We start from the raw sequence: 144,179 nt of genomic DNA on the forward strand, positions 1-144,179 counted from the left end.
TCGAGGCCAGCCTGCGGCAGTAAATGCAAATCTTGTTTTGAAGAATAAAATAGTATTAACATGAGGACTTAGGAATTTGTAGAACCAGTGTTGGTGAGGCAGAATTATTAATACATGATGAATTTACTCAAAGCGTATTTTGCTTGTCGTTACTAGTTGGGTGTTTGAGCTTCACCGTGCAGAATGATGTATGTGCAGATTTTGACACTAGAAGACTGTTTTCACACTCATTTGCTGAAGAGAGAAAGATTCTCTGCACTCACTTTAAATCAACAGCAGGTAAGATTTAGTCGCATCTAGCAGTGAAGATTGCAGATTGCAACCAGCTAAAAGTGTTCATTGTTCAGCAGGTTTTTACCAGGAGCCAAATTACTGTATATGCAGATGTCTCCTTCTCTCCAAAACAAACTAACCAGATGATTTAAACCAGTAAAAAACACACCCAAAAAAAATGAATGAAGCAGTTTCATGTTATAAATCTGCGTCTTTCCAGTTCACCCTGTCTGAGACAAGCACCTACTGATGTGTGCTCACATTTTTCCTCATCCAGATGTTCAGAAGGTTTTTTTCCGCAGACGTCTCCTCCAAAAAATAACAGACCCAATGATATAAACTGGTAAAAACACTGAATAAATCAGTGTCATGGTAAAAAAAAAAAAATCATATTTTTCTGATGCTGTTAGGTGGATCAGGCTGCTAGCCTAACACCTGCTAATGTGTTCTTAGCTTTTTTCTCTGATATCTTAACCAGAGGCTGAAGAAACAAATCTGTCAAGCTAAATACCCCCTCTCTCTCTCTCTCTCTCTCTCTCTCATCCTATTACTGCATCTTGCTAACTCGGCCATTCTGGATGTCACTAACTCGGCTTCTTCTCCGGAGCCTTTGTGCTCCACTGTCTCTCAGAATAACTCATACCGCAGCGGTGCCTGGACAGTGTGACGTGTGTGGTTGTGCTGCTGCCGTGGTCCTGCCAGATGCCTCCTGCTGCTGCTGCCATCATTAGTCATTAGTCATACTTCTACTGTTATTATACACATATGACTATTGTCACACAAGTATACTGTCAGATATTAATACATACTTTCAACATATTGTACCACAGTAGCCAGAACTATAACTATAATATTATTACTTTCATTAATGTTGTTGTAAGCTACTGTCATTACCTGCATCTCTCTCTCTCTCTCTCTGTCTCATTGTGTCATATGGATTACTGTTAATTTATTATGCTGATCTGTTCTGTACGACATCTATTGCACGTCTGTCCGTCCTGGAAGAGGGATCCCTCCTCAGTTGCTCTTCCTGAGGTTTCTACCGTTTTTTTTTCCCCGTTAAAGGGTTTTTTTTTGGGGAGTTTTTCCTTATCCGCTGTGAGGGTCTTAAGGACAGAGGGATGTCGTATGCTGTAAAGCCCTGTGAGGCAAATTGTGATTTGTGATATTGGGCTTTATAAATAAAATTGAATTGAAATTGAATACACTGAATAAAGTAATTTCACATTAAAAAAAATCAATGTTTTTCTGACACTCTTGTTGCAGAGGGGCTGCAAATGAAAAACATGATTTGCCTTGTCTAGAGCCAGTGTTTAGTTTGTCCGATCACGGCTACTGTAGAAACATGGTGGTGCAACATGGCGATCTCTAGACGAGGACCCTATGTAGATATATATGGCTCATTCTAAGGCAAAGAAAACACAATTCGCATTTTCAGATGAATATAAACTAAAGAAAAAATAGTTATTATATTATATTCCATTTCTGCCAATATGTCCCTCTAAATCCTACACACTGGACCTTTAAATATCAGTTTAACACCAGGATGTAAGTTTTTGTGGAAAAACCACATCGCGGTCATTATTATCCCATGAAGAGTATTTTTATGTCTTCAAATATCTGTGGAAAGGATCTTTAAAAATGTGGTAATGACTTGAATTAAAGGGATGTGAGAAACACATAGACAACAGTTAAATCCATTTTTATTTGAGAGTTGAGCTCTGATTTTGAAGAATTATTTACATAATTGTCTTCTTTGTTTTGGGTGGTTCATTTTAGTCCCGCAGCTGCGCATATGGCAAAGTCCACTGAGAATAAGAAATCAAAATAAAAATACAAAAAGCTGTGGGCTGACTACAACATCACACCCTGCAGAGTGAAAGATTGGGAGCTTGTTGAGTGACAGTGTACACACAGTATTCTACCTGTACAATAATAGTGCTACTATTCACATTCATCTGTACAATAATCATATTTACAGTGATCACATTAGGGAAAGAGCCAGTACCTGAGGAGTTAGTTCCATAATTAGCTTTACTCATTCACCATGGTTAAATGAAGTGCACCCAACCAATGGTAGCCTAAACAACACAGAAAACATGTCCAGTATCAGGTGTGATGCTTTGAAGTCAATCAATTTTACAGCATCTCTCCATTTAAAGGGATTGTTTGGATTTTTTGAAGTGGGGTTTTATGGGGTACTTCTCCATAGTCAGTGTGTTACATGCAGTAGATGTCAGTCGGCACGCCCCCAATTTGGAGAAGCAGAATGGAGCATGACAGGGAAGCTAAGCAATGTATGTATGGATGGGGTCAGCAACAAAATGTATTTTAGCCATCTAAAAAAGTCCCACCTGGAAAAATTAATTTCAGGTTAGGTGTATGCTATTAAGAGTATTTTCACTACCTTACCTTTCAGTCTGAAAGCCTGTTTTGACAAGGAAGCAGTTAACAGCTTCAGTTCCACTGACAAAAACAGTAACTTTAGTTTGCTGAACACAGGAGCTGCTGGTCTGCCACTGCTTTAATCGGTTAGTTAGTTTGTGTAATGTGTGACTTTGGTGAATCTGAACTAACCTTTTTAAACTCCAAAGTCATGCAATAACATCAGCAGCAGCTCCTGTGTTCAGCAATGTTAAATCACTGTTTTCCTCCATGGAGTCTGGCTTTGAAGAGAGCGATATAATGGCTTCATTTTCCAGTTGGAAATAACTATCTGACATTAAGGTATAGCAGTGAAAATACTGTCAATATAGCGTACAGTTAAACCGAAAATGATTTTTTTAGGGAGGACTATTTTTAGGTGGCTGAAATATGTTTTGTTGCTGACCCCTCCTCAGCAGTACATTGCTTAGTTTCCATGTCAGTCCCCAGTCTGCCTCTCCAAATTCAGGACGTGCTGACTAACATCTACTGTTTGTCATATACTGTCTATGGAAAAGTACCCCATGCAACCCAACTTCAAAAAGTCTGAACTATCCCTTTAAGCTGATGCAACTTGATTACAGGTGATAAAAATAACCGGTAGGCTGACAAAAATTTACAGTGTTACTCCATAACAACAGTATCAATACTAGAAAACTGTTTATGTTTTAAATGGTCCTATCAACTGAGTCACGGAGCCCAACCTCTACATAAATGTGACACCTTTTTCAAATGCTTTTGTTCAGCTTTGCTGGGGCAGCAAAGAGCAGATTAGACTGCATGTAGGTAGGCGGTTTATGCAAGCCCAGTAACAGTCACTACCCTGCAGTAGTGTCAAATGGTGAGAGTTTATAAACGGTAGCTGTAGTTTCTTTGAAAGAAACACTCCTCTTGGATACTTCAGGTGAGCTGGCACACGTTAACAAAAGACAGGAAGCTATAAACATAAGATGAGGTCATTAAAAATGCTTGTGCCAGCACCCTTCATCTTCCCCTATGATTCTCTCCAAAACACACAAACTATACATGAAAACATATTGGCCAATTCAAATTACCATTCAACAGCACATAAGATAAAACACCATGAATAAACACATCATACATGTGCAGCATTTTTCCCCAAGAATGAAACGTCAACCAATAAATAACAACTGAATAAAAATTCATTAAATAACAATCATTGTCTCAGTTTCTCAAGATCACTGATCGAGTGATCCAATTATAACTTAAACAGTCAAAAGTCCATTTTAAAAATATCTGAAATGCTAGGCTCCCGTAAATCCTCTAACCAGTGTCAGGATCAGTGTTTCAGCCAACAGGTTTATGTTTTGCACCTTTCTTACATCATGCCAATTACCTCACTACTCTGCACCACAGTGCCCCCTGCAGGCACATCAAAACCTCAACCCCACTTTGTTCTTTGGACACTTTTCACTGATCACCCATTCCTCACAAAATCATATCAAAAAGGTAAAATGTTTCTAGTGGAAACTTTGCGTCTCTTTTCCATATCTTTGATCACATCTGCTTGTTCTCACTGTGTTGTGTGAAGTGCCACAGACCAGCAGGGGAACAACAAGCAGTCATACATAAAGGAGCTTTGGATTTGGTACTTTTCCAGCAGCTTTGTGTCATCTGTAAATCTAGGAATGGATGGAGTGCTAAGCCTTGTAGCAGTTGCCCTGTGTGGTGAGAGCCAGCTGGCCGTTGGGCGCCACCTCATTGACCTCGTCCTCCAGTAAGCCCGACACGTCAGCGTTGGGGATGCTGTCATGGTAGCTGCTGAAGCTGATGTTGTCCTCTTTCAGTTCAATGGTCCAGAAGGGGGCGTTGAGCTTGCGGTTCTGGTACTCCCTGTAGGTGTACACGCCTCCGACAAAGCCCAGCAGCAGCAGCACCACCAGAATGATGACAGCCAGGATAATAATGTTGAACTGCGTCCAGGAGACTTCCGTCAGGGCTGCCGTAGTGTTGTCAGTAGGGCTGCTCAGGCTGGTTAGCAGTGCCTGGGTGGTGGCTGCAGTGCTCAGCGCGGTGCTTGTGTTGTTGCTGGACGCGGAAGCTGGGACACCTCTTGCTGTGGTGGAGGTCAGAGTGGTGCTGGTGGTGGTCGTAGAGGGGGAAGATGTACTCAATGTGAGAGCTTCTGTTGTGGTTGTATCTGCTGGTGTGGGAAGAAGCTGGGGTGCTGAGGAGAAAACCGCAGTGAAAACACTAGTAAACATTGTGGATGTCATTTCACAGCTTTCTTAAATTCATAATCCTTGTAGGCCAATGGAAAAAAGGCCTGTAGTTGATGAATATGTAACAGAATGCTGATTCAGACTCCAGGTTATTGATGCATGACCAAAGTAACTAGTGACACCTTGTGGCAAAAATACATTACTACTTAGTGGATAAACCAGCTGCATTCTTTTTTCTTTTTTTTTTTTTTTGCAATTGAAAGCTTTTATGTTCTGATTTTCACTCAGCATGTTTTGCCATAGATGTACAGCTGTGTAGAGATAATGATCCTCCCTCAAACTAGCTGTGTCTAAAATCATATTCACTACTGCATGTATACAACCCTGATTCCAAAAAAGTTGATTGCAATGATTTGCAAATCCTTTTCGCCCTATATTCAATTGGCTAGAGCACAAAGACAAGATATGTAATGTTCAAACTGATAAACTTTTTTATTTTTCGTAAATATACACTCATTCTTTATTTGATGCCTGCAACATGTTCCAAAAAAAGTTATGACAGGAGCAACAAAAGACTGGGAAATTTGTGGAGTTTTCAAAAGACATCTGTTTGGAACATCCACCAGGTAAACAGATTAATTGCTAAAAGGTGGTATTATCATGATTGGGTATGAAAGGGGCATCCACAAAAAACTCAGTTGTTCACAAGCATGGGCAGCCCATGGTTCACCTATTTGCCCACTTGTGTGGGCAAATAGGGCAGTACAGTTCAAGAACAACATTTTTCAAAGCACAATAGCACAAATTATGGGGTTTCACCCTCTACACCCCAGGAAATCATCAAAAGATTCAGAGAATCCAGAGAAATCTCTGCATGTAAGGGGCAAAGCTAAAAATACTGAATGTCCGTGAACTTTGACCCCTCAGGCAGCGCTGCATTAAAAACCAACACAACTTTATAAAGGATTACTACATGGGCTCAGGAAAAATGATTGATTGATAATTATTGAAAAACTCCACCACCTTGACTCAAGACTGGTTGGCCAGTCGTATAATGTGAACTTGCCTTAAGCTGACATGAATGACACTCAGGTCCACACTCAGCCATCACACATGCAGGTCGTAAAAGTCCACAAAAGTGCTCATAGCTTAAGGCTAGTTCACATTACACGATTTTCACCCCGCAAGCCCAAATAAGCAACTTCACTATAGAAACAAGCCCAAAAAACCGCAACCACCAATGTTTGTAAGCGACTTTGCAAAAAAAACACACCCAAAGTCACAGCTAATAAGTGGACCTGGCAACCCTGCGGCTTGTCCTCCTCACATTTCTTCGTCCTCCTGTGTGCTGATGTGAGATGTATCCCGCCTCTCAATTGCTGATGCTCTTTGTCAGTCGTGTCAGACTTCTCCAGTTTTCTAGCATGCCAGATATCCAGTCCCAGTCGCAGACGAGGGGGCGACTTGCTCTTAGGCTTGTTCACACGAGGACTCGTCGTGGCAGACTATCTGCCAACTCACCTCCGACCCAAGATGGCTCTCAAGATCCTCTGTGACATCAAAATTGCTGTGAAAATCGTGTAATGTGAACTAGACTTTAACCCAGCCGTTTGGCTAAAAACAAACTTAGCAAGCCAGTAACAGTCGAGGCAGTCCACATACAGCTGTTAGCCAATTTTACTTAAGATGCAGGCATCTGATGAATTAAAAGTTCTTCCACGTTAAAATGTATAGATAAAAGAATCATGATCTAAAAGTGTAGTGTAAATTATGGCTTAAAACTGGATAAAAAGTCACCTTTCTGAAAGAGCTCTCACACGGACATCATGAACATTGTGCCCTCAGGCTAAAAAGGAAAAGGCCCATTCAGACTGTTACCAGCTCAAAATTCAAAGCCAGCATCTGTGATGGTATTGAGGTGTATTAGTGCCCATGGCATCATGGGTAACTTCACATCTGTGAAGGCACCATGAATGCTGAAAGGTGCATACAGGTTTTGGAGCAACATATGCTGCCATCCAGATGAAATCTTTCTCAGGGACGTCCCTGCTTATTCCAGCAAGACAATGAGACACATTGTGTACGTTTCAACAGTTTGGCTTCATAGTCAAGACTGCAGGTACTGAACCGACCTGCCTGCAGTCCAGACCTGTCTCCCATTGAACTTGTGTGGAACATTATGCAGTACAAAATATTACAACAGAGACCCCGGACTATTAAGACACTGAAGTCGTACATCAAGCAAGAATGGCAAAGAATTTCATTTTTAAAACTTCAACAGTTAGTGCCCTCAGTTCCCAAACACTTACTGAGTGTTTTTGAAAGAAAAAGTGATGTCTCACAGTGTAAATATGCTCCTGTCCCAACTTTTTTGAAACGTGTCGCAGACATCAAATTCACAATGAGTGTATATTTATAAAAAACAATAAAGTTTATCTTGTCTTTGTACTGTATACAATTGAATATAGGTCAAAAAGAATTTACAAATCATAACATTCTGTTTTTATTGAAGTTTGACACAATGTCCCAACTTTTTTGGCATTGGGGTTGTAAGACACTCAGTTAACTACAGTTAGCAGTAAATTTAGATTTCAGACATTTATTAATCTTAGTCATTTTGCCTTATCACTGATGGGATTCCTGTAAAAAAGTAGTGCACATGCCATGGGCACTACTTTATTTTTCTTTTTTTATTCCATTTTTTCAATTTGTGAAGGTGCTTTGTAGTGTATGAATTTCACATTCAGAATGCGGTCACTCTAATAAAATGAACAGCGGATATTATGCTCTATAGAGTAAACAGAGGATGATTTAGGACATGGTCATAGACTTTCCATGAGTCAAAACTTAATATATCTTTCCAAGCAGAAAAGACACAAGGGCAATAATGAATTACCATAAATAATGGCTGCAGTCCATTTTCTTTAGCCTGATCCATTCACTCAGCTCACTGACACACTTACAGAACATGTTGTCATCATTAATGTTATTTGGGAAAAGACCTGTTCCTAAAAATATTATTTAGAAATTTTATTACAGTTGCACATAATCTTCTAATTATAGCAACTTAAATTTCATGTATTACCGTTTTTGTACAAATGACCCTATAGCTACAAATTTCTTAAGTGCTATGTGTAATTGGTATGAATAGTTTTTAAAGACCCTGTACACCCATGGTTAAAGGCATAGTTCAGATTTTTTAAAGTAGAGTCACGTGAGGCACAGTCAGCGTATGTCTTTCGATATACCCCCAGTTTGGGGTGGCAGGCTGGAGTACCGACACAGAAGCTAAGCAATGTACTGCTGTGGATGGGGTCAGCATTAAAACATATTTTAGCCACCTAAAATAGTCCCACCTAGAAATGTTAATATCAGTTTAAGTGTATGCTATATTGAGGGTACTTTCACCCCTTTACCTTTCTGTCAGACAGCCTGTTCCTATGGGGAAGCTGTACACTGCTTCAGTTCCCCATCTATGCTCTTGTCAATGCCACCAGACTCCATTCAGCAAAAGAGTAATTTTAGCTCACTGAGTACAGGAGCTGTTGATCTACTGCTGCTTTGATTAGTTAGTTAGTTTGTGTTATTGTGTGGTTTTGCTGAATCCGAATGAACCCTTTTTGATACCAAAGAAACACAATATCACAAACAAAATAACTGACCAAAGCAGCGGTAGACCAGAAGCTCCTGTGTTCACGGATGTTAAATAACTGTTTTTCTGAATGGAGTCTGGCTTTGAAGAGATTAATATTAACGGTCTCTATTTCCTGTGGGGAAATTGCTGTCTGACAGCAAGCTAAAGCAGTGAAAATATTACAAATACAGCATACACTTAAACTGATAGTAATTATTTTTTAGCTAAAATATGTTTTGTTGCTGACCCCTACAGAGCTGTAGATTGTTAGCATGTATGTCAGACTCCTGCCTGCTTCTTCAAACTGGAGGTGTGTCAACTGCCATCTACTGTATGTAGTAAACTGTCTATGGATAAGTACCTCATACAACCCCACTTCAAAAGACCTGAACTTTCACTTTAACCTACACAGGTGACGTGAATTACTGTGGCTGATTATATGTTTTCTCAGCACTGTGTAGGTGTGCTTGATTGACATCCCCTTGGCTCTCCAGCTTTGTTCCATCTGTTAGGGTGTGATAAATTACACTTGAATGAACCTGAGCAGAGGTCTACTAAGCCAGAATAACCAAGCACACCTGAACGAGCGTGCAGGGCCTTTAAAGCCTTTTTGTTTTTTATGATAAAACCTTTCATTGAACCCCTTCATTGATAAATGCATTACATATGCTATAGTAAGCTATAACATCGAAGTGAACACAATGAACTGATTTATCTGACCAAACAGTATATTATGGTTTACTCTTACTTGGACGGGTGCAGTTATGTGCTCGGGCGTCCCCTATAAAGCCCGGTGCACAGAGCTGGCACTGGGGCCCGGTGGTGTTGTTGATGCAGCGGAGACAGTGGCCAGTGTCGGGGTGACAGAGCTGGGCAGGGTCCTGAGGGTCTGCATTCCCACTGCAGTCACATGGAACACAAAACCCAGATGCTTTGTAGAAGCCGGCACTACACTTGTCACAGTATGGGCCGCTGTACCGGGGAAGGCACTGGTCACACTCCGGGGAGCCACTGGGATCTGCACAGAAATAGACAAAGACACACATCAGAGCCTGACCAATGCTAACTATAGAGCTTCAAGGCGAGGCAGAACTTCTAGACCTTGGAAAGACCTTCAAGAACAACATCATGACCTGCAGCTTTTTCTCCTCTTGGAGTATTAATGTTGTTGTGAACAGTTTCATTTGTTTGATTTAATTTAAAATCATGCAAAGACACAAATCATAAAAAACATTCCTCAGAAGAATTTCCTGAAAGTTCCTGTCTTTCATAGATAATTCATCGACATTTATGATTACCCCTTCTAAAATAAACCACTAAAAACTCACCCTTTCCCTTAACCAAAAAAACAAAACAAAAAAAACAAAACACTGAACAAAGTAGTTTCATGATAAAAATCTGTGTTTCTCCAACACTGTTCTAGTCGTTGCAAATGGGCTGCTAGCCTATCACCTGCTAATATGTGCTAACGTTTTTTCTATAATAATATAAGATACAGATGTTCAGGAGGTTTTTACCAGGAGCCAAATTATGCGTAGGGGTCTCTTCTGCTCCAAAACAAACAGACTAGGTAATTCAAACCAGTAAAGACACTGAATAAAGCAGTTTCATGACAAAAATCAGTGTTTCTCCAACACCATTCTGCACAGCAGGAGCTGGAGCTGACCTGCCGCTAACATTTGCTCAGGTTGTTTCTTTGATAACTTCAGATGCATATGACAAAAACATCAAAGAAATATTAATTTAATTTAATTGTTTTTATAGTTTATTTCATATGAGCTTATAATTTTGTATTGATTGCTACTGACTATACGCACGCGCACACACACACACACACACACACACACACACACACACACACACACACACACACAAAATGAAGATGGGGTTTTGCCTTTTCAATAATACATACATAGCTACTTAACATAAGTTCTGCTGTATTTCTGAGGTGGCAATTTGAATCTCTTGCAAGAGGGCAAGCTCTCCACCCAACACAATATTGGCCCCCCCATGCTGTGGGCCACAGTGCATCAGCACTGTCTGCATTGTCTATATTTATGCCCTTGATATGACGCCACTGACATGTGACAGCTACCAAATGACATGGAGCTTGTACTTGATTAAAATGACAAATTTCTCTGGGTTTGAACATTATTGAAACCGTTTGGGATAATGTAAGCACAAAACTCAAAAAAACAAACAAACATTAGCTGAGTTGTTTTAAGACTCTTTAAAGAAAGGTTATATTTTATAACTTCAGCATGTTACGAGTACAGTTGGTGAAATTACTTTTTCTATTCATTATCTTATAAAAGGTAGTTTAAATGTTCAATTCTATCATTTTGTCTTGACCATGCGTGCTCTTCTCATTCATTCGTCATTACTTAAACTCAATATCACAATTAATTGAAGCTTTTACCTCGATTACAATTAATGAATGATTATTTTATTATTTAAAAAAAAATCTTTAAATATGCCCGACTATTATTCTTGATCCTTTGCATATTGTGTGGCATTTGTAAAGGCCTGTGACAGCAACAGTTGCTTTGTGGAAGCACTAGTTGTAGGGCGCCTGTCAGTCTCCCTTTTGTTTGTCCCCCTTCTATTAAATATGAAAGGAGGCTGAAAATCATAGAACATGTCTGTTCTGATGATACAGGTCAGTGGTCCTGAAATGTGTGTTTCTCTTCTATAATACACATTCAATATCTCGGAGGCGACGAACCGGGATCTGACACAACACAGAAGAGAGAAGCAGGTCCGTGGAGCTGTGCGCCGGACGAAAAAATAAGCGCCGCAATACCGAATGCGCGCCGCTACGGTGTCGGTTTGGGTTGTGAGCGCGTATGACGCACGTCTACATTGACAGTAAAGCCTGATTTATTGTCCTGCGTTAACACTCGCAGGAGGCGCGCCGTAGCCCCCAGTGTAGCCTGACGTGCACCTCCCAAAAAATGTAACTACACGTCGAGGCGACGCAGACCCAGCGCAGACCAAGAGGGTTGTGATTGGTTTGCTTGGTAGCAATGCATTTCCGGTTCGGTATTTCCAGATTGCACCATCCCTGCCATCTTTAAACATCTTCTGTTGCGATGTAGATGTTGCAGTATTAACATACTTTATTCGACATCCAACAACTCCAACTCCAGCAAGATTCTCTCTCTCTCGGTCGCCATTGTTCACTGTGACCGGAAAAGCTGGAAGCTTAACAAAGAATCAACTAGAGATGACGATAACCATTCAGGAAAGGAACGCAGCCCCCTACCGCTCTGGCGGTGAATTGCACCATGACGAAATGGAGTGACGGAGAAATTCGAAGGGTTCACGACGGTGTCACGGCAACGACGTAGGTACCTCGTTGATTTAACGCAGGACCATAAATCAGGCTTAATGGGTTTGTGCGCGCAAAAGACGCTACATCTGGACGCCCCCCCATGCACACACAAACGCTTTAAACCAAGGCAGCGGCCAAAATCACCCAGGCGGCCCACCTTTGTCTTAGATTGGCAGTGAAAACCCTGTGTTTGAGTACAAGCTGCTCGAGTTGATTTGTTGGCTCGGTGTTTGTGCTTGACTCCTCCATGTAGGCAGCGTCAGTCTCACTTTGAGTGAATGTTGACTAGATGGAGGAGACGGAGTCACGTGGCTTACACAGCGTAGAGGTTTTTTTTGTTGTTTTTTTTTTCTCAAGGGGACAGCACGGGGAAAGTGCTGAAATCACCATTCCCGAAATCACCAACATGAGTAAGATTACGTCGGTTAGAGGGTCTTCAGTACATAAAACTTAAACTGAGGGGTGCAGAAAATGATGATAAAAGTGAGTGGGTCCAATATTATTAGACCTAAAAAAGTGAGTGGGACTTACACTGGCTCCGATGCATAACAAAAGGATTGAGCCTTTTATTATGTTGAGCCATACGTACATACTACACTCAAGTGTTATTTGAAAAGAGAGTAGACATACCGATAATTACCAAGGTAAAGCACTACTATTTGTGGGATTGTCATTGCGCTATCCTAGATGCAAATATCCCTACAAAAAGGGACGTGCTCAGAAATGTATGCGTGAAAACTCACCAAACTTTGCAGAAAGGTCCAGTCTCATGCCAGATATCCTTAGCTGTAAACTCAAGCCAATAGTCCTGATGGTGGCGCTACAGCAAGCGTCTAAATTTCAAAACTTTGAAAATTCATAACAAATCAACCATACGTGCTACAACTTCACAACTTTCATCAAACTGTAGCCCCAATACTGAAGAAACTTTTGTAATTTTAAACCTATTAAAAATTATGAAGTTCATCACTCAAAAACTGTAAAACTTATTAAACCTATCTCCTCCCACAATTTTTGCTCAATTGACACCAAACTTGCTACAGAGCATCTTCAGACTGTCCTACAAAAACTATGTTTCTCAGATTTTTGATTTATCAAAAATTGAGCCTACAGTGCATCAAAATGTTTGACTGTAAACGGTACTGTAAACATATACATGCAAATTCTTGCTAAATAAATCTTCAATGTTCATGAAAAAAATGACAAAATTCTAGAGTCATGGTAGATGATGTGTTGCAAATTTCAGAATTTTATCTCAAAAACTGAATTTTTGACAGCATTTTGAATTTCCTCTCATGCGAACAATTGGAGTCAATGTAAAAATGGCACTTTTAAACATCAGTTTCTCACTTATGGAGCAAATCAATCATTGTTACAAACAAATTACCAACATATCCATGCTGTCTAGATGCAATATGTGTATTTTCAGATTTTTGTCTTAATAAATGAATTTTTTACAGTGGTTTCAAATCTGCCTTTCCATGTATGGACGGCTGCTAAACATGCACGTCTGGCTTAGTCAATTTGTGAAGCTACACAAGAATTGTCACTGACTAATTAGCTCAGTGAGATAGAAATTGATCCTTAGTTTCAGAGGTTGTGAGTTCAAGCCTCAGCTGATGCAAAAGGCAGATTGTGTTGCTAAATTCCTAAATGTCTTCCAATTCTTCTGCTTGTTGCTCAGAATTGCCTAAAAATGGCCGGACCCAACCCATCGCTGCGCAGCAGCTATAATTCCTACTGGATTTTGGCATACTGCCAAAAATAAGCTCTGTGGCAAACAAATGTTTGAAGTACACATTTTGTTCAGCAAGATAATCATGAACACCACTTTCATGACTCTGAAGCGTAAATGCAACCGCCAGAAGTTACATTAGGCTATAAATGAATGACACCACAGTCGCATGACTAACATCGCTACTACAACAGGGCTGTAAAGTCATGTTCAGCGTGATGACGTTCTGTAGTCTCATTTAGCCACTTGTTAGCAACTGCCTTTTTCAAGACACATAAAAGCTTCAAAATTCACAGTAGGGTATTTACTGACATATTTTATGTGGTAGAACAAAACGCGGAAGTCTCTTTAACTAGTGTTAACCGAAGACCTTATTTCAGGCATTTAATCAAAACCCAGACCTCTTGCACTCCACCCCCATTTTGTAGCAAAAATGCCTAAAATGACATACCCAAATTAAAATGACTGTAGCTTCTGAACCGCTGACTACATGCATGCATGAGGTCTTGCCAGAAAGAAAACTCCCTGAAGTTTCTTGTGAAAGTGTCAGAAACACTCTAGGTGATACAGAGACAGAGTAATGGGCCTTTGAAGTCAGTAAAAAATTGAAGATTTTGCCTAAAATAAAATAAAAAATGTTTTTCAATATGAATAACTGTGGCTTCATCTGTGCAGGTAAATGACACTGTGGGGCTGTAGGCACACTATCAATGAACACTTGTTTCAAATTTGAAGAAGATTGCTCAGAGTATGACCATTCTACAGTGTTTTTTCCATGAAAAGATTCAGGCGGAGCTCCAAATGACAAGTCTCGGCTCAGTCATCAAACAACACTCAGCCAGCTTCTAACATTGTACCGTATTGAAATCAGGCGTGATTGTGATAGCTGATGTTGTTTTTTGACACAGAAACACCATAAACATCACCAGAATAAAGCCATATGAAACGTGAAAGTTATGATCCCACTTCCTAGACGGTATATCTCAGCCAAAAATAGTGGTAGGAGTGAGACTCTTACCTTTTATAAAACAGCTAAGTCCCTGCTAATGGCTCCGCATAAGATCGTGAGTAATCCTTTAACTTTTCCCGTTGAAAAACGGCATGACATGACTTGTCACCACTCATCGCAATTTTGGACTATGTGTGTTTAGGCTGCTCTTGTGCAAAATACATAGTAAATAAAAGAAAAACAATGTTATATTTGAAAAGTCGAGAGCTTTTGGAATCCAGCAATACCAAACACCACATGGTTTAATGAAGTAGTGCGCCTGGGAGATATCATTCAACAGAGGAGGAGGGGAGCGAGGACATCGACGTCCTGGCGGAGTTAGAGAGGTTAAAAAAACAACAATTGATTTCGAGACGAGGGAACTGGGAGTGCAGAAATGATAACTCATTTCTGGGCTTCGGGACTCATTTCTGGATAACAAATTTAAGGTCTAGTGTGTAGGATTTAGTGGTCTCTAGCGGTGATGTTGCAAATTGCAACCAACTGAAACTTCTCCTGTGTACCAAAAATGTGAATAGCGCTATCTAGAGCCAGTGTTTGATTTATCTGTTTTGGGCTACTATTGAAAAACAAGGTGGGCTCTGTGGAAGAGGACCTGCTCTGTATGAAGACATTTACGGCTCATTGTAAAGGAACGAAAGCACACTGATTCTTAGTTCCAGGTGATTATGTACTTATGAAAACATAGTAATGATTTTACTGGCATAGTGGACAGTTTTAAACAACGACTCAAAAAATACCTTTTTAACATAGCCTATAACTAGCAGCCATCTGTTTTAATATTCTTAATTGTATGTTTGTATATATGTTTTTTTTATTACTTGATTAATTACTGATTGATAAATGTACATATTATACTCTTTTCTCCTTGAATGCGTTGTATAATTGCATGGTTTTATTTCTTTGCTTTTTGTCTCTGCCGTCTGAATTGTAAAGCACTTTGTGCTGAATTTTGTGCATAAAAGGTGCTATGTAAATAGTGATTCATTCATTCATTCATATTGTGGGTCCACATCCTCCCTTTGAGCAGTATTACTTAAAGTGTTGCCTGCAGGCCAATGGCAGCCCTTAGAAACATTTGGTGCAGCCCCTGAACACAAAATGCATGCATTATATTCAAATCTTTTGCAGTCCATTTCAAACACCACTAGGAGACTGCATCAAACTGTGCCCCCCTAACAAGCATCTGTCAGGTGAGGAGTGACAACTTGTAGCAAGCTACTGGTTGCATTGGCAACTAGTGGCACCTCCCGAGTGATGCTGAAATTTCATTCTGTCAACAATGCTAGTGCTGTTAGCGACTTTTTCTGTGTGGCCCTCAAGCATATGCTGGCTCCCACTGCCTTAGAGGAATAGGTCACTGCAATTCAATACAAAGTTATTCTGATCATCACTACCATTACCCATAATGACAGATTTCTATCTTGATGAGAGTGGTGAAAAACTTTGAAATGTATTTCGAAAAATGGAAAATTAAAATGTAATGTGAGTGTTAAAGGGCCAATAATTTATGCTGCCTTGCATGTATGTGATGTAGACATGTAAAAAAAAATTCTGGGGTGGGACACCCTGAGCAGATTTGGATTTTGAAAGACTGCTGTTCATCTCTCCAACAGAATTTTACACACTGGGAGAATCAATAGCCTTTTTTTTACATAATCCGATTTTTTACACGCTATAGGGCCACATTATAGTCCCTTCTTTACACCACCTTAGCATTTTTATACAGAACCAGATGAAAACAAACATGTCGGCAGCGCTTTATAAACAATAACAATGGCATAACATGGCAACAACAATCAGTTACCATCCCTATTATATGGCGGCTGATCAGGTCCTCTGCTCAGAGGGTAAGGAGCTCCCAGACCGCATTGTTTTCCCAATTTGCAAACATTTTCAACCACTGTTCTTGTTCTTTAAGTTAGCTTTGATATACTAATAACTATATTTTTAAAAACTCCCACCTTGAAGATGCAGTGTAAAGGGGGCTAAAATCAAGGAGCACTGATGTCCTTCTATGGGGTTGTGGTGGATCAACACCTTACAAAGACCTTACTTTATATCGGTTTTCAATTAAAATGTCATCAGTCCATAAATTGTATTGATAACATACTTTAAGGTATCTGCTTTTTAAGTACTTGGTATATGCACTTATGGCCCAGTAAGGGTCCATGAGTAACTCTTGAATTATACCAAACATCACAGATTCATACAATCTAGTGGAGTTTTTAAAGGCTCAGGTGGAGTTTGAATTGATCCCATTTCCTGTTGTGTTGCTGAGCATCATTCTTCATCAGCAACACATGCATGTTGTGTCCCAGGGTCAGCTTTCTCCTGCAACCTCCGGTTCCTGGTAATATGATGCCTCAACAACTCCTCACATGTCAAAAAGGAACTACAGTAAAACAATACACTTCCCTCAGTAGCACCATGCCCCCAAGGGGAATCTTCTTTGTGCTCAATCTGCATTTCGTAAGTAACAGGTCTCTGCAAACCTGTGGTATGTAGAAAAGTGTAGCAACCCCTCTGTCATTTAAGGGTTAACCAGTTGGCAGGCACAAGCAGTTTTACCACATTTTACTACTACATTTTACTGCATATACTCTACTTCATTTATATATATATTTTTTAAATCGCTTAATATGTAACATCCCCTGTTTTGATTTAAAAATTTGTATACTTGAAGTGAACTTACAAACCTCTAAATTTAGGTACAACGTGAAAAAGAAGCCCAGCCAGCATTTTTTGGTTTAAAAAACGTCTAATAGTGGTCTACATGAAGACCTGATGTCTAGGCTAAATCACGGCTGAATTTGGGCTGTCAGTGAAAATTTGGTAGATGTCTAACCATAGCCAAAGTGTAGATGTCATCAATTATACGGCTATGTAGAGACCATGTCCAAAAAATGGAGATAAACATATTTTAATTACTGTTGACTCTCCATACGTGATTGAATATCATACCGCATGCCATCTGCAATGTCGAAAATTACATTTAATCAATTTTAAAATTAAATCGGCTAGATTTGGGTTACATGTAGCTAGACTAAATCAGAGCTAAATATAGCCAATACGTTTAAATCACGACTATTGCTTGCTGGGAGGCATCCATCCTGAGATGAGACCAGATGCCTTTCTCCCCACTCATGTCCTCCAGCTTCTCCTGGGGGAACTCAAGGTGTTCCTAGGCCAGATGGGACATGTAATCCTCCCAGCATGTTTTACGTCAGCCCTGAGGTGCCCTCCCACTGGGACATACCCAAAATACCTCCACAGGGTGGCATTCCAGATGCTCAAACCACCTTAACTAACTCCTTTTAATACAAAGAGGCAGTGAATGGATGTTGTTGAAAGCAATAGCACCTGGCAGGGTCTGGCATAGAAAATTATTTTCCATTAGAGCAGCTAGACTTTTGAAGGCCCTTGTGATGAGACCAAAACAAGACATAGCCATGTCTCTGCCAGGGCCCCCTCCTGGAACCCTGCCTGGGAGAAAAGCTTGTCTGGGGTTAACCCTTAGAGAAAAGGTGGGACTGCCTCAGTACAGGCTCATCAACCTCAAGGAAAGGGATAAGGGTGCAATGCATTACCAGTAGGGCAGTGGGCCTGATGGGATGTACCACAACAGACTGAAATCTGGCTATGGAAAACAGATTGCCAAAGACAGATAAATAATTCCGATATGTATTTAACAAAATAACACAACACATTCCTGTTAACTAGCCTCATCTGCAGCTCTGTAGACCCACTGATGCTCCTCATTTAGACTCCAGTCCTCACTGCACCAGAGCTATCAGTGTTGAATGATTTAGACACAGATACCTGCCTTCCAATGGCCTAGATGTTGGTCTCTATCTAGTGTGGTCATGTGACTGTGTTGTATTCTAGCACTGTGCAGGCTGCTCCTGATAAGCTTGATTTAACCTCTGCTGAGGGTTCAAAGGCAGCCGGCCTGCTGGGTTATATAACCAGGAGGAAACATGAGCTGTTCTGCACTGCACGGGCCAGAGGACCTGACCTGCCTGTTTATTATCGTCCTTTATTTTGCTGGCCACGTAGTCACTGTCTGACACTTTTAAAAAAAAGAAGGAAAAAAAATCAGAGTAAAGGACAAATTAAAAAATGAATACCATATTGGATGAACCTCTGGCTAAACTGAGGGAGCACAGACATCCTATACCACTGAGTAAAGATATAATCATACATGGATGATTTAATATGTGTGACCCACATTCTGAACTGGTGCAATGCTCCATTTCACCTCTGTGTGTGTCAGTATGGAAGGTTATTCATTTAATGTAACAGGCCTCATCAGCACATTCAGAAAGCATCCATCCTCCAGTGTGGAGCCATGATACTGCATTGTGGCATCTTCTCGTTTGTCAGTGTTGCCAGGGCAACCTCTGCTTGGAGGCTGCTTCTCTTTCCAGCTCAATTGTTTAGACTAAAACATCCTCCAAAGCCACACACACCATTAACATGAGAGCAGCTCTCAGTGGACACAGTGCGGAGCATATTTGTGATTGTTTCCTCCATAGTGCAGCTCTATCTACAGTGTTTCTGTTGAAACAGAGCCCATGATGCTGCCCATCCCCCTAGTATGTTGCTGCCTGACTGGAGCTGAAATGGCCCAGCTGTGCTCATGCTGTCCCAGCTCAGCTAAGCGTTGTTCCTGTCCCTTCCCCTCCCTCCCATGTTGCACCACAGCAAACATAACCTGACAGCCTAAGTGCATCTATATGTGTTGCAATACAGGCAATGGACATGACATGGCAATGCTGTCGATGATGGAAAAAACAACATTAAACAAACATTAAAGACAAGGTGAGAATATATGATGAGGATTAACTCAGTGGAGTGAATGTGGTGATGTGACGCTGAATGGAATCTCAATTGGCAGTTTGCAGGAAGGGTTCAAGAGCTGTTTGACGTGGATAAGCTGTGATCTAAACCACTGTGTCATGGTGTGATGTCAGAGCCAGATGAACTCAAACCACGAAGGGCTGATGACACGCACGCACAATATGGTGAATATGGCTCCAGGCCATACTGTAATTAAGGTCTTAGAATTGGAGTTAATCTCTTTTTGATTGATCACCCTGTTAGCACAAATAAACCAGGTAACACAATATTCATTTATATAACCTGGTTTCCTTTGGTGTCCTGAACTTTATGAAAAGGTCTGGTGTAGAGCTGAAAAAATTAGTCCATTAATTAATTGGTCAGTCAACAAAAAATCAATTAGCTATTGCTGCTCTTCTCAGTTTTATATCATCAGAAATTGTGTAAGTTGGATGAAACGGGCAATCTGAACAGATCACGTTCGGCTCTGGGAAACTAATACGCATTTTTCACTCGTTTGTGACATTTTATAAACCAAACCATTAACTGAGAAAATAGTCACTGAATGCATTGATAATGGAACTAATCCTTAGTTTCAGTCATAAACATGAATGCCTTTGGGTTTTTGTGTCATCAAGAGACATCATTTTGGGTTCTAAAAAACATTGCATGAGAATTTGTTAGAATTAGTTTTTATATCTACACTGAATAAAAATTAAAATGCAACATATTTGTTTATGGCTCCCATTTTTCACACATTCAAGTTTAAGATCTGAGGCTTTTTTTAGGCACGCAAAATACTGATTTCTCTCAAATCTTGGTCACAAATTTGTTAAAATTCTTTTTAGTGAGAACCTCTTCTTTTCCATGATAATCCATCCACCACCCAGCCATTAAAGAACTGTGAGACAACACCTCACAGGCCACAATCAACAACCTGATCAACTCTCTGAGAAGGAGATGTGTCGCACTGCATGAGGCAAAGGGTGTCACAGCAGATACTGACTGATTCTTTGGGGTAAAAAAATACATTTTTGTAGTGCTAATTATGTAAAATCCTAAGAAATTGTTGTTTTTTCTCAAGATAGAATTGCGCATTTTAGAGTGTCCTCTTATTGTGATCATCCCAAAGCACACCAGTGTAGTAAAGATGCTGTTTATTCAGCATCTTGATATGCCACACTTGTCACTTGGTGGATGGCTTGGAAAACTTAAGTGCTCACTAACATGGATTTTAACAAATTTGTAAACAAAATTTGAGAGAAATTATTATTTTGTCTGGATAAAAGTTGTAGATCATTATCTTCAACCAGTGAAAATTTGGGAGCAAATGCAAAAGTCTCCATCTGCTATTAAAAAAGTAGAATAAGTGAGAATGAAAATAAGCAGTGGTTTCCTTGGTAGCACAGCCAACTTAATAAGGCAGTAATCAGGAATCTTAATGAGGTTAACTGGATTATTAGTTTTGACATTCACATGAATACATTATGAACCAGATTACTTGATAACGGGGTTATCCTTGAGCTAGACTCACAAGTCAGTCTTTAGATGCTTTGCTTAACTAAAGACTGATGTCTTTCTCCCTGATTTTGTGTTTAGATGGGCAGATACAATTTCAGAGTTTAAAAAAACTCCCTACGTTGCAGAACCAATAGTAAATCCGCAGGGCGGTCCTTCGGTGGCTCGCTGAACTCTTGTGCTCGTAAACATAGTCCGACTGCGTTAAAAGTTTTAAACAAAATCGCTGTAAGTCCTTCATTTCCACAATCTTGTGGACTGAGCACACGTTTGATAAAACGTTAAATCTCTCGGCATCCATTTTCAAGCTCTCTGTGTGTTTGTTTCCTTGCGGACGAGAAAAGGGGGAGCGCACATTTCTGAGAAGGCGTGTCCTTTTCAAAAATGCAAGAGGCGTTGCTTTGTTGCCGGCCGTTTTCTCCGGTGTGTTAAACACACTTTAGAAAGGAGTGTCCCCAGACTGTCAGAAGGCGGACATCTCTGATTGTCTGGTGGCGAGACTATCCTTGAGCATAGAAATATAACTGGTTTGCAGATTTTATCTGAGACATATGGCTTAGCAGAAACCATAGAGTTAACCAAAGTAACTGGTTGAGACTTGCTGACAGCAGTTGAGTAAATAAGGTGTGTGCAAAGGGGGGTGGAAGCTCAGAGTGGAGGGAGGTCAGTGGACTGAGAAATTACATCTGAATACTATTGCTTGCTCTGATGAATTCTACTGTGTTGTGGCATGCCAGCGGCAGGCGGTAACATGACTTCATGACTCCACCCTATCTCACACAGCACAGAAGGATGGTATGAGAAAAGTTTTCTTGATTTACAGCTGTTTTAAAATGAAATTTCAGACAGAGCTGAGGTGGTTTAAGAATATGACAGTGACTGGAGTTCAACCCAGATCTCAACCCAACAGAGATCTTGGGTGTGTTGTGTAAGTAGGGCAGCAGCAGCCTGGAGGTGAAAGAAGTGGGGTCATACAGGAAGGTCACCGTTAATCCCAGACATTATGGAAATACAGATTGAAACGCCACAGTTCTGAAATTTAACTTACCAGAACCAAAACATTATTTGTTAAATTAATAGAAACACTTTAAAGAGGACTAATGCTAATGCTCATTTTCAAGTTCATACTTGTATTGATGGTTTCTACTAAAACATGTTAACATGCTTTAATAGTCAAAAAACATGTTGTTTTCTTCATTCTGTCTGTGCTGGAGCATTCTCGGAACCCATCGGCTGTATTTGGCGTCTTACTTCCGGCAGACGGCGATACAGCCTCTGGGGGCAGACCCCTGATTTTTTGGCATTCTGGTTTGATTTGGGCGGAGGAGGCAAATTTCCGTTTCTGACTTCCGTTTATATATAAGTAAATATGCTGAACCATTACGATGGATTCAGAGTTTGCAGTGACACCAATTATGTTCCGCCTCGTTAGTTCACCTCAACGACCGTTTAACCTGGCAACAACTGCAGCCAGCTCAAACGTGATTGGTCAATATCACGTGGACTACAAACAGCCTACAACCAGAAACCAGGGCTCTTCCGCTCTTCTTCCGGAGGCAAGATCTCCAGGGTTTGCCTACAGACTCTACATTCACTGAATGTAGAGTCTGTATATAGAGACTACTGCTGGAGTACCTGTATTCACCCTATGTCTGAGAAGACTCTGTTTTAGCATCTGTCTCTTTAGGCTCCCCCTCCTGAAAAACCTTCTCTGATTGGTCAGTGTTTCGAGTGTCTTCCATATCTCTGCACCGTAATTGCAGCAAGGTAATGCATGGAACACATCCTCAGCTGCTGCCCAAAGGCGTTAGGGGATAGGCGATACCGCTGGTGCCACAATCAAATCCTAAAGTCTTTGGCGGATTCCATCTGTCAAGCGGTTCAGTTCAGCAAGACCCAGGCCAGCCCCAAACAATCAATCACCTTCATTAGTGAGGGGCAGAAAGGTAGACATCAGCCTAGCTCTTCAGGAGGACTCCTGGGCCCCGCTCGCGACTGGCAGCTCCAAGTCGACCTAAGAAGGCAGCTTAAGTTCCCTACTAACATTGTAACCACTTTACTCTGCCCAGATTTGGTGTTAACATCAGAGTCTGCTAAGAAAGTGGTTCTACTGGAAGGCCAATGAGCGCAAGAGGGCCAAATATGCAGAGCTCATCACCCAGTGCTGGAGCAACGGCTGGAAAGCCCGCTGCGAGCCAGTCGAAGTTGGGTGCCGAGGCTTTGCTGGACACTCACTCCAGAGAACTTAGAGCGTAAGAGGACTGCAGTTAAGGAGAGCCACCAAGAACATCCTTGAGGCTGCTGAAAAGGCCTCACGGTGGCTGTGGATCTGTGGGGGGGATCGGTGGAGCAACACGCCACTTGTACACGAGTCGGGGACTGATCACCCCCGGCTGGTGTTAATGTTAATTAATGTAATCTTCTTCTACGTAACATTATAAATAAAACAAAAAAATACAAAAAAGCAAAATAGGTCCCCTTTGAGCAACTACTCAATGATTTGTGTAGGACACTCATTGACAAGATGAGACGTGATGAAAATGTTAGTGATGGATTATCAGAAATTGAAAGCTGAGAATGGCTGTGCTTGCAATTATCTGGCAAATTTGTGTGTGTCGCCGTGTGTGTCTGACTGTGGATGGTGGAGCTGCTGAATGGATTTGTGGAGTTTGTTAGTTGCAGTGGTGGCTGTTAGCAGCTATGCTTGTTAGCCGCTGAATGGCAGTGGAGCAAGCAGACACCAACCGCCAGACTTCACAGCTGATGCCCGCAGGACTCCGCTCAGATCTGGAAAGTCCCAAGAGGGTTTATGGGTTGATGCTGTTAGACAGGCAGGTAGGAGGCTCAGTTATCTGTGAGTATAGCTGTGCTGTAAGTAAACAGTCTGAACTCAGATCAGTTTTCTCTGACAAAGATGAGAGTTTAGTTTTAATCACCAACTCTGTGAGACATGAGGTTAAACCTCTAGACTAAAATGTTGGATAAATTATTTTTCTGCTTGCAAGAGTGAGATGGATACGTCAGTTTGACAATGAACCTGAGTACAAATCGTCGTCGTCTCAGATTAATTATTTGTGGTGTCAAAGTTTTTGAGAGCACAAATAGAGAGATTTTGAGTTTTTTAAGTGTGTGCTCATAAATCACTTAAACCTGTCAAAAACTGCTGGAGAAATGACAGTTTGTGAGTGTGTAGGAATTATTTGTAGCTGTAGAAACAAAATTATCTAAATGAAATTTTTATACAACCTGACACCTTAATACTAATTTCTGATACATGAATAAGCCTGGATTAGTTTAAAGGTAATAAAAAAAACATATAGAAAACATAATGACTAAAATGTCGTGAATTTTTGTCGACTAAAACTATGAAGGACAAAAATGACTAAAATGTAACTGAAACTAATAAGCATTTTCGTCTCAAGACTAAGACTAAATCTAAAATAGATGTCAAAATTAACACTGGTGTTATGCATGCAACCCACTGCAGGAGATTTAAAAACCAGCTGATGGCAGTTAGCAGATGACTCAAGAAAAGCGGACAGCGGACAAAAATATCAGCAAATTGGGAAAAAAAGAGACCCAGGAGCTCCTTACCCTCCAAGCAGAGGATGAGATCAGCCGTCATATAACAGGGACCTCAAATGACTGTTATTACCATGTTATGCCATTGTTATTGTTTATAAAGCGCTGATCGTAGTGTTGTATGTCATACTAGAGTCTAATGCTGTTGTCTTACATAACATACGTCAAGCGTCTTTTGGTTCGGGAACACTGGCATGCTGTCTAAAATCACACAGTGGGGCAGCATTATGTAACTGTTGTTTGGGTCTGTATAAAAAAAAGCAAAGGCGGCATAAAGACAGTACATTGTAGTGGCCCTATCACACAACCTCTATGTAAAAGGGGCTTGAGAGATGAAACCCTGGTAATAAAAAATATTCCCACAACATGCTGCTGCTCATGGAGTGTACTGTGAGTGCCCAGTAGCATTAAAAGCCAACCTAGATGTAAGTGCCTTTTTTGAAACACAGGCAACAGAGTTTGAAAGTCACAGTCAGTTTGGTCACATTAGGAGATGGCGTGCAGAATCCGTCACCACAGAATCAATGTAGATCGTAAAGCAGATATGTTAATGCACCTCCCTCCACTAAATGAAGAGAGACTGGAACTAATGGCTGAATTTTGGAGAGACGATTTTCCCTGCAGCGCCACACCACTAGAGATGTGTTGATTCATGTCAGTAAAAGTAAGAAAGGCCAGTCAGTTCATTAATGGAACAGATTTTAAACTCTGGTTTTGTTCACTGTCCACGGTTGTACTGAGTTGTTAATGACTTAAACGCTGGCTCTGAACAAATGGGTTTAACCAACCACAGCTGACACAAACTCTCTACAGACTATGGACTTCTACAAATATCAAAAGAAAAGTTCAACATTTAATCTGCTGAAATAAGCTTATCTGCTTCCTGGCAGGGAGTTAGATGAGGAGACTGACCCCACACTCACATTTGTCTGTTAAATAAAAACTATAGCAAACAACTTAGCTTAGCACAAATACTGAAACTGGAGAAACAGCTGGCCTTAATCTGTCCAATGATAGCATAATTCACCTACCAGCACCTCTAAAGCTCACTAATTAACACTTGTTAGTTTCATTCATAGAAAAAATGTAAAGACATTAATTGGTTGTTGTACAGTGGGTTATGTGCCAGGGGATTTCTTGGCTGAATGCAACTTTCTTGAGTCACACATGGCAGCCGGCAGTACTTAGTGTTAGTATTAGGACAATCCTTTGTTTGCCCTGCATTATGACTGGGCCATGGACTCAACATTAGAGGGGGGGCAAATCTGTTGGGGGGTTGGTCCCCACCCTTGGCCCCAGAAAAATTTCAACATTTTAAAACTAATTTCCTATTATATTATTTGTAATAAGCAAGCACAGCTATACAATATCCTGTATTAGTATACAGCTAATAACAGCTACCAACTGTCTACACACAAGTCAAAGACACATGCAATGCAACATAAATGATTAACACTTTTGCTCAGACTTCATGAGGGCTACCTGACAAATATTACACAATAAAGACATTACCATTAGTTGAATCTGCCTGTCTGCCAGCTAACTAACTATTGTTGGTTGTTGGATGAATGCGTGGCTAATAAACTGCAAGTTATGTTGCTATGATAGCTAACATTAGTAATGATTGATTGATTAGCACTCACAAATTGGTACAGTGTTACAATGGTAAGTGTGACTATCATCAGTTGAGCACTGATGATAATCAAGCACTGAAATGTTTGCTGCTGTTCTTACTCACTCTTTATTTTTTGCACTTTGAGCACCTTTTTGTGCACAGATGTCCTAATAAATAGACTATTTTTGCATTGATCTCAGCCTGTGGACCTTTTTGTGGCTTTCTAGCCCAGTTACACTGGTTTGAGGGTATCTCTTCTGCTGTCCTTTTGTGTTTGTCTATTGTACCGATGCAAGAAAACCTTTTTTTGTTGCCTAAAGTAGACACAGTTTCACAGTAACCAAAGACAATAATAAGTTTCCCATCAACAAATGATAGGAACATTAAAGGGTCATAACTTTATGCAAAACTAACAAGTGGAATGTATCAGCTGTTTGCGAGCTGATGCACAGAATGTACACCAGTGGTCGCTAGTTTACCTTCTGACAGAAATTTAGCATAACATTGCGAGATGATCACAATATGTAAAATTAGCCTTTTCATAACACTTAACAAAAAGTACTGAAATAGAGAGACAGTGTAGTGTTTGACATACCTACCCACAGCAGTCAAGCTATTTTTTTTTTGCCATTGCAATTCAAATATCAGTATACTTTATGTCATATACTGCTACAAAGAAAGTGCTGATTTCCCTTTTTTGGCTGCCCACTAATTGTTGTTTGCTTGTCCACATGTAGTGCTCATCTTGTCCCTAATTATGTGTATCAGACTGACCACTTGAATTATGTTGTCATGAACACAGACACACAAGGTGCTATGTGTTGGGATCTCTCCTTTTTATCTCGTCTTCCTTTGACTGCATTTCTTGTATTATTGTATAACTGTCAAAAAGAAGACAACGTGATGTTCGACAGTGGAAATGTTTTCTAGGACATCACCAATGTCAGGGTCTGTGTGGTTGTGAGCAGCAGGGACTGACCGGTTTGACAGGTGCCGGTGGAGGTGGAGTTGGAGCAGGGACATGGTGCACAGGCTTCGGTCAGGGCAGTTCCCGGGCTGCGGTAGAAACCAGGCTTACACTCCTCACAGTTGAATCCCTGGGTGTTGCCCTCACAGTTCAGACACACTCCTGGAGGACAGAGCAAAGGTCAGATGATTAGAGAGGTATTTCCCGGATCTGTACACTTCCATCAAAACAAAAAGTGAGCTAAGCTTCCTTTTTTTTTTTTTTGCAAACTCATTCCAACGGTGCTGCTAATAGCTTTTAGTTTAAGATAATATTAAGCTGCTATCAACTGAATTTCACCATATTATACCAGAAATATTACAAAGTTGCATGAGTTCAATGTTCCAAGAGAACTGCAATAATATCATAGTACTAAATCCTCTATGTGGCATGGTATTCACCACCTTCACCTCATCAAGTTTTTTTTGTACACGTTGCTGTCTTTTAATTACCTGACACAGGAAAACTGTCTGAAGATAAGGGTTCTCCAAGGAAGTATTGATATAGAAGTACAAAGAAACGTGAACATGTGATCAACCAAATCACATCATATCCATAACATCAGAGGACAATCATAATCAGTGGACCAGATCAGCTTTTTGAAGAAGGCTAATTCATGATCAAAAGGTTTTTGTGTACTCCCTGAACGCTCATCATTTCCTTCTCATTTTATTTCTATGGAAATTAAATCAGAGGGTATAATAATTACCATGTGTTTCACTTGATTATTATTATAATACTTTTTATTTAATAAAGAAATCACATTGTGACTTTTACTAAAAGAGGCCAGAGTAAAGCGGCTACCCTGCTATTGCTAGCCAGTTGTTTACAGTCCTGTAACATCATCCTCACCAATGGTAGTCATCATGTTTGCCAGCGACTGTATTTTAGACAGTATTAGAATATAATACGGTCAGGATTTCTAAATATCTTGGTATACCGTAGTACCATGATACCGCCCAAGTCTAGTTCTATGGATACCTCGAGTCTCGCCTATACTTGAGAAGGTTTGTTCCCAGTAAATGTGTCTTTACTTACAATCAATGTACTCCATATTAAAGCTGTGTATTTGTCTTTTTAAGGGAAGGACAACTAACCTAAGTGAAGAGCAATGAATCGCCTAACATGTACAGATACATAAGACATAAAAACAGAATTGTTGTTGAACTCAAACATTAACTGTACCAGTATTTGTCTATGCACATCAGATAATTAGCAATGTTGTAAAAGAAGAAAACAAAGTATATCATTATGTGATTCCTTAATTCTCCATATTGACATAATTTTCAACTAGATAATATACCTCAACAGCATAATCAAATTTCTAAAATTCAGTTATGGCTTTTGGTTTTGGTGTGCCACTCCAAGATTTTCAGTGGCCCTACCTGGCCACCACTAGGAAACATTTCTGGACTGAACTTATCTGTTGAGACTGCACCTCGACCCATAAAGAAAAAAAAATTTCTGGGTTGTACTCATTTGGTTAAATTCACTTTTTGTAAGTTGCTTTGCATAAAATCATAAGACTTGTTTTATGTACAGTACCAGTCAAACGCTTGGACACACTTTTTCATTCAAGTAAATGGTAAAGTGTGTTCAAACTTTTGACTGGTACTATATATCTAAGTTTATATGTTTGTTTTTTATTTGCTTACATAAAAAACATTATATTCCCACAACAAAGCCATTAATTGTTATTACTGTAAATATTTGCATAGGTTAGTTACCACTATCCTGCTGTATATAGAGTCTCTGTCTGTGATGCCTCCATGATCATACATAGGTTATGTATACATGACTAAACCTGTCCACAGGCTGCCTAGCTTGCTACATCTTTGTATCCCAACAGTAGTTTCAACCACCAACTATGGAAGAGTCTACAGGCTCAGCTTTCGACCATGCATTAACCCAGTGTCAACAGAGGGGTTACCAATCAGCTGACGAGTCACTCCATCAAACCCCATAGTACATATCACAGGTTCCATAGATGGTTGAAGAGGGTTTGACCTGGTTCCTTACACCAAATTGTGGATCAGTGATGAGTAATAATAGCTTTCACACTTTTTTTGTTGATAAATTATGGATTTTATAAGTGAACTGAGACTAAATGAAAGCTTACACTTATTATGATTAAGTGAAGCAACATGGATGTAATGCATCACCAACACCCCAGTTTTATAGAGCAGGATTTAAACATGTGCACTTACATTCAGAGGTGAATATCAAAATGTAAAAGTGTGTTTTTGTGGAAATAAAGATCTTAATGATAAACTGAAATATTCTTTTTTTTCAGTGTACATTTCTGTGGCATTGTCTCAGTGATGGGGACAACCTGCCTCTGCCCTGCAGAAAATGAGGAGCTCTTGTTATGTTTATCTTAACTCCACAGTGTTTGGGATACTGTATAATTTGCATTTGCACAATGTGTTGTTGTGTAAGCGGCCCCGGGGAGAGGCCAGGGTCAGTCTTAAAAGGGAGCTGTCAAACCTGAGCTATGTTAATCCACAGCACTATGAACACTGAGCCCAGGCAGGGCTACAACACTCCATCTGGCCTTGCATTTTAATGGCAAGACATGTGGCTTCTGAAACAGCCCTCCACCTTCCCCCCTGCCTGTCACTCCCCTGACTGCTGGGAGTGAGCAGCAATTCTCCTTTACATGTGATCAAGGATACAGAAGAGTATAAATCCACCTTAAATCGCACAAATCATACTATAAACTTGATTTGTGATATTCCACGTTCTCAAGTTCCTCCTCACCAACTGAATATTACACTTCTGTTGTGGTTCTGCAGTAAATATTTACTTCAGACAAACTGGAGACTTTGTGTACTGCCAACGTCTCTGAAGTAAACACAGCAGATTATCTTTAGTACCAAGGTTTTAACTTGCACAGAGCTCAAGAGGTACATTTATGGGGAACTTATTGAGCATTCCAGTGGCAAAGATCAGACTGTTAAGCTTCAGCTTTCTCATGCAGAGTCCATTTGCATGCTGAAAGGACCAGACACAGCTGCTCCTTTCATTACAGGCACCAATAGATTAGCATTGACATTGTTTGGGTCTTAGAGGGGAAATGTGGGCTATTGAAAAATCAAACTGATTTCTGGTCTCTGAATGGCACAGATCTAGTTGGATAATTGTCACAGTCTAAAGAGTGTCATTGAAAGAGCACATAGTGACATTACATTCATTGTATGCATTATTGAAGCATTAACATTTAAGTGGAGCTAATTATAACAACTTTATATATTACTGGACAGTTTAATCTATATTAATGTGTATCATTTTAGATACAGATCATGTTTTGTGCGAAAATCTGCAAAGGCACTTGTAACTACAGCTGTCAAATAAATGTAGAGGAGCAACACGCACAATACTGCTGTCTCAAATGTGATTGAGTAGAAGTATAAAGAAGCTCAAAATAAAAAATATTCATGTACAAGTACCTATCAATTGTACTGCACCTAGTAACTTTTCACCACTTATCTTAGGTGTGATCTCCCTGGGTGAATTTGAACCCCGAATCTCCTGTGTTTTAAACAGGTGCTCTAATCAACAAAGCCACAGGGCCTCAGTGACATCTGACAATGACTATCCTAAATACTAAAATAAGTGTTTGTGTCAAACAAATTGTAAAGCTTGGTTTGGCTGACTCAAATTGAAGGTAAAGTAGCCTATGTTTTGGGGGGCCGGGCCTATGAAAAACCCTGCTGCAGCATTATGTTTTTATTTATTTATTTATTTATTGACAATAATCCTGTAACCTATATTATGAAAAAAACATTTTGAAAAAAGTCAATGCATCAAAGGTGACCGACACTAACTCGCCCCAGTATTATTTCTTATTTAAGAAGTATTTCACTGCTGGAAAGATGGTCTTTTCATAGAACAAGTCTGTCTATACAGCAGAAAGACACAAATATTTTTGAAATTGGTGCTACATGACCACAGTAAATGGGGGAAAGTACTATGGCATTCACTTTTCACAGAGGTAGAAAACCTACAACTACCAAAGTGCATTGTGCTTCACCAGACCAATAAATGCTCCCGCTGGTGGGTGATGTATTGTGAGTTCCTCATCCAAAAAACAATATGGCCGCCGGCTGGTGATAAATATCTTACATTACAGTTAAACAGTGAGCCAAAATATGTTTCTGAAAACAACTGAGGCAAGATAGAGACAAAGCAATAGTAGAATCTCAGTAGTAGAATCTCATCTTATTTTTTCAGCCTCAATGTTTACACCACAGGAAACAGTAAGGTCACCAATTCCTGTTCACAAACTCTCTTATCACAGATGAACAGTGCACCAAAATATGTTTCTGAATACATTTTAGGTGAGAAATATGCAACGCACTAACAGAATATTGGTTTATATTTGATCAGCACTACTTAGTTTTACTGTTCGATCTGAGATAGGGGGAACCAAGAGAGAGAAAGAGACAGAGCGAAGGGTGTGTTTCTTTCTCTTGACCCACTACTCTTAGTGTTCTAATAAGGAAGTAGAATCTGTAGTTTGAGCAACATTCCGAGAGCCAGTGAATCCGTGGGATTTTCACTGGCAAATGAACAGGGAGATTTGGATGATGGCAAGCTGGACAGAAGTTTACCATAGTTCATTTACACATACTATGCACACTGTTATAATACAAAGTTGGTTAAATAGTTTCCCTTTAAGAGAGAAACAGCAGCCAGTCTGTTACATCAGCATTGATACAGTGCATGAGTCTAACACCAACATGTCCTGTGTTCTCAGCACACTTACCGGACTGTGGATGGCAGTAGTTGGTGTGGTTCTGACACTGGCAGGGCTGGCAACCAGTGCTGCTGAAGCGGAAGAAACCTGGGTGGCATTCATCACACTTTGGTCCATACACTCCTGTCTTGCACACACAAATCCCTGAGCTGAAAGAGGCAGAACAGGAGACAGCTTAGTGGACAAAAACCAATCCCAGACAACACTTCATTTAATGCAGCACAGCACCAAGCCAAAGACGTGACAGGAGCTGAGTGTGATTGCTTTTTGAATTGCAGTAATGGCAGCTGATGTCCAGACTGTTGAGGTGACTCTCCACTTGACTCCCTGCAGGTTCTCCCATTCACCCATCTGCCTTCTCTAACTCTGTTCCAGGTATGAAGCATGTGGGAAGCACCCTGCATCACATACAGTTCTCGGCCATGTGAACATATTAGGCGTGCTGCGCAGGGCAGTGCTGAAGACTGGCATCCAGCACCACACTGCATAAAACCTGTTTTCCCCTTTGTATTTCTTTAATATGTCATATTGTCTGTGCCTCATCACAATTGTAACTATAAGCAATCTGTGGAAGTGTTTCTATAGCAATGATAGCTGACTGACACTGAAAATACTCCCTGTCTCCCTGTCACATGTCACATTAGTGGCTCCGGTGATTTCAACACACAACAGTCGTACGAAAAGTGAAGAGTGCTATGGTAGTATTTCTCTGATCAGTGCAGCCATGGAGTGATCTGTATGGGTAAGGGGGAGCTGAGTGCGCTGAAGATGAGCAGAGCTTTTGTCTTGCTTTCATGCCAGTCATTCATGTGTTTGTGTTCCTGTTTATGGAGTGTTTTTAGTGATCTGCCTAAACTGTTAGTGTTGTGACTTAACTGCTGAACTGCATTTTTGTCAGTTACCAAACAGGTTCAGGTGCATTTCCACCCACGACATATGAGACACTTGAAATAAGTTCAAAGTACAAATGGGGCCACAGCCCCTTTATTCTAATACATAATAAAGATCATTCTCAATTTAAATGGCTTGAACGTGTGTGTTGCCTTCTGTGCAACAAATTCCAACACATCACAGGCCCTTTTTACACCTGGTATTAACATGTGTCTTGGATGATCGGGTCACAGGTGGACGGCTCTAAGTACGGGTGTGAATGCACACAGTGTCTCCTCAATACATCTTGAGATCCAATCGCTCAGATCACATTCTGAGGAAGTTGTGAGATGGTGACTGTATTTGGACGAGAGGTTGGAGCTGCAGAGGAACGAGGGATGGATCTGACTCATAGACTGTGGCATCGCCTCATAGACAGCCTGCCACTTGAAGCGGCCCCACCCTTAAAGATGTGAAACTTTATGCCTAATAATATGGAAATTGGTAAGTAATATAAAAATCCACCTCTTGTACAGTTGTCATGTACAGGGAAATTAGCTATAGAGACCAAAACTGTTTTTTTGTCCCAGGCTGTAAACATGTTTATTTCTGCTGTAAAGTGGGCACTTTAACATGGGGGTCTGTGGGGACTGACTGGCTTTAGGAGCCAGTCTCAGGTGGCTAATGTAGGAACTGTAGTTTTTGGCACTTCCATGTTGGCTTCCTTTGTATGCCCCAGAGGTTGCCACTTGCTAAAACAGTTCGACTTGTCGATGACTCTTAGATAACATTAACCATGTAATGCTAACACTTAAGCCTGATTTATGGTCCTGCGTTAAATCAACGATGTCGCTACGTCGTAGGGTATGTGGCTACGCAGAAGGCTCGCCGTAGCCCCCAGCGTAGCCTGACGTGTACCTCCCCAAAAATGTAACTACACATCGAGGCAATGCAGACCCAGCACAGACCGAGAGGGCTGTGATTGGTTTGCTTGGTAGCAACGCACTTCCGGTTCCGTATTTCCAGATTGCGCCATCCCTGCCATCTTTAAACATCTTCTGTTGCGATGTAGATGTTGCAGTATTAAGGCCCATTTATGCTCAACGTTCAATACGGATACGGATACGGATAGAGCCGTCTGTCCGTGCTCCGCGTTCATTTCTCTGTGACCGGAAAAGCCGGAAGCTAAACAAAGAATCAACTAGAGAAGACGATAACCATTCAGGAAAGGAACACAGCCTCCTACCGCTCTGGCGGTGAATTGCACCACGACGAAATGGAGTGACGGAGAAGTTCGAAGGGTTCACGACAGCGTCACATCAACGACGTAGGTACGTTGGAAGTACGCCGCAGGACCATAAATCAGGCTCTAGCCCTGTCACTGTGTGTGTGCAGACAGGCTCTCAACAACTATCTGTTTCTGGCTCAAAGCTCACACTCCTGCAGTAGTAGTTTCCTATTGCAGGGGAGGTTGCAGGACCAAGGGTTGTGCAGAAGGGCCTGAGCATATCTGTGTGTAGCTTTAAAATGAAAAAAGATTTTAGCCATTTTATATATGAATGGCTATAAGTGTGTGTACTGCATGACAAATCTCCAACCAGTTAAAGGCAATAATGAATTTGGTCTTTACAAATGGAAATGATACAGGTGTTTATTAACGTATAGAACAGGTCAGTGAGATCTGCTCACAAGTGGTCACTCGAGACGCATGTGGAGATGCATTTTAATGCCAGATGTGAACACCATGAGATAGAGCTGTCTACTTGTGGTCAAATCACTCATGATGCATGCTAATACCCCATTTGACAGGATCACAAAGACAGTTATGTGACAATATAATAATTAAGGTATGAGAGGTGACACTGACAGGGTGAGTTGGGTGAGATGGTTAGTTCTGCATAGGACTCCAAAAAGGTTTAGACCAGCTCCATTTTATTAACAGAACTAGAGCTAGACTGATAAATTCGCCATGCCGATATATGGGCCAAAAAGAGCATATTGCATATGTCGGTGTTGATGTATATATCAGTTAAGTTACAAGAATGTGCAGTACAAAAATTACGAAGAAAGTTTTAGATAAATCAGAAAAAATGCCACTATTACATACATAAACCACAGCAGAGCACTGATAAGTTGATTTTTACCCTGTAAAAATGCCTTGTGGTTTTAAACCTCCGTGCACCAGTCAAGTTGCACTTACAGTTTACATCCATGTCTGTGCAAACATGGATGCTTCACACACATCTTCCCCCCGGCAGCACAGAAGATCTATACAATCCACACACTCTTTGGTTTTGTCTTACCTAGAGCACTTTCCTGTAATCTGGTCTTCAGCATCAAAATCCAATCTGAAAAAGCTGCAGATTTCCCATAATAAAGCAGCTCATCTGGCAGCTACATGTATGCACACCTGGCTTGGCTGGTGGTTGAATAAAAAATGTCCTTATGTCTCCTGATGTTACTGTGGAGTGTCATTACTACCAACAAACTGTCCAGTTTGGCTAATCAGATACACATGGCCTCTGAACATGGTTACAGTACAAGAGGTGCAGCCTCTGGTCACAAAATGCTCCCGGCACCCAGATTTTCGGTGGATTTTCGTAAATCCACCGTTACATACAGGTCAATAGCATCTGGCATTCTCAGCCTACTGATATGATATCTAATGTCAATGACAAAACTACCTTTAATAACAACATAAACAACATAGACAGATAAAAAAAAAACACTGGTTCAACATCACGGTTTGTTTTGTGTTTATATCTAAAAATAATAATAGTTGAAATACTGTTTTTAAATTCATGACACTCCCAAATATCAATATCAGTATCTCCCTCAAAACTCCAGTATGAGTGGGGCTATAAATAGAACAAGATACAAGACGTCAGAGTATTGAGCATAAAAGCCTTTTGTTGGCTTTATTGTTTGACATAACAGTAGAATTGTTCTGAGCTGAGAAAATCTCCTCCTCTTGACTCTGAGAATGCTCCAGCAGAGTCAAATCCAATTACATTTGAGCTCTCCAGCAATAATACACTCATAAATAACTAATTTCATTTGTTAATATGTCTTTCAAAGGTTGGATCTGCACTCCAGCAGTCCTGTGTATCTGACTGTTAAACACAACAGCTCATTTATACATGAGGGAATAGAGAGAGGCAGTGAGAGGCTTCATTTCTTCCCATAGAGAAATCTCCATTGCTCTCTGATTCCACCCACACTCAAGGTAAATTCTTATAAGTACAATGCTAAATCGAGCCTGGTCAACCCTCCAACACAGACAATGGACTCAGAAACATAATCTGGGGACAATAACTTCAAAACAATTGAAGTAAATCAAGAGTGACTGGGAGCACTTTCCATGAGCGTGTGCGTGGGTCTTTATACAATCCGGGCTTTGTTAAAACAACTGCACTTAATGCAAATGAAGAGGCCCACAGTGATGCTTAGTGGGGCGTGGGCACTGCTAGGGGACAAGGCTGGGAAATCAACAGTCCTCATTTGTCCAGCTAAACACACACACACATGCAACAATGACAAACATATCCACATGCAGCATCATGACCCACAGTCAGAGAGATAATGTCCAAGTGTCACAGAGAAAGTGAGTAAAAACTCCACTCAGTCCCTGCAAAGTGCTTCATTTCACCAGGTGAAATTCAGTGAAGTGCAACTGCAGATGACTGCATCCTCGAAAGTTAACATTTAGCAGTGAAAGTCTTGAGATCAGGGACACACTGTTGACAGATCCCTGTTGGATTTTTTTCAGCCCAGTCAGCAAAAGAAAATGTTTGTATTTTTTTTTCAAACCACAAATACATTCCATTTGCATGTTTCATATGTATCATATCAATGTTTCTACAGTGACATAAAAGCTGACTTTGCCATCAGGAGGTGGAGGGGAAGGTGGATAGTGTGTCACTTTGACAATACACCTGCCAAGCTGCAGACCCCTGTTTGAAACCAACAAACAACAAAACCAGTTGTGATTTAGCGAGTTATTGCTGTGTTTCCTGTGGCTTTTTAGACATCAAACATGGCTGTCATTGTTTTTCCCGCTGAAATTGACTGGTTCATAGAGGCATACAACTGCAAAGCGGTAATTCTAGTTTTATATGTTTTGGCAAATATTTAGTGTAGAAACTAGCAAAAGTTTTAATTTGTTTGTGAACTCCACTTTATCTTCTGCACTCCACTGTGCTGGTTTTGCACATTAAAATACCACTACCTTTTGCACTACCCTCATTCCCACTGTAAACCAAAGCCTCACACTATAAATTGAAATACTTATATTAGACTGACATTGCACATACTATATGTACATTCTGTGAGTATATGTGTATAGGTATATTGTTTTATTTTATTTGTATATATGTTCTATATGTGTGTGTGTAGCATGAAGGGGCTACAACTTACATTTCACTATGCAACCCTGTGTTGTAAAATGACAAATGAAATGAATCAAACTGCATCCTTCTGCAATATGATTTTAGACTAATGTCTGTTTGACTAAATGGTGAAATGTCAGTTCATTATCAATTAATCTCCCAACTGTCTGAGTTTATTAATTGATTATTAGTTCAATAAAATGGTGTAGAATGGTCATCATAATTTCCCCAGAACCAAAGGAAACTTTTTCATGTGTCTTGTTTTGCTCGACCAAAGGTCCAGAACCCAGTGACTTTTTATTTTCAACAATACAACACAGCAAAAGAAGAGAATCATCACATTCCAGAAGCTGAAACCAGATAATGCTCGCCAGCAGTTATTCAATATTGAAAACATTTCTGTGGATTTACCAATCGTCTCAGCTCTAGAATTAAGAAATAATTAGTATTTCTGATACAGCCTCATGCATGCTGCCACATGCCAGAGCGTGCATGACAGACGACTGTGTCATCAATAGAGATCTAATCTGTCTGATGTAAAAAAAAGTATACAGATGGCAAGAAAATATCAAAGTGCATGGGTGTGCTAAAAGCCTCATGACTGATGGCACACACTGATAATAGTTATTTTTAAACATTTGTCACTTTAACATTTGCTGAGATTAAGATTCTACGTTTAAGTTTTAATGACAAACTTTATACAGTTAATAATTAGTCATTGATTTCTTTGATGTTTAAAGGAATACACCTCCCCCATAAATGATAATTTGTATATCAATTACTCACCTTGTGCTATGCTGAAATTGTGAAGCATGCCTCCATAGTGGACGACGAATCCAAAAACAAAGAAAAATCTCAATAAATTAACTCTGTAGGGGCCCAACAACAACAACAAAACCATACCACACATCTTTTTACAAACTCACAAAGTTCATTTGGTATAATCCAAATCACCTTTAACCAGTCGTTTGCACACTATCTCCCAAACACATGACATTACCTTGCCGTCAGAGGATGGGGAACTGAACTGAAAGTAAAACTTATCTAAGCTTTCTTCAAAGCCAGACTCCATTGACAGAATCGCTAACTTTACCTCACTGAAATTGGGATCTGCTGCTCTACCACTGCCTCGTTCATTTGGTTCATTTGTGTTGCTGTTTGACTTTGGTCTTTTAAATGGTTAGTGTGGATTTACCAAAGTCACATAATAACACAAACAAACTACCCATCGAAGCAGTGGCAGACCAGCAGCTCCCATGTTTAATACCGTAAAATTTAAGTTTTTGTCAGTGGAGTCTGGCTTTGAAGAGAGAAAAGATAAGTTTCACTTTTTATTCAGTTCCCTGTCAGTAAAGGCTGTCTGTTTGGGGAGTACTGAGCATACAACTGGATAAATGAGACTTGGATTAAACTGCACAAGTGGTTTGAAAGTTTGTAAACTGATGTTTTGCTATATTGCTGTTGTTAAACACCAACCCCCATGACTTCAATTCATCAAGAATTTTATCAGTTTTTTTCCTTTTCTCAGTTCTTGTTTTTTCACCGTGGAGGCATGCAAGAAAAACAAAGTTTGACAACACACACACATGTTGAGATTTTGCCATTCTGTTCAGACTTTGGCATCTATCTCTTTATTATTTCTTAAAAATAATGGTTGTATAAGTACATTGAGTAGGACTGCTATATGGTAATATTATAAGGTATACGATTTTTGAATAAAAAAAAGAAGTAACTTGATTTCACATATTTATTTGCTGTATTAGTCAAAACAAGACACACCTGCCCAGTGATATATTATTCATCAACAGTTTCTCAATTGATTTTCAAGGTAATTTACATTTTCATGATATATATTCATAAGAATTATTACAACATGTATGGGGGGTTTTAAGCATATTACCCACACCTAGTGGCAGTGTGGCTAAAGATATTAAAATGCTACTTATTGGACCACCTTTTCAGGCATGTATTAGAGAAGAATAAGCATTATAGATAGTATCACTGTCAGTAATGTGTGCAGCCATCAGTCCTGCCAGTCTGTGGACAGTGTGAGCTGTTGGCAAAGACAGTGACTGGTTTTAGCCATGCCAGGCCATGTGTTCAGCAGTGTCCATTGTCTGGCACACGTGCTACTTTGTTTTCTTGTCACACAAGCCTTTGATGCAGGTCAGCACAAGCGGCATGTGCTGTTTGAATGCTGAATTTAAATGGCGCAGAAACCCCGCCCATCTGGCATAAAGTGTTGCTCTGCCTGTCAGGGAAAGAAGTAGACCCGTGTAGCTACAAACAGCTACAAGCACCTCAAATGTTACTCCTGTATCCCCACACCATTCTTGTTCACAATAAAAGCTACTAGCTCTGAACAACAATGGTGATGCTTGACATCATAAAAACAATTCCATTGGTGTTTTGGCCAAACACAGGCCTTGAAACCCTCAAGCCTCATAAATAAATTTATGTTGGTCCCACAGCAAGGACATAAAGGGTAAGGACCATTCTCAGAGGTTGCCTTTTTCATCAAGTCACTGCTCCTTCTGTTATAAGAAAATATATATGAAGGTTATTTAAAATTCTTTCTAACCACTACAGGATTGATCACAGCTTTAAGCTCCCTGTTTACTCTAAATGCTGATCAGGGAATAAGAACATTTCTTTGCTTAAAATCTTCTCATGGCAGCCTATATACTAAAGCTGGTATAATTAGTCTCTAATTTAGTTGTTCAACAAAAAATAATTTGGCAACTCTTTTAGTACAATCGGTTTATAATTTTAGTGTTTTGAGCAATAATGCAGATAGATCTTTACTTCCAGCTTCTAAATTTCAGGATTTCCTGCTTTTCTTTATGTCACTCAATCTTGAGAATATGGACAAAACTGCACTTTTTGGGGGTTTTATTAATTACTCTTCAGTTAAGCTGGAAAATATATTTTAGACCAAAATATTGTGTATTAAACCTTGTAATGGGCCAACCTCCCAGGGATTGAAGTTCTTCTTGAATAGTAAAGAATAGGACACGCACATCCCCGAAGCCCACTGGGTTGGGTGCTGGATCACAAAGTATCACAAGCATGAAAAAAGAAAAAAGCGATCCGCACACCAAAAGAGCTCCCATATGCAATTTTTTATTTTGCGTGACGTTTCAAGCGTGATGCTCTTCCTCAGACTGCTAATGATTACAATTAATGATTAGCAGTCTGAGGAAGAGCACGCTTTTTTCGTTCTTCTTGAATAGCACATGTCGAATGTCAGAGGTAAGATCTGAAAGCCAGCTGTGGCTCAGAGGTAGAGCGGGTCGTCCACTAGTCAGAAGATCAGCGGTTCGAGCTGTACTGAACCCCAAATTGCTCCCGGTGTATGAGCGGAGGCACCTTGTATGGTAGCCTCTGCCACCAGTGCGTGAATATGTGTGTGAATGTGACTCGTGTAAAAAGTGCTTTGAGTGGTCGGATGGCAAGGAAGGTGCTATATGAACGCAGGTCCATTTAGCATTTACAGCGGCGATGTCTTGTGGAATTGACAAAAAGTTATCTATTCATTAAATTCACAGCAGTCATAGTGACGAGCCATTTTATTTTTCAAATTTGCTAAGAGTTCCCTTAATGCGAATCAAAATACTAATTTTTAACCATAATTCTTGATTAGTTTGGATTTAGAAGGGCTACAGAGTTAACCTGTTATGGTTGAGGCACACCTGAAAGCAATATTAATTAATTAATTTATCAAAAAAATAGAAAGCTTACCAGAACCTGAGCAGCATGCCTTTTTGGAAAAACCAGGATGTGAGACAGGAGTCCTTGTGATAAAGCTAACTCCTGTTGTACCTGATTGAATCAGGTATAAATTAATTAAATCTGACCAAGCTGACAAAAATCTGGGACAAAATATATTCTAAAACAAAGATTTTTTTTTTTTTTTTTTACATTTTATATACTTTATTAATCCCAGAGGGGAAATTCAATTTTTTCACTCTGTTGTCAATTACACACAGGTCCAAAAACACACATGCACAAACAGGACCTATACATGCACTAATGGAGAGATGTCAGAGTGGGGCTGCCCATGCCATGACAGGCGCTCCAAGCGGTTGGGGGGTTCGGTGCCTTGCTCAATGGCACTACGGCAGTGCCCAAGAGGTGAACTGGCAGATGATTATAGCAGTATCTTGTGACACAGATATTATGAGTATGTTCTCTTAGTTTTAGATTTTGAAGACTCTGCACGCATTTTTTAATTGATTGAAGTTGTCAAATAATACATAATTATTACATAATTACAAATACTATTTCACACCAGAAACAAAATTATTGTGTTGAAGAGTTACAATTTTAAGTTTTTTTTGTTTTGTTTTTTTGGGACATAATTTGCCCTAATTCTCAAGAAAGAGTGATATTATAGGACAGTAAAGTGAATGTGTCAGGATTCAGGAAATTATGATTTGTTACAATATTCTGACATGCAATTAAAAGATTAACTTAAAACATAATTGGCAGATAAATCAATAATAAAAAATCATTTTTAGTTCCAGTCCGAGGTTACATTGTCCAATCACCCAACCCTGACGGTTGCTGTTCATCATCAGCTGATAACGACTCAGTGCACAGTAAAACCTGCTTCCTACAGTGTAGCAAGCAGGGATGCTATTCAACCACCAGCATGCCAATGCATCCAGATGGTCTGTTGCCTTTGATTTATGTGTTTTTCCTCCAAAATAAAACCTTTAACTTATACCCTATTATCTCTGCTGTGACACCAGGAAATTGTTTGATTTTACATAACAACAACTTATTTAATCTGATTAGGGTAAGTAAAGAAGAAAGAGGAATAAAAGAATAAGAAGAAAAAGGGCTTGCAAATCATGAGTTGCCACATTTGCAGTCCTATGAGGCCACTATCATAAAATTAAAAAAATTGACTGATAATAAAAGAGTTTTTCAATAAAATAGCTATAATATAAAAAATGACACATGATAAAGGCTGGAAAAGCATCCAATGTGGTGTAAATCAGTTGCAATGCAGGAAATGAGCATGCACCAAATAAATCATGCTGCAAGAGTCCTTTAATGCACCACCAGGGCCTGTTCTGTGCTCTGACTGGCTGGCAGCCTGTCAGACACTGACCTGTGGCAATGCAGCACAATCTGTCATCTTTGTCTTCACAGCCTTCATCTTAGACTGTGAACAGCTCAAAAATAAGACTGTCACTTAATTGTTTGAAGTTAACCACCTAATAAGCAGCCTGTGAACCCACCAGGTCCACAGCAGAGGGGTGGCTGGAGGACACATCATTATGTTTGATATGAGACTTGTGAGATGCTACCCTCTCCCTCAGTGATGAGTAATCCTGGTGTTCATTTGTGCTGTCTTGGCTGAGAGGAGGGGGTTGTTATTGTTTTGGTGTGATTTCACCGCACTGTGTTGGCCCAGCCGCTCTGCGTCAGATCTGCATATTAAGTAGGTCAGTATTACATGGGCAACAAAGCTTAATCCCATTCTGCGGCTGCCGCTGCAACGCAGGCCATTGGCTGTAATGTGTTGGATAAGAGCAGACTGTCGCAAACATCCTCTCTGCAACAGGGAAGTGATCAGCAGTTTATTTACCAGCAGTTGGCAAAAATAAACAGGAAAGGACACTAAGCAGGTTTAGTTGCATTGCTGGGTATGCAGCCAAAGCCTGAGGGTGTGTTAAGCAACAGAGCAGCAGGACTTTTGATGTTTTCTCTACTGTCCTGGCTCATGCCAGGCTCTGCTGGCCTGAGTCCTCAACACAAGCATGGACAAGTCCAGATATTTAGGAGGGAAAAAGTTCTCAGACAAAAGACTAACAACATTCTTAGTCATGTAGTCAAGGGTGAAATCTGGTATGTTTATTATCGTTATATAATGGATTTGTGGGAAGGGGTGTGGTGAAACATCAAATGCAGCATATGTCACAGGGATCCAGCCAGGTTTTAAATGGAAAACGTTAATGGGACACTGATACTCACTGAAAAACTACAATGGAATGTTTGGATTGAGCGGGTCTCCAAATGAACAAGCCCAAAAGTTTGGGAGATATGCAATCAACTTCTTAGCCCAAGTCAGATGTGAATAGGATTATTTTCAGTGTTGGGCAGTAGCATCACTACAAGTAGCTATGTTACTAATTTAACTACATTTGTCAATAGCATGGTGGTAATGTCACTACTTTCTTACTCAAATAGCTTTTCAGTAACAAAGCTGATTAACTGACCGAGAAGCCCAATGACATCCACAAATGTTACAATCTCTTTTTCCCAGGAAAAGCTTTGAAGTGCAGCAGACTTTTTTTTCTGCAGAGGTCTGGATAAAAGTAAGGATAATAAAACTGAGGATAGGTAATGTGACTGATGCCAGTGCCACACTGAGACATGTAGATGAGGGAAGCACTTCCTCATGACATCACACACCAATCCTTCAGTTTATTCTGTTTGCTGCTTCGCTATTGGCTTTTCTTGGCAAGACCCGCCCTACTCTGCCTCTGATTGGCTACACTGCACTTTTTGTCATGTCTCTAATGTGTCTTGCCCATAGACTGTATACATTTCGTGTATTTGAAAAATAGACACAACAAGGGCCAAGAAAAGAGCTAGAGAGACAGAGAACAGTATTAAAAAGGAAGAGAGGAGCAAGAGAGAGTGACATACTGATGTCACGTGTTATTTGCAGGACATGTTCATGTTCTAATGTCTCAAAAAAAGAGAAGTTTTCATTTACTATTGTTATCTTTATTGATTATATTACTGCCTCTTATTTATTCTAATTTTATTGAGTGAAAAACATATTTTGGAATTCTGTTTTTGAATTACTGACATAACAAGATAGAGACAGAGACATGCATAAAGGAGGAAGAGGAGAGAGAGCAAGAAAGAGAGCAATAGGCTGACTGATGATGTCATGTTACTGGAGGACATGTTCAAAAGTCACATTGTCTTAAAAAAAAAGTTTTAACTGAAGTCTGCAGTTTCATAATAAGAAGTTCAGCTAAACATTTTTTTGCCTGCCTATTCGTTTTGCTGACAGTTTTTCTTATCACAGAGATAAAGTAGCTTTGCAAGTGGCAGGCTACTTCTGCCATTATCTCATAGCTTAGCTTGCTACATTTCTCTGGGGATAGCCTCAATGTAGTGAAACTTTATTTTGATGTAGAGTAACTGGTATCTTGGCTCACTACATTTTACAAGTAGCTTGCCCAACACTTATTATTTTGATAGAGGTTACTGCTAATATTAAGTGTCATTTTTTGTGTTGTATGTTTAGAAAAAGATCCATCAGTTCCATCTTTCTGTTTGGTAGAGGCTTAGCTTAGCTTAGCCTGAAGGCTTAGCTTAGACTGGAGGCAATGGGAAACTGCCAACTCCATTTTAAGTGCCAAAAACACTCCCAACAATTATAAACCTGTCTGTTTAACATGTTGTATCTTGTAAATATTCTAGTCATAAATCCATTCATCCAGTCAGTGGGGTTTTGTTGACAGTAGGGTTATAACAGAGCTCACACCCAGCAACCCTTCTGTCTGTACAGACAGGTAGAGATGCTGCATCCAGTGTTAACTTCTCCTAAACTACAGTCTCCATTAAAATACATTTTCTTGCTTTTTGATGACAACAGGATGCAGGGAATGACCTCGCTGCTCCCACTTGTTTAGGCAGAAACACATGTGTCTGTGCTTTAAATTTGTATTTAAAACTGCAATCTAGTTCCTGAAACCTGTTTAGTAGGGCCTTTTGTTTCAATCCTTAAAAGAATTTTGCAGATATTTTAGCCAAAAATAATAATCTCCAAGCAACTTGATATAAAACATTCATATACCTGGAGCACTCCTACCTAATAGAAAAATTATATCAAACAGTAATGAGTTACACTACAGGGTTAAAACACAACATGTTTTGCATTTTCTCTAGCAATTGTTTCTGTCCCGACTTTTAGTGGATGTTATATTGTCATAGAAATAACTGCGATAAATGATATCATGTCATTTTAAGACCTTTTAATGCCACTGATATAATGATCACATAATGCATAATAAACCAAGTACACACTTTCAAAGAACAACAAACATTTCATTCTTAAGGATACTGTAATGGAATATGAAAAAAATATTCAAATACCCTAAATAAATAAAACATAAATAAACATGCGTGTGCGAGTGTGTGTATGGCGAAGCTGAGTCCAGCCCATAGTGGAACTCCAACACAGAAAGAAGATGAAGCTTAGGAGTTGCATCCAAGGAAAACCCCTGCTGTAAATGTTTAAAATGTTGGAGACATTATGCAAACAAACACACATGTAAAAACAAGTCCTTGAAAGTTGAAAGTTTTTGCTTTAGCTGATAACATAATTATCAGCCTTATTGTACCCAGTACTCACATTACTGTTCAGTAAATAAAATAAAATAGTATCACAGGCACTGCGATCAATGCAGAGTAAAGATACATTGATGGTAATGATGCATCCACTGCAGTGACACAAGATGCAGAGGCGGAAACATCTGCACCCAAAATCAATATTTCATTACAGACTGTGGCGCCTTCCATACGGTATTGTAAAAAGAAAAGCTTTACAGACAATGCCCACAGGAGCTGACCCAAATACAGCGCTGACACAGCTGTGTCTGTGACAGATACAAGTGGTTAATACAGCTCTTTTGCCAAATATTGGCATGACCTAACCCAACAACTTGTACTATTTTCAATGTTTTAATAATTTTGCTCACAATTTAGTGGGACTTCTAAACCCTTAAAGACCCAGACAGAGTATATATTTCTCACTCATTCTGTGTATGGTTTGGAAGGATCATTTACACTGTATGTATCTTGTTGCACATTTGCAATTGGTATGTTTCTCTCTGTTTGTATAGAATTTGTGGAGACAGTTTTCACTATTTGTTGCATGGTTTGCATTTGATGTTTACATTTAATTGATAGTATATTTCTCTAATAAAAATTCACTTTTGTGTCAATGTCCTCTGGTATGATATAACAGTCTTTCTATTTACTCCCTGAACTTTTCTTTTACGAGTCTACGTGGTCATTAAATAAAATATAGGAATACACCTGTTTTTCCACCAAAAAAAACAAAAAACAAAAAAACAATACACCTGGGATAATCTTAAAATAAATTGCTGTAACTTGCTAAGGGAAAATTGGGTGTAGATCAAAGTTCATTTCGAAGTCCAAAACATCTAACTACAACTTTCTAAATAAAAAAACAGACTTCATAAGGTTTTGTTTGTGTTCACAATAAAAACAAACAAAAACAAAACCTTTTTACTGGTGTTTTTTTTTAAAAATTCTGTTAAATTCATCCATCATCAGAAAAAGCAAATGTAAAACTGTAACTTTAAATGAGCAAGACTGAAACTTCAGGTCCTCCTGAATAAAATGGCACTCGATGCTGACTGCTAGAATAAGTTAGAAAATAGGGAGCGTTACTTAAAAAAGTACTTGAAAAACACTGACCAATGGGACCAGACTGGCCGACCCATATGCTCTCACTCAGTGTATCTATTACTGTGCCAATCTTACAAAGGAGGACGACACTTGTACGGTTTCCTCTGTTTTGTTTTGCTATCAAAGGTAATGTTAGCTAATGCGCTAAAAGTTAGTGTTACAGAGAAATCCAATATTCTTCTTAATAACTCCCCAGTGCCTAATCAGGTGGACATGATAACCCTTAATACACATAACGTTATTCATCCCTACAACAGGAAATACTTTTTCCCTAACCTGATATGAAGTGTGCATTGCACATGCGAGCATTTTTGATGATCGCCTCCGTCCGGTCCTTTGGTCTTATTGCATTTAACCACAGTTATCTTTGTTTTTGTTGACAGGCAGTGGCGGCTGGTAGTTTTGAGCCAGTGACTTCTTCTATTCTGGCTCCCAATAACACCACAAGACTCCTATAGCCTACAGCCCTGTGGTGGAGAGTCATGTTTTGCCATCAGCTAACAAACTGATGTCACTGTGACGTTGGCCCTCTTTGTACCTACATCTTATTTTAAAAAAGTGGACGTAGTCATCTATCACAATAAAGTATGTGAATTATGGGTGTTAAACAGATAAAAGCATGACTACATTTAGCAACTAATAAAACACACTTGGACTGCCAAAAAACCTTTATTCCCATCTTTGATATTTTTTCCCAGTGACAAGGCCGCATATTAAGTCACCAAGCTTTTCTCTGCCAGATGCACAGTATACTTGCCCTGTATGACAGCGCCCTGTACTAGTTCACACCACACACACACACGCACACACACACACACAGACACAGACACACACACACACACACACACACACACACACACACACTGTACACTGCTGTTGGCTGCAGACAAATCTCCACTGTGTAGCCACCATGGTCGTGTCATTATCAGCAGTTCTTGTGAAAGGTGAGTTAATCATCAACCTGAGGCCCTGAAATGAGTTTGGTGGTTGTTTGTGCTGATGGATGGCTGCTTGTCCATTTGATGTACCCACTGGGATCTATGCTGTCAAAGAGCACAGCAGGACATTCAGCAGCTTAAACTTAATTTTCCAACACTAACAGTAACTGGTGCCATCTGAGGGCAAAGTGGAGTCTAAATGCAAAGTGAATCAAGTTTGATCCATAGTGTTGTGTAGGGTAGTGTAGTGATACTGAGTGAGCTTGTGGCTTCTGCACATGTTGCTTTTTTGAGGTTAGAAGAGAACAAATCAATATTCCATAGGGTATTTCTACGTAAATGACATGGCTGAATGACTATGCAAAATACTTGCTCTTACTCGCTCTTTGATTTGAAAGAACTGATAAAGAACTCTGACGTTTACATTGATGCTTCAGATAGCTGAAAATAAATATTCTATTACAGTCAGCCCTAGCTGCTGGAAATATCTCCCTGTGATGTCATGTCATCTATATTTGGCCAGCTATCCAGACAAATGCATCACCACACAACAACAGTGACTCAAAAATGTGAGGGACATTCTTAATAATGCTCAGTACGTGTATGAAACAGAGTCAGCATCAGGTCATAATAACCAAAGCCATGCATGGCCTTTAAGGAGAGCTCTATCTGGCTTTAAGCTAAATATTGTACTGCAGTTAGGTAATGCTACCTCAGACAAACTGTGAGAGTGTTTGATCATATCAAACACTTCCTAACAGCTCAGACTGAGTTGCACATGTGTGACTGTATGGGTTTTGTGGATAAAAATCAGAACTCCACAGATTTTTCCTCATGCTGCATCGTCAGTCAGCTCTAATGCATCTGAAAGTGAACCTGCCTCCACCAGTGCAAGTCTATCCACACTGCTGACATCATATGAGTTTGTAAACAAGAATAATGGGAGTGAAATCATGACAGTCAAATCAAAGGTCAGCTCTTCTCTGAGTATAAATAAGAGGGTCTGTCATTTCAATCCTATCACATTAGGAAACCGCAACTCAAGTGCAAATTAAGTACGTGTGACACCTAGGCAAAACGCCTGATGAACTGCAGACCACAACAGACCACTGTTTGAAACCAACAAACAACAACACTGGTTATATTTTGGCGAATCATTGCTGTGTTTCCAGCGGCTTTTCAGCAGCAAACATGGTTGGTTTTAAGGGACCTGTTGCTGTTTTTCCAGCGAGGATAGTGCCATGAAAACTAGGTATTTTTTAGCCAAAACATGATCTTTTCCTAACCATAACCAAGTAGTGTTTGTGCCTAACCCTAACCACATTTTAACCACAGTGTTGTTGAAACGGAAAGCCTCAACGCATGTGCTACATAATAACATACAGTGTAACATAAACATATCCATGCTTTGCAGAAAATACCATCAGTGTTTGTGGCGAGTGGGTTGTAAATGGATTGTGGACCACTGAATGAAAAATGAGAACTGACATGAAGGTTTAACCAGGTATGATGACATGATATTTTGCCTAAGGCATTATTTTATGACATCTACAAGCTCATCTACTCAGTGTGCATCCCACTGGCAGGATGAAGACTGGATGAAGGCTCTATATAAATTACTTAATAACGGGTTTGGTCTTCACTGTCATTGCAGTGTTACGGTAGCAGTGGACACAACTAAAGCCCTGACTGGCTCCATCTCCGCTGGACTGCTCATTACTTAATGGGAAAGATACTTAAGGCAGCAGACTGGGGGGTATGAAAGCTGGCTAATCTGTATAACTGGCAGTGATAAGCTCCCAAGGGGGGCTAGGCTAGGCTAGCAGGGTTAGTAGTGGCCAGGCTGGGCTCAGACTGTCTGAGAGGGACTGTATTACTGCAGGTGTGTTACTGTGTGAGAGCTCCACGCTTTGAAATAACCTTCTTGCCTCCATCCTCACCTGAATCCCACTGAACTCAAGACACAGCATTTCAGGCTTCATAAATACGAAAAGGACATTCTGCGTTTCAAGTAAAGGACTACACCTATCAGGATTGAGCTCATGTAGCCGACACTATGACATATTTTTCAGAGCATGACAACACAAATCCCCCACACACTAGACACTGACTCAAGCTTTAGAAAAGCAGCAGCATTCCTTTTCATGGTTAGAGGCAGAAAGTACTGCCGCTATTTTTACCACGTTCCTAACCCACACACGCAGCTTCTTTTCTAAGTCACAGCTCTTACGACTTGCAGAGAAACAGCACGTAAGGTCTGCTGTATGTTTTCTGGCTGAGAATTTGAGAAACAAGCAGGGCCTGAGCATTTTGCTGCCTTCAGGGAGGCCTGCGGGATGATGGCCTCACTCAGTGGACCGAAATAATGATTCTGCAGGGGCTAGGACGTTATGATAAACACCACGTCTGAGCAAAGCTGCGGCCCAGAACATCTTGTCTTCGTCCTTATGAGATAACAAACACTAATTCACAGCAGACAGTCTGTTTGGGCTTGGCAGGCTACAGCACTTTTGCTGCTAAAGATAGCACTGCTTTAAAGCTGCAGACTCTTGGCAGGTACATCACATATATTCCAGAAGCCATGTCTGGTTTTATAATGCACATACAATACATAAAACCAAGCTACATATGAGAGACACCTGAAAACATTTTAAAAAGTCTGATAAACAGGATTTGTTTCCAAGTTAAGATCACAGTGCCACAATTAGCTGTGCTGTTTTTCCACACTCTGCAGAATGCTGTGGCTGTCAGTCATAACTGCAGGCCCTCTGTGGTCGACCTGTTGGTTCTCGTTTACTCATGAAGGCTATGTGACCAGTCAGTGTTTGCACACTTGTGCTCTTGCATAGCATTTATGATTGGTGTTTGTCTAATCATGCACTTGCAAGAAAGTTTGTCCAATAACATGCACAAGCCACATCACAAGCCATACTCCAGTAAAACACTCAAAACCAAACAAACATGTGACAACACACCAGGACTGGGTGGTATGGAGAAAATTTAAAAAATCATGATATTTTTGCCCAAATACCTCGACATCAATACTGCAACAGAATATGGGGGGGACTACAGTGCCTTCACAAAATACTGGTATGATGAGAATTTGATAAATAATCATCAGTAATGTGGATTTAATGACTAAAAGGGCAATAGCAAATAATAGAACAGTCTGGGAAGTTCAGAAAATGACATCACTTTACATCGCTGTAATGCAGCCTTTAAAACCAGGAAAAGGCAATACTTAATCAATAATCAGTATCAATATAATATTGATATATTGCCCAGCCCTACAACTATAGAGCTGGGTATTGCTAAAAAAGTACAATACCAGTACCAATACAAGTTCCAATACAAGTGATACTGATACCAACAGAGTACATCATTTGATACCCATCATGTGAATGGAAGCATTCAGTTGCGTAAAATACCACCAGATGCCACAGTTCTGTAGTATAACCATACTTTAAAACGTTTTAGTGGCATGTTGGCACATTGACCTGCCAACTCAGTCAAATACACCATGCATGACTTCACCACACCACAGACTGTGTTGGTTAGCTGCTGCAGCAGTGGGCCAATTTTAGAAAAAAAATTAAGACACTGGGGGCGGCACGGTGGTGTGGTGGTTAGCACTCTCGCCTCACAGCAAGAGGGTTGCCGGTTCGATCCCGGGCGTGGGAGCCCTTCTGTGCGGAGTTTGCATGTTCTCCAGCGTGGGTTGTCTCCGGGCACTCCGGCTTCCTCCCACAGTCCAAAGACATGCAGATCGGGGACTAGGTTAATTGGTAACTCTAAATTGTCCATTGTCCATAGGTCACATAGGTGTCACATAGGTGTGAATGGTTGTCTGTCTCTATGTGTCAGCCCTGCGATAGTCTGGCGACCTGTCCAGGGTGTACCTTGCCTCTCGCCCGATGTCAGCTGGGATAGGCTCCAGCCCCCCCGCGACCCTCAAGAGGATGAAGCGGTTAGAAGATGAATGAATGAATGAATTAAGACACTACAGAAGTCTTGCACTACTGTAGAAGGCTTTGAAATGAGATCGTGATCAGCTGTTCAGCCAAGAACAAGAAACAGCAGCTTAAAATCAATATGCTGGCACACTACTACACTATAAAATAGTTAAGAGTTGCTAGCATGGATATTTCTCCTGGTAAGAAATTCTCTGAATAAACTCAAATGTTGTCAAGATTCTTGCTCTGGAGATCCTGGTTCAGTATGGTCAACCACACACGCCTCGTTTCTTCAGACAATTCTTTGGACTATTCTCAAAGAATTGTAATAACTTCTGCAGTAATTGACCATTTTCAGTGACAATAATCTGAAATAGTTGAAAGTTAGTTGTGTTTACGTTCAATATCTGGCTGACTTCCAGATTGATGGCATGCCATGAAAATGCACTATTGAGTGGAAGTTCTCTGTGAGTTAATAACTACAAGCAACTCCTTTCATAAAACACAGTCACTTGATTCAATGTTAATATAAAAAATGGATTATTGCAGCTTCAACCCTTCATAGACCACATAGGCCAGCAAACAAGTTAATGTTATCTAAATACAAATTCAATCCAATTTATTAGTGCTGACTCTGAGACGTCCACTTCACAGAGAAATAGAGCACAGAAATTAACCATGACACTTCATTTACAGTATGTTGACACAACAGTGATACACCACTGACAGGGCTATCAGAGGGTTTGTTACTTCATGTGGAAACACAAGAGAAAGCAGGGAAAGCAGTCTGACCTGTCACAGAGGTGGTTCACTGCGCCGAAGGAGTCGCAGGCACAGGACAGGCAGCCGCTGGTGCCATTAGTGAAGTGTCCCTCCTCACAGTCCTCACACTGTAGACCGGTGTAGCCTGACAGACACAAACACTGCCCAGTGCTCGGAACACACTCGTCTGGATCCAAAATCCCCTCACCACCACTGCTGCAGTTACAAAGACCCTCTGGGTGGATGAATGGGGGCATCACAGTGAAAGGGGGAGACAGGAAATGGGAAATACTGCATGAGATGCACTTGTTGTGATACAAACTGAACAAAATATGGATCATACATACATTTTCTTTCTTTATAAACCGTAGCCCTTTTTACACAGAGATTGTGCTACAAAGTCCCCTCTTTATGCTGCCTTTGCATTTATACACAGAATCAAATGATGGCAGCATCATGCTGCTCCAATGTGTGATTTAGACAACATGCCGGCATCACTGAAGCAAAACAGGCAGGATGGGCGTGACATGTAACACAACAGCGTTGGCCTCTAGTGTGACATATAACATATGTGTCAGCAGCACTTTATAAACAATAACAATGGCATTGACATGGCAATAACAATCATTTGCCGTCCCCGTTATATGGCAGCTGATCTCATCCTCTGCTCAGAGGGTAAGGAGCCCTCTGACCTCATCGCTTTCCCAATTTGCTAACATTTTTGGAGACTGTTCTTCTTCTTTCAGTTAGCCAATAACTGCTGCTTTTTAAATCTTCCACAGTGGGTCACACCCATAAAACGTCATCAAAACATCACACCCCTCCTGTCCATGATCCCGCCCTAACGGCTGTCCCTTTTACACAGACATTGTTTTGGCTCTGTTATTACCTCCGCTGCCTATAGGCGAGACAACTCTGCCCCCCCCATTCTGGGATTGTACCGTTTATACAGAACAGCAAGGCGGCATAACAGTGAAATTCCCGCCTTGAAGAAGCAGTGTGCCACTGGTAGTGTAATTGTGTAATTGTAGTATTGTAAGTCTGTAACCTACCTCACTAAATGGAAATCAAAACAGAGATTAAAATTTGTTTGTAGAATATTTTGTCAATCATATTGATTGTAAATTACTTGTATATTTAAAATACTCTACAACCCTATTTGGTAGTCATGTAGCCGATGCATGTGGGATTAGTGTATTCTGCAAATGGCTACGCTGTGCAACAGAGAAAAAGAAAAAGAGGTACATATTCCTTATTTATTTACTTAATGTTTATTTGTATCGGGATAAGTATGCACTATAAAAAAAAGTTATCACACACTACAGCATTTATAACCCTAATTTTGCAACATCTGTCATTACATCCTCTGGTCTCTTAATGGGGAACACCACCCAAATTAAAATTTCCAACATATTATTTCCATGGCTTAGAAAAGTTCAATCAATATTAGTGATCATGAGCTACTCTCTCTCAGAACCAGAGCCCAGAGAAAGAACTCTCAAACATGTGATGGCACAGAGCATCTAGAGCTGCTCCATTGATGATGAATAGGAGGCAGATTTCGTTGACCCACAGAGCGTTCTCCTCTTTTAATACCCAAATTAGCTTTATTGTATTCTACTGTTCTCAGTTCTGAAACAGAAAATGTAGCCATATACTCAGAACAACTTCCTGGGTGCTCTCTCTCTCAGTGTCATCTAGAACAGTAGTTCCCAATTGGTGGGTTGCGGCCCAAAAGTGGGTCATGGGTCCATTCTGAATGAACCACAAGTGACTCACAAGTCTGTCAAGTAAAAACACACTTTATTTTTGAATATACTGACTTTCCGTCACAGAGCTTTTATTTTGAAGTGTCGTTTCCTGCTGTAGACTGACTGACTAACAGACAGCTACTTAACAGAAACAGCAAACAAGCTCAACAACATGGCCAAATGTATATTTGACACTGAATAGATAAAACTGTTTGGACCTTGAACTACACAACCCAATTACCACCTGTTTGACCTCCTGCCCTCAGGGAGGTGATACAGATGCATCAAATCAAGGACAAATAGACTCAAAAACAGCTTCTTCCCCAAAGCCATAACCCTGTTGAACCCTGTTGTTGTTTTTTTCTGTTTCTTATCTGTGTTTTAATGCACCCTTCAAGGCATTGCCTCTAATTTCATTGCACAACTTGTATAATGTCAATAAATTTGATTCTGATCCTGATTCTGAATAACTAAGGAGAAATCAGGACCCCATGGCTGGACCAACTGGGAACCACTGCTCTGGAACATCTTTCACCATTCATTGTCTATGGCGCTGCTCCAGACTTTATAACCAATGACATCACAAAATTGAGATTTAGCACTCTAGTTTTTGGATTTGGGGGAGAGTTGCTTATATTTTTGGACTGTCTTACACCATAGGAATAACATGTATGAATTTTGAAAATGGCTGTAGCTCCCTTTAAAGCACAGCATTTTGAACTGAACGAAGTCCATTGGCAACACAGCTGGACTCAGTTTATCAGGTTTACCGTCTTTGTTTTAGACCAACATGAAGCTCCATGAGGTGAATTCATCATAAACAAAAAAGACATCAAATTGTATAAAACTGACCTGATGCCAATGTGGTCTTTTTGAAAGCATTAATGGTATTAGAGAAGCAGGCTAATTACTGGAAAGGATGTTTTTGTTTTTTGTTTTTTTTTTTCAATTAAAACCATCCAACAGGTAGTATTACAGCTCAGTATTATTTTCCAGTTACATCCTACTTGATGTTCATACAGTTAGATGTGGTCACATTAGAATCAACCTATGTGAATAATGTCACTTCAACTGAAGCCTGTATGCCTAAACATACACCTGACTGATTCATGACAGTGTTTCCTGTTTGGGTGTGATCTCCAGACCAGTCTTCCTTTGCCCTTTGAAATTTGCACAATAGAAAAAGCGATGCACTGTGTTTGAAAATGGAGAAGTCATTATGCTTCTCTTTAGAACCAAATCACACTACCAGACCAGTTGAGTGAAGGGAAATTTCATTGGCCAGTGCGATAGTGTGACCATACCAAGAGACAGTAACAGTGGGAGCTGTCCTGCCCAACTGGCCTTCCACCATCACTCACTTAATCTGCCAGGTCCATTCACGGTTCTTGCATCATCGGCCCATTGGAGATGCCGAGTACAACGTGAGAGTTCTAAATTCACTTTCCCTGTCCATATTCCTCTCGCCAGTCGCTGCATTAAAAAAAGCGGCCATCTCAGTCATGAGCCTGCTTTGATAAATGATCATGATAAATGCATTTCAAAAGACCACATCAGACATCAGGTCCGTTTCATACAACTTAATGTTGTTTTTGTGTATGATCAATGCACCTGATGCCAGTCAAAAACAAATATGGTAAACCAGATAAAGTACTGCTGTGGATTTTGTTCAGTTTAAGCTGGCGCACTTTAAGAAACCAGAGGATAAAATGACAGACGTCGATGACCCTGCAGAGCACAGAGTGGCAATCTATTATTTATCTGATCTCAGCTTAGGTGTGGCGAGAGACGACTGAATGCCTGAATATATGTCTCCATTCTGTGCTCAGCAGTCAGACAAAGAAGACTGACAGACAGAAAAGCGCTGTGAAAGCAAAATAAAACAGTTTTTTTTTCATACAAAATATGCACACAATACCTCAGCTAGCAGTAAGATAAAGAGAAAAGGACAGCTGAATTTTAATGTATTCTTGTCCTGGCGTCCCACTCAGATTATGCTCCTCTCTTCCACTGGTGCTTTGGATTTTTATGTAACTAACAATGGCCTATGGTTACACAAGCCTTTGGAGTATACTGTCAGGCCCTTTGCTACAGTGAGGTCCACTGAGGAACTGTCGGCCCTGATCACGCCTGAGAATGTGTGAGATCCAGTGAATGCATATCACCTCACACACTGCAGTCAGGCTTCCTCTAGGTGTGGGACAGAGGCCCTGTGGGGTGATCTGGAGAGCCACACAACAGGTTTGATGTATATTGGAGTGGATCTGTGTGTAGTGGAGAGAGAAGGGGGGGAAACTGAGGTTCACCTCTCTCTTATCTATCTGACTGCTGTAAAGTGGTGTGACGGCATGGCTGGTATTCAGACACAGGCAGTGGCAGGCTGCTCAGAACAAGTCATGTCTCAAAACTCTTCTCTTGGCCAATTCACTGCTTGTCTGTCTGTGCTGCTACATGGAAAACAACAGCGGTGGGAGGGGCCCCTGCTTAGAAACAATTGCTGTACTTTCAATTTTGGTTTGGGCCTCAAACCACATTATCAGCTTTCAGAAATTACTGGCAGATGTTTCAAAGGAAGGGAAGCCTTAACTATGAGAGAAAATGTTCGATTCAATTGCCTTGAGATACCTTATATCTGTCTGCAGGGCCCCTGCCCTGCCAGAGAATGTATGTCGGTAGCTGGGCGTTAACCCAGGTGACGCCTTTGTTTACGTGATATTATCATGCAAGTGGCCTTTGCACTAGAACAATACGGAGTGCTGAGATTCCTGGAGATGCTTTCAGTAAGGTATAGCGAAGCTTTTATGTATGACCTCACACAAGGGTGCAGATTTCGTTTTGACTTCAGGATCCAAATGAACGCCATAAACAATACTGACTGATTTACATGGGGAGCTGCCTAAACACATCACCATTTTAGCTCAACTCATCTGCAGTTCTGACCCGCAATACATAGACTAATATAAATATGAAGATTAACACGAGGGCTGTGTCCCTTTTTTCTCGTTTGGTCAATAAAATGTCCAGAACTGGTGGAAAATGGTCAACACAATTTCCTAAAGTCCAGTGTTGGTTCAACACCCAAACATATTCACTTTACTGTCAGATAGGACAAATAAAAGCAGCACATCTTCACAACTGGGAAGATGGAAACAACAAATGCTGGGCATTTTTGCAAGAAAAAATAAATACTTAAATGCTTAATCAGAACAAACGACACTGTTCAGAAGAATGTCAGCACCAAATAAGATACATCATTAAAATCTATTCACAAACATCACACCTGACTTTAAAACTATTCCATTAGCATCTGGATATATTTAACCAGCCACCCAATGCACATTTTAAGCTACTGGGATATGGGGATCAGTCACAAACCTGGCTGTGCTTCATTCTTTTTAACATTCGTCCCAGCCATTTATGACTGCAACATATCAAAAACTACCCCTCTTTTTATCACTGAGATTAATGTTGACAGTATGTATGTATGTATGTATGTATGTATGTATGTATGAGTGTGAAGAAAAAAAGGTCAATGTAAAAATTATGACTGGACTGGGGGCCATTTTTATTTTAAATCCTTATTTTTGACATCTAATACATATAGCTATGGAATAATTAAAACGCTCCACCTCATAAAAGCAAAGGGGAACATCCTCTTATGTGTTCTGACATCCACACCTTTGCCTTCAGAAGACTTTCCCAACAATTAAAGAACCATTTTGGACAGGATCCTTCAGCCTGAGCTCCTGTGCTTGCTGGAGAACAACACATCCACATGGATACTGGGAAGTGTGAGGTGTGAGAGGAGGGGCTCCGCTGTCATTGCTCATTCATGGCTTTGCCTGCCTGGCCATTTTGGTTGGACGGCCTTGTTCTGTGGATGCGCCGTACAAACAACAATGGAGAGGCTGAAGCAGCTATTTGAGCAGCTTCTTGGAATTTCCTGACGATATCAAAAATGTGTGGTTTAACACAAAAAGGACCGCGGATCTGGGTGGGTGCTATGTGCACTTACGGTTTGGAGAAAATGACTGAACAACAGGATCAACCTTGCACCCCCTCATTGCCCCCCTTCCCCTGCTTACTGTAATATGTGGCACACTCACCCTATAATAAAAACCCTCTGGATTATTATACGGGCCACGTAGAAAATGCATAATGAAAGAATTGTGCGTTAAATGTGTTTTCTATGAGAACAGAATGTAGTGATTTCCCGATTATTTGAAGGGGTACACGGTGCAGTCTGAGGGGTCTGCCCATTGTTGCAATCTGGTTTATTCGGTCGTTCTCTGCGTCAAAACCACCATGCGACCAGTCTGCTACTTCTGGCAGCCTAAATTAGACACAGATGTCTTCTTCTTCACATACTCGTTTTATGAACATGACTGTGCTAAAAAAAATCATGCAACCCACCATTTTCCCCGTCAGTTTTGTAACGCGTCTTTCTAAAAAGCAAAAAAAAAAAAACCCAACAAACTGAGCTATTTTATTCGACAGTAACATTACTCACCTTGACTATTCTCTACTGAGGTAACAGATGTGCCAATATTATCTGCTGCCAAGGCATCGTTTGCTGTGCGCTGGGAGACCATGGACACCATGGTCTGCAGTATTTTCTCCGGAGTAAAAAGTGATGTTTGTGCATCGGTGGATCTTTTGCGTGCGCCGGTTGATTTGGAACTCGGCGCTGTTATTTGTTCTTTAGTGGCTGAAATTATTCCAGTAGCGGGGGTGTTGGTAGCAGTGTAGGTGGTGGTGGGGTCCGTTGTAGGGAACTGGAAGGTGGTTGCAGTTTTAGAAATAGAGCTAGTAGTGGTGCTTGGGCCGGCAGAAACAATGGCAGGCGAAGGTGTGAATCCGGTGAGAGGCCCGAGAGCTAACCTGCTCTCGGACAAAGTACGAGGCATGTCGGTGTGAAAGGTCTCCCAGGTGTCGGAGGCTGAGCCGGGCTTCCTGGAGATAGGCGACGCATCGTAGGGACTGATGCGAGGTGCAGCTTGAGAAAATCCAATATATACATACAAAATAAATAGCAGGAGCGGAGATATGTACATCATTAAGGACGTTAGCCTCATATCCAGTTTCAGCTCTCCATGTAAGCCCCAGTAGTGGTCTCTCTCAGACCTTTCCCTGAATGGACGCGTACTCCACCATTGATGTCCCCGGCGGCGTACGCTGCTGTTTGTTGCCCTATGAACCACAGTCAACACTTCATCTGCTCTGCAACCTACCATGAGCCGCCCGAGACTGACATACGCGTAAACCAATGGGAGGCCTGGAAGACTACACCCTAGTCGTTCGTTTATTCGCTGGTAGGGTAGCCGCTGTAACACCCTATGAAGCACAATATAGCTAGGCCTATTGTAAATTATCAGAAGTCCTCATTCCTCTGAAAATGATCAAAACATAGGCTAATCGGTTTCATTCATAAACCGATCAACTGGATGAAGCAGGTTTTGTAAGGATAGTGTGCGTAAAAATAGAATTTCACAGTGTGTGATTGAGCCGCAGCCCAGGTATCCTCCTCAGTGTGGAAATGCCCGGTGGCAGCCTGTTGTGGGATTTATTTCTTTATAGTGAGAGGCCGATAATCATTTCTCACCTGTATCTGTATAAAGCCATCCTGCAATCAGTCGTTTAGAAAAGTAATCTAAATTAGGCTATAAATAAATAAATACGCGTTCTTCTTCTCCCTCTCTGCTTTGTCTTCCTTCCTACGGATTATTTCATCCTTTTTTGTTTGTTTTGTTGTTTTTGTTTTCTGTAAACCGCCTTTGAGTACCCAGAAAAGTACTGTATCTATCTAATGTATTAATCTAATGTATATTTTATTTTATTTTATTTTTAAATTAATAGCCTATATTTATTTCATTTTGCCTTATTTTTTATAGCCTAGATGTCTTTTTTGACTTTCCATGACAAGGGCAAAAATACCATAGTAAATGTAATGAAAATGACCGCCACCCAAGCCCCTTCCTCAAAAGCTTTGGTATATTGGTGCATAACATAAACATAGTTGGCCTAAGAGAAATGAAATGAAAATTTAAAAAAATAAAATAAAACCAAGTATTGCAAAAATCGAGAGAGATAAATATGGAACAGAATGAAGTTATAATAAAAAAAATATGAAACCAATACTTAAAAAATATGTACAAATAAAAATTCTGTGCAGTTCTTAGAAATGGTAGTTAGTGCAGAAATTTAACAGAGGAATGTGCAGAGGTTCAGAGCTATCATCCTGAAACTGTAGGGTGAACTCAGGTAATTGCATCTCTTTTTGGTAGATTTCCAAGAAAACCACACAATACTTTGATGACATGTTCAGGTAAAGTGGGATGACTGGTAAGATAAAATGGGACAGTCATGTTTGTTTTTTTTAAATCAATTTATTACTTCAGTCATTAATCCATTAAATCATTCATGTAAGCCGTGGCTACTTTAAAAGACTGTCCAACTTTTCTGCCACTCTGTCCCTGTTCTTTTGCTGCCTGTTTTCTTGGTGCCATGGTCTACGATGGACGTGTGTTTAACAATAATGGCTTATTCTGGACTGGCTGACATAGACTCACACTATCATCTTTAATATTTTTAAGTGACAAAAACACTAAAAATTTCTGTGATATGACAGGGTGGTGCACAATCACATAACTTTTATGGCAGCTGGTGGCCTAAAAATATGCTGGTGTCATTTCAGAAAAATTCCCCATTTTAGCTTAGTTTTTTTTTGTCCCATTTTGCCTGAATACATACACAAGTAGCCTACTTACTCAAAACTACGGAGCGCCTTAAAGGTCAAGTTGGGAGATTTTTTTGGACTGACTTTTGCGTCCCCTCGCAATACTTTTGCGTCCTCTCGCAATAGTTTTGCATTCCCTCGCAATATAGTTTTGCATTCCCCTTTAATAACGTTTTGGATTCCCATGAGCCACCACTGTCACTTCCTCTAAGATGCCCGCATTGATCGGTGACCAACATAAACTTGTATAAAGCTGGCGAGATCTCCTTTTAAACTGTAGTGTTGTTATTATTGTCTTTCATGCGTTGTAAGTAGCCTACTTAATTAGGTTCGGGAACCGGCACTGTGCCGGTTCTGTGTCAGTTGAAATGCGCTATTTGTGACTCCGGGCCCAACTCTGCCACTGATTGGCCAGTCTGACATTCTTCATAATGCATAAAGAACATTAGTGAAACACATAGGCCTAACAGAAATGTGTTTGTTTGGGGACAAGTTAGTGGTCACAATACTCATTCCACAGGCGAAGGACCCCGGACACGTACAGTAAATACACCGTTTGTAAGTAACTTTTAACATACGTGAGTTTTTGTGACTCTTGGCTCTTGTCCCCTAACTAACGCTTGTTTCTGTTTCACTAACAATATTTTCACACGATAAGTCACATCACCTTATTTCCCGTTATTTCCTCTGTAAACCTAACGTTACAGCAGCCTACAAGCATGCTGTGTCAATAAATCAGCTCAGACACTGTTAGAAATCATTTAGCCTAATAACATCATGCTAGGGTGGCATGGTGATGTGGTGGTTACTGGTTAGCACTCTCGCCTCACAGCAAGAGGGTTGCCGGTTTGATCCCGGGTGTGGGAGCCCTTCTGTGCTGAGTTTGCATGTTCTCCCCATGTCAGCGTGGGTTCTCTCCGGGCAGTCCGGCTTCCTCCCACAGTCCAAAGACATGCAGATTGGGGATTAGGTTAATTGATAACTCTAAATTGTCCGTAGGTGTGAATGTGAGTGTGAATGGTTGTTTGTCTCTATGTGTCAGCCCTGCGATAGTCTGGTGACCTGCCCAGAGTGTACCCTGCCTCTCGCCTGATGTCAGCTGGGATAGGCTCCAGCCCCCCCGCGACCCTCAAGAGGATGAAGCGATTAGAAGATGAATGAACATCATGCTACAGCAGTAATAACATCAGCTTTAGTCAAACGGCTCTAGCTCTCCCGGTAAATGTCATAAACTCTAGACACATTTTCCCTGTATGTTGACATGATAATGGCCACGTTTCCCAGATCGCTCTTAGCGCTAAGAGCTTCTTAAGAACTCTCTTAAGCCTCCCGTGAAAGAAAAATGCATTTCCCAGATCGCTCTTAGCTTAAGAAGATCTTTCACTAAGTTGTAACATCGAGCTGACCCACTCTTCCCAAGTCTTCTTAGCGACCAAACGCTTACAGATCCAGCCGCAGCAGGCACATTAATATTACACTAAGCAAGGAGATGTTAAAACAGTGTGCACCGTATATATTTTGATCTATTTTATACTTCAGATTTATATTGTTTAGCATTAATTGGTGACAGAAAAGAACGAATTTCATTCTGCAGGGAAACACGTGTCCTTACTGTGCATATGACAATAAACACTTTGGGTCATTCTACGAAAATGGTGGCTTTTTGAACAGCAATTTTGACTTTCATTTCTATTATTTTTTTCAATCCAAAAGTTAATAACAGTAATAGTTAACCCCTTAAAGATTATAAATCAACACAAATGACAGCTTAATGTATTTTTATATTTTTACTACATTACATTAAGAAATGCTTGTTCTCTTTTTTTGTCACTGGTGTTACCTATGTTTTAGATGATAATTCAGGCTTTAAAGAATGTAATTTGACTATTTAATTTGCACATATAATCAAAGACAGAAAAGGTGAATAATATAATTAAGAAATTGTTTTGATAAGTATTAATATACTTTTAACACTTACGTGTACAGTTCTATTTTATGACATTTTTCCATTACTACCATTCTTTTTTTAATGTAATATTAGAAATACTGGACACTCAGTCCTCAAACTTGAAATAGCATGCACTTAAAATTTTTACTAATGAATGTAATAACAGTTAGGTAGATACCAAAAACATATTTAAATTAATTGGGCAACTCTGATACCAGAACACCAATATGGCATACAGTAACACCAGTGACAGAATGTTAAGGAATGATAAAACAAAAGATTGTTTGAAACAAATATGATCAATTTATTCAGAATATTTTCACTTTACATATTACAACACAAGTTCATTTGATATGATGAGCTCATGTTAATTCAAGGTGAATGATAAAATGACGGTTATTGGTCAAAGATTTTGACCAGAAGTTGACCGCTAAAAATGTGCTTCATAACACAAGCATTATAATGGCTAAAGTATACTTGCTGCACTAAACGCGTGCAGTTTTCATGCACGTTTGGCTGCCACGCGTATTTTGCGGTCGTTTGGCGCGTAGACTGCACACTTTGCTGCGAGGTAGCGTTACGCGTACGCGAGATGCAATATTGACATGAACACTAGAGGCGCTCGTGCGAAGTATACCTAGAGACTGTGAACGTGAGGTCGGAGGTCATCACAATGGCGGTGAATAATTTACAGACCATCTCCGATGGTGGCGGAGACAATGCCTTTTCCTCTGCCGAGATCTTAACAGCAATAAAATTATGATCTCCTCTTCATCGAGTGTCCATGTTTGTGTTTATCCGGAAATACTCTCACCTCCTTCTTCGCTTTTTGCGACCTCTGTGTCTGAGTGCTACGGTCTGCCCCTAGCGGAGACCACCAATTTCGACGTTTTGGCTGCATTGACGAATGTCCATGCCGCAGCAAGTATACCCACAGGTGCAGCACAAATCTATGATGTGCGCAAAGCACATCACGCGTAAGATGCGTACTGTATTTACAGCGTGTGCACGTCTGTCTGTCACCATTGGAGAAATGTTGTTAAGTCTCCACACACACGCGCGTTCGCATTGTTGATTCTAAGCAACCGGAAGTTTATCTGCATCACGCACACCAGTCCGCATGCATGAACGCCTCACGTAGTTTCCTTTTTCATTTTATTATATAGTCATTGAATTATAGTTGACCGGGAAAGATGATTGAAAAATCATCAAACTATAGTTGACCAGGGGATCATCGCATTGTGGGGAGACCAGCTATCAGACTGCATAATGTTTAGACTGTAATCCTAGCACCCTACCCTGTGAGCTAACTCTGCTCTCTGTGGTAATGGTACAACAAATATTTCATGCAAATACTTTCTTCCACAATACTAAAAAAACTGTATCTAGGCTACTAACTTTGTGTCCGCGTTTTTCCAATTACATCTAATAATACTTTTTTTTAAAAAAAATATATATATATAATTATATATATATCTATATAGTGTATTATTGGCTCGATGGCACCATCTACTGGATGAAAATGGAACAGAAATAGAATGAAATGGAAAGGAAACTACGTGAGGCGTTCATGCACGCGGACTGGTGTGCGCGACGCAGATAAACTACCGGTTGCGTAGTATCAAAAAATGTGAACATGCGTGTATGTGAACACAATTTCTCCAACAGTGACATGCACACGCTTTAAGTACAATACGCATCTTCTGGTTAGGCGTGAAATACAATCCGCATGTAACAACGCATGTGCACACGCACATGTACCAAAATTTACTATGTTAATCATGCAGACACACAGACGTTGCTGTGCGTGTGTCTGCTTATTTTGATATGGATAGGACTTCACAGTGGTATGAGTATGTGTGATGTGTGTGTGTGCTTGTGCCACACAGTCAGGTGCTCCTCCAAGTGCTTCCAGATACTGTGGCAAATTCCAAAAGATCTTTTCATCACTGGCAGTTTTTTTTTTTTTTGCCATATCTATAAAAAGGAAAGCCATGTGGTTACAATATTGAAACAACAATAAAATGCTTTGAACCTTACTTTTGGAAGGAAAAAAGTGAGTACAGTGTTCTGTATTGTCACTGGTGTTACCCTCATGTCACTGGTGTTACTAACTGGAACAGTAACACCAGTGACAGTAACACCAGTGACAAATCTGCAGACAAGATGGCGTATCTAAGATGGTGGCCACTCAAGGTCAAATCACATTTCTTAAATTGTAAATAAATCACATAATCATGCAATTTCATCAATTATTGTAATCAAATTCCCTTTCCCCTGACTATAAACTGTATAACACCAATGACGGATCTTAAGTCCTCACATAAAACAACTACCTAAAGCACAAAATTGTTAAAATGTGAAGAGGAACTGAAGACTCACCTTGCACCTGAAAGATGGCCACTCCTCCAATGAATCTTTGAACCAGGAAGAAGTTGGAAAGGAAGTTGTAGTTTTTCCAAGGTGGTGGTTTTTAAATACGGTAACACCAGTGACATGAAATCAAGGGACGGCTATTTATTGTAAATTATTTATAATATTAATACTTTTTTTTTAGATTTTTAAAGTAGTCTGCTGACTAACTATAACATATTCCTTTTGTATTATGACATTTAAATGGGAGAAAATCATGTATTTTAATTCTAAAAATGGCACTAAATCATGACTCCTTACCCGAGGGACAAGCAAATTTAATGGCACTGATAATATTCAACAATAAAAAAAAGATTTGCAATATATCTGTCTTATTTGTCATTTATTAACAATGAAACACTTACATTAAAACAAAGCATGTATATTTTGTGTCATTTTCTGAGACTTTTGGGTGTTTTTCCTGGGGAATAAGGAGGGGACAGGAAAGCCACCATTTTCATAGAACGACCCCTTTGAATCTTCAATCTACATGTTTTATGAAGACCCTGTGTGCGCTCAAAGCTGTGGCACAAGTTACGCACCGAAATCTGGTGGAAGAAAAATAATAATAGGACGAAAAATAAGTAGCCTATGAGGAATAACAAGTGTGTTCCTGTATGTACCAGAACACCAATATGGCATACAGTAACACCAGTGACAGAATGTTAAGGAATGATAAAACAAAAGATTGTTTGAAACAAATATGATCAATTTATTCAGAATATTTTCACTTTACATATTACAACACAAGTTCATTTGATATGATGAGCTCATGTTAATTCAAGGTGAATGATAAAATGACGGTTATTGGTCAAAGATTTTGACCAGAAGTTGACCGCTAAAAATGTGCTTCATAACACAAGCATTATAATGGCTAAAGTATACTTGCTGCACTAAACGCGTGCAGTTTTCATGCACGTTTGGCTGCCACGCGTATTTTGCGGTCGTTTGGCGCGTAGACTGCACACTTTACTTCTAACACCATGTTCAGGTATTTATTGGTATAACTGCAAACCACTCATGAACCACGCAGGCTTCAGGTACTTGAGCAACCCTTTAATTGTTCCCCTGCAACACAATACAGCAGGCACACAAATAAAATGAATCATCATGACTATCATTTATCATAATTTGTCCGCACATATCCCACATCTGCATACACATATGAGATCGTTTACTGCATCCAAAAAATGCGTCAGGCCACAACAGAAACATATCCATCCTCCAAATCTGCGACATTCAGGGGCTGTCCACACCAACCCGGGTATTTATAAAACCGTGACTCTTTGCTCACGGTTTGGCCTTTCATCCACATGTAGGCTAACCGCAGTTTTGGGCCCCCTGTAACCGGAGTTATTTGTAACCGGAGTCCAGGGTGAACTTTTTGGAAAAGTCCGGTGTCAGCAGTCATGTGTGGACAGGACAACCGGAGTTATTTTGTCTCGTCTCCATTGTATGACGTCACAGTGTGCGACGTAAACAGAAAAAAGCTGTGTCAATAGGTTCGTTCGAGATGAGCCAGTCCTGCGCAGATTAGATCACCGGCGATCGGCGCACAATGCATGCCGGTTAGTTTTGTGTCCGACTTCATCCCGACTTGCTCTGACGTATTACAAAAGTGGACGGTGATAAAACCGCGAGAGCGAGGCGGCCGCAGTTTTTAGAGCCAGGCGCTGCAGTTGCTCTCCACAGACTGCACCGCCTGGCTCTCACCTGATCTAACAGCTGATTGGTTCAGATGCCGACTCAACAAGATGACGTTTTAGATAAACTACTCATTTTTGTTGAATTCTAGAGATTAAGATTGTATTTGTCTGACCTGAAGGTTTATTCTGTGAACAGAAAACATGTTGTGTGACTGATGGTGAAAACAAACTGATATGGGTCTGATCACTTTTTTAATGAACTGACATCATTCCAGACAGGATGTAAGTGTGTCTGCGACTTCCTGTACGGACTGAAGGCTGCTGGAAACTGTCGGGAAACTGTCCGACTTCACCGCAGCTTTTTGTCACCGCCCCCGGCTGCGGCCGCCTGCTCTCGTCTACTTTTCAGGCGAGGCGCAGTTCATCTCGAACGAGCCTATTACCCGATTCAGTGTGTGCGAGGATGGACCTAAACATTTTTGGATTTTTGTTGGGAGGGGCAGGGGAAGCACGCACACTTATCAATGATTAAGGATTTGATTTGAAGTTATTTTATAATAACATGCAGTTATAAGAGAACTAGAATGGATGAACACGGCATCTTTATTGTTAAGAAAATGAAACTTTGATAACTAAATCAAGCGAGAAATTATGCATAATAAATGAAGACAGTGACATATTTTCAATAAAAAAACAATGAGTTGAACGTTCATTTCAAGCTTTTGTAGTACAGCGAATTTCAGAATTGTGCGAGTGCGGACGGAGAGTGGGCGGCAGTGTTTGATGCAGGAAACTCGATATGGACTTGAAAATCAATTTCAGAGTAGGGGTGTTTCGGAATGGAGGGCTGTCCCCTGTTGGGACATTGTGCATGCACAGCCCTTCACCACCTGGATCCTAAAATAAACACCTGTTTTATTACATAGGCTAATCATTCCGTGTTGCGCCATTCATTAAGATCCTATATTTCATTCATTCAAGAATTGTGGTTTAATACTCTTAATTATAACAGCCAACTTATTGAAAAATGTCGGGTTTAAATCGGGCTCGGGCCCATAATTACAGTTAATTGGACAAGCCGGGCCGGGAGGGGGTCCGGTAATTACGTTTTACTGCCTTCTGATTGGCTACAATGGCCTTACAGTTAGGAGTTATATCGCCACCTATTGCTTTGGCATGTGTATTACATCGCGTGATCGTGGAATTTGCGGCAAATTCCACGATCACATTTTTATTACACCGCTCATATGGACGCAGATTTTTTTTAAAAACTGGAGGCCAAAAATGTTCGGTTTTAAAAATACCCATGCTCATGTGGACGAGGCCTCAGATATCAGGCAACTGACAGGTGTAATTGAGCTCAGCTGGAACCTATGGCAAGCCGTTTTAACATAAGTTTGACTATCCGGAACCACCATTATAGATATCTATAACGTCATGTTGACTAGTAGTAATGTCATTGTGACTAGTATGAATTTTAATTTAAGATATCTGTAATGTCATTCTGACTAGTCAAAACTGAATTACAGATATCTGTAATGTCATTCTGACTAGTCAAAACTGAATGACAGATATCTGTAACGTCATTTTGACTAGTCAAAACTGAATGATAGATATCTATAACGTCATTCTGACTAGTCAAAACTGAATCAAAAAGTCAAACCCCATACACATGAATGGCAAAAATAGTTTGAATCTTACTAGTCAAAACTGAATTACAGATATCTGTAACTGTAGTTTTGACTAGTCAGAATGACATTATAGATATCTGTAATTCAGTTTTGACTAGTCAGAATGACGTCATAGATATCTGTAATTCAGTTTTGACTAGTCAGAATGACATGACAGATATCTTAAATTCAAATTCATACTAGTCACAATGACATTACTACTAGTCAAAATGACGTTATAGATATCTATAATGGTAATTCCGGATAGTCGGACTTAGTGATTAAATGTTAAAACGGCTTGCCATACACTGTCCTCCAGTGGTCACAGTGTATAATGACACCTTTGTCTCGTTTTCAGTGATTATTTTAAAAGTGTTCATTGGAAAATTTGGTATGCTATCTTCTATTTTTTTTCTATTTAACCTTATAAATCTCCTGATGTAGCTCTCGGTCGTTCTGATGCGGGGCAATGGTTGGCATCTGGCTTCATATCACTGTAGGCTACACTGCTGTAAGGTGGCCACAATGTGAAACTGCGTCTCTGTTTAATGTAATTATTTGAATTTATTTATTCAACAGCAGAATTATTTCTTCTTTAGTTGTTTCCTTTTATTTTTAGCCCTTACCTGATTAAATTTTGCTTTTATTTCACGTTGCTCTTTAAGTCAAATCTGCATTACAAGTATTTCCAAAAGAGCAGTGGTTACTCACTATGAACATCGCTAGGAACACACAAGATTACAAGTATAGGCTACAGTACTGATAACTGGCCGACTCCACGCCACAAGCATAAAGTAGACACAATATCACGGTAAAACTAAAATAATATGCTACTTCCGCAGCAGACATAATTGTAATATTTATTATCGAGGGAAAAGTAAAAGACGGCCTTGTATATTCATTCTATTTGTGGTTTTGATTTAAAAGTTGCAGTTTCGTTTTCAATAGTTTGCTGTCGTAAATTAAAAATATAAACGGACTGAGCTGTCTTCGTTCAACTAGACGGTAGGTGGCAGTAGCGGGTGAAGAACAGCTGTGGAGCTGCTCAGTTGTTGCAGGAAGTTGCGCAGACGACTGGCCAGGCACCATGGCGCCCCTAGACTTGGATAAATATGCAGAGATTGCAAAACAGTGTAAATACCTCCCAGAAAATGACCTCAAGGTAAGTGTGACTTTATAGCAATTATTTTGATTGACACATGTGATAAGCTTATAATAGTAGCGGTAGCTCGCTACTGTCTTATGCTGTAACAGCGTAATTAACTGTTAGCTAACGTTAGCTAGCTAAGTTAGTTATGTTAGCATGTTGAGTTAATCTTAGCCAGGAAGTCAAAACCGCTAAAAGAAACCGTACAGCGTAGCTACGTTTGCTCAGTACAAGTCCAGCTATCCTGTAAACTGTTATCGAAGCAGAAATGCGAGTGCTCTGCCCTTGTAACGTTATGCTATTATCTGCTGACAAGATATCCACAGTGAGCTAGCTAATGATGCTGACTGACTGTCATGATGGTGGGATGACAGCCGATCGTTTATTACCAGTGTGGTGCTTCTAGAATTGACCCAAACAGCCACACAGGGAGTTTTCTCATATATGGGAAGGCAGTGACATACCTGGTAGACCGCTGGGTCGTGGACAAACTACACAAATTATTAAATAAGTCGTATTTAGCCTAATTCCTGTGTTTCGGATTTACTTGCGACCATGTTAACTGGCGACTTTCAGCCGAATGCGTCTGTGGTTGTCGTAGTGACAACAGTTGTTTTCAACCAGGAAGAGAGTACGTAGCTGTCCTCATGAATGCCTCTGTTCAGTATTACATTACAATATTAAAACATAGCCAATCTGATTTATCTTTGGACTCTTGTTAGAGGAAACCAGTCATGCACTTACACTTAGTCACGTTTTGAATCGCACTTGTGACGGAATGTTGAAAACAGGAAGAGAGCAAGTTGCTTTTCCTGTATTTTTAACCCATGTCTCTGAAAAAAAAATCAAATCAGGCCCACACATTTTCGCCCTTGGTACTTGTTTCAATAAACGTGCCATATTAAAGAACGGTTAAGTCCTTTGAAACGTGAAAAGGAGAACATTTTGACGGGATTCGAGCTCACTCCGTTATGGGAAAATGAATGAAATACGCATGACTGTCTTAGTGCACCACTATCCTGACAACTGCCAACGGCCATACACCCTAAAAATCCGACAGCCCAGTCAACTATGTCTTAAAATGGGAGGCAGCCAGATCAACTTGTGACCACACTGTCCATGCACTTACGAACATTTTAGTATTTCAGTGGTTTCCTATACAAAAGGCAGCTGTTGAAACCCAGGTAATTCATAAAGGTAAAATTGATTGTAGTGCTACAGATCAATAAAGCCAGTATTTATGTAATCATGTGGAAATAGTTTATTAAAAAAAAACAAAAAAAAAAAACAGCAGCTCTATAACAGATTTATCTCAAAGATAAATTATCTCTTTATGTTGTAGCCTTCAGGCAATAAAAGGCATACATAAACACTGGACTATGTATATGGTATGGTCAAAGCGTTTTAGAGTTCTATGCAATCCACCCACCTGATCTCACATCACACTGTTGTATCTCAGGAAGTTTTGGGAATAATGCACTTCTCCTTTATGCCGAAATAATTCATCCTAGATGTTAACATTTTTGTTAGTAAGCAGGCTACCGTTAACTTGTTTGTCCAGTTTTTGAACAGAGTTTGTTGATTAATTTTCCCCTTTCATCACACAGCATTTGATAGTGTAGTCAGTACTATCGCAAAGTGGGATAATGGGTTAAGTGTGACAGTTAAGCTTAATCATTTTTTCTTTACGTGTATATACCTCCATTCCTAAAAGTCAGCACACATAAGCAAATATGTGATTGAAAAAAGTAACATGGCTGTGACATCACTTCCAGGGGCATGACACGCTATATTTACAACATTGCAGTGAACTGCAATGGAAAGTAAAATGCCACAGTGTTCTGAGGTGAATAATGGTAAGGTTATAAACATCGAAGAACAACTTATGGATAGTTTGTAATTGTTGCATATTTTATTTCTTTTGTCATGTAAGCAAGTGTGAAGAAGTCTTTTTTGGCCACAGGGCACTTTATGGACCCAGAAGTTGTAATTCCACTGTTTGGCCATTATGAAAATTGGTTTTTGGGGCCTGGTACTAGCCCAGCAGTAAACTGGCAACATGTCAGGATGCTTCTTGAAATTTCTTGGGCACATCAATGCTCCCAAAGTGAAAGTTTAGATTTTTGTCAAAAACATACAATTATTGATTTTTAAAATTAGCACAGGCCTCTCAGTCATATAAAAATAATAACTCCTCAGTGTATTTATACTTAAAGGAGAAAAAACTCTTAGTTTTGATGATGCTAAAGCCTTTCCCCCCACCACCCTGCTAGAGCAACTAGGCCTTGGCAGAGGGCTTGCATTAGTATAACCTGAAAACCCTGCAGTAAAGTTTGTTTTTCTTTGGATTAATTTACTTCATCAAAAGATGTGTAACATAATTACATAATTTTAGTTGTTTCATTGCCACTGGACAGGTATAGGGGGTCACCCTGCCATAAAGAGCTGGTTGCCTTAAAATAATCTTACTAGTCTGGACTCACAGGAGGACAAAGGAAACAGTGTTTCAGGGGCTTTTCCCTGACAAGGAGAAGATTTTGGGGAAAACGTTGAATACCTATAATTCTGTCATTAAACGTTATCCCATTTAAATGCATGAACTATCAGTGCTGAATGATGACTGAATCCTCATTGCTTATTTCTACGTATTCTATGTTTTCATATACAGAGGTTGTGTGACTATGTGTGTGACCTTCTGCTGGAGGAGTCCAACGTTCAGCCCGTTTCCACTCCTGTGACAGTATGTGGTGACATACATGGACAGGTAGAAACAATTATGTATTGTTGAACATAGTCTGTAGTTTACATTAGCATGTGAGATCTCTATTTACGATGGGGTTTTGATTTTGATCTGTTGTACACATAAAATGTAATACCTCTACTAAATTAGTATCTCTTTGTGCCTCAGTTTTATGATCTGTGTGAACTCTTCCGAACTGGTGGCCAGGTTCCAGACACAAACTACATATTTATGGTTTGTACATTGAAATCAGTTAAACTTGAAAGACAGTTCTGTTTAACTGCTGTTATGGCAAAGGGTTGTTAATAAAGCTCTGTCTTCAGGGTGACTTTGTTGACCGAGGATATTACAGTTTGGAGACGTTCACCTACCTGTTGGTGCTGAAAGCCAAATGGCCCGACCGCATCACACTTCTGCGTGGGAACCATGAGAGCAGACAGATCACCCAAGTTTACGGCTTTTATGGTGAGATTTGACTGATGGCAGATGGTGATCAGTTTTTGGCCAGCTGCACACTGAATTTTCACCAATCTCAAATCCTGGACAGTATCACACCTTTCCATTTGAAGTAAGTAACTAAGTGCTTTTTTGTCTTACAGATGAGTGCCAGACCAAGTATGGGAATGCAAACGCTTGGCGTTACTGCACCAAAGTGTTTGATATGTTAACGGTTGCAGCTGTAAGTACTGACGTGTTACTGTACCGTGTATGGCTGGGCGATATGGAGAAAATCAAGTATTACAATGCTTTTGACCAAATACCTCAATATCAATATTGCAGGGTTGACTAGTGGTGCGTTCACAAAATATTTAAAAAAAGAAACATTTGATAAATAATCATCAGTAATGCTGATATGAAGACTAACTGGGTAAAGGCAAGTAATACAACAGCTAGAACAGCCTGGTGTTGACAAATGACATCACCTTACTGTAATGCAGCCTTTTAAACAAGGAAAAGACAACACTCACAATATTACAATATCCAAAATCCAAGATGATGTCTAGTCTCATATCCGCATATATTGCCCAGCCCTAGTGTTTTGTGTTTATTTGTTTTGTTTTTTTCTTCAAAAGTGACAAAATAAATGACGTTCAAATCCTGTAATGAGGCTCATGTTTAGTTATTTAAGCAGCTGAACTACATGCGCATCAGCTTTTAGTTATTGAAATGTTATGATACATTTTGAAATGAGGTTCTTTCCCTAGTCCTAAAGGCTGTATTGCATAATATGATGCTGTTATCTGAGCTGCTTTAGGTGAAAGAAATGAATAGTCTCTGCTTGCTGCTCAACCATCTTTTTACATTACTGTTTTTTAGAAACTAATATATTGTTTAGATTCAGCCTTGACTCAGATTCGCATCATGCCCTAACTCTTCTATTTTGTGTTATTTTTTGTCAGCTGATGGACGAGCAGATCCTGTGTGTCCATGGAGGCCTCTCCCCAGACATTAAAACTCTCGATCAAATTCGAACCATTGAGCGGAACCAGGAGATCCCCCACAAAGGAGCATTTTGTGATCTGGTGTGGTCAGACCCTGAAGACGTGGACACCTGGGCCATCAGCCCCAGAGGAGCCGGCTGGCTCTTTGGTGCAAAGGTCACTAATGAGGTAGGTTGCCTTTACTTTGATTGAGTTACGTGAATACACATGCACACTAAGGTTAAACTGTGTACTGTATTTATGAAAGTAACAAGGAATTCAATTATTAAAGTCCAGAGAATCTAGAAGGAGCAAATACGTACCTGTGCTGCTTTATTTTATTTTATTTTATTTTTATTTTTATTTTACAATGGAGTCACAGAAGAAAGTGCAAGGCAGAAAAAATGTATTTCTGTGAAACTACAAAAGGTAACATTGTCAAAGCCCATTTACCTACACAATGTTAGGGTATTTATTTGCACACCTTTCTGAAAAATATATCAGTGAATAAAATCAGTGCATACAACTTGAATTTTCACTCCACTAAATTATGGCATTTATTGTATTTACCCCAAAGTAGATTTTGTCTGTCCTAATGCACATGCAGTAACATATATTAAGCCAGTTACAACAAGCAATGTTACTCATGACAACAACAGCTATGTGGTAGTGGTAGTGTACAATAATAGTGGGTCACTGCATTGTTAATGTCTTGCTGTAGCAGGTGCTCCTTAATAAAGCTCATAAACACACTCAGATATTGGCACTTGAGACTAGGGCTGCACGATATTGGGAAAAATTGACAGCGGCGCGCCACGCTGCTGTTTTTTTCTTTTCTTTTTTTTTTTTTTTTCGTCTTAGCTCTTTAGAAACTACCGTTATATTATTTGGTGCTACGGATGCTTCTTCATAACCAGGTCAATTCACACACTTGAGAGTGAAGCATATAAGAGGAGAGGAAAGGGCTCCGTCTTATCTCTTCATAAACTAAAGTTATATTATTTTGTGCGACGGACACTTCATATAATAACATAAAATTATACTATTTATCGTGTTATACGGTGAAAAGTTTCACCTTATAACGTGATGACTTATATTGTTTACACGATGGCATGTCATTTCTGTCTCTACATGGTCGTGCCTTTACAATTCTCCTCTGCTCTCTTTATTGTGCACGGCGAAGTTAGGCCCCAATATGCGCGCGCATACACACACACGAACATGTGCACACGTGCGCACACACACACACACACACACACACACACACACACACACACACAGGTGAGCACACTAGAGTGCGGCTCGGGCCGCATTTTCCCGAGTCCGAGACACTTATAACTGAGCCAGGCCCGAACCCAGCACTGTGCACACAGTCAATGGAGCGGAGCCTGTGTTGCGTTCAGGCGTTGACACATAAATAACAAATTCCAGCACTCGAATAGGCAGTTTATTCTTTATTCCACTAAATTAGACACATTTTGTTGGTCAGTCATTAAAACGGAAGCGAGTTTTACGCGCATCACTCGGCAATTCAAACGTGCATGCTTAATTTAATTAGGGCAAGCCACATAAATGTTGCACACGTGTGCATCGCGATGGTGATGCTTAAAAGATATATCGTTCAGGCCTACTTGAGACCCAGTAAAATGACATGTTCGGGTACATCTCGTAGATGTTTACACTCCACAAATGTACACAGATACTGGCTTGAGCTTATTTCCATGATAAAAACTCAGCTGTTGGTTTGTTACAGCTTCTGTCGTTGGATTCTATGGCTGTAGACTACATTCATCTATTCAGGCCAAGGCTACAGAGCCTTTTGATGGTGACAGCAGACCAGTATCTCTCCTGTCCACTGATACATAGTTAATAGGTCCAGGTGATACTGGAGTGCCATTTTGGGAAGACTTCTCTGATTCAGTGGCCTTTTGCAAAGTGTTGTCTGTTTGTGGGTCCACAAACAGACTGTTTGTGCACATATCGGCATGTTTGGTTGGGGTGTGATTTATTCTTGTATATCCCCACAAAATCCCATTAAAAAACCTTGTTAAAAAGAAAGCAAGAGAAAACAGTGAGTTAGAGAGAGGGGCAAGCATAAAAGTGAAACTTAACGGAAACCGAGACAGGTTTAGTTGGTCTGTGTTTTACTTTATTACTTACTAGAATAAAAGATAAAAATGTCAAACTAAGCAACACTCAGGTTATGTCTACACAGCAGATTTCATGCACTACTGTATGCCGAAATGTCTGCAGTGACTGAATCTGCAACCACATTAGAAATATCAACAAGTTGATTTGTCTGTCACTCACAACAGCAGGGTATTCATCACCTCTGCCATGTAAGTATTTGGGCTATCTGCCTCCCTGCCTCTGGGACTGGAATAGCCCAGTCAAAATGGCTAGTGAGAGGCCACTGTTCATACAAAATTTAGCGTGTGTACACAGGTTTTTAAAACATGGGTAATCCTGCTAACAATAGGCTCTAGACTCCTTTCCCATTGCCTGTAGGCCAGAGCTGTGCACATGGCTCTGCAGCAGACAAGTATGGTAGACAGTAGACAGCAGCACGGAGGAAAGAAAACTTAATTTGACGTTTGTCATTTGACCCGGGTCTGAATGCCGATAAAAAACACTCCCACTGCATTAAAAAGCCAGACATTAGCGAGTGTTAGTGGGATTTTTGTGCAGTGGGAAAGAGGCTTAAAGGGATAGTGCACCCAAAAATGAAAATTCAGCCATTATCTACTCACCCTCATGCTGAGGAAGGCTCTGGTGAAGTTTTAGAGTCCTCACATCCCTTGCGGAGATCAGCGGGGGGAGCGGCTAGCACAACTAATGGCAGACGGCGCCCCAGACTAACGTCCACGAGCACAAAATTGAATCCACAAAGTATCTCCAACATGCTCATCCGTAGTGATCCAAGTGTGCTGAAGCCCCGACATAAAAAGTTGTTTCGAAAAACATCATATGAACTCTGTTTGTAGCCTCGCTGTAGCCTGTAGCTATCAGCGAGACCAGCGAAAGCATGAGCTTTGCTTACCTGTGTTTACATCATGTGACACGTGCACTGCAGGGGGAGACAACGGTAACCACAGTAGCTAAAGGATAATTTGCACTACGGTCTTTTAGCAAAGGACAGCCCAACATGTCTGAAGACTTTGAAATTGAGGAGGAACAGCATTTCTTTGTTGAGCCGTATTTGTTTGAGCCCGAGTATACGCACGGAACTCAGGCTACTGGACGAAGCAGCCGCCACAGCTCATGAGCCTAACCTTCAGCCAGCCGCAGAATACCAGAGTCGAGCACTGGAAACCTGGTGGTGTAGTTGTTTCAAATGCAAAGCAATGCCAACGGATGAGGAAAGTCTTTGCTGCTCAGACTGGGAATTGGTGATGCCTGCACTTGAGAATCTGGACATCAGTACTGACGAGACTGCTGCTCTTCAGAGACCATGCATCACTGATCACCCTGAGCGCGCACACGTGAGCGCGGAGCACAGAGAAGCAGTCAGAGCTAGATAATGGCTGAATTTTCATTTTTGGGTGCACTATCCCTTTAAGGCTTGTTATTTCATATTGTGCAAAATGTTAAAGGGCCTTAAATAAATGACAACCCTGGGCTGCCTGCATCAATGGAGCTGTGTATTTGACACTGTTAATATAAAATAGAATTTATTATGGGTCATCAGTTTCACATTAATCACTTGCAAGGATTCTTTTCCATGTAGACATTACAAATTGTAACTTAAGAGAGGATTCATCAGCGTCTTCTCAACCACATAGAGAGTGCTCTGTTCACCTGTTTGGTATCATCTAGTATGAACTGTCACAGACTGGCTGGGTGATGAAATTGGAAACTGTTACTGATTAGGTTACTGATGAAATGATCAGTTGCAGGTGTATGTATACATATATATATATATACACTATCTCCTTATAATCAGGTAGGTAGACCTTAATGGCAAAAGACATGAAAAACTAATATTGGAACTTTTATTAAAAACTTGCAAAGGCATTTGCAGTGAATTCTGATATATATATTTTTTGGTAGCCAAACCTCATCCTGCAGTGATACACATTTTGCTTTGGGGGCACCTTTGAAAATATTGTACTCCCTGGAAGTAGAAACTGCTTTGAGCCACACTTTCATTTTCCTCTTGTTGCTGTTTGTGACTGCCAAGAATGATTGCAATTCAGTAATGAAAACTGCTTTGTGGCTTCTCTCTGTAATGTAAGAATATTTTCTAGATTCCATAAAGAACCTAAGTGTCCAGCCTCAGCCTTACAAGCATAGAGGATTTCTTCCATCTGGTTGCCAATGTGGCTACAGGTCAACTGGTGTTGACAGTGCAATTATATAATAGCTACTGAAAAATGAGTAATAATTGCTGTCTTTTTTTCGTTAATTATATATTCATAGATAGAATTTCACTTAGTATGACACATGCAAGTTAATGTGACATGAACAAAGCAATTGTTTACTGATGTTAATTTATGTACCTCTGTGCATTAAAGTTCTTAAGATACAGACAGCTGCCTCTTACTGACCTTTGGAATCACCAAAGGAAGTAAGAGGCGATGTGTATTCACACTGGCGGTGTTTTTATGCCTTAGCACTGGTGATAGCCATGGCCGGAGGCATTGTGTTTTCAGGTTGTTCATCCCATTCTTGTTCAATATCTCAACAACACCTTGAGGGAACTTTTCAAATTTGGCATAAATGTCCACTTGGACTCAAGGATGAACTGATTAGTTTTTGGTGGTCATAAGTCGAAGGTCAAAGTCATTGTGACCTTGTCTGTCTTATTCTCGTGAACATGATATCTCAAGAACACCTTGAGGGATTTTCTTCAGATTTGGCACAAACATCTACTTGGACTCAAGGATGAACTGATAAGTCAAAGGTCAAGGTTACTGGGACTGGGATAACAAAATATGTGTTTGGCCATAACTCTACATAACACTAAAAATGACAAAATTTGACACAGATGATGAAGTGATCACATTTTATATCTAAAAGGTCAACTTCTCTATGACATCATAATGTTGTGCAAAAGTACTTTCCTGGCCATTACTCACCACCATCGGTTAGGAACATAAGGGGAGACATTTGGTCAGATACTAACTTGGTGAGTCTAATCTTGGGTGTCCACCTTAAAACTGTGCTGATTGTATAGTGTCTGTGCTGTCAGGGGGAAGATGTGGGTGAAACATTCGTGTTCACAGACATGGACATAAACGGTAACTGCAACTTCAGGGTTTGTAGAGACATACAACTGCAAAGAGGTAATTCTAGTTAGTTTTTTTAACATATTTTTTGCTTTCTCCCTGTCTTTTGTTTGTTTCTTTCTTCCAAACTACAGTTTGTTCACATCAACAACCTGAAGCTGATCTGCAGGGCGCATCAGCTCGTCCATGAAGGCTACAAGTTCATGTTTGATGAGAAGCTGGTCACAGTGTGGTCAGCACCTAACTACTGCTATCGCTGCGGCAACATCGCCTCCATTATGGTCTTCAAAGACGCGAACACAAGAGAGCCAAAGCTCTTCAGGGCAGTGCCTGACTCTGAGAGGGTCATTCCACCACGAACGACAACACCTTATTTCCTGTAAGCACATAAAAACCAAAACCGTGCAGCCATTTGTTCACTGCACAGATGGTGACTGCGACAGTGGCATCAGCACTTGTGAACCCATATGAATTTTGTATTGTACATTTAGAGTATTTGCAGTGCATATATTGGTGCCAACTGTTGTTCCCACTTTGGCATTTAATGCCATTATTCTGCAGCTAAGATCACACTGAGATATTACAGCTGTGTAAGTTGGCTAAACAGTATGGCTGTGCTGTTGAAGTGTTTGAAGGAATGATTGAAACAACACAGAAGTCAGCTAACCCTTGTAAAATGTTCATATTTATAAATCTCAATTTTACTTTACTATAGAAACTCACTCTGCTGAGCAAATTGCAGGTGCAGTGTTATATACAACATTTCATTTATTTTGTTATGGTGATATGTGAAAGCTAGGTGTAACATAATAAAGCACTGCACAAAAGCAAAACATACATCTACTCTGACAAATTTCAGTAGAGGTATACACTTAGTATTATTATGTAATCTCATAAATAAACGTGAATCTGAGAGTTGATGTGTAAAAAATGACTATATCAAATGTTAGATTTCTGTACTGTTAAGCCTGTGGTACCGTAAAAGCTTCTCTGATTTCCAGTTTGAAATCCGATGTAATTATTATTTTCCTGAGTGTCGCCATGCTGTTTTTAAATAAAGAAATCCAAAAATTGGAAAAAAGTAAACATCATAACTTTGGCGCAAAAACAACACTATGCTTCATCATAATAGATAACCTATATTATTGGGTAGGAAACAGCATTATCTTATAACATCAGCCTATTCATGACATAAAAACAATGAGAGGAGTTGCATTTTATGGTATTGCAATCAGATCATATCACTTGATTTAAATTCCACTTTTAAATTTTGATTTAATTCCTCTGAGAAAAAAAACTAAAGGAAATTGACATTTTTAAAGTTTGGATTGTTATTTAAGATATGAACTTTAACAAAAAACCTCACTTTATAGTGGCACGGTGAAGAGCCTTTACTCTCTGCTAAAACAGCCTCGTCTGTATTAGAAAAGTACGCAGTTAAAACAGCAAGAGCTAAGAGAACAATGACCAAGTATCAGGGAGGAGAAAACAATGAATTGGTTAACAAGTGAAGCCTATTAAGTGTGTATGGTTGTTTAAAAGAAATTAAAAAAAAGCAATATGGACAAAGAATTCTATTAAAAGTCACTAAAATGGGGAAACTCATCTGTGATGATATACTCACAGACTCAAAATTGATCCAAATTGCTCATTTTAAACAAACTTCCTGCAGTTGTTGCATTCACTATTTCCCTTTTTCCACCAAATAAGTTCTGGTTCTTAAACCAGTTGTAATCAAGATTCTTGGAACCTTGGTGCTATCTAGTGAATCAGCCCGTGTTTTCAACAGTTTTGAGCAGAACCAGAATAAACAAGGATGTGTCATTAACAGAGAGGACTGCACAATACACAGTGGAAGTGAACAGTAAAAGGAAGATGGTGGATTGCACTGATTACCTGAGAACTTTTGTTGTGTTATCACAGATATTAGTTTTTACCCAAAAAGACAAGCATGGACCAGCTGTTAATGATAAGAAGACCTAGAAGACTATTATATATGAGACTCTTTCCAAGCTGTAGAATATTACTGGCCCACTGATGTCGTCAGGGTTCACACTTCAGGTTAATTTAGATGGTGTTCTCCTGTAATGTGTTATGTTGTTGTTTGAGCAATATCCCAATATAATGATAGAGTATGACAGAAAATTCACAGGTTCTTTTGTGAAGAAGTGCTGGATTTCACCTAATTGATATGAGCAAGGATGGAAAAGCAGTCAGTCATTTCCATTCATATTTTCAAAGGCAGCTTTCTTTTCAGGTTCTGAAGTTTCCTCATATGTGTTTGTGGTTTTAGCTCTGCAATAAGAAAACAAACACATTAACAATAAACCAAAACATCAACAAATACTATGTAATGATAATGTAAGTCAAAACATTAAAGGAAATGAACTAGCTATTCAACAACACAAATGTTAGAAGTGGGGACAGGAATATATGCATCAAAATAGGGAATAACCTCCATAGGCAGGTGGAATGTAACTAAGTATATTTATTTAAGTACTATTTGAGGCACTTATACTTTGAGATTTCCATTTCATGCTACTTTGTACTTTTCCTTCTCTACACTTTGAAGGCAAATATTCGATCGATTCGAAATGAGTTAATTAAATTGTGATTTTATTATGGATTAAACTACTGAGCAGTATATAATGTCATTAAAATGGGCTCCACCTCTACCAGCATCACTATCAATACATCACTATTAACACAAAATACTGTTTGAAGGAGATTTTCCCTCACATGCAATTAGTTTGGTACAGGAAAGGCAGGAATTTCACTTGTCCAAGCCACTGCTGCATGAAGCATTTCTCAGACATTGATATTTGTTGTTTGACCTCTCTACTAATAAACATGTTTTAATTAATGGTATAAAGAAATCATAAGCAGCTAAGAAAAGATATTGCTAGTATGCCTACACCAACAGCTTGAATCAGGGGACCTGATCCCTGCTAAGCCCATTTCCTAACTGAAAGCTGCTCCTCACTCATCTTAACAGATCAATCCTGGAGGGGTGGGGACTGTTCTAGCTCTGACAGGTCTGGAGGCGACTAAAGCAAACACAAGCAAAGAGAGGGAGATAAAACAAACAGATAAAAAAGGACATGAATAAAAAGAAAAGGCAAATACATTAAAGTCTGCCCTGACTCAGCTGTCCTGACTCACCCCAGTTCCACCCCTGTGCCGCTTCAACCTCAGGACCCTACCAGAGATGCCTTCAAAGAGCATGGTAGTTTTTTTTCATCCCCCTTTCTAACTTCCTTTCTTTTCTTCCTTTCCCCTCTTAATTTCTCTCTTAATTTTAATCTTCCTATTGTAAGTACTTCTTTTAGTTGTTACTGTCTCCCCCTTTTGCTCCCTTTACCCTCAGTATCTGTCAAACTGAAAATCCATCCACCCACACAGTCTTACACACGCACACACACACACACACACAAACAAAGTGTACCAAAACAAAAAAATCTAAGCCAACTTTTCATTATTTTACATGGTAAAAGGTCTAGTTCCCCCGCTTGTCTTGTGCTGTTTATTTTCATGTCAGAAATGTTACTTATCAGTTGTATTGCACTATTTGTTGGTCACTTGTTCTGTGCTATGTGTTTCAATGTCACTCACCAGAAAAGCACTCAAAAAATAGGCCTATGCCTACACCGTCCCGTCTGATCTGTTATTACTTGTGGTGCCTGTAGGCGGCGCATGTTGCCGGCTCCACTCCGACACCTCAGTTCTTATGACCAATGAACAGTGGCCCTGCCGTGACGTCTGCAGTCATCTGTGTTGGGGTGATTACGTGTAGCTCTCCAACTAGCAGCAGCTAGCCTGTTAGAGACAGCATTAGCAAGTCCATATCGACAGCAACAGCAATATTACTATTCTTTGAGGATATACGGAAAAGGGCGAACCTACAGCCACTGAGCATTTGGAGACGCCATGGACCGATACTTAATCGAAGTTAATATGGTAAGAGAAAGACGACTTCAGTGAACGAGCAAGCTAATGGCAGCTAACATCGCCCGGTGGTGGTAACGTTAACTCTCATTGTTATGGCTAGAAGAGCTAGCTGACTAGCTATCTGTCAAAACATAGTCTCACAGTGTAATTGCAGATTTCCTGATGGGATTTACACTGATAAGACACAACAGACAGAGCATTACTTTGTAGCAATTTGTGAAAGCATTTATCCACACATTAGTAACAAGGTTGAGCTAGTTAGAATACATTTGTAGCTTAGCCACGGAAACAGATTTAGTTACAAAGTCAAAATCTGGTTACTCTACATTGCAGTCATTTATGATGAGTTGCACACTTAGTAGAATTAGATTTATTGTCTTGGCAGTAACTAATATTTACGTTAGAGGTTTGGTGCAGTTTGCATTACAAAAAAAGTACTCAGAAGGTTGTCATCTGCTTTGAGTAACACAATTATCAGCAAAATATAAGACAGCTGTGAGAGACATTTTGTCTAAAATCATGTAGGAAAGAAGCAAGCACTCTCAAAATAAATCCCCTCGAAAGGTGCACGGCCAAAAACAGCGAAAAAGAGAAAAATGCCAGCACTCACAAATGTCCTTTTGGTAAATTTAATAAACCAACTTGGGTGGCAGTACCAGAAACACAGACGTTTCGACAGAAAGTCTTCTTCAGTGTGACATTTGGTCTCCCAAGTAAGTCACATATCAGTTTAACATTATTGTTAGATTCTCTGCTCTCTCAGTGACCTGCTAAAAAGACAGACCAAACAGCCACAACCAAAATGTTGCAGCATTTGTCAGTTATTAACATAACAAAATAGCCCATATGTTATATGACGTTAATAATAAATACCACCATGTCAAAAAGACCTTGATCTTGTTGTTGGGCTCATTACAGAAATGTGACATGTTGCAAACAAGTAGCCCGTGCTTTCACTTTTGCTATTGTCATAATAGTCTGTTTTCTCTTTCCAGCTGTAGCAGAATGGAGTTACCAGACCAAACTTGTTTTGAGGGGTACTGCATAAGGACACGGCTCTGTTTCAGCCCTCACAACAAGGAGCCATAAACTTCATGCATCGTGTGAAGTCACTTACTCTCCAGAAAGTGCAAATTGCCCTCAGAAAGAGACTCTTAAAGGACAGGCATGTTTGCCAAGTTGAAGAAGAAGATCGCAGAGGAGGCTGCCACAGCACCTCGCAGTGGTGTTCGAATACCGCGAACCATCAGCAAGGAATCCATCACCTCAGTGGGGGCAGACTCGGGGGATGACTTTGTAAGTACTTTGTGAAATCATCACCAGTCACTAGCCTAATGCTTTGAATTTTTGGTGGTTTGTGGTTTTCCAGATGGTTTGCTACACCTCTGGGGCATAATTTACCATTGTTTGGAGGTTTTCTTGCATTTGGTTTTGTTTTACGTACTATGTAGTGCAAAACTGTGTCACACCTTTGTGGTCCAGTCCACAGTGGGGAATAGGGACAACTTTAAAAAATAATAAAACAGGACAAGCCTTATTGATGAAAATCAGTACAAGTTGGTCAGTTAAATTTAAAATAGTTATTAACTGTTAATCTAAAAATAAAGAGGTAATGTTCAGACTCATTCTTGCCCATCAAAGAGACAAATCTAACTTATTATTGTTCTTTCAGCACAATATCTGTGTATTACACTACTTCTCTTAGTGTAGTGTTAAATTGGTTACTGGAATGTGTTCATTCATAACTGAACAAAGACAAGTCATTTTATTTATTGATTTTACAGCATAATTGATAGTTGTGCATAAAAATTCTGAGTGGAAAAGTTGACTTGTGAAGAAAGATGGATTGTGGTCTGTGCTCTTCTTCTGCAGGGTTCAGATCACTAATGAACACACTGCTGGCTATCATCTGTCTCTGTCTTATCTTCTTGGGGCATTTTTCTTTAGTTGATTATGTTGCCTTGAATTAGCATTAAGAACTAATTCTATGGGTTTTAAAGGGGCACCCCAGTGGAGACTTGCAAGAAACACATTTTTCAAAAAAATCACTATTGTCAAAATCAATGCAGAAGTGGGTGAGATATCCTGACTCTTAGTTCCCAGCGTAGGTCAAGCTAATGTGAATGGGTTGCATCTTTGTTATGTCCACATCTTTTAAACTCCATTACACTGTTTGTAATGTAGTTTTTCTGTCATAAATGTGCAGTCTCCCTGATGACATCATCAGGATTATTTTTTCAGACTTTAACAAGCTTCTGCAGAGGTGCACCGATCTCTGAACCCATCTGCTGTTGGTCTGTGAGCGATAAGACGTTTGGAGGCAATGGCAAATATTGCTGGGGGATCCGGTGTAGCCAGTGGATATTTGGGCCACTTCTGTGCTCTGCTCATTTTGGCTAATATCTATAAACAGATAGCCACATACAAATGCAGATGAAAGAAGAAAACCTAATAAAAAGCTAATTAATTTTCTAGGGCTCAGTATCAGTACTCAGCATCTTTAAGATATTGACCAAAATAACCCAGTACCAAGTAATTTCTTCAGTCAAATGACACCTGCATTTGATCCATTTTGTATCCAGTTCTAGAAAAAATGGCTGTTTTTATGGTTTTACTTGCAGTCAATCACAGAAACGTACTTTGATTCAATTCAGTGTGATAAGCCCACTACCACAGCAGCTACAACCCATACAGTGTGTGGTGTGGTGAAGTCAATTGAGATGTATTTAATGGAGTTGGATGTTCAGTGTGCTGAGATGCCCCAAAACACTCAAAAGTGGCTACACATGATGACCCTGCATATACAGCATGGCTGTCATACTATTCAAATGATGGGTATTGAATGAAGTACAAAAAAAGGTACTCTATTGGTAATGGTGTCACTCTAAGGGGCTGTACACATAACGCATTTTTTGTGTCCTCAAATTCATTGTTTTTGATGTAGACGTGTGGCAGGCCCACTCAAACGCCAGAGCACCGCTGTCGTGGTGTGTATGCATTTTCCAGCACCTGTTTTTTAGGGCACTCGCCCTAAGATAAACTGAGTAAAACATTTGGAATGCATCAGTGTGCATCGCATGTCATGTGACAAGGACCAAACGATCACAGCCAACAGACATCTTTCTCCTTCATCTGTAAATATCTGTCTGTGAAAAATATGGGGAAAAAGTTGATCATGTTAGTGCAGGGCTGCCAGAGCTTTACATCTGTCCCATGGACAATAGGCCTACACACAAACAGTGCCTGGAAGAAGATCAGCTCTGCACTCAGGATTTCAGGTAAACAGGTTATGATATGGTGCTTATTCAGGTTGCTTAGCAACCTCAGATGCAACCTGCTGCAATACTGGCACAGAAACAAGGCAAAAGAGTAGCACCCAGCATCTGACCTTGTGTATTCCAGGCGGCTAAAGATACGGCATGTGTACTGCCCCTAATGGTACTAGTATTGGTACTCATATTGTAATTTTTTTAAATGATACCTGGCCCTTTCATCGCCAGAAGATACCTGCTGGGTTTCGAGATTGCGTTTTGGCCAATGTGTTCTGCCTTATTTGCTCTGCCTGGGTTCTCACAGGTGGAACAGGAGTTTCAGTGATCTGCAGAGACTGAAGCCAATTAATGCAACGTGCCTCTATTTCAGCAGTTAAACTGTTGAATAAGGCAGTGAACACAGCAACCTCTATGACAAATCAACCCCATGTTATGTTGAATATCCTAGCTCACTCTCAACTCAAGGAATGTGTTCATTATATATAATAAATACCAGTTTTTACTAGTTCTAATCTGTTATATGCCAACAGGTTCTTCCGTGAATTTCACTACATTGAGTTCTTTTATGGGAAGATAACAGAGCACGCTCAGTGTGAAAATAGCACCTTGAATGTTTGTAGATGCTTTGTTTGTCCACACCACACACAGCTGGTATTTAGGACGGGTGTCTAAATGTTAGAGATACTCTGGCAGCTCCTGTCGATGCTGATGGCTTTGAACCAGCTACATTAGTAATCCCCTTTGTGGCACGTCCCAATGTGCAATATCACTGCCAAATGTATAGATATCAACAGAATCACATCTCTCCTTTCAGTGATGTTCTCAGAAGAATAAACAGCTCTGTGATAGAATAAATGATTTAAACTGCAGTTCTTAAAATGCAGTAAGACATCAGGAGTTTAAAAACACAAGATAAATGTCCCCAGTTTTTTTTATTTGTAAGTACTCATGATGAAAATAGAAAGAAAGGAAATTTGATACCTTTTTTTTGAGGATGTCATTGAATGGGTCAGGGAACGGGAGATAGTAGGTTTTATTTTTTAACATTGTTCACACAGTGATTGCATTCCACTGTTTCCAACCCAGCCATAATGGAAAATAGATTGAAATAGATTGAGGATCGACTGATGTCATATCATTTTCTCACATGTCATTTGTCACTCTGAATTAGTTGTGGAAAGTCTAAATAAAATTTAAGGTATTTGGGTTCAGTTCTATGACAGGAGTCGTGGCTGGCTTTTCGAATAGTCACCAGTCAGGGCAGTTCTACGTAACAGGACTTGGGTGTGACTAACATTGTGTTGTATTGATTACTCAGTCTTAAGACCAGCCAGTCTAACATGAAACCCTGTTGATTCATTTCCCGTGTCACAGCCGAACACACTCACAGCTGACTTTATCAGTTTTATTCCTGAGTGTTTCTTCTTTTTGGTTGTGGCTGCTAATTTCACCTGTTCTTTTGGGTTCTGCAGAGCACACTGATTTTTTTTTTCCTATATTGTTTTCAATAGAAATGTTTTTGTCATAGCTTTGTAAAGGAAATCCATGTCTGTGGTATAGCTTTGTTCATTGGAGCTAACAAGGGAGTGAAATCCCTCACAGGGAAGCTAGACTCCTGAGGCTGTTGTACTGTCTCAGTTGCACTTGGCTAAATTATTTAGTGCAGTTGCTGAGTAGCAATACTGCCAGCTAACATGTGGCATTGTGTTTCTGGAACAAAGTGGGTGCCACAGTTTAGCCAACTTCAGGGTTCCTACGCAAGTATGGAAAGTATGGAAAAGTATGGAAATTAATTTGATCAATTTCTAGGTATTAAAAAGTGTGGAAAATGAAAAATAAAGTATGGAAAAATATTTATGTTTCCAGACTATTACCACTGTTCTAAAATACTGTTTTCTAAAATAGAAAATTATGTATTTCCAAAAATAATTTAATTAGTCCAGATCGTGTTTTATGCCGGGCCAAGCACAGTTTATGTGAGAGCAAACGTCTCAGAAAACATACCGCCCCTTTTACCTGATTGACAAGTGGTATTGTCAGTTGCTGCCCCATGACCCTCCTCCAGCCCCCCAGGTATCAAGTTTCACTGCAACACTGCACCTTCGACAAGAAGAAGAGTTTCACGTGGTTCACAATGGGTAGATGCAAGTTTTTTGATGGATGGCTTGACAATACTGTATATAAATACTGGCCAAGGATTCCCAATTCACACACAGAGCTAGATGCAAGCTTTGTGTGAAATCGTCTGACATCGCCAACATGGAGGAGAAGGCGATTCTGAGCCACATGAAAGGAAAAAACACAGATGTCTCCTAACTGCAACGCTTGCACCCAGAGTCCCAACCTTTTTGCCTCAGCCCAGACATTGAACTTACCTGAGTTTTTATTTGCATGCCATTATGGTACTTGGCTACAATCGCCTATTAAGAATAATTAAATATGATGTGAAATATGATACACTGATATATTTACTCAGATGGTGCATATTCTCTGAAAAAAAAAAAAAAAAAAATTAGGGTATGGAAAAGTATGGAATTTTGAAATTCCAAATGTGTAGTGACCCTGCAACTTGTTTGCATGACAGGGACAGGTGCCATCTTTCCTTTCTGCATTCATTTCGTATATTTTTATTATTCCTGTAGTACAAAAGCAATGGAGTTTGAAAATAAAATGCCATTCTGTGATGTCAAACATCAGTTTTTATGTCCAGGAATTCCTGAAAATTTTGGACTAGTCACCAGATTATAGAGAGTAGCCAGTAGAGCAATGCTACCTGCAGAGAAAATAACAAGTTATCACTGAAATGCATTGGACATGTTTGATGATTTCTGACTGTGAAAGAGCAACTGAAGATGGATATTTGCTTGTGTGTGTGTGTGTGTGTGTGTGTGTCTTCAGGCATCAGATGGCAGCAGCTCCAGGGATGACCTTCCCGCACAGCTTCTCAGAAGGAATGATCAGATCCGGAAGCTGGAGGCCAAGCTATCAGGTAAGACATGTCAGACTGGAGCGATTCAGCCCGTAGCTCTCAGTAGCCAGGATCAGAGAAATTGAAACCCAGGTGTAGCTTGTGATGCACAGGACTGTAAGTAATAGATCCTATCATAACTGTGTGATGATGAAATAACATCAAAATCATGTGGCCAACTCCTAATGACAGAGCCTGAAGCATTAACTAAAAATGTCATTGCAGTGTTGATCCATATTTTACCAGCAAATGATGATCAACGTACTATGTATCCATGTAGGGCGGCTTATTCCATGTGTGATATATAAAATGACTGTCACAAACGTAGAGTATAAATTGTCACAGCATTTTTTTGTACACCACTGGTATGATACTTGCTTTGGTGTTTCGATTCTCTTGCTCTCTCCTATGGCTCTCTCCCTCTTACAGACACACATACATAAACACAGATTTACAAACATGATACCTTAAGACACTCCTCCCATTCAGATCAGTCTCCTCTGTGTGGGCAGGCAAAGTGAGGCATGTTTTTGTATCACAGCTCCAGACCATGACTACTTTGCGACATATATTAATATATGAACTGGAGAACTGTTGGTTTGTTTCTAGTTTCCAGTGAATAAATCATCCACGTTTAACTGCGCCGCTGTAACATTTTAACTAAATGGGTTTACTATAGTGTGAGAAGGTGCCATGTGTGTTTTTGTACCTGTGGAGCTCCGTGACCCGCAGTCGCATTTTGCAACCACAGAGCACCAGTGCAATATGCAAATACTATTGATATATGAGAGCTGTTAGTTTGTTATCAGTTTACAGTGAATAAATCCTCATGTTTAAATGCCCTGTGGCAACGATTTAACTTTCTGCCAACTGCTCACAACAACTGTTGACTGGAAGCTCTAAGTTCACAGCAAAGACACCAACTCTTCCAGGCCAGGGCGAGCCAGGTGCTTCAGAATAAAAGCACCAGTTGTTCTGCTTTGATTTGATTTTTTTTTTTTAGTTATAACAATACTCTATTTATCTTTATTATAACTGTACTTTATTTAACTTTATTATATGGCAGTAGCCATTTAATTAACTTTTTGTAATTGTAGTTCATTTAATAATTTGATATTTTAGTTGTCTACAGTAGAGGAGATTTCAAAATATCACTATATTTTTTTAAAGCCATATTGCCCAGCTCTAATCTGAGGCAACCATCTAGAAAAAACATTGCACTCATAACTGAAACTTCAATGCCTCTGGTCTGTGAGACAGGCACCAGCAGCTCAAACAAATTGTCTTTGTCAAAGGAATGTGACTAGATCCTGTCAGGAACTGGTTTGAAAAAAACTGTAATTTGTAAATGCTGGATTAAGTCTTGTGGTTCAAAGCAAATTAAATTTCATTAGTTCCACTTGTGTTATTACCTTGTTAATTTTCAGTGCTTTAATCTTTACATAGCATGACTACAAACACTTCATGAGCGTGTTTAACAACAGCAAAACTGTATCAAACCATCCCTTGTAAAACTCTCACACAACTCATGCAGTATAATCCAAGTCTCATTTATCCAGTTGGATGCGCAGCACTTCCCAAACACATGCATTTTCACTAAAACATTACAATTTAAAACATGTTAGTATGATCAGTCTCATGCACAGCTGAGTAGCGTGCCCTATGCGCATCTGTTTGAACTCTGTTCATGCAGAGCTCATACACGTGCCTTACAAGTGTTCAGGGCGTGCTACCAGGACCCCAGGTAGTAAAACGAGTAAAGAGATGTTTGTATATCACTCGCTACTTTTTTTTAAGCATCACAAAAACTGAATGAAAAATGACTTGTTTCACTATCAGGATTTGATCCATTTGCTCGTGAGTTGCGTGATTAAAGCAGCTGTGCGGAGCTTTAGGTTTTCGTTGATTATAGCGCCCCCTTTGGTTGAAGCGGTATGACACCCACAGCCAGGTGTCGTAAAATTTCAACTGCAGCTGGCATTCAGCTTCATTGGTAAAATCTCGACTGCAACCGGCAATTACCGCATGCATTTGTTTTGGAGAGCGAGAGGAAAATCATAAATGTTCTGGTGTAGCTCTGAATTTCTTATAAACTGAGGACAACTGCCTGCTGTATATTTGTGTTCATGGTCACAGTCACACATAATTTTGTGGCATTTGTTGTACTAGACAAAAGCGGTTCATATCAGCTAACATTACATTTAGCTTGCTTATAGCTTCCATGTCGTCATATATTGAAATGAAACAACATCTAACAAGTTGCGGTATATTCTCTAAATAAAAACAAAAATTACATACCTGTTGATTAGGAAAAGGGCCAACTCGGGATCAGTTTTAAAACCTTTCAAATCTCTCAGCTCTCTCCACTTGGTGAATGCCCGACCGAGGTTTACATGTGTTTGGGCTCGAGCCCTATCACTGTCCCGTTTAGCCTTCTTCTGTTCTTTTTCCTTTAGACGGTGCTCCGTCTTTATCTGCCATGACATCGAAAGTACAACCAAGTCCTTATAGATGCATCTGGTAAAACTCATTCTCCTTCTTCTTCTGTGGTTTAATGGCTGTGGGCCGCTGCAGGCGTGCAGACTTACTTCCGCCTCCGGGTGCCTTATTCTGGTTTGCTGACCTCCGCTGTGTCCCAACCGAGGCTATGCTAAATAGCCATATAGAGAAAGGCTTTTTTGTTGCAGTTGGGTTCAAATAAATATGCGAATCTTCAAGTGGGGGTGATAAGAACTAGGGACAGTTTGATAAATGGTAAAAAGTTCCGCACAGCTGCTTTAAATCATTTTATACCCATTTAAGTTAGCGGAGCACTAAACCGGAAGTTAGCCATTCAGGTGGTGGAGATAACACGCTCAGCCACACTTGGTCGTGCCCTGCTGCTGTTAGTCTCTAGTGCGCCTGCTGTATGGGCTTCATGGTGCGGAAGTAGTGCTGATAATCCCCAGATCATTCGGGCAATGTTATGCGTGGCAGCTGAAGCATTTTGGCTTCATGCGCCACTGACCAACTTTCATAGGAATGAACAGGGCCCCGCTTTCATTGCTGTATCCAGTTCTCCTAATATATCAATGCGCGCTACTAATGGGTGGAAGTGTTTTATATATTAACATTTTAGTGAAAATGCATGCGTTTGGAAGGTCCTGAGCATACGACTAGATACACTGCAAGAGTTGTGTGAGAGTTTGTAAATGGATGTTATGATGTATTTTTTCTGTTCTGAAACGTGGTCCCCAGTGACTTCAATTCATGAAGAATGTTCCCCTTTTTTTGCATTCTCCATTTACCATGTAGGTGTGCGAGAAAATCAAGAGTTTTAATTAAAAAAATCAACGTAACATGCAGTGAGTAATTGATATACAAATGGTCATTTTGAGAGTGAAGTATTCTTTTAACTTAGTGTGTTTTTTCCAGAAATCCAGATTCAGATCTCGAGTGAATAAATTTGGCAGTAAGATGGTCGCAGCTAGTTAATAGTGATAGTGTCAAAAATTATTTTTGCCCTTCACTTCCTCAGTGATCTAAATGTACCACAAAGTTTGACAGAAGTTGTGTTTGCCTTGGAACAACAGTCCCCTCCCTGTTTCTTATTTAAACTGGATTTCTCAAACCCTACCCATGCTGCACAGAAGGTGTTAGCTGTGCTTGCAATATCTGCCTTGTTAATGGTGATTCATTTGTCTCAGAATGACTACTTTTACTTGCTGTTTAAATGTTTGCTTGGTGTATATTCAGTGGAACACAGTCCTGTCATTAATGAAGTTTTAGGCTGTTTTTTTCCCTCCTCCTCTTAGTAAAATAGCTCATCTGTCCTTTGAGTGGTTTATGTGACTTTGCACCCTTATAAAAAGTTAAGGGTCGCACATTTTCATGTAGCCTTTTAACCAGTATGGTTTTCTCAGATAAGAAAATCATTAATAGATTTACCTTCCATTATTTCTCAGTCATGTTTTCCCTTTTGCTTTCTCCCTCTTATGTTCACTTTCTCTCCTTCCTCTCTCTTTATCGTCATCTGCCTGTTCCTCTTCCTTGTTTGTGTTTTCTGTGTGTGGTTGTGTGTTGGTGTACATGTGTGTGCGCGTATGTGCTGTTGATACCCCATCCCACCACCCTACTTCCCAACACTAGACTACGCTGAGCAGCTACGAATTATGCAGAAGACGAAGGAGAAGCTTGAAATTGCATTAGAAAAGCATCAGGATTGTACGTACCTCTACTCTCCTCCCAATTAGCTTCTTTTCTCTCATCTGTCTGTCGGCCGTAGTAAACCATCACCTAGTGTGCCATCAGTTCCTCCCACAAAGACTTTTTTTTTTCCCCCAGAAGCTAATATCATGGGTGTTAGAGGTTTGCTTTGGGAGTGCTGAATGCTCTGTCCTTTAAATCTAAAAATCCACCCTCAGATCTTTTACACTGGTGTTCTTTAAGTGTATTGATTTCAGAGTTATGTATGCATTGTCACTTTCTTTGTTGGTGTACTCACTTTCTCTTAGTTTGAGTCAGTTGGACATATGTGTATAAAAAACGCAAACTGTATCATATAAATAGAGCTCACTAGCTACCCTACCTATGCATACAAACCTTAATACCTTTATTGCAGCCACATCTTTTATTTAATTATCACTATGTCTTGTGGCTGCACTGTGGTCTGTTGGGCTTCCTGCCAGTGGAGAAACTGGGATATCCGCCTTTGTCAATGTGCTTTTGATTGTTTTTGTGACATCAGCTGTCCAACGCTGTGGATATTTGTGGTCCTGAGTGTGAATTCTAATGTTTTTGGGGACCTTTGCACCTGGCTGACATTTGGATTTGTGCAAAAGAAATAGCACACTCTAACCCCCAATGTCCACTGGACGAGGCTGTGTCATGTTCCAGCTCTGTTACGGCTGCTGGGGAAGATGAAATAGCATTCCTTTAGATGCGTGAGCCAAGGTTCTCAATCGCAGGTCTTTTGTCTGTTTCACTCATAGACTCTCTATAAAGATGGACGACACAGCAGCTCCCAAAAGTGAAACCAAAACATCTTGACTGCAAGTATAGGTCATAAATCCCGCCCCCTCCATATTAATGGATGGGACATGGGCCAAACTAAAAACGTCAAGTACATGTCAAACATTTTGGGTTGTTCTTATCATGCTGATGTTCCAGCATGATGTTCCAGTGTTGGTTTTCTGTTAAGTTTGGTTAAAACTAGTAATTTGATGTTAAAAAAGGGAGATTGAGTTCATGATTGACAGCTGTGTGTGCCAGACGGTGTGCTCCCAATCAAAGGCGCTGCTCGTGATTAGTTGGACGGGTGTGTGAATGGGAACTCTATACCAGTGGAGACTGCGAATGCTCCAGATGACACACCAGTGCAAGGCGGCAGCGGCCGTATCCAGGATATTTTGGCTCCCTTTTTTCTACAGTAGGGGGAAGTGGAGATGTGACGTCCATCTTTATATACAGTCTGTGGTTTGACTAACATCTCACTCTAGGTTTATTTTAGCCAGCTCGCATCTCTAAAGTAGGCAATTCACTTGTGAGCCAAAAGATTAAAACCACCAGCAGATGAAGAAAGTAACATTGATTGTCTTGTTACAATGTAATGTTCTGCTGGGAAACCTTTGGTCCTGGCATTTATGTGGACACCACTTGATGCGTTCCACCCACCAAAACAAGTTCAACAGCAGACTAGGCGCACCACCACCATATGGTGCCATTTTTGAGGGCCAGTGCCATGAGGGGGGTACTTGGTCTGCAACGGTGTTTGGGAGGGCGGAGCATGTCAGGTAGCATCCACATGAATGCCAGGAGTAAAGAATACTCTCTGGAACACTGTAACAAGGAGATCAGCGTTAATCAGTTGGTCTGTCAGTGGTTTCAGTGTCGTTGCTGATCGGTGTATGTGAACTGATCACCAAGTGACATTAAATTAATATCATAAGTAATCTCTTATCAATTTTTCAATATGCAGTGCTGACAAGTAGACTGTAAACTTCATTGAAGAGGCGGCTGCTGAAGAACAGCCTGCTTGAAGATGCTCTGTTTCTGAAACCCTTCCAGCGCACATTGGACTTACAGAGATGTAGCACAATAATAGAGTGACAAAGCTGCGAACAAGTCCTCAGTGCCACCATTAGGCCAAGGTGTCTACTTTTCTCTCAAAATATCTCAGATTTTATAACAATAAACCTTTTGATTTGAATGACTGCCCAGCTCTTTCCCCAGCACCCTCTCAGAGCTAACTTTTAAGTTATAGTGTGTGGTAAAGAACCACTAATTACTGAGATTTACTCTCAAGTAAAAAGTATTACGAGTCCAAGAATAGTAAAATCTTCAGTTTGTTGTTGGTTCTAACTGGCACTGAAATATTGTGAGTTGTAATGAACAGTGAAGGACAGTCAAGGAGATGTAGACTTTGGGGTGGATTTTTTTTTCTTAGTTCACACAGATAACACGCAGTGTAAGCTTCAATAAACTGCTTTAGTTTTTGTCAGTTGCCATGCATCGCTTGTCTTTGCCTGTCTTTGCTTTTGGGATGAACACACTTCTTAATCTGACTCTAACCTTTCACAGCTACTAACGGTGCCACTGTCTGTGCTATTTAATATTTCTGTTCTCCTTGGTTGCATACAAACCTCTTTCTATGGTTTCCACCTTTCCCTTTCTTTTTCTCTTTCTCACTTTAACTGCCCAGCATCTATAAAGAAACTTCAAGAGCAGAATGAGTCTCACCAGGCCAGCCGAGCGAAAATGGCTGAGGGGATGGCTTTAGCACTGGAAAAGAAGGATCAGGTAAAAGCAACTCCATCTTACCGACTGTACAGTCCTGATTTGTGGCTTGTGTACTAATCTCTGTCCATTCTTTACCTGCAGGAATGGATGGAGAAGATGACTGATATAGAAAAGGTAAGTCTTTAAATATATCTTTTGGACTTTCTAATAATACACAATTTATGATGATATTATCTTTAAATGTGACTGTTTTCCACATCTAAAATAGAAGGATCAAGGACTTGTAAAACAGTGCAAGACTTAAATTTGTTGCTTTCACACCTAATGTGTTTGATGTGGTTCAGTTGAACTTGTAGCTGGGGCTGGTCAATATATTGATACTCTGGCGATATTGTGATTTGAGACTGTATATTGTCTTAGATTTTGAATATCATAATTAGGGCAGGGTATCAACAGAAATAAATTGGTACCAAGTGTATCGAAACATCTCTAATCAAACGATATCTGCATTCAATCCTTCTTGTGCCGGTGGTCTGATCTGGGACCGTCCTGTCTCCTCGCCAGATCAGCAGACGTCCTGTTACAGCCACCTCCAGAGCTACTATCCCCGTCAGTTTAACATCTGCCCATTAAGTATGAGCTCCACAGCTGCAGCAGCAGCGATCATCCAACGCCATGCCGTTTAATGGTCGCAACAAACTCGCACCGACACAAAATGGCTCCACTTTGTCATTAAACCCGTCAATGAAAATCCGTGTGATACTAACAGTTAGTCCTGTCAGTGTGTGTGTGTGTGTGTGTGTGTGGCCGGGCGGACTCTCACAACTTTTCCTGTTGTGAAGCTCACACTCAGCAGCAAGAGCAGCTTCAGTTTCTTTGGTCACCAGATGTCACAGCCTAAATTCAACAAAACATCAGTGTTTTACAACACTGGTGGCCAGCTGGGTTGTGTTTGAAAGGACAAAGAGAGGTGTTGTATCAGTCTACCGAGTGCCATAATCCTCGGGTGCCATTAAACAAGTGTCATTACTCTATCTTTCTCTCTCTCTCTCGCCCAGCCCTACTTGCACTTGGTGTGTTTGCCCATTTAGTTCTGCTTTATTGGGTTGGTAGGAAAGATGTCTATTGAAGTCTGGTGCAGACTAAACAACTGGCTTGAAGTCCCCTGCAAGAGCCCCCGAGGGTCTCAGTGTGGCTCCAGTCAAACTTGTGCAGTGTGTTTTGGTTTTAGTGAGAAAGCAAAGCTGACCAACCCCAGGTTTTAATGTGATTTTAGGATAGATTAAAAATCTTTCTGTTGATTGTGAAGTTTGGTAAGTAACCCCCTCATCTAGGTTTTAAACAACATATACTGTAGCCTATGTCTGCAAGATTATTTGACAACCATGGTGCCACGTATGTGCGTCATCATATGATTTCAGAAAGTGGAAAGGGGTTAAACCAAAAGTTTGCTGAGCTTGTGTCTTATTCCATTCCATTCGAAGTACATGAAACAAGTGATAAAAGCTAAAGGGAAACAATGTATAATATTTTCCTTGGTCGGGACCAAACAAACCGAATCACAAGTGTGAAAGTACACTTAAACTTGGTTTCTTGAAGCCTGCTCATGCACGTGTCCGCTGGTATAACTGTTGTATTTGTTTAGGAGAGGGATTCCCTGTCAGCTCGGCTAGAGGAGATGATGGAGCAAAGCTTAGCACTCTTCCAGAAAAGGGATGACCTGGATGAACTGGAGGGCTTTCAGCAGCAGGAGCTGGCTAAAGTTAAACACATGGTGCGTACATGTGGAGTTGGAGGGTGGATCTGCAGCATGACTTAAAAACAATGATGCAGTTTGCTACCTTTTTTTTTTTTTTTTTCCATTTTGCGTTTAAATTGAAAATTGAAGAAGGAAAGGATATGCTGTCATTTAAATAACTATGCTTTGGAGTAAGTGCAGTCTGCAAGCCTCGGTGCAGGATAGGAGAGACTGTGTTTGAAAAGCAGTTGGTTTGTTTAGGTGTGATTTAATTTCACATGGGTTCATAGCAGCACATTCTTTAGTGCATGGTATGCTCCTTGATTGTAATTAATTTCCCATTTATGTCTGTCAGTTGTTGAAGAGGGAGGAGCAGCTGGGCCAGCGCGAACAGGAGCTCCAGCAAAAGGAGGCTGAAGTTCAGTCGGCAAAGCAAGGGCTGTCTGAGGCTCGAGGGAAATTCCATATTCTGAAACAGCAGCATGAGGAGAGCTGCAGACTCAACTCTGAGCTGGAAATAGAGCGGTAAGAAGGAATGCAATGGGCAGCAGGATGTTATTTTTATGCTTTTTTTTTTTTTTTTTTTTTTCTTTTTCCCCAAAACAATTATTTTGGTATTTTGGTCAAGCTTCTGAATTAGCTGTGTTGTCAGACAGCTGAGCTTTCCTAGACAATTGGACAATCAGTTAAAAATGCAAACCTTATCCCCCAGGTGTATCCCCATCAGTTACATTGGTAACTTGCCTGTCATTCTCGGAACCCATCCGCTGTATTCGGCGTCTGACTTCTGGCAGACGGCGACACAGCCTCTGGGGGCAGACCCTTGATTTTTTGGCATTCCGGTTTGATTTGGGCGGAGGAGGCGAATTTCCGTTTCCGACTTCCGTTTATATATAAGTAAATCTGCTGAAACATTGCGATGGATTCAGAGTTTGCAGTGACGGCAATTATGTTCCGCCTCGTTAGTTCACCGCACGGAGCGTTTAACCTGGCAACAACTGCAGCCAGCTCAAACGTGATTGATCAATATCACGTTGACTACAAACAGCCTACAACCGGAAACCAGGGCTCTTCCGCTCTTCTTCCGGAGGCAAGATCTCCAAAAAAGTTTAATTTGTGCCCTAACCTATAAATTATAAGTTTACCTTTGTTGTTGAACCATGGATTTTGTGAAAGAACAGCAAAAGACAAAGTGTATGTCATTGAATTTGCACAGAGAGGAGCTGCTGTTGCTCAGAGAGGAGGCAGACAAGAAGATCAGTGAGCTGGATGGACGATGCCAGGAGCTGCAGTCAGTCATCCAGCAGGTCTCTGAAGATTTCCAGAAGGTCAGTTCTGAACACAAGTTGCATAAGCTACACTCGATGACTGTACTTCTTTAATGAAGTTACGATCATTTTTCAAGGCAGCTGTCTGTGAATTGAGTGAGTTTGTGAATTGTTTGTATTTCAGTCACAGAGTATGGTGTCGACCTTAGAGAGGTCCCTCCAGGAATTACAGACTGAACATGATGCCCTGAAATTACAACAACAAAAGGTCAGAACAGCCTCAAATTAACAGTCATATTTTGAATGACTTATTTTCTCCCTCAGGCAACAGGACAAGTTAGGGCTGTCACTTTGAGTGACTGTAAAAACGCATAGCATCATCCTAAAATTAGTTATAGTTTGACAGTGTTCCACTTAGCTTAACCATTTTCCATAATTTTTGGCAAAAGCCAAAATTATACTTCCCTCTTGCTTTACACATGCCTAGTGTTGTGATCATCTGTCTTGCATTCACAAGGTGAGCATCACAATCAGAGGTTACTGGGCAATAGATCAAGGTCACACTGCATTTTATCAGCGACCCCTGATGGAGAACAATAGGAACCCAATTCAAATAGTCTGGTGTGCTTTTAGACTGAGTTTAAATTTTTTAAACATGTTCCCATGTTTGAATTATTGCTGAAATTTGCCTAACATAGTACATTATATCCTTAATATTTCAGTATACAGTAAGCAGTCAACATCTTATCAGGTTTTCATGGAACTCCTCAAGCATTAATTAATCAGAATGACAGTGTTTTTAAGGCAGGCAGATTCAGGGAGTTTCCTACTGTCTCTGGAGCAGACAGGAAATACAAGTTTCCAATATCTTACAAGGCTTTTAGAATAGCAGTATTAACAATTTAGGTTTTAAAAGTGAGTTAGTCATATACTCCTTTGACTTTATCAGGCTGCTGTAACAGAGGAGGACAAGGAGCGCTTGTTAGTGGACCTTCAGAAGAAAGTGACATCTCTGGAGAGATGGTTGCAGAGTAACCTGAGCCAGGATGAACATCTGCAGGAGCTCCTCCACGAGGTGAAGAACATTTGGAGCAATGCTTAGTTTAAGCCACTGTTGGCTGGAACCCACTGTTTTTTGTGGCAGATGTTGAAAGATTCCCTCCACTCTGATTCCTGTAGAAAACATGAAGAGTGTTCCTCTCTGTAATGTTTATATAATAGTATGTACATACCAAATAAATAACTTTCTTTCATTCTGTCATTTAAACTTTGTTACTGTGTAGATAATTTGTCAATTATCATGTGTTAAAATGAAATGGATTAAAGGCAGGATTAAGTCAAAGGCTTGATTTGTAATTTTTTGACTAAATTACAGGTGTGTTTACGTAATGATGAAAAATAAGCATTATGTAAATTATGTTGTGTATTAAAATTAATATATATAATGTGGAGCCTACCTTATATGTATTAAGGAATGAAACATAAGCCAAACAAGCTATTTATCAGTCCATTTGTTGCCTTTTCAGAAGTCTAGCCTGGAGCAAAATTTGGAGGAGACCAGAGCAGAGCTGCTGCTGGTTAGGACAAACCATGCAGATACTGTCAGCTCTCTGGAGACACAGGTAAACCACTGCATCTCTTCACTAAAGAACCTGAATCCATCAAATCTTCAAACCTGTGATTTTAAATACGTTCCTCAGTTGCTCTTCCTGAGGTTTCTACCATTTTTTTTCCCCGTTAAAGGGGTTTTTTTAGGGAGTTTTTCCTTATCCGCTGCGAGGGTCATAAGGACAGAGGGATGTCGTATGCTGTAAAGCCCTGTGAGGCAAATTGTGATTTGTGATATTGGGCTTTATAAATAAAATTGATTGATTGATTGATTTTGTGAATTAAGTAGAATAATAACTGCTGTAGTATTTCATCATTGGGCTAAATTAGGATGCATAGGTCACTAACAGTTGATTGTGTGTAGCTTTCAGGGGAACAAAAAGAGGGCTCCTTTATTTATTCCTGTTTTCACTAACATGACTTAAGTCATTTCAGATTTCCTCATTTTAATTTCAGTCCATGCCCAATCCAAAGGATAGGATGATTTTGACAAAGTTTCTGCAGGAAAACAATATGTGGCTTTCCCAACTTTGATATTTAGTACAAATGTTGTCAAGTTGTCTTAGCAAAGGTAAAATCAGTGTGACAGAATGCCCCTCCAGCTTTGTGTTTTCTGTCTGATCTAGGTATCCAGAATGAGCTGCAGCATTACTGAGCTGCAGACCCTTCTACGACACAAAGACGACTCCTCCAGAGCCTACAGAGAGAGAACAGACTCACAAGTAAGCATACAGATACAGTACTGCAAGAATAACCGATCACGACATTATTAAATTACCTTAAGCAATGTCTTTATCAAATTAACAGAAAATGAATGGATTTCTTTTGAATGGCTGATAATGTTGCTCACAGTGTGGAAGTCAGTTGACTGCGATTATAAAGTGCTTTAGCAGTCTTAGCGACCCCTGAGAGCGCTTTAAAACAGGTACCATTTACACACCTGTGGCTGAGTCTACCATGCACCGTACCATGGTGCCATCTGATAAACCCAAACACCAATTAGGTGTTCAGTATGTTGCCCAAGGACACTATGACATACAGGCTGCAGAGGCCAGGGATTGAACCACTCTATGACTGCTCTACCTCCTGAGCCACAGCTGCCCTGCTGAGCCAGAGCCACACCAGTCACAATCAATCATTGTTCTACTTTCTGTTTCAGATAGCTAATTTGGAGCAGCAAATCCTTGAGAGTAGTGAGAGACTGAAGAGTGCAGAGCATCAGATCATAGAGAAACAGCATCACATGGATAAACTGGTGAGTACCACAACAGTCAAGAGCACAAAATGAGTCTTTTTTTTTTTTTTCTTTTTTTCTTTTTTTTTCCAGATAGAAATTGCTAGTCATTTTCCAAAGTGGCTGAGAGAGTATACAGACTTATCACTGAGCCTGTACATTTGTGGCTGCAGGATGCTCTCTGAGCCCTTGTCAGGTATAATTCTCAGCAAACTGAGAAAAATGGTTGGGAAAAGTAAACAAGCAGAATAGAACCAAAAATAGAATATAAGAGGGATCTATGGTGATAACGTTTTAGCACTTGCCTCAATGAATGAATGATTGGACAGGTGGCACGGTGGTGCAGTGGTTAGCATTGTCACCTCACAGCAAGAGGGTTCCTGGGTCGTACCCCGGGTTGGGGGTGCCCTTCTATGAGGCGTTTGCATGTTCTCCCAGTGTCAGCGTGGTTTTTCTCCATTTACTCTGACTTCCTCCCACAGTCCAAAGACATGCAGGTTAATTGGTGACTCTGAATTGTCCGTAGGTGTGAATGTGAGCATGAATGGTTGTCTGTCTCTATGTGTCAGCCCTGTGATAGTCTGGTGACCTGTCCAGGGTGTACCCTGCCTCTAGCCCAATGTCAGCAAGGAAAACATCTCCCTGAAAATCTGGAAACCGTTTCTCGACAAATGGTCTACAACCCAGCAGAAGTGAACTGATTCATAGCTTATGTTCTTTACATTAGGTGACTAGGGCCTATCCATGGTGCATCACATTCTCATTTTTGTGACATTTTGGTTGCCAAGGGGTGTTTTCGTTTCCAAATATTTATTTGAAAACAAAACCATTCATACAGTCAGTAAAAAAACATTTTGTTAATAATAAAAAATGAATCTCAACAGTGACCGCACTTCCAATGTTCATTCATTCATTCAGTCGCGTGTTCAGTGTGTGTGTGTGTGTGTGTGTGTGTGTGTGTGTGCGTTAGTATGTCAGAGAGGAGTATCAATAAAAAAATTTCCACTAATTATTTCGGTGTTTATTTCTTTTATTCTGATTTTTTTTATTAAAATGCGTAATATAGCCAACAATACTATTACCAAAAGTTAATCTAATTTATTATTGTAGAATGTATTTAGCAAATCACCACTTTCAACTGGAGACACAGTGCAGCAGCAGCGCAGCAGCAAAAAGAAAAAAAAAAAAAAAAGGAATTATAAAAAGCCGACAAATAGTGTTAATTAATTGACATGAGACACTGGAGATGATTGATTGTGACTGGTGTGGCTCATTTTGTAACTTTAAGGGCCCTATTTAGATGGTCTAAAACGCAAAGCGCCAGGCGTGCGGTGCATGGGTGTGTCCCAGTCACTTGCTAGTTAGACAGCGCGTTTTCAGACTGTGTGCCATGGCGGAGAGTCTAAAAGGGTTGGACTTACTCTGTGAATTAGTCATGGGTGTGTTTTGGGCGTATCATTCAATAAGCCAATCAGAGTTTCACCTCTCATTCCCTTTAAAAGAGGCGCACGGTGGAGAGCTAGTTAGATGGCGGACCTACCAACTGGAAAGAGTGAGCGTTTTACAGCTGAGGAGACGATAAATGTATCTCTATATTGACTGTCCCATCACATCTGATGTCAGATCAAAGGGGATTGGCACCGTTTGGCACACGTAATGGAAACCCAACCTGATTTGATTAACACAGCTGCAATCTAATAAGTTCACATCCCTCTCAGCCAACCACAAACAGCCACAGCATCAGATAGGGAGTATATATTCAGCATCTGTCATTTTAGAAAAGTCAAAAGAAAAGAACCGAGTGAGACTGCGAGAGAGAAAGAGAGAGCGCGCGTGCACGAGAGAAACGCTGTCAACAAATTGTAAATTATTCAATTATTTTATTTTAACCCGGGAGGTTAGAGAGCCCATCTCCCTCTCCAGCATCCTGAACCCCCCCGCCTGAAGGTGCAGGAAGGGCTGGTCCCGTGGCTGCACCCGGGCCGTTTGGTCTGGCTGCGCGCTGGCTGCGGAGCTGGGGTCATTCTTCTCCTCCTCCTCCTCCTCCTCATCCTCCTCCTCCTGACAAGATGATCTTCAGTTTTACGTTCTAAAAGCTTTTTTTTACATATACATTTGTAGCCTACTTGTAGGGCTATAAGTTTACGTTTTTAGTTCACAGAAGCTGGTTATTGTTGTGTTTATGTCAAAATAAAGTTTATCAAACGTTTTCACATCTTTGATTTTGTGATTTACATGCCAAAATGATCACAATTCAATTGGGAAAGACAAGTTCATTTTACAGGCTATGCATCATCAGCCTATGGAGGTCTGATTGCAGTTCCGTATATTCGGACACTGCAGCTTGGACCTCCCGGATTATGATGATCATTATTAGTGCGATTAGATCATTCTGATTAATGACTGACCATTAAGACGTGTTTCTGATAAATATTTTAATGTGCACAATAATAACGTTTCACATTGTAATCATATTTTTATTTGTTATCTTTTGCATGTGTGGCTGCTCCGTGTGTGTCTGAGCAGAGTGCACGCGTGTTGTGCACCTGCCTAGAGACGCATATTACTAACTTGTTTAACAGCGCAATACGCCATTGACTTTAGACCAGGTTTTTGTTGGTCACTGGCACATTTGCTTTTTACGTCATCTAACTAGCAAAGCGCCATGACTGCGCCTGACTACTCCTCATTTTTAGACCAACACACCCAGAGAAGTGCAAGTTCATTTGCTAGTTAGACGACGAGGGCGCAGGGCGTGAAAATGACAACTGCGCCTGCATCTAAATAGCAATGACACTTGCGACATGGATTATGCGCCCTCCGCCATCTGTTTTAGACCATCTAAATAGGGCCCAAAGGCTTCAGAAAACATACAAGACACATACAAAGTCATAGGAAGAGAAGCTTGTAGGTTATTTGCATTATAAAAAACATTGTGGCGGCTCTAGGACAAGTGCACTTACATTGATCACTTACATAAAATAAAACGAGAAATTGGAGAAGATTGAAAAAATTGTTAAAATTAAATTAGGGAACTGATCACAGATGTATTGTCTCTGTGTGTTTTTACATCTATTGTTGCTTTTAATTTGCAGCTATACTTTTAATGAAGCTGACATGTCATGACAGTCAAGAACCCCCCGGGATTCCGGGGTTATGGCAGCCAATCAGCGTTGAGCTGCAAGCAACAGGACCCAGCGAAATACCGCTCCAGATGAGATTTCTCATCTCAAGCGATGAGCGAAAAATCGCTTCGTCGCTGTCGCTCGGAGCCCGAGCGATTTTTCTCCTGGGCGAATATACGCTCCATCGCCCGGTTGCATTGACTTTGTATGTAAACTCGTTGCTAGCGAAAAAAAATATATAAATATAGGTTTAGGAATAGGTTTTGGTTCCAGAATAGCTGATCAGAATTAGTTCAATCATCTCTGAGTATGTTCAGCCTGAGGGAAGCGCGTTCGCAGTGAGCACCAAAAGCCATCATCAATGGAGCGCAGAAAACATGATTTTCATGAGGAAATTTTTATATGAAAAGTGTTCATAAATCATTACATAATGTATCCATATAGATTAATTTCTTATTAACACTGACAACCCTGCAGTCCTGTGGAATTCTTTGATGATCCTTTCTGATTTATGCCCAGGGCAAACCACAAAAATGGGCAAAATTCTTCAGAGCCAGAGTCACTTTTCTTACAGCCTGACAGACTGTTGCCTTGCTGATGTGTTTAGTGTCTCTGATGTTAAAAAGAAAACTGACGTTGCCTTAGAATCAAAGGGCAATGCATACAATTTGCTGTGATGATAATGCAAATCAACGATGTGTAATATTTGATACATCTGGGTGAAACAGATAAATGATAGAGTGTGAGGTGAAATTGTATCTTTCATATAGACGTGAAGATGGGGTCTAATCACCATCTCCTGACACAACAGCCCCTGAATAAATTGTGCCTCAACGTCCACAACTTTATTCACAAAAGGACATGCCATGTCTCTCCTACCTGCTACATGCTCAGCAGGCGATCAGCCTCTAGATGAAGCAAACCTGCGAGCCAGCAGGTCTGTTAACAGAAACCTTAGAGGAGCACTGTGTAGGATTTAATGGCATGTCGTGGTGAGGAGTGCAAAGTGCAACCAGCTGAAACTTCTCCTGTGTGTCAAATGCGAACGTCTAGTTAGGATTCCGTCAGTGTTCATGTTCAGAGGTCTTCTCCAAAACAAAATGGCTAGGTGATTTAAACCAGTTAAAACTCCGAATTCAGCAGTTTCACGTCACAAGTCAGTGTTTCATCTACGCTGCTTGGCATGTTGCAGACAGCCTGCTCACCCATTGCCTGTTCTGTGTGCTCACCTTTTTTCTCCGATAACTCACCTTCTTTTGGTTTCACATGTTCAGGAGGTTTTACTGTGAGCTGAATTATCTGCAGAGGTCTTTTCCTCCCCAAAACAAATTGACCAGAGGCTGTATTCACAAATATTTTGAGAATACTCTCACAGGGCTCCTAACTTAGCCTAAAAATGTTTAGTATGGAGTCATGGTTTGGGACTGATTTAAGAAAGCTCTAGGAGCAACTCTAAGTAAGGAAGGGACAGAAACTTTCACCTTAATGAGGAGGTGTGGTTGACCCCGTTGCTAGGTATTATGCATTTTTTTTAACAGATATGTTTGGTTGTCACAGACACACCCTTTGTAAACCTGCAAGGTGTGGACACCCAGTGGAAATGAAATGAACTGCATCACAGCATGTGACTTTCGAAGTGTTGTCAGTGTTAGTGTGATCACTCTGCTGATGGGAGAATGAGACAGACTTAAGTCATCACTGCTGCACTCTTGCATTTTATTTTTTTTAATTGTCTTTGTGTTGTGATCACTTTATTTGTGGCATTATAGGATTATTGTGTTGGGTGGGAGATCTGAAAACATCTCTAATGAGATCGACCACAAACTTTAAACCTGCACCATCTAATCTGCAGCATTTCATTTACTCACTGTCATTCAGTGTTTGAAGAATATTTCTCCTACCTCTTGTCTTTCTGCCATTTTCTCCTCTGCTAAAAAGTCCTTCTCCCTGCTCCTAACATTTTTTCACCCTGAGGAGCTCTCTTATGGACTAAAAGGCTTTGTTAACACCTTTTATCTTTGCCTGGACCTTGTCTTAACTTTAAGGGGAAATTCTAAGAAAATGTCATAATTCTAAGAAAACTAGGAAGCTTTGTGAATATGGCCCAAGGTGATTTTAACTGGTAAAAACTGCTTGAATAAAGCAGTTTCATGTTTAAGAAAAACACAACTCAAAAAAACACATAAGGCACTCTCTAGAGCCAGTGTTTGGTTTGTCTGTTCTGGGCTACTGTAGAAACATGGTGGTACAACATGGCGATCTCTGTCTATGAGGACCTGCTCCCTATGTAGATATTAATGGCTTATTCTAAGATAACAAAAATGCAATTATTCTTATTTTCAGGTGATTATTCACTAAAGAAAACATACTTATTATATTCTATTTCTGCCAATATATTCCCCTAAATCTGACATACTGGACCTTCAATTACTGGTTTACTATTTCCATGACATCCAATTTTGTACCTCTATTAATGAAAGTTGAGTAGAACAACCATATTCACTTTTGAGTGTAGTTGATTGAACTAAATGAAAAATGTCAGTTCTAGTGTGCAGTCACAATATATGAATTAATATACTTAGCCACTGATTCACAACCTGAACCCATTTGTAACATATATAACAAAAAAATATATATGTTGCTACTCTGAAAACTGAAATTGAAGGTTGTTCTCTGAAAATTGTTTATGTGCACTCATGTCCTTTTTAAGTGAAAGTATTGGATTTCAATCTGTTTGAAATTTAGTTAAAGTGGGTTTTGTATGCATATCTTTACAATGCATTTGTTTGTGTGTTTTGATCAGCAAGGAGAGTGGAGTGCAGAAAAGGCCTTTCTGGATCAGCAAGTGTGTTTGTTACAGCAGCAGAGTCAGGAGAAGGTCAGCTGCCTGGAGGAAACCATTACCTCTTTACAGACAGAAAAACAGACACTGCAGGATGCAGTGGTATGCTCTGCTTCTTATTTTCAACTTGATTTTGATTTTAAAGACTTACTGTAATGTTTAATACTATGCTGTTACACTGAGAGACGTGGGTTAACGCATCAGTAGTTAATATAAATGTATGTGTTACAGTGTAGAGAGAGCACAGATACTTTCTCTTTCCTGTTCCTTGTGTACTAGGCTGATCTGGACAGGCAGAGGCACGAGGTAAACTCCACTCTGAGCCAGTGGACAGAGGAGCTGGAACAGTGCAGGGTAAGATCAACTACAGAGTGTTAATATTCTCCTCTGATATTCAGTGTTTTTATCGAGGAACATGTAATGGAAAAAAAATCCATCTGTTCCAAATATTCACGATCAAAGTCCGTCAGTGTATTGAGAAATAAAAAAATTGTTGCTCAGATACTAAACACATGCTCTCCTATATTTTATATACTTATAGTCTTCACATTATATGGCACAGCTTCACTGACAGCAATATTGCAAAGCCAAAAGCTACATATTTAGTACTGAAGCTGCCAGTACTGAACCAAAATTGTCGGATCCACTAGAAATATAGAGGTCTGAAGATTCAAAGGAGGCCATATTAATATAGGAAAGCAGAGTGTATTTGTAGTCCTCTTGTCTTGGTGTATTCCCTCAGGCAGAACTGAACAGTCGGCAGACAGTGAGCACGGAAATTGCCAAAGCTCTAGAAGAAACCAGACGACAGAAGGAGGAGCTGCAAACACAGGTCTGTAGGAAAAGACACAGCACACAATATTCACAACAATAGGAGGATAACAGCTAGAGATGTAACGGTATGAAAATTTCATATCACGGTTATAGTGACCAACGGTTATCATTATTATCGCTGTATTGTTGAAATGTGCTGATAATGTTCAGAAAGTACTTATACACATACTGAAATCATTTAACCAAGTTTTATTTCGAAAAACAAATAAAATAAAGAGCACTATGTAGTTTCTGTCTGACAGAAAGTCTAGCATGTTTGATTTTCTTTTTGTCATTCACGATTACTCCCATCACAGCCGTCACTTTGACCAATAGAAACACAGAAGGGCAACAACACCCCAGCCTTTTTAATATTTCCTTTAGGGATGTTACCACATAGAGTAAAAAGGAAACAGCAGAGGCACTTTGTCAACCTGCGGAGTACTGCCATTAGCATCAAGCTAGCAAACAATGTTATTTCTTCATAATGGAGATGGACATAAAGTAAGAAAATTAAAAAATAGTGGTGGGGCTTTTACTCACCACAACTGCAATTTTTATATTTATTAATCCCTCTGTGTTTTTATATTTTTACTCTTTATCCGCTCCCCTTGCCTTGATAAAGTTAATGCATCGCACTGTCATTTCAAACACAACACTTCCTGAATTTGTTTCAAATTAAAAGCCCCTTATAACCTTAGCTGAGAGAATCCCTCCATTTTCTAAATCGGCTTTTATTGTGAAACGTTTGTAGGAACTTGGTTGTGGAGGATTCAGTGACTTGTATGTTTGCATACAGTACTTCAAATGTAGCTCCTGCTGTCAGCTGGTGCTTTTTATGTTACTACAACAACATTTGGGCTGGCACATGAACAGACACAGTGACTGAAATTATAGTAAAAGTAATAAAAATAGGACAAGAATAACCCAATGACATCACACACATCGTGAAAGATGACCGGGGATAATTGGTGTGTACCATCGTGTAGTGTGCCTGCCAAGTCTGTCGGCCAAGACATGGCACAATTTTATGACTCCACAATCGTGTAATGTGACATAGTGACTTTCAGAACAGGCAGAAAAGTTGTGAAGTGTGAACCAGGCACAGGTACACTCGCTGTATAGTTGTGGGTGTTGGTCACGGAGATGGCTCATCAAATTTCAAGTGTTACCCCCCTCGCAGAGACTTTTTTTCTGCAGACAGGGTGACTATCTTCAATTAGTTTCCCCTCAGCATCCTTATAAAACCCAAAATACGTCCAGAATTCAGACTTTGTCCTTTTAGAGGGGGGAAAAAATCTCCAGAACACTGTCCGTGCGGGTGCCTTCAACCATGTTTTCAGAGGCCAAACATTGCAAACTGCGCGTGCGCGCCTGTGTCTTAGGGACTGCTGCTGCTTTTCCAGGCAATGAGCAGTATCACAGTGAATTTTTCGAAAGTGCGGTAATCAAACACGGTTTTAATGATAATTAAAATTTGAAACGGTAATACTAACCATTGGGAATTTTACCGCGGTTTATCATTTTACCGGTAATCATTATAACAGCAAAGGGTCCCCCTTAAATGATGTAGCAGTCTCCCTCTGGACCAGATGCAAACACTTGTATTCCCGTGGAGGGACAGGAGAGTCATTAAGCAGCAGACTGTACCTTCATTTGATCACCCACAGATTATAAGACAATGTCAAAGAAATTCAGAGCTGGTTGTCCTCCTGCATATGAAATCATGTACTGTGTAATGAAAAGTGTTTGCCTTTGCTTGTTGTCAGGTTGGAGAGCTGACCACATCTCTACAGACCTCACAGCAGGAGCTGTCCAATGTCACTGAAAAGTTAGCACTGAAAGAAGAAGACCTCAAAACACTCCAGAATGGTATGCACACACATTTCAAATCCTTTAAACAAATAGGTCCCTGTGCTTCAATTTTTTAATGATAAGTTCAAGTATTTCCTCCCCGTGTAACAGTTTTTCATTTCTTAAAATGGTAAACCAGGGTTGGACCAAATATCTGCTTACCATTTTATTACAAATCAGATGTGGTCCATACAGTGTGTGGTTCGCCACCATGACGAGAAATGTGATGTGATTAGTTTCTGATGGAGGCCTTGGTGAAGAGATTCCAAGTAAATATGCATTTTATTCTAAAGGTAAAATGACAGAAAAGAACAGAACGTGTGGAGAGATTTAATATGAAGGCTACATGACGGTCTTACTTTGCGGGCTGTTAACATCTTTGATCTAAAGGAGTGGTAGTGGCATTTGAGCCTTAACTGCAGTTACAAGCATTGCTAAAATCATGAGCTGTATTATTTAATATTTTGTATTTGGAATTTTTGAAATAAATACAAAGGTTGCAAATTTTCTTCAAAATTGTTGATTTTGTTCACCTACACTGCGTGATTTTTGGCAGGAAAAAAACGTGTGTTTGTGTGTGTTGCAGAGGTGCAGCAACGGCAGGCATCGCTGGTCCAGCTGCAGGAGGAGGTACAGCAACAGCAAGCCCAACTCGAACAGATGGAACTGGACAAAGACTCCCAGCTGAGCAGCCTGAGGGAGGAGCTGCTCAACCAAACACAGCAGCTGGATAGCTGCCAGGCACGGGTCAGTCAGAAAAACCTACATACATATATGCTCTTGTTTGGTACTTAGAATACTGATGCAGCAAGCTTTTAGGGATTAAAGTCCAATCAGCGTTTCTCCTGTAATTGTTGTTTTGTTCAACTACTACCCAGAAGTCAACAAGTCACCAAACTTTCATCTCTATTGCATTTTCCGTCACAACAACTATATCCAGGGAAGACCAGTATTTCATATTTTACACTCATTCTTGAGAATTGGGACAAAACCTTACTCAAGGGGGGGGGGGGGGGGGGGGTGATTTTTACTCTTCAATTAGGCAGGAAAATATATTTTTAAAGATCAAAGTCTTGACTATTAAACCTTGTACTGGGCCATGCTCCCAGTGACTTAATTTTTTCTTGAATAGCACATGATGGATGTCAGAGGCAAGATCTGACAGAGTTGGCGTTTTATGGAGTTGACAAAATGTTACATATTTTTTTGTCAAAGTTGCTAAGAGTTCTCTTAATTCTAATCAAAATACTAATTTTTAAACCATGATTCTTATTTAGTTTGGATATAGAAGGGCCACAGAGTTGAGCTGTTATGGTTGAGACACACCTGTTAGCAATATTATTTAATGAATTTATCATAAAATAAAAGGCTTACCAGCACTTGGAAACCAGAAAGTGAGACAGGAGTCCTTGTGATATAGCTGACTCCTTTTATACCTGATTTTCTGATGGAGTCTGATGAGTTCTGGGACACATCTTAAAAGGGCCAACATTTTTACAAAAATATATATTTTAAAACAAAGAGGATTATAGCAAAACATTTTTACAATTATGGTGTCAGTACATACTGTTAGGTTTAGATTTTGAAGGCTTTGAACACATTTTTTAGGTATTTAAGTTGTAAATTCTTGTCTGGGACAAGGCTGTTTTCTGACGGTGGGAAAGTTAAGAAGTTAAAAAAATAAAAGCAGATTGAAATACTTTATAAATCCTAATTTTTTTCTTACATATAAATACAAGAAACAATATAAGTGTGTTGATAAGTTGTAGTTTTAAGGGTTTTTTGGCAGGACATGATTTATCCCAGTGGATATTTAACTAAAGTTTGACCTTAAAGAATTAAATAATTCTTGATAATGTCTTGTGTGTTGTACTTAGGGGTGGGCGATACGGCTGAAAAGTATATCACGATATAGCTGGTTCATATTGATTGATAACGATAATTATCGGTAATTTTTTTAATAACCTATTTGAAATAAGGACCAGGAGAAAATAAATAAATTTTAACACATTTATTTTAAACTCAATATCTTTCTTTTGATTTCAATCACAGTCATCAGTCAAGGCACACAGAGGTAAATATAATGTCAACACAACCATTAGAAAACACTCATATAAATGAACATACACAAGATGGTATAAAAACTACTACTCGACTGTTTCCTCGCAATCCGCACTCATTCTTGCTACTCACTCCACGCTGTGTTGTGTTCAGTGTTGCCAGATCTTGGGAGCGAAACAAGCAACCAGGACCAGCAACCAAAATTACTTTACAAATACATTATATTTACTGCCCTTGAACTCTACCAAACCAACTAGCCAACCAAAAAAGTGGAAAGAATAAATGAATGAATGAATGAAAATGAAAGTAAAGAAATTGCATATAACAAGCCATTTTACTTTCACTGTAACATTGCTGGTATGTTGGACAATATCTGAATGATATCCCACAAAATCTGAATCTGCATACTGCTTTTGTGTCATCCCCCTCTTGAAGTCTAATCTTTTAATCCTCTCCTCTCTTTCTACAAATCTTAATTGTATTCTTTCCATATTTCGCCCACTTGTTAGTGAAATAGTTAATCACGCAATTTAAATGTGAAAAGTCTCATTGACTGACCGTCACCTGTGTGTATGCGGAGAAGGAGAGGGGTGGAGGGAGCGGAGCTGTGGAAACATCCTGCAGTCTGACACACTATCATGCATTTAAATAACTTATTAGACAGATATATATAGAGAAAGGCAATGTTTAGAGAGCAAGCCCAAATAAGCAACTCCACTTTAGAAACAAGCCCAAAAAAACGCAACCCGCGACTACCAATATTTGTAAGCGACTTTACAAAAGAGCAAGCCCAAAGTCGCGGCTAATAAGCGGACCTTGTGTTCACACATGAGGATGGCGCGACCAAACCTGATGTTGTTAGCTGTTTGCGTGACACCGTTGCTAGGTTACCAGGGAGCGAGTGTGTTCGTGCAACCAACCTTGCACAGCCCGACTCCGAGGGTAACTTGCATGGCTTTCCTCGTGTTTTTTCCCCAACACAATATAGTAACATTATCGACGGCGCATAAGTGTTTATCGCGAGACGATATGTTATCGTTTTATCGCCCACCACCAGGCCAATGTTTTGCACACCTTCAGTGCTGTAATTATTTTTTGTTTTTTATGCATGTAATTATTCTTTTTTCTCTTTGTATGTGCCACCATCAGTTTGCTCTGATCTTATTTTTATATTGATTTACCATAGGACTTCAAATAAAAGTCGAGCCCCAATTAAACACTGAGCCATTCTTACTAGGCGGGTGCTTATTTACTGTTTTTTTTTTTGTTTTGTTTTTTTTTGTTACATAATTTTTTGGTGCTAAATGTAGTCTTTTTGTTGTTGGTAAATGTAGGTTATCAGTAAAAATCAAAACTTTTAAATTGCATTGTTAAAAATGTGAAAATATAGTATCGCCTACCAACTGAGCTTGTGCGCACAGCACGCTTGAGCGCATCCATCCGAGGCTGTGGATCAATGCCAAGTTTTACCACTTTATCACTATTCCCTCTAACTTGTAGCTTAGGGTTACGGGTCGACCCATGCATCACTACTCAGCTCAGTCTATAAATGCTGTACACAACAGTAGACATTATGTTCTATTCAGGCCAGCAGAACCAGCAGCGCATAGGCTCTACAGTGCATGGCACTGCTGATTAACCTTTTTATTGCAGCACAGAGTGTCTACCAGCAACCAGTTACTTGCAGAGGCTTCCTACAACTTGTTTCAACGGTTCCGATTTAATCAGAAGACAAATTAAACAGGATGACTAGCCAATGTGAAAATCAAAAGAAAGCATAGAATAATGTACTGAAGGAGACTGTTGTGCCATCACATTTTTTTGTGGTTTGAGAGCAAAGATCTGGTCGCCGCTGTGCAACACTCCGCAATACAATTAGGTCCGAAAAAACCCCCCGGAGGAATGCTTTGCAAGGAGTCTTTGAAAGGAGCCGAGCCTGGCGTAAAACCGGAGAGAGCAGGCAGCACGGCCACAGCACCCCCCCCAAAATTTCATATCACGATATAGATCATTTCATATCCTGATAACGATACATATCACGATATAGCACATTTTAATCCAATGAATAAAAAGTTCCCCAAATGACGAAAAATATTGCCGTAAAAAGTGTAATTTGTGTCACAACGATATAAACGATAGAGCAAAATATGAAACGATAGACATTTTTATCTCTCGTCACTAGGGCTGTAGTCTTGTGGTCGACTAATCGATTATTTGGTCGCTATGCTCTCATCCGACCAAATTCTCATTAGTCGAAGAATCGCCGTGTTACTTTCATAAGGAGAAAATTGCTACATCAATAGCTTTCAAGGATTAATCCATTATTTCCTGTGGCGGGGGGACAGGCTAAGTTTCCTGTGAAAATGGGGGTGTTTTCAAAACACCCCTGTTGTTGACAGAAAGTTGGACTCGCCCACCATCACGATCAGCGTCGCGGTGACGCAGACCTCCTGCGTGTTTCTGTATACTACTCCGCTCGTCGCTAGGCTAATGTATACCATGTAAAATGCCATAGGCTGGCGCTAATAACGTTAGCATGTTGTATTTGCTTTGAAAACATGTTTAGTATAAGACAGTTGTTTTGTCGGTGAATGTTGTGAGTTGTAATGGAGCCACACTGAGTGCTGTTACCTTTGTTAGATGCTGCTGTTGTCCCTGGTTTTATATGAGAAGAGGAAAAGATCGCTAGACGCTAGGCTAGTTTATACAATGTAAAATGCCATAGGCTTGTGCTAATAACGTTAGCATGTTGTAATGGTGGGGGAAATGTGTTCAGATAAAGACAAGTGTTTGTCTGTCAGTTCTGCGACTTATAGTGAAGCCAATTTGCGTACTTGTGTTTGAAATAGTCCCTATTAAGCCATGTTTAATGTGTGTTTAATGAGAGTTTTGAATCAACTATATAAATAAAGTTTGATTTAAACTAAACTTTACAGAACTTAACACAGTCCTCCACCGCTGACTAGTGTTTTGGAGGTGTAACTGCAGAGTGACACAGACACAACACTGCAGAAGTAAAAATAATGTGCAGATTTTTTTCCCCACGACTACAGCCCTACTCGTCACCCGATATATATCGTCATATCGCACAGCCCTAGCTACACATGGTTAGCTTGGATAGATTCTCCACAATTTAATCATTCAGTTCATTTTACTGAAAACATGAGCACCATAGTATAATTAATTTAGATGTATTAACATGGTAAAAATAAATAAAATAAAATAAAAAGAGGTGACTCCCTACCTTTGAAGCAGCCATTAATTCTAAATATGCATCTGTTCCTTAATTATTTATAATTCTTTAGTCTGTAAGGATCTGCTGATCAAAAGAATCAAAAGAGTTTATTATGAAAATTAATCCAAGTCGTGAATATTGTCGAGTGAAATCAATTGTTTACTGTATGCTAACTTTGTTCGTCAAACAGTATTTTCTCTTCTTACTGCACTGTGTTGTTGGGTATGCTTTATACTTGTTTAAATAAACATGTTGATAATATATTTCCATTTGCTCACCCACAGTTTTGTGCTAAAGGAACTAAACACCCGTCTCAAATTTAGACTGGTTGAGTTCAGTGATTGAAGTAAATAGAAGCCTGGGCTTTTAATTTTAAGTTTAATGGTATTCTGATAGTCTCATGTCTTATAATCTTTTTTCTGCTACTGCTTCTCCAAAGAGGCAACTGTCACTAATGTAACATGGATTAATGATCAGTGTGGTCTGATGTGTGCTGCCCAGATCTCATACCTGGAGGTTGAGGTGGAAACCTTGACAGAGCAGCTTCACAGCCCTGAAGTGTGTGAGGAGGATCAGAACGGCAGTGTGACAGTGGATGATCTGGATCACATTCAGAAGGTCAACAGAGAGCTGGAGCAGCAGCTCAGTGACAAGAACAGGGTCAGATAACTTTATCCTCCCATTCTGTTCTTCTGGCTTTGAATAAAACATTAATTTCTGCTGAAAGCAGATGCATTCTGCAGATACATACATAGCAGCAGTTACACCTATCAACACACATAAAACACACTGACATTGTTTTGCAGACCATCAAGCAGCTGCAGCAGAGACTGGCAGAACTAAAGAGGACTCTGCAGAAGGAACTGGTGAGACACACTCTTTTTTTTCCGACAATATGTCTGCAAGCTAAACATTTGTTGGTAAAGGAGCTACTCCACCCTGTTCGTCTCACTTAAGCAAAACATCATGAAGCTGTGGGATCCGGGGTACAGCTGTTAATTACATGTACCAAAGAATCTTTATCAACACATTTTCAAAGTGAAGTCGCTATACTGAATCATCATTGTCACTGATCAGATCAGCAGCTTTTAGACTTGCCGACTTGCTGATGGTAGACGTCTCTAGGACAGAAATCTGCAACTCACACCAAAACCATTTAGATTGATAAAAAGCACCACAGGTGAGAGAAAAATGTGTATTTTAAATATTGGGCTAAAATGTCCCTTTAAACCAGATGACAAAGAAGTATGGATGCCATTCTCCAGATTACACTCGGCAACTCACAACAAAACTATCTTGATTGATATTAATAGCACTAACTACAGGTAAGAGAAGAAATATGTATTTTTGATTTTGGGCTCAACTGCGCCTTTAAGTGTAATGTCAAGCAAAAGCTGCTATGAATGCAAATTCTCAGCAAGTGCAGTGACACCAGCTGAAGTAATTCCAGCATAAATACAATGTAAATGTTGCATGTGACTCACTGACATTGAAAAATAGGTCTGACAGGTAGAAACTTCAAATAAAGAACTTTGCCATGGGTGCCTCAATGAAGTACTGAGTTAAGGGCCGGAATACTTCAGTTTCTCTTTCGAATCATTTTTCAGGAAATATTAGAATTTAGGGTAGATTATTGAAGGAAACAATGCATTTAAATGATTGAAGATCAAGGCTCCTTTCTTAATGCAGTGAGTGTTTATTAGTTAGTTATTAACGTTTCATTCTTTGTGCTCTGTAGAAGCTCAAGTCTGAGCCAGAAGCTGAAGGGAAGGAGAAGGTTCCAGAAAACCGAACAGAAAAACAAGAGAAGGTTTGTCCGGACCCCCCACCTGCATCCATGCAGAGCCCCCCCACCTCCAGCACCACAGTAACCAACACCTCAGACCTCAACGACTCAAGAGAAATCAACTTTGAGTATCTCAAACACGTTGTGCTCAAATTTATGTCATCCAGAGAGGCTGAGGTAAGTCCTCCATGCTAATTATAGCAATTAATTCAACAGGCTAAAATAAGTTTTGCCTAGTATTGAGTGACTAAATTATTAGCCCTGGTTCTGTTACAAGCCCAGTCTGAACGTGTGTGTCTCACTCTGTCAGGCATACCAGCTAATACGAGCTGTATCTGTGCTGCTGAATTTCACTCGTGAGGAAGAGGATATGTTGAAACAAACTCTGGAGTACAAGGTTGGTATTCAGTGTTGAACTTCAAACAGACCACTGCTCTAATACCCCTTTTTGACAGTCATGGGCTGTTTTGGCTTGGTTTGGTTTGGTTTGGGTCATCAGCCCAGCTCGGCAGTGATTTGTATTTCCATTACAACAGGGTTACCTGCTTGAAGGTGTGTCTTCAATTGATGACGTTTAAAAGCATTGGGCTGATCTACGGTTATTTTTGCTGGATGTGTTCTTTCACAGCAGGGCAGGTTAAAGAAGTTTACCTGTTAGAGATGAGCTGTTTGCAGAGGTGCAGTGAGAGCCTGTTGTCTGCAGCTCTTTATCTAACATCTCACTGTGGCTGTTTGTGCTTTTACTCCCTGCGGTATCATTAGACTTGCCTTTATTGAAGAAAAGCTGCACAAGTTCCACAAATTCAGACATTTCATTACCTATAGATTCTTCACGATAAAAGTCCCATTATTTTGTAATATAAAAACTTTTATTGTGAAGCAGCAAAATAAGGAAATGTTGAGTTTTCGAGCAGCAACTTCACACGACTTCTATTACGGCTGATAGCTGAACGTGAAACAGTAAAGTAAAGCAGATATCTAAAGTAAAAACAGGATACAGGAAAGAAACTAAACTCCAAACAGCAGAGATTCAGTTAGAAGCTACAAAATCACTGAGAGCTGACTTTTAAAAACGCCTTTCTCTCTGGTCTCCTGCAGACAGGTGAGTAGAATCTTGCAACACACAGGCTTGTTTGAGGGGGAAAAACAGGGTTGTTGGAGGTTGGCTGCGGTTGGTGAGGCATCACCGCTACCCACTTGAAGGAGGGTGGTCGGCTTTTGGACCTACTCTGGAGAAGGTCCGTCCCTGGTGCAGCTTCCCGTGGCTAGGCATCTCTAAATTGATAATGGAAACGCAAATCGGCATGGCTTGGCTTGACTCAGCACGGCCAAAAGTGACAGTGGAAAAGGTCCATAAGACAATATTTTACAATATACAATATACAATATTTCAGTAGAAATTTGAAAGACCACCAAGGCTTTGTGCCTGAAACCTAACAGGGTGGAAAAGTCTCAAACATCTACTAAGTGACACTTGGAATTAGTGGTGCAATTATCGAACCTGAGAGGAATGATTGGTCAAGATCGAGATATTTTCGTCTTAACACCATTGCTCATAATGGGCATTAGGCAAGAAACACTCGTTTGAAAAGATTTGTTCTTAAGGGGTACACACACACATGTAATGCACAGGTAAAAAACAATACCAGCCGTCACAATGACATTGCAGATCGTAAAAAATACACTGTGATGGTTTGGCGCAGCACCTGCATCAGTGCAGACAATGTGCCACACTGTAGTGGTGAAGAGAGAGCTGAGCCAGAAGGCATAGCTTTCGATTTACCAGCCTGTGCACAAGGAGGTCTTATAAGATAGTTTAGGGATGGTGATTATGCTAATTATCACATTTCACAAACATGCACGTCTTTATGAACAGGTGACATGCATCAAATTAAAACACAGGGCAGTTAAAATAGTTTGGTTAATCCAACTAGGATCCCTCATATGAGCAAACCTAGCTTCTTGTATTCTGCCCAGAGTTTCTTTGGAATACGACATTATGTTAATTCTTTGGACAATGATACAATATTTGTGGATATTACAAAGTGTGCCACGATATGATTTTGTTTTGATTCAGTGCAGGGGCCTGTGTTTGATATGAGACATGTTAAGCTATTTTTATCGTAACTTAGTCTGTGATTCGGTCTATACAAAATGAAATAAGAAAATGAAGGAGAGAAAAAAAAAAGTGACCTCTCAGCTCATCCCCTCAAACTGTCATTTTCAAGTGGCCATTAAGCTCTAAAACTCTGTGTTCAAACGTCACACTAGCCTAAGCTTTGCTAAGTCAGTCAGTCAGTCTGCTGACTGACTGCTGTGTCTTGTGTTCTAGATGTCCTGGTTTGGATCCAAGCCTTCTCCAAAGGGTGCCATCCGCCCTTCAATCTCAGGCACCTCGACTCACTGGAGTTGATGAGCAGCAGAAAGAGTTAAAGCAATGGAACCAATGGACCACCTCCAGGAGGAAGAAGTCCTTCTGCTGTGGCTCCCATCATTGAGGAGAACTCTAGCTTTAAACCTTGAACAGCCTTCCACAGTTTTCTCTGGCTCTGTGTGGGAAGGACTGTTTTCTGCTAGTTGGGACAGAGAAGGGCTGCACAGTATGTTCATAATCAGCTGCTGATTTTTAAATGACATTATTTCCTTGTCAGCAGGCAGATGGTAGGTAGACCATATGTTATACAGGGCAAACTGAAACACATCATCACACTTGAGGTAATGTCTTATTTTTCCTTCCTGACACAACACAGATTTGATGTTTTCTATTTTGTGAAAACAGTAGGAGGTGAGTGAACATGTCAGAAAATGAGACACATCAGAGAGAAATAACAGACTGACCTGACTGTTGTCTTAGGAGCTGCCTCATCTTTACCCAAATTCAAACCACACAAGTCCTATTTGTTTTTGTGGGAACAAAAACAATGTAACTTGGTGTGCCTGTCTTCACTGGACAGATGGTGCAGCCTTTGTTTGCTGAAGGACCTTTTAGCCTGTCACTTGGTTAATCTGTTATTTGAAATCTCAGAGGTCATTTAATGATCACTACAGGTTACCGAAGCTGAACTGGCTTCACTATCAGTATCAGCGAGAGTTTAGTTAACAGTACCTACCAGATGGACATAAATTGTTGATATTTGTGTCAAAGGATCTAAATTTGTCTACATGTACAGTTTGAGGCCCTTTTTCTGAGTTTGTCCTTAAAAATGTCATCACCCATTTTCTTAAATGGTACAGCAGTAAATGAGTTTCATCTGTGTTCTAATGGCCAAAGAATGCACATAGTATAAGACTACTTTATAAAGCTCCTTGAACGATCAGGGAATCCAGGCTGGATTTCTGTCCCCCAAAATCCAAAATGTCCTTAAGAAATGAGAATGCTGACATTTTATCCTTTGTGATGGGTGATTTTTGATTAGTCACGATGAACTGTGTTGCATTTTAAATCCAAATTAAGTTCAGTGTGGATCTTTTATTGGAACTTCCTTGCTCTCATTTCTTGTTAAAATGACATTTTCATCACATTTCTTTACACACCATCACAGAAATCACCACCATGATGGTCTGAGCTAAAGCCCAACTGGTACTAATTTTTTAAGGTCAATACTAGTGTTACAGTATAGTAAATACATAGAAAAAATATCTGTTAACAATATGTCGGCCTATATATATATATATATATATATATATATATATATATATATATATATATATATATATATATATATATATGTATAATATATGTATATATGTGTGTGTGTGTGTATATATATATATATATATATATATATATATATATATATATATATATATATATATATATAGTCACATACAAATAAACATTTTTGATAAAAGCTTACTTGACCCACAAAATGATAATTTGTTTATCAGTTACTCACCGTGCGTTACCTTGGATTTGCGGAAATTACTTTATTTTTCTCATTAGCCTCCACGGTGAACAGAGAATCCAAAAAAGAACATTCTTTAAACTGAAGTCATTGGGGACCATATTTAACAATAACCAAACTATATCAGAACATCAGTTTACAAATTCACACAACTCATGCAGTATAAGTCTCATTTTTCAGTTGTGTGCCCAGTACTTCTTAAACACATGCATTTTCACAAAAAATGTTAAAATAAAAAATGCTTTCTGCCTGTGAGGAGCGTGCCCTGGGCGTGCCTGGGCACACTCACGCATATTGAGCTTTTCTTGAGCAGGGTTCAAATGCATGCATGTGCCCAGGCATGTTTACCAGCCATGCATGAGACTGTACTGACGTGTTTTAAATCATTTGAGCAAAGATGCATGTGTTTGAGCGTATGAGTGGATAAATGAGACTGTTAGAGATTATACTGAACGAGTAGTGTGAGAGTTTGTGAACAGATGTTTGATACTGTTTTGTTGTTAAAGCATTTACTTCAATTCATAAAGAATGTTCCCCTTTTTTGGATTCTCTGTCTACCATGAAGGCATGCAAGACGAATTTTTCTTCTCAAATTTAGGGAAGCACGGGGTGAGTAACTGATATACAAATGGTCATTTTGCAAGTAAAATTTTCTTCTAATAAGGATCCTTTAAATTTGGTTAATAAAGAATTGGGACCAAGGAACATATTAGGGACATACTGTATATCAGTGCTCTCTGTATGTAATGGTGGCCTGTCCGCTAACATACAATATATACTGAAATTGGCTGGACAGTAGTTCAGCAGCTCATTTAAATGGGTATCAAAGCCTAACTGCTTGGCCATTGGACTGTTATTACTATGGGTTGAGCCTCCCAGCAGACCTTGCTCTCTAATCCTTCTGTCACCTGGATAGGTAGACCCAAATGTAACCATGTCCCTAACCTAAACCACATATAAGTTAAAAAACATTTGACAAGTAGAGCCTGTTGTGGGATCGTGTATATACAAAGCTGTGAAGTGCTGCATTGGAGGCTCAGGTCAGGGTAAAAAACAAAAAGTCTCTTTTCTCAATTGCTGCTACTGGAGGAACAAAAATGGCTACCACAGCTGATGCAGTCTGTATGCACAGATGGTGCTTAAGCACCAATCTGAATGATTTAGCCTGCAGTTGTCCATTTGGATAATATATGTGATAAAATAAGTGAATGCTATGTAAATGATAACTGGAGGACATGCTCTACCTTTATCTGCCTTTGCTAATGTAAATGAAAGTACATTCCACATGTCTATTTATATATAGAAATCTGTACATACTGTATGCATTGAGAACTTTACAAATCAGTGGATATAAATGGTTTGATGTGAACGGTTTGCAGTATTTATCATCATCATCATCATCATCATCATCATCATCATCATCATCATCATCATAGAACAGAACCCGTATGTGTTTCTGCCTTGGGTTGTCACTGAGTTCCACTGCCCATCACTATCCCTCTTCCTCAGTGTGATGTCACTCACTGACTGAACATGATGAGGTTTATTTTTCAGATGGAAGCCCAGGGAAATTGCATGTTTGCTGTTAAACTGCATTGTTGAGTCCCTAAAGCAGCCTGGTCTGTCTTTTACAGTTCTCTTCATTTCTAAAGGCATTTGTATTCATTCATTCCACTAATATGAAGTAGAAATCCATGGGGTTGCTGTCTGCATAAGATTATAAATCACAGGAAACTGTATTTAAGGTGTGATTGTTGTTTTACTGACATTTGAAGTTGTAACTGCTGAGTACATTATCTGTATATAGGGATGCAGGAGTACATCTTTAAATGCAGAGCTGTCATCATGTGTTACGAATGACAGGTAGCAGACTGATGTAGTCACCCACATTCTGCTGGGTAATATATCTATCTCCATGAGAATCAAAAGAAACAATGAACGCACTTTTTAACCTGATTAATTTTGCTGTGTTAAACCCTGACATACAGCTGTACAATCACTACAGCTTTTCTGTCTTTTGCTTTTTATGATTTAACAACTGCTGCCACTACACAGATTTCCTTTTCCCACATTTATTAATAATAAATCTGAAATGGTTAAATCATGCCCTCTGAATCCAAATCCTGTGTTTTGCTGGGAAAGCAAATGTTTCCATGTTCTGTTATACACAGTCCATCCATTCAGTAGCTATACCTGCTTGTGCTTTAGAGGGTCGCAGGGGAGCTGGAGCTGATCCCAGATGATGTTGGGTGAGATGCAGGGTACACCCCGGACAGACAATGACAGGGCTGATTTTATTTATTCTAATAACACATTTGTTCATGTTTTATCAAGACATATTTTTCTCAATACAGTATCAGACCATTTCAGTTTTTGTGTTTATTGCTGATAATGTTGCCTAAATCCTGTTTGGTTTTCAATTTGGGTAAAAAACTTAAATTGCAAAATATAGAGAATAAACTATGAACATGCATTTTTCATGTTGTAAGGCTCAGAGCATTTAGACCACTTAACTTTCTTACTGTTGAATTGCAGCCTGATGCTGAAAACGTATATTTATTTTTCCACTCAGTAGTCTTCTCTCAGTAATGTGTAATCACAAAGCAAAAACAGAACCGTAGATTGTTTTTGCAAATTCATTTAAAAGATTATTCCGAAATATCCTATCAACATAAAGTATCCAGACCCTTGACTCAGAAGCTGTTTAGTAGTAGCATATGTGGCAGCGATCACAGGCTCGAGTCTTTGAAGTGACAAGCTTTTAACACCTGGATTTGATTTTCTGCCATGCTTCTCTGCAGATCCTCCCAAGCTCAGTCAGGTTGGATGGGGACTGGTAGTGAATGGCCATTTTCAGTTCTCTCACCCACTCCTGCGTTGTCTTGGCTGCATGCATAGGGTCGTTGTCCTGTTGGAAGTTGAGCCTTGGGCCCAGGCTTTCCCCCAGCCCTGACCAGACCCCCAGTCCCTGCTGCTGAAGAACACACTCATAGCATGATACTGCCACCACCATGCTTTACCGTTGGGATGGTACTGGGCAGCTGCTGAGCGGTGCTTGGTTTCCTCCAGACGTGACACTTAGAACTGAGGCTTAATAAATCTTGTTTGTTGAGAATCTTGTTTAGTCTCAAAGCGGATTCTCATGCCTCTTTCTGCAGAGGCCTCTACCTGGCCACTCTGCTGTAAAGCTAAGTTTGGTGGAATGTTGCATTTATGGTTGTCCTTCTGTCTTCTTCCATCTTCACACAGGATCTCTGGAACTCAGCCAGAGTAACCATTTGGTTCTTGGGCACATCCCTTACTAGTTAAAGCCTCTAAGCTTTGACTGTGCAGATGGAGTAGAGGAGGCCTTTCCTCTGCTGTTTCTTGGACCACAGACACTCTTTGAGCTTGTTGAGATGGCGGTGCAGAGCTCTAGTCTTTTTGGGTCTCAGATCCAGGGGCTTGTACTTCTTACCCTGAAAAAAATTAAACTAATTTTGAGTAGAAGTTTATTTACTTTATTAATCCCCCTGAGGGGAAATTCAATGTTTTCACTCTTGCTTGTCAATTACACACAGGTCTGAAAGACACACACATGCACAAACAGGACCTATACATGCACAAAGTGGAGAGATGTCAGAGTGAGGGGGCTGCCCTTGGTCAGGCTCCCCGAGCAGTTGGGGGGTTCGGTGCCTTGCTCAAGGCAGGTACTGCCTCCCCTAATAGAACTGAAATAATATAGCCAATTTTGTCAGAATGTTAACTGACAAAAGTGAAGGAGAGGAAAGGGTTACTCTGCAACTGCTATCAAGATCTAGAAAGGTTTGACATTCATATTATACATCAGTTTTAGTATAATATACTGAAGACATTTAAAAAGAACAATGAGGTCAGTGACTTTCATGTATTTTGTTTTCCAAAGCAGAGAGCACAGAGCAAGGCTTTACATGTTAAGATTTCAATAACTGCTGTCGCTACATTAAATGTTGGAAAAGAACGCTTAACGTGTGATCAGCACAGTCACACTGTCATATTCACTACATTTGCACAGACTGCAGTCTTCCTATGTAAGACATCTGAAGAAAAATGTTGCAGCTGTCAGATGTCTGAACCTTTATCTGGCCACGGTCAGAGTTGTTATTCACATTACTGGCTTTTTAGGTATGTAAACATCAGTCATGTCATTTATCAAATAAAAACAGCATCTGCTTAACATAACAGATAACAGATATTTAGGGAGATTCACTGTGGACTGTAATTTCCTTTTTTTAATTTAAAGTGCCATAATCGGTGCTTTTAAGTACACCTATTTTCCCTTGTGTTAATATTCTAATATTCTGAATGGTAAATTTTCTGATTGGTAAAGTATTAAATAAGTATTCTGATTCTGATTGAAAAAAACATCTTTATGCACCATCTGTCATCGAAATTTACTCATGCATCAAGATAATATTTTCAAACAAAAAAAAAGTAAATAATCAGGTACAAAGGGTAGCTATATGTCAGGTATGCTTTATGTTGCAGAGAAGCTGATTTGAAGAGCCATCATACGTCATTAATTGAACCTTTTTTTCCGCCTGTTGGTGGCGCTGTTTGTATAGTGTCAAAGTAAGATAAAACCAGCGAAGAAGAAATTCTCCGGAAGCTACTTTTTGTGAGCACGCGGTGCGTCCGGCCTTTCCAACAGGGCAGCGAGAGAGAACATGGTGAGGAGCGCAACACTCGTTCATTAACTAAGATTTTATAAGGTTTATCTCAGATACCCCCCATCAAATTTGTGTTATATGTACACATAAGCTTCTTATGTAGTTATTCTTGCATGTGTTTATAAGTAGGCTGCTACCGGAATGGAATAAAATGTTATATTGTGGAGCGCAGGAACTGACCGACGGCGCTAAGCAAAGTTGCTAGCCATAAGCTAAAGGGAACGTGACTGGCTGTTGACAGCCTGCTGGCTGAAATTGCAGTCTATATTATATTAATAAATAACGTACAGCCAATGTGTCTTTATTACGACTGGGAGCAGGAGGTTTGAACTAGCTGTGTTTAGGCAAATGGACGAGTAACGTTAAGGTTAATGTTAGCTGCCTGCTAATTTGAATCATAGCGAGCTGCTATAGCAAGGCTGACTCGTGTCGATGAGAGGAGCTCTCTGAGGTGGCGTGAGACCAGTAGGGCGCTGTTACTAACCGATGTTTTTCTGTCATGATCCAGGCCAAGATCAAGGCAAGAGATCTGCGGGGCAAGAAGAAGGAAGAGCTGCTCAAGCAGCTGGACGACCTGAAAAATGAACTGTCCCAGCTCCGTGTGGCCAAGGTTACCGGCGGAGCCGCTTCCAAGCTCTCAAAGATGTACGTACTATATAAAATAATCAGTGCTCAGGTAGACTTTACTACCAGTTGCCCCGCCTGGTTCAGATCTGACATGACTGTCCTTGGCTATAAGGATGTGGTATACACGGATGCTGTATTTGATGTCAGTACCACGGCCCGGCTTAGGTTGTGTTGGAGTCAGCAGGCCGTTGTAAGGGCATCATTCATTTTCTGTCTGCCCACGGTATGAACATCCTGCGCAGTGATCAACCAGGTCAAAAACGAAAATGTATAAATGTTATGCTTACAGAACTGTAGAGAGTTACTGCTTTTACACCTGTGAGGTTCAATCAACCATTGTAGCTTCTGGGTTTGGGTTCACTGAACTCCACACCGCCATCACAGATTGAGTAAGAAAATGGTACAAATGGCAGTATTTTAAAATAGTTCAGTGTAGTTGAGTCAGTGACGCATGTGCAGACTAACCTCTCAGTGAAGAACAGTGTATATATTTTTTGTTTCATTTCTACTTAATTATAAGTGTATGGTCGGGTTGCACAACATTGGAATTTTTTTTGCCAATATCTGATATGTAACAACTCATTTGACCAACAGCCAGTACTGATGTCAGTATATCCACTTTTTCCCCCACCTTATTTTAGTGATCTTTAAGTCTCTTCTGTAGTGGAATTAACATCATATTATGCATTCATACTCTTATTGTGATGGCATGTTCAAAATAAGAAAAAGCATGTTGGCTGATTCTGATTCATTTCAAAACCAATAATGGCTGATACTGCTGACGTGCTGATATTATCGTGTATGACTATATTTACAGAAACTAGTTTACTTGTTAACTAAAATCTGTTGTGTCAAAACTGCATCTGACACTCCCTAAATATGTAGGCATGAGGACATAACTGCATGGGACCTTTTTATCTTTGATTCTCTGGTCTAAAATGATAGTTGTGAGCTAATGTTTTACTGATGCATTCACAACTGCTTGCCAAAAGACAGACTTGAGATGACCTGAATGTTTGTCATAATCCATGACTATTCACATGGACAGAAATAATTCAGATTAAGACATTTTGATTTGGCTGTTCACTGGGGTTGCCAATCAAACTGTTGCAGTAACCTTCACACTATAGAAAGAAGTAGAAGAAGAACAAAATATATGAAAAGCCTCAAACCTATTGTTCTGAATGTTATAAGTACTGACGTATAATACACTTAAGCCAACCCCTTAATAGGTCTTGACAACAGTTGCAGATTAACCTTTTCCTGTCCAATACTTTTTCAGAACTGCACAAGGTTACTACGTTTACACCTCCCAGATTAAATAAATCATTTTACAAACTGCCACCACAGATTGAACAAGAAAACAGCACAAATGGCAGTATTTTAAAATGGGCAAGTCCTTTTGAATCAGTGACAAATGTCCAGACAAACAACTTTTTTTTAATGACGACTTAATTTAATTATTAGAGTACAGTAGTGCTGCACGAATAATCTACTCGCGATCGCAGTGTCACGCTGTGCGATCACATAACTGCATAAAAGGCTGCGATTTGCGATTTAATGTAAATAAATGTTAACGTGTGTGCCTGTGAACGTGACTACCTCTCCTGTAGTGTGTGGAGTTTGACATTACACCCACAAGCTATCCTGGTGCGTGCCACACGTATGGTCAGGTGACCACCCAGCATGCGGCAGTGACCAATATAGACGCTGAAGAAGAGCATGAGCACAACCATGAACAGGCTGAGTTGGTGGCGAAAAAAACGCAACATCTGTTACATGGCGATACTTTGGATTCAGGTATGGTAACGTTGAACAGTAAGAGGTGCTGTGTAAAAGTTTAAACGTTAGTCATTACGTCCTGCAGCAACACGACCAATCTATCAGCACTTGAGATGGCACAGAGAAAAGTACAAAGCATGCATGCGAGAGAAAGCCAAGCTGAGTAACTTTAAAGACCAACTGAAAGCCGCCAGAGCCTCATAAAACAACATCCAATCACAGTTACGCAAACATTTTTAAGTGTCACAAGGAAATCACTGACTCCATAACAAACTATATAATAACACATGAAAAATTGAGCAATTTTGCTCGGTTTCGGCCCACTTGACATGCTGCTGTGTTGTGCTATGGCGTGCTGGAATTTGTCATTTACTAGACAACGCCTGAATGCAACACAAGCTCGCTCCGCTGCAGGTACAGTGCCGTGCTGCACTGCTGCGTGAGCAGCGTGTTTGACTGTGCTTAGTCTGTTGATGGCCATTTACACATGGTCTGTCCATTAACAATAACTGTCAGGTCAGTGCCCCCCTAATATAATGTAGGGGAAACACTGAATTAAGCAAGAAGACTAATGATACCATTTTTTCTAATTATACTATAATCGCAATATTGTCCACTCAAATCGCAATCGCACATTTTTATCAAAATGTGTACAGAGTACAGCTTTATTTCCTGAAGCCAATTTACCTGCAAAGCAAAATCTGTTGTACTAAAACAGCATCTTACTTTGGTGTTTGTTTATTGCAGCCGTGTTGTCCGCAAATCCATCGCCAGAGTCCTGACTGTAATCAACCAGACACAGAAGGAGAACCTGAGGAAGTTCTACAAGGTGAGAGCAAGTAACTAACTTGGGTTGTACAGCCCCTCACTGATCACACATGAAGACATGCCTGCATGCGACTTCTCCTTTTTGCTTCTCTTGTCTAAGATGATATCTGTGAGCTGATGTTTTGCTGATGCATTCACAACTGCTTACCAAAAGACTGAGACTTGAGATGACATAAATGTTTGTCATAATCCACAACTGCTCACATTGACTGAAACAAATCTGATGAAGACATTTTGATTCAGCTGTTAACTGTTTAAACAGTTTAAAAATAAGGCCCAATTAGTGACTTGCGATGGCTCCTTAAGATGATGTAACAATAGTTTCCTACAACATGAAGCACAGCTGTCATGGAACTGCTGTTTTAAACATTTACATGTTTTTTTCCCCCATAGGAGTTTGAAAATATTCTCTTGATGCATGAATAGATTAAGGTGACAGATGATGCCTAAAGACCTTTCAGAAAATGGTCACAAGAAGAAATTTATGTACCTAATTGTAGTTACGCACTTGGAGATGAAACAAAATCGAAGTGATGGATAGTACTGAATCCACCTTAATAGCTTTCGTGTTTTGCCAAACCGATGTTTCTTTAATTTGATTAAAGTCATAACTGATGTGTACATACCTAAAAAGCCTGTAATGTGAATACCTGCTCTGACCATAGTCAGATAAAGAAAGTTCGCCAAACAGGAAGTTAGTCATTTGGCAGGTGAAAGTAAGACACTTGATCGCGTTCTCTTGCGCCTGACCGCCATAAGTTTCTAGTGCGCCTGCTGTGTGGGCCGTACAGAGCAGAAGTAGTGCTGATCACCCCCAGATCATCTTGGTAATTTTACATGTGGCACTTGAACCTTCTTGGCTTCATGCGCCACTGAGCTTCTCTCATAGGAATGAATGGGGCCCTGTGTTCATCACTGTGTCCAGTTCTCTTAATACATCCATGCAGGCCACCTACAAAGTCAGGTGTTCTTTTCCAACGTAAACTGTAGCGACAGCAGATATTGAAATCTAACATGTAAAACCTTGCTCTGTGCTCTTTGCCTGGGAAACAAAATGCATGAAAACCCTTGACCTCATTGTTCTTTTTGCAAGTCTTCAGTATATTATACTTACACGGAAGTATGATATACTTCAGCCAATGTCTGATGTTTCTAGATCTTGGCAACAGTTGCAGATTGACCTTTTCCTGTTTTTCACTTGTCGTTTTTCATCTTTACTGTAAGTTTATGTCACTTTCTTACAGGGTAAGAAGTACAAGCCCCTGGATCTGAGACCCAAGAAGACCAGAGCTCTGCGCCGCCGTCTCAACAAGCATGAAGAGAGTCTGCGGACCAAAAAACAGCAGAGGAAAGACCTCCTCTACTCCATCCGCAAATTTGCTGTCAAAGCTTAGAGGCTTTTTCTATTGACAAAATAAAATCTGTGTAAAAGACAAGAATGGTCTGTTGGGTGGCTTTTCTTCTCCACAAACATCATCACGCTTATGCTTCTATCAAGCTTGAACCAACATTAATTTTCATTGACGCAAACAATGATCAGTTACGATGCATACAGGTATCTCCAGATACAGGTTTGACCGGAGAAATGTAGACAATGGCTTCTTGGGTGCAGGTAGGCATCACCCCAAATCATGGATGTGTTGTTGCCGCTTCAGTCTTTTATAATACGCTCGTTGCACAGATTTGAGCACCGATCGCTGCACAGTGCATTCTGGTTAGTTTTGTGTCAGACTTGGTAATGGACCTGCATTTGTATAGCGCCTTTCTAGTCATCTGAAGACTCAAAGTGCTTTTTACACAACAAGTCGCAATCACCCATTCACACACATTCATACACTGGTGGCTGAGACTACCATACAAGGTGCCATCTGCTACTCAGGTTTTAACACACACACCGATGGACGCATCATTGGGAGCAATTTGGGGTTCAGTATCTTGCTCAAGGATACTTTGACATGCAGGTTGGAGGAGTGGGGGATCGACCTGCTGATCTTCTGATTGGTGGACGACCCGATATCACCCTGACTTGCTCATATGAAAGTGGACAGGGATAATCTTGCGGGAGCGAGGCGCTGCAATTACTCCACTGACTAAGACCCAGGGCATAAGAAGAAACGCCTGGCTCTGGCCCGATCTAACAGCCTGTTGGTTTTGATGTTGACTCAGTATGTTTTATATAAACATTTTTTGTTGAATTTCAGAGATTTAAGTTCTGTTACTCTGATTTGAAAGTTAATTCTAATTTCTAGTATTTAGCATCACTGAGACTGGTGATCAGAGAGATGTGAGAATTCTTAAAATAACATCTGTACAGATGTGAAGCCCCGACTTTAATGAAAGCTGTCTTGTATATTTCTTCCTTTGAAAATATCAACCTTATAGTCAGACACAATTTATTTAGTCTATGTAGTTGAGGGTGCAGGGCTTTATTTCAGAAAGCAGGTTTAGTGAAAACAATGAGTATGTATACCTAAGATGAGGGAAATTCTGACTTTTCAGTTTCACAAAGCCAGTTCAGTTTAACACTGAGTCAGTTACTATGGCAACATACTCCGTTGAACCTGCTGGCTCGCAGGTTTGCGTCATCTAGAGGCTGATCACTCGCTGAGCGTGTAGCAAGAATGAGAGACATTGCGTGTCCTTTGGTGAATTAAGTCGCGTTGTGCGGTAAGGATTTACAGCAACAGATATCGAGTGTAACGTCGAGCTGCTTTAATGCTGAACCACATTATTACTAGGCTCGTCAGAGATGAACTGCGCCTCGCCTGGAAAGTAGACGAGAGCAGGCGGCCGCAGCGGGGGGCGGTGACAAAAAGCTGCGGTGAAGTCGGACAGTTTCCCGGCAGTTTCCAGCAGCCTTCAGTCCGTCCAGGAAGTCACAGACACACTAACATCCTGTCTCATAGATATATATACGTAGAAGCCGCATTCAACGGTGCTCCTCATTGGAGCGATACGTCAACGCGGCCGCCATCATGTCCAGGTGGAGCCGCACTGCCTAATGCATGTATGTCTATTGAGGTAGGAGATTATTTATGATTAAAATCATCATTACTCGCTGAATTCTCAACCGATTTTCATGCGGTTTGGTTTGTTACAATCGTAAGACATGTAGTTATGATACAGGATACTTGGTTAAATAAAAAATGCAGCTTTTCATACCAAAATATTTGATCTTATGTAGATAAAGTAACAGTAATAGTTCTACAATACATTTAAACTAAACTTTCCCCATGTAATAAATTTTTTTTTTCTTACTAGATGTACAATGCCCACCATGATGTCATTTAATTATTAATTTTGATTATAAATGTTTATTCACATTTCACACAATGTGCAAAAAATAGTGTATCAGCAGGGTTGTGCCGAGCTGCAGTGCAGATTCTGATTAACAAATGTTGGTTTTGTACAAGTGAAAATAAATGACTTAGAGCTGCATGTTTACACAAAATTTTGCTTTAATCTCATATGTATAACACCACAGTGCTCATGGGAGCCTGGACACAGAACTGTTTACATTATTAGGTCATATTTACAAAAAATACAGTGTACAGTAGCTAGTATTATTTTTAGGAGTCTGCTCAGTCCTGTCGAAGTCCTCAGGTCTGAAGTGACAGCTGCAGATGACTGAGGAGTCACTCGGGACAAAGTCCTTTCTCCTCACTGCTGCTACCTATGCCCGTCTCCTATCTGTGTTTTTTGGGAAACTACACACAAAATAAGTGTGTCAGAAAAACGCAGTTCCACATCATTTGTAGTTACGATTCAGGCCACAATTACTAACGTTATACTGCGTTATGTCACGTTGGTGCCATGAAACAGATAGGCCTAGTTGACAATTTGGAATAACACATACACCGACATAGCTGTTTGACAAAGCATCATAATTTTATAAGTAATATTATATAAATGTTAACCTTTTTCTTTAAGTTGTGTGACATAGTGTTAGCTTAATTTGGCATTAGGACCAGATCAGGACAGTTAGGCTACTTTACTTGATTAGCTTAAAAGAAGGATCACTTTTTGAGATATATATCTCATTAAACATTTTCGTAACAGTAAAATATTGTAAAACAACTTCTTACCTGTGGAATGTTATTCCCTTCTGCTTGGTTTTAACACTTCTTTCGTTCGTACACCCAAATGCAGAGAAAAAATGTGGCATTTTTGCCGAGTCTGACACGGGTCTGAACAGGTCAGAGCACCTAGGCAAGATGGCGGCGGTATTGACGCATCCCACAAGCCAGGGTGCGGCATCCATGGCGGCATCTATGTATATATATCTATGATCCTGTCTGGAATGATGTCAGTTCATTAAAAAGTGATCAGACCCATATATCAGTTTGTTTTCAGTCTCCAGTTGTTTTAATTATGATAGATTAATTTATTAAAATGCTTTACAGGTGATCTGTTTATGTTCATGGTTTATCCTCCATTTGACATGAATTCTCCTGTAAATCAGCATCATATCAGTTTGACCTGTCTCCTCAATTACACAAGCTGAATAAAATGTGTTTGACTATAAGGTTAATAAAAAAAAATAAAATACAGACAACAGCTTTCATTAAGGCTCAGTCAGATACAGTCAGGACTTCACAGGTTTTATTTTAAGAATCCTCACATCCCACTGACCACAAGTCTCTGTGTTGCTAAATACTTCAATAATTAAACCGTCCAATATTAATATAGTACAGTAGACTCTGTATAGTTTATGATGAATGTATTCAGTCTCTGACAACTAAACTTCACCATCAGTCACACAACATGTTTTCTGTTCACAGAATAAACCTTCAGATCAGACAAATACAATCTTAATCTCTAAAATTGTGAAATAGATAAGAAATTAGCTCTCTAGCGCCCCCATTTTGTTTGTTCGGTCAATAATGGAGGGGTCCCCTCAGATTATGTGTGGTCATATGCCTACAAAGTTGCGTGGTGAACAGTGAAACCCTTGAGATGTTATACACCTTTATGTGATGAGCCACCCCCTCCGCAATATTCATTACCTTATAGAAGCTCAGTTTTAGTGAGTTTTCCAACTTTTGCCAAGAGGGACCTTTAGACTTTAAGTGGCAGTAGCTCAGTCCATAGGGACTTGGGAACCGGAGGGTTGCCTGTTCAAGTCCCCGTCCGGACCAAAATATGGAGCGTGGACTGGTGGCTGGAGAGGTGCCAGTCCACCTCCTGGGCACTGCCGAGGTGCCCCTGAGCAAGGCACCGAACCCCGAACCGCTCGGAGCACCTGTCATGGGCAGCTCACTCTGACATCTCTCCACTTAGTGCATGTATAGGTCCAGTTTGTGCATGTGTGTGTTCAGACCTGTATGTAATTGACAAACAGAGTGAAAAATTGAATTTCCCCTCGGGGATTAATAAAGTATATAAAAAAAAAAACAAAAATAAATAAAAATTGGTCCCTAGATTATGTTCACTGAGTTTCATGCAGATTGGTCAAACTTCCTAGGAAGAGATCGATTGTTCCTTTAATGTTTTATTTTAATGTATTTCTCTTGTAAAGCACATTGAATTGCCTTGTGTATGAATGGTGCTATATAAATAAAATTGCCTTGCCTTGCCTTTAAGTGTTTTTCAAAAAATTGAAAAAGGCAGAAAATCTATATAACCGGAAGTTATGGGTTCTTGAGGCAAATTTGTTCCTCGTGAGGAGAGGCATCTCTGTGCAAAGTTTCATGTCTCTACGATATACAAGGCATGAAATATGCAAATTCAAGGTTTGCAATTTCAGTCGGTTGCTATAGCACCCCCTTTGGCCAATTGATGTAATATTGCTTCTTTCACATCCTCCCATGACCCTCTACCACTGTGCCAAATTTCACATGGATTGACCAAGTCAGTGAGGAGAAAAACATGGAACTGACACACCCACAGACAGACAGAGTTTTCGTCATTATGTAGTAAGATAAGTAAAACTTTTACCAGTCTGTACAATATTTTTGTGTTTGATTTTGAGTTGCTGCCCAGTGCGTTTGGGCCCCATCACTTTACAGCTGAATAAGAAGATATAGCAAATTATATTAACATACATGAACACTGTCAATATAGAAAAACGTTGATATATTTTTTCTGTACTATTAGACATTAACACATCACATTACATAGCATCACTTCATATTACCTATTAACATGCTCTGCAATCTTTTCCCATCACACCTCATGCTGTAGCATTAGATTTTTTTTTTTTTTTTTGAAGACATGTTTGAAGTCTTCAGTTGGGATGAATAAGTGGCTCGGCTTTTAATTCTGCTTTCTTCCACTGAAAACCATGTCAACTGCACTCCATTGATGATGGATGTTTTGGTTTTATTTGTCCAGGTGTTAAGCTATTTGCATCTCTCCCAGTGCAATGGTGATGTGTTTAGTAGCACTCTGACTGTAGCTAGATCTCAGGACTTAGTTTTGTTGTCTGTTCCCAGTGCACGGACTGAGCTGGGAAAAAAAGCTTTTATGTGCTTTGCTCCTCTCACTTGGAATAACTACATGAATTGGCCTCTCTGACTGATTTTAAAGCTAAATGTGTTGTTTGGGCTGTAACTGCTGTAACTTTTGTATGCTGCTGTCTTGGCCAGGTCTTCCTTGTAAGAGAGATCTCAGTGGGACTTATCTGGTCAAAAGTGGGTTAAATAAATGAATAAAAACATTTGCAAAAATCAAGTGCAGTATGTGTTTTCGGGAATAGTATCCTGGTTACTCTTGACAGTCCACAGTCCTTACCCTCTGTAATGCCTCCTACTATTGTTGCACTCCCGTGTTTTGCTGTTTTTGGAAAGACATCTGAACACTATGGGCCTTAGGAATGTCTGGAATGGCAATCACCTTTATTCTAATTACTTTCCTCACATCACCACGCTGTCAGCTGCTTTTTAGTTAATTAACAACACACATAGTGTCACTGTCCTGTGCACTGGTGCACACTGTCACCATGAGCCTTCCAACTGTCTTCATCATGCTCTCAGTTTGTTTCAACATGTTTTCCTCATCTCTGTCCTCTCATCCCAACTCAGCTAAGAAGTCAGGCTGCTTCAAAGTCAACAGCTGCAAATGCATCATGAAGGATGGCAGTGGGGTGATAAACCTGAAAGCCATGGGAGATGCAAAGGGTTTCCTGGGGCAGTTGACGCCTGTGTCAGCAGAGAGCATGGCAGTCAGTGCAGAGATTCTCCTGTCCTTCAGCCCCTGCCAGCCCTTCTCACAGCAAGAGGATCTGACAGGAGCTGACTGTACCTATGTCGCTGCATGCCTCATTTTCAGGTAGAGTGGACACTTCACAGTATATGTTCATGTAGTTATGTTGACTTTTTCAGCCTTTTCAATGCAGATTTTTTGGATGCAAATGTGGGCTACCTTTGCAGAACCTTTGCATACAGCTGCTTACAGCCACACCTTTCCTGGACATTTGCAAGTCTTCATATCCCTGTCTCTGCAATAAGAGATGAAGGTTATCCAGCTACCTCATCTGCTGCACAAAGCTTTGGACAAATGTGGGGCACTGGCCAAATCAAAGCTAAATCTCAACACTCATTTCTCAGATTGAGAGGAATACGATATGTCAGGCTTTGATACACACATATTTGATACACACATACTTGTCAGTAGGATACATTCATTGTTAGCTTCTTCTATTGCATCAGTAACAATAAGGAAAACATGGAATATAACCAGCTTTATCCTCTAACAGCTAATGGCCCAGTTGCTGAAGGTTTGTAATTTTCTTTTTTATTTGTGTTTTTTAACAAAATTAAAAGAGAGAAAAGAAAAAAATTACAGAAAAATTAAAACAGCATAATACATACATTACTTACAATAACACATGCTTGTGTAATGCAGAATTAGCTCAATGTACAGAGTAGGCTAGTTCTATTTTTTCTTTTGTTCTGCTCAGTCCTGTTTCCTCCTTCTGATAATTTTTGTTTAAGAAAATTAAGAAAAAGCATCTGCACACATGCGCTCATACTTACACATACACTTCTGTGCATATACGCATACTCATTATCATACACATGCATAACTGCCCATCTCCAAACAAATTCTGCTCTTAATGGGGTTATACATTGGAACCATGTATTCCAGATTTTATAGAATTTGTTGTTTTGGATTCTTAAAGAGAAGGTCAACTTTTTCTTTTTTAAATATTTTTAAAATTATTCCGTACCAGTCTTCCAAAGTAGGTGGTGCATATTTGTATATTTAATACGCGTCATATCAACGTTTTTAAAGTGATGTAGCATATGAGCTGGCTTTGTCATCTAGAGGTTAAGGGGATGGTGAATGACGTGACACCTAGGCGAGGTGCCTGCTAAGCTACAGACCACTGCAAATAAACAAGAAAACCAGCAGCTTCTTTAGCGACATGTCACTATTTTTTCCAGTGAGTTTTGAGGTATAAAAAGCATTTGTTACAGAGACATTGCTGCTTGTCCAGCATGGGTTGTGCCCCCGAAACTAGGTATTTTAAGCCAAAACATGATCTGATGAAGTGGTCTTTGTGGGTAAACCTAACCACGTTAGCCACAGCGTTGTTAAAATGTAAAGTTTTAACATATACATTATAACATGCAAAAGTAACATGACCATTGTATGCAGAAATGTACAATGCCAACATTTTTTCTGGTGATTAGGTTGATTAATAATCTAAAATTGTTTGTTGTATCTGTACCGAACTACTGTTTTTGACCCTGTTCTGCATGTTTCAATGTTTTGTTGATCTCATGGTAAAGAAATGATTTTTGAAAACATGCATCAGAACATTGACTGGCTGGTGGTCATGCTTGTAAACTTCAATCAGCGGTTTGTCTGCTCTGACTGTGAATATGCTGCTGAAGTCAAGATTCATCCTCTGCGGGTTTGGGGAAAGCTAGTTTCTTTTCTTTTCCTCTTTCTTCTTCTTTTTTTAATAATGAAGCTTAAATTTGGGTGAAGGCAAAAGCAGAATGTCTACACTCTTTCATCCTCTCAAAATAACTCAAATGACTAATTGCTGCAATTTTCTACTTCAAAGCAAAGTTATGTTCAGGGTAGAGATAATTGTTTTTTATCAGATTGATGTGACTTCTATCAGTGCCTCTGGTTTTGGACAGTGGTGGACATATTCAGATCAAATACCTAATTAGATGTCCCAATGCCACATGTATAATACTATGATACAAGTAAAAGTCCTGCATTCAAAAATAAGTAATGTACAAAAGCAGAAGAAGAAAATATTGACAACAACTGGTTTAATCTTTATCGATGCACTGTATTTTATAAGATGATTATATTTTTTGGATCCTAAAAGTAACTAAAAAAGGTAACTACAGCTCTCTAATAAAAGCCATGGAGAAAAAAGTACAATGTTTCTTTTATATTGCTGTGGAGTCGAACAATGGTACCACATTTCTGGAAGTAATGTGGATAAAGTTTGACAATACGTTCTGAGATGTGATGTTGTTTGGTGCAGTTCTGATCTTTGTTGATTTTTTCCATTTCACTCCTCTTTAAAACAAAGCAGCTGTTGAGGGGGACAGTGGCCACCAGGGAGCACTGAAACACACAAGCTGAAAATATAAAGCCTTCTGTGTCTTTGTCATATAACACTTTCCATAATAATGAAAAGAAACTGTAATATATACTGATGTATAAACAGTTGTTTCCTTCAATAAATGTGCTTGATTCAGGTGCACATATGGCACACTGAAAAGTTGATTTTAAGACAGTCTGTGAATTATTTGTAAAATGTTTGTTTACACTATATGTGTCTGCCTGAGTGACATTGGGATGGGACAGGAAGGCTGAATTTCTGCATAGGGCCCCAAAAGGGTTTGACCCCTGGCCCTCACATACAACCTTATTTCTGAAAAAGTTGGAATGCTCTGTAAAATGTCAATAAACATATAACACAATGTTTTTCAAATCCTTTTTGACCTATCTTTAATTGAATACAGTATAAACACAAGATATTTGATATTCAAAATGATAAACTTTATTGTTTTTTTTGTAAATAATCAATCAATCAATTTTACTTCTAAAGCCCAATATCACAAATCACAATTTGCCTCACAGGGCTTTACAGCATATGACATCCCTCTGTCCTTAGAACCCTCGCAGTGGATAAGTAAAAACTCCCCAGAAAAACCCCTTTAACACATATTCTAAAATGAATGCCTGCAAGAAGTCCCAAAAAAGTTGGGACAGGAGCATGTTTACCACTGTGTGACATCACCTTTTCCTTTAATGACATTCAGTAAGTGTTTGGGAAGTGAGGACACTAATTGATGAAGATTTGAAAGTGAAATTCTTTCTTATTCTTGCTTGGTATACCACTTCAGTTGTTTAACAGTCTGGGGTCTCTGTTGTCATATTTTGTACTTCATTATGCTCCACACATGTTCAGTGGGAGACAGGTCTGGACTGCAGGCAGGTCAGTCTAGTACCTGCACTCTTTTGCTACAAAACCACGCTGTTGGAACACGCAGAATATGTCTCATTGTTTTGCTGGACATGGACATGATGCCATGGGCACCAACACGCCTCCATACCATCACAGGTGCTGGCTTTGAACTTTGAGCTGGGAACAATCTGAATGGTCCTTTTCCTCTTTCGACCAGATGACACCACGTCCATGATTTCCTTAAGCAGTCTGAAATGTGGACTCGTCAGACCACTTCACACTTTTCCACTTTGTGTCAGTCCATCTCAGATGAGCTCGGGTCCAGAGAAGTCAGCAGTGTTTTTGGATGTTGTTGATATATGGCTTTCACTTTGCATGGTAGAGACTTAACTTGCATTTGTAGATGCAGCGACAAACTGTGTTTACTGACAGTGGTTTTCCAAAGTGTTCCTGAGCCCATCTGGTAACATGCTTTATACAGTCATGCTAGTTTTTGATGCAGTGCTGCCTGAGGGATCAAAGATCACAGCCAGTTAGTGATGTTTTCAGCCTTGCCCCTTGCATGCAGAGATTTCTCCTGATTCTCTACATCTTTTGGTGTTGTTATGTACTGTAGATGATAAAATCCTTAAATTCTTTGCAACTGTGCATTGAGAAACGTTGTTCTTTGACTGTTGAACTATTTGCCTACACAGTTTTTGTGGTGAACCTTGCACTGTCCTTGCTTGTGAACAAGTGAGCCTTTCAAGATGCTCCTTTATACCTATTGATGATACTATCATTTGTTCCCAATTAACCTGATTGCCTGTAGAATTATCCTGTTTTTTTTTAGCATTTCACAACTTTCCCAGTCTTCTGTTGTCCTTGTTCACCTTTTTTGGAACATGTTGCAGGCATCAAATTCAGAGTAAGTCTATACTTACAAAAACAATAAAGTTTATCAGTTTGAACATTTAATATATATTAATTATTGCATTCAATGTGAATACAGGTCAAAAAATGCTTGCACATCATTGCATCCTGTTTTCATTTATGTTTTACACAGTGTCTCAACTTTTTTAGAATCGGGGTTGGACATGGTTGGGAGTATTGCAATGGCAGTTAGTGGATTGAATTCATCCTTAGGTTGAATCTTTTTTAAAAAAAAATCCTGTCTTTCTGCTCCACTCATCTGTCAGGTGAATCCCTCACTGTTTTGTGATATTTGACTATGTAAACAGGTATCACAGGCTCAACCAATACATTAGCCGTTATATCAGCTATGGAAGACATGAAGGGAATGAATTCAACTACAATGACACCCTGAAGATGCTGTCTGTCTCATACTTTGGTGAGCTAAAAAACCAACATTACATATGATTGATGTCACTGATCATTGTCACTGTAGGGTGCTGACCTGATAGCTAATCTTCTTCTCCTTCTGTCCCAGTTCATGACCAGCAGCCGCTAACAGTGGTGCATTACCACTGTAATCCAAATCTGTCCACTTCTTTCATCCGTGACCAGAGCCTGAGCACTGAGGGGCCCCTGCAGATCTGGGTGGAGAGCCCCTGTGCTTGTCCAAATGCCTGTACCATGGGAGATCTGGGTCTAGGCACCATCTTCCTCATCATCCTCTCCCTCAGTGCTGCTGCATACTTCATCCTTGGTAAATATTTGTATTATGATCAATTTAGATACTGCAAATTAAGTGTAAGAATTAAGGGGAATTCCTGTTAAGTGGACATAAATACAGACTTCGGAAGAATAAAAAAAATACTGGTCTTCAGGATGTTGTTACAGAATAGGTAATCTCCAAATTAAAGTTTCCCTCCTCATAAATGAGCATGTGATCATTTGGGTTTAAGAGTGGGGTTAGAGGAAAGGCTACAGGATGATTAAAAATAAATTAATTTGTGCTCAACCAATTTAAGCCTCAACTGCAGTTAAACTTGCTGAGCAGGCCCCAGTAGATTCTGATGATACCGCATATTCAAATGGAAATCTGATGGATCCTGTGGCATGAGAGGAAAGATCATGGGAGCAACATAATTATTGGAACCTATCCTCTGGGGACAGTAGTGGAGTAGGAGAGAGCGGGCACAAGCCAACACATTTTGTTTTTTGCTAAATGTTATTTAAACTGTTTGAGGTTAATTATTAATTTGTTTTATTCTAATAACATGCACATCTCTGCTACAAATGAACAGTTGTTGTTTTTTTTCTTTCTAGAACTTACCTTTCTTCTACAATTGCACCGAGAAGTGGTGGAAGTGAAATGTTACAACGTACCCCATGGGTGGGATTCATTGTTAGTTATAACACATACAGTCAGGTCCATAATTATTTGGACAATGATACAGTTGTCGTCATTTTGCCTCTGTACACCACCACAATGGGTTTTAAATGAAACAATGAATACCTGCTTAAAGTGCAGACTCTCAGCTTTCATTTAAGGCTTTTTTCAAAAATGTAGTATGAACCGTGTAGGAATGACAACCATTTCTTCACACAGTCCCCCGACTTTTAGGGCTCATAAGTATTTGGACAAACTAACATAATCATCAATTAAACAGTCAGTTTTAATACTTGGTTGCAAATCCTTTACAGTCAATGACTGCCTGAAGTGTTGGACACATAGGCATCATCAGATGCTGGGTTTCTTCCCTGGTGATGCTCTGCCAGCCCTTTACTGCAGCCGTCTGCACTTCCTGCTTGTGTTTTGGGTGTTTTGCCCTCAGTTTTGGCTTCAGCAAGAGAAACGCATGCTCAGTTGGATTCAGGTCAGATGATATGACTTGGCCATTGCAGAACATTCCACTTCTTTGCCTTAAAAATGTCTTTGGTTGCTTTTGCAGTATGCTTCATGTCAATGTCCATCTGCACTGTGAAGCATCGTCCAATGAGTTTTGAAGCATTTGGTTGAATCTGAGCAGATAATGTAGCCCCAAACACTTCAGCTTTCATCCTGCTGCTCTTGTCAGCAGTCACATCATCAATAAATACAAGAGAACCAGTTCCACTGGCAGCCATACATGGCCATGACATAACAGTACCTCCACCATGCTTCACTGATGAGGTGGTGTGCTTTGGATCATGAGCAGTTCCTTCCCTTCTTCCTTCTCTTGTCTTCCCATCATTCTGGTAGTTGATCTTTGTTTTATCTGTCCATAGTATGCTGTTCCACAACTGTACAGGCTTTTTAGATGGTTTTTGACAAACTCTAATCTGGCCTTCCATTTTTAAGGCTAACCAGTGGTTTGCATCTTGTGATAAACCCTCTGTATTTATTCTAGTGAAGTCTTGTCTTGCTTACAAGAGCAGCAGGATGGAAGCTGAAGTGTTTGGGGCTACATTATCTGCTCAGATTCAACCAAATGCTTCAAAACTCACTGGACGATGCTTCACAGTGCAGTTGGACATTGACCTGAAGCATATTGCAAAAGCAACCAAAGACATTTTTAAGGCAAAGAAGTGGAATGTTCTGCAATGGCCAAGTCATATCATCTGACCTGAATCCAACTGAGCATGCGTTTCTCTTGCTGAAGCCAAAACTGAGGGCAAAACACCCAAAACACAAGCAGGAAGTGCAGACGGCTGCAGTAAAGGGCTGGCAGAGCATCACCAGGGAAGAAACCCAGCATCTGGTGATGTCTATGTGTCCAACACTTCAGGCAGTCATTGACTGTAAAGGATTTGCAACCAAGTATTAAAACTGACTGTTTAATTGATGATTATGTTAGTTTGTCCAAATACTTATGAGCCCTTAAAGTCGGGGGACTGTGTGAAGAAATGGTTGTCATTCCTACACGGTTCATACTACATTTTTGAAAAAAGCCTTAAATGAAAGCTGAGAGTCTGCACTTTAAGCAGGTATTCATTGTTTCATTTAAAACCCATTGTGATGGTGTACAGAGCCAAAATGACAACAACTGTATCATTGTCCAAATAATTATGGACCTGACTGTAGTTACTGAACTCTGCTGAAACACGTCAAATCTCACTGCAATTTCTTAGGTGACTGTATGGCGATATTATGGTTATCTGGCCGGAAGCATGAAAGAATCAACCCTTTGTAACCATTTAAAAATCCCATGTTTCCCCGTGCTCCTCTACAGTTTGATTCACTTGGATGCAAAACTTACCATCATAATTTTAACTCATCTTATAATATTGATTTTGTATAATTTTTGAGAATTCATCATCAGAGGTGTGGACTTGAGTCACAAATTTGATGACTTTAGACTCAAATTGAAAAATCAAATAAAATTTGCTATTCGACTTGGATTTAAACACCAATGACTTGTGATTTCACTTGGACTTGAGCCTTTTGACTTGAAGCACTTGACACCTTTCCCGAAGCCCAAAGATTAAAAAGTATGTTCAGGGCATTTACATTTACACGATACAACAAGACAGGATAGGAAAATACAAATATTATTCTGTTGTGGTACTGGTATAATACACAGTGCACAATAGTGCACAATAGTGCTGTATGCTATGAGAGGAGTATTTTTTTTAGTTG

General features: G+C 40.0%; 5 protein-coding genes across 8 annotated transcripts in view; 4 read left to right on the top strand and 1 right to left on the bottom strand.

Annotated features, from left to right (window-relative positions):
* Positions 1-1,959: 1,959 nt before the first annotated feature.
* Positions 1,960-59,256, bottom strand: LOC117252727 (multiple epidermal growth factor-like domains protein 9). Its single transcript, XM_033619825.2, has 6 exons — positions 58,555-59,256; positions 52,324-52,528; positions 31,924-32,063; positions 27,129-27,278; positions 9,263-9,532; positions 1,960-4,885 (listed from the first exon to the last, which is right to left on the bottom strand). The coding sequence occupies exons 1-6, from the start codon at positions 59,117-59,119 to the stop codon at positions 4,359-4,361; spliced, it is 1,857 nt and encodes a 618-aa protein (XP_033475716.1). The 5' UTR covers positions 59,120-59,256; the 3' UTR covers positions 1,960-4,358.
* A 10,206-nt stretch (positions 59,257-69,462) lies between these two features.
* On the top strand, positions 69,463-80,073 carry LOC117251929 (serine/threonine-protein phosphatase 6 catalytic subunit). The gene is made up of 7 exons (XM_033618505.2): positions 69,463-69,618; positions 72,272-72,367; positions 72,512-72,577; positions 72,667-72,808; positions 72,943-73,022; positions 73,744-73,953; positions 79,127-80,073. Exons 1-7 carry the CDS (start codon positions 69,544-69,546, stop codon positions 79,373-79,375), a joined length of 918 nt encoding a protein of 305 aa, XP_033474396.1. The 5' UTR covers positions 69,463-69,543; the 3' UTR covers positions 79,376-80,073.
* A 3,897-nt stretch (positions 80,074-83,970) lies between these two features.
* On the top strand, positions 83,971-120,810 carry golga1 (golgin A1). 3 transcript variants are annotated; one of them, XM_033620397.2, is made up of 23 exons: positions 83,971-84,236; positions 89,111-89,201; positions 93,309-93,383; positions 95,860-95,957; positions 96,039-96,071; positions 97,543-97,671; positions 97,991-98,160; positions 98,852-98,963; positions 99,088-99,171; positions 99,853-99,978; positions 100,430-100,525; positions 101,138-101,233; positions 101,671-101,766; positions 107,674-107,814; positions 107,992-108,066; positions 108,455-108,544; positions 110,295-110,397; positions 110,966-111,126; positions 116,177-116,335; positions 116,482-116,541; positions 117,414-117,638; positions 117,772-117,858; positions 119,794-120,810. In XM_033620397.2, exons 1-23 carry the CDS (start codon positions 84,108-84,110, stop codon positions 119,872-119,874), a joined length of 2,517 nt encoding a protein of 838 aa, XP_033476288.2. In that variant the 5' UTR covers positions 83,971-84,107; the 3' UTR covers positions 119,875-120,810. The 3 variants fall into 3 exon arrangements, with proteins under 3 accessions (XP_033476288.2, XP_033476290.2, XP_033476289.2); XM_033620399.2 differs by lacking the exon at positions 97,543-97,671; XM_033620398.2 differs by lacking the exon at positions 93,309-93,383.
* A 5,120-nt stretch (positions 120,811-125,930) lies between these two features.
* Positions 125,931-130,730, top strand: rpl35 (ribosomal protein L35). Its single transcript, XM_033620569.2, has 4 exons — positions 125,931-126,054; positions 126,563-126,699; positions 129,211-129,292; positions 130,536-130,730. Exons 1-4 carry the CDS (start codon positions 126,052-126,054, stop codon positions 130,683-130,685), a joined length of 372 nt encoding a protein of 123 aa, XP_033476460.1. The 5' UTR covers positions 125,931-126,051; the 3' UTR covers positions 130,686-130,730.
* A 26-nt stretch (positions 130,731-130,756) lies between these two features.
* The window catches only part of LOC117252258 (uncharacterized), a 14,233-nt gene continuing 810 nt past the window's right edge, over positions 130,757-144,179 (top strand). Inside the window, exons 1-4 of one of the 2 annotated variants that reach the window (XM_033619013.2) lie at positions 130,757-132,312; positions 136,314-136,560; positions 140,896-141,005; positions 141,105-141,323. In XM_033619013.2, coding sequence (XP_033474904.1) covers positions 136,358-136,560; positions 140,896-141,005; positions 141,105-141,323 — 532 coding nt within the window. In that variant the 5' untranslated portion in view covers positions 130,757-132,312; positions 136,314-136,357. The other variant, XM_033619012.2, reaches the window with a different exon arrangement.

Source organism: Epinephelus lanceolatus, chromosome 9 (assembly GCF_041903045.1).
Source record: "Epinephelus lanceolatus isolate andai-2023 chromosome 9, ASM4190304v1, whole genome shotgun sequence".
NCBI classification, from domain to species: domain Eukaryota; kingdom Metazoa; phylum Chordata; class Actinopteri; order Perciformes; family Serranidae; genus Epinephelus; species Epinephelus lanceolatus.

Excerpts from the sequence above, each read along its gene's own strand:
- LOC117252727 (XM_033619825.2), bottom strand. The coding sequence starts at position 59,119 with ATGAGGCTAACGTCCTTAATGATGTACATATCTCCGCTCCTGCTATTT. Across the intron at positions 52,529-58,554 it reads CTCAGTAGAGAATAGTCAAG|AGGGTCTTTGTAACTGCAGC; the intron begins GTGAGTAATGTT and ends TCATCCACCCAG. Across the intron at positions 9,533-27,128 it reads CACCGGCACCTGTCAAACCG|ATCCCAGTGGCTCCCCGGAG; the intron begins GTCAGTCCCTGC and ends ATTTCTGTGCAG.
- LOC117251929 (XM_033618505.2), top strand. The coding sequence starts at position 69,544 with ATGGCGCCCCTAGACTTGGATAAATATGCAGAGATTGCAAAACAGTGT. Across the intron at positions 72,578-72,666 it reads ACACAAACTACATATTTATG|GGTGACTTTGTTGACCGAGG; the intron begins GTTTGTACATTG and ends CTCTGTCTTCAG. Across the intron at positions 73,954-79,126 it reads GTGCAAAGGTCACTAATGAG|TTTGTTCACATCAACAACCT; the intron begins GTAGGTTGCCTT and ends TCCAAACTACAG.
- golga1 (XM_033620397.2), top strand. The coding sequence starts at position 84,108 with ATGTTTGCCAAGTTGAAGAAGAAGATCGCAGAGGAGGCTGCCACAGCA. Across the intron at positions 96,072-97,542 it reads AGATGACTGATATAGAAAAG|GAGAGGGATTCCCTGTCAGC; the intron begins GTAAGTCTTTAA and ends GTATTTGTTTAG. Across the intron at positions 117,859-119,793 it reads AACAAACTCTGGAGTACAAG|ATGTCCTGGTTTGGATCCAA; the intron begins GTTGGTATTCAG and ends CTTGTGTTCTAG.
- rpl35 (XM_033620569.2), top strand. Across the intron at positions 126,700-129,210 it reads GCTTCCAAGCTCTCAAAGAT|CCGTGTTGTCCGCAAATCCA; the intron begins GTACGTACTATA and ends TGTTTATTGCAG. Across the intron at positions 129,293-130,535 it reads ACCTGAGGAAGTTCTACAAG|GGTAAGAAGTACAAGCCCCT; the intron begins GTGAGAGCAAGT and ends ACTTTCTTACAG.